Genomic DNA, 144,179 nt, shown 5'->3' with positions numbered 1-144,179 from the left:
GTGCGCATGTGTGTGTGCGTGTGTGTGTGTGTGTGTGTGTGCGTGTGCGTGGGTGTGGGTGTGGTTGGTGAGGGCTGGCATTAAGCTTTACTTTCATTTTTTTTGTACCACCCAAATAATGAATTTAGCAAATGGGCAACTGGTCAGTTTGTAACTTCAATGATCAGTATTTGATTGAGACACACCACTCAAAGTGGGTAGCAAGTTGATTGATCTCAGTAGGAACTTTAGTAGGTGTGTTAAAGTTGAATTGTGTCCTCTGGTTAACATGGGAAAGTGTTATGTATTGTAAACAAATGCATCTCTGTTTAGTGTGTCACATGACTACATAGTGACATCATCAGAGGCATTTGGGAGATTTTCCCTCTCTTCCATCCTGGACTGTAACCAAGCAACACTGATCTAATAAGGTGCCACGAACTGGATAAGCAACCCACAATGTGGCAATCTTTTCATCCTTTAATCTTTGCTGTACAACCGAGCTGACTGCATTAACATACAACAGAAAGTCAACACGGGTTTTTACTGTTTGCTATCCAACTCTGGATGTGCACGCTTGAGGGTAGAAGTGGGTTTGCTATGATGCTTCTAACGACCAACTAATGGTCAGGATTTTTTTGGGCTGGTTGGATCTCATCCACCAGTCAGAGAAACAGCGGGGAACTTCTGTGAGGCAGGCCTGATGCAATCAAGTGCCCTTCAGGCACTTAAGTGGACACCATCAGGCTTTCCCTGCAATGGAGGTCCCCAGCAGTGGATCTCCCACCCTCTGAGAGATGTCGGCCAATCAGAAGCTAACATCCCCTCATGCTGCCAGTAGGAGCGATGGCAATGCACCCACTAGAGGTCCAGGATCACCATGGGGCTCCAGACCAAAGGTGAGTGAAGGCAGGACAGGCTTCACAGGAGGAATGGCTGGGGAGTGGTTTTTTTTCGGCCTCCCCATGCCCGATATCAGGTTCCACTATTAAGCCTCCTCTTCCACTCCAGAGGTTGCTGGCAGACCTGACAGGGTGTGCTTGACGGACTCCCAAGGGCGTGGGAAAGTCATGCGGCATCCATTTAATCCCTAAACCACCACTAAACTGAAGTGGGTTCAGGGATAATGGATGTTAATTGTTTCATTAATGAGACTAATTGACATCCTGCTGGTGGTGGCCCCATCTGTCCTTTGACTTAATCAGAGGAAGATGCAGTTCTTGGGAGACTGGAATGGGGCCTCTCCAACAATGCTATGTCATAAATGACTCTAGGATGTTGGGCTGCATTAAATCCAGCCCAACTTGCTAACATTTTCTAGGGTCACCTGTGATAAATGATCATTTAGAAGAGGTTGTATGCAGGGTATCAATGTTAATGCACAAAACCAATCAATAAAGCAGAGAGCGTCTGGCAAACGCCTCAAGGAGATTAACCTCTTAAATAACTCTAATTTTTGGTAATAAATCCTGAAGAAATGGTTTGCCAGCCATTCTGCTGGGCAGAGTCCTGAGTTCAATTGCCATTCTTGATAGATACTCAAATGCACTTGCCCTCATTGGATGAGTTTTGGCGATGGTTAACTAGCTGACTGTATTGAACACAGAAGTAGTGAACAAAGTTGAATCTGAGATGATCCTGCCTTGCTCCAACTAAGGGAAGTTACACATTCATAGAATCATAGAATCCCGAGTGTAGAAGAGGCCATTCGGCTCATCGAATTTGCACTGACTGTCTGACAGAGCATCTTTCCCAGACCCTAACCCCCGTCCTATCCCCATAACCAGACACATTTGCCATGGCTAATCCATCTAACCTACACATCTTGGGACACTAAGAGGTAATTTATCATGGCCAATTCACCTAACCTGTACATCTTTAGACTGTGGGAGGAAACCGGAGCACCTGGAGGAAATCCACACGGACATGGGGAGACCATGCAAACTCCACATAGACAGTAACCCAAGGCTGTAATCAAGCCCAGGTCTCTGGAGTTGTGAGGCAGCAGTGCTAACCACTGTGCCACCCCGTACCGCCACATTGCAATAACTAAATGTAATAGCCCTATGACTCATCTGATTTTAACCTCATTTTCTGCATTGTTACATCTTGGACAATTAATGATTACAGGAAAATAACCCACAAAGTGTTATCAGCATGTAATATTGTTGTTGCATGTTATAGTGGAATCAGAATGTAATTTAGGTGCGTTACTCATCAGTAAAGCATTAATTTACCTGTTTGGTTATGCAGTTTAATGGAATTCATGAGTGGTTCCAGAACTAGCCCACAAAAGAAACCAACCACAAGTGCTGTTTCTAAGGTGTGAGTGGGGTGGCACGGTGGTTAGCACTGCTGCTTCACAGCTCCAGGGACCTGGGTTCGATTCCCGGCTTGGGTCACTGTCTGTGTGGAGTTTGCACATTCTCCTCGTGTCTGCGTGGGTTTCCTCCGGGTGCTCCGGTTTCCTCCCACAGTCCAAAGATGTGCGGGTTAGGTTGATTGGCCATGCTAAAATTGCCCCTTAGTGTCCTGAGATGTGTAGGTTGGAGGGATTAGCGGGTAAATGTGTAGGGATATGGGGGTAGGGCCTGGGTGGGATTGTGGTCGGTGCAGACTCGATGGGCCGAATGGCCTGTTTCTGCACTGTAGGGTTTCTATGATTTCTACGATTTCTATGAAGAATGGTCTAAAAGACCATTTCAGTTTGTCACACTCCTTTCTCCAGGAATGAAAATCCAGAGCACTTTAAAAATAGGCAAGAAATTTGAGATGACGGACAGTAAGAGTTTCTGTAGATATTTAAACCAGAAAAGAGTTAACAAAGTTAGCATTAGTCCTAGTGAAAGTGGGTCTGGTGAACTGATAATGAAAAGTAGGGCTATGGAGGATGAATTGAGCAGGTATTTTGCACCTGTCTTCACTACAGAGGACACAAGTAACACCCCAGAAGTAGCTGTAAATCAGGAAAGTGGAAGGGAGGAACTCAGGAAGATTGCAATCATCAGCAAAGTGGTATTGAAGCAATTGTTCGTTCTGCGGGCTGACATATCCCTGGGTCCAGGTGGACTTTACCCTAAGGGATTGAAAGAAGGGCTAACGGGATATTTGTTGTATTGGTTTTAATTTGCCAAAATTCCCTAGATTCGGAGAAGATTCCATTAGGTTGGAAAATAGCAAATGTAACTCCTTTATTCAAAAAGGGAGGGAGGCACAAAGCCGGAAATTACAGGCCTGTTAGCCTAACATCTGTCATAGGGAAAATGTTAGACGCCATTATTAAAAATGTTATAGCAGGGCATTTGGAAAAGTTCAAGGTAATCAGGCAGAGTCATCATGGTTTTGTGAAAGGGAAATCATGTTTAACTAAATTATTGGAGGTCTTTCAAGGAGACACATGTGCTGTGGATAAGCGCCAGGGACCAGGGTTCAATTCCCGGCTTGGGTCACTGTCTGCGTGGAATTTTTTTTGTTCTCCTCATATCTGCATGGGTTTCCTCCAGGTGCTCAGGTTTCCTCCCACAGTGTGAAAGATGTGTTGGTTAGGTAATGCTAAATTCTCCCTCAGTGTACCCAAACAGCGCCAGAGTGTGGCGACCAGGGGGTTTTCACAGTAACTTCATTGCAGTGTTAATGTAAGCCTACTTGTGACACTAATAAAAAAACTTAAACTTAAAGGGGAACCAGTAGATACACTGAACTTAGATATCCATCAGAGGTGATTGCATAAAATAAAAGCTCATGGTGTAGGTGGTAACATACCAGCTTTGTTGAAGATTGGCTAGCTAACAGGATATACAGAGTGAGCATAAATGGGTCTTTTTCTGGTTGGCAGGATGTGGCAAATGGTGTGTGACAGGGATCAGTGCTGGGGCCCAACTTTTTATAATTTATATAAATGATTTGAATGAAGAGACCCAAGGTATGGTTGCTAAATTTGCTGACGGGGATGTGGTACAGTGGTTAGCATTGCTGCCTCACAGCACCAGAAACCTGGGTTCGGTTCCCGGCTTGGGTCACTGCCTGTGCGGAGTTTGCACATTCTCCCTGTGTATGCGTAGGTTTCCTCCGGGTGCTCTGGTTTCCTTCCAAGAGTCTGAAAGACGTGCTGGTTAGATGCATTGGCCAAGCTAAATTCTCCCCCAGTGTATCCGAACAGGTGCCGGAGTGTGGCAACTAGGGGATTTTCACAGTAACTTCATGGCAGTGTTGATGTAAACCTACTTGTGACACTAATAAATAAACTTTAGAAGTAGGCTACAAAAGGACATAGGTAGGTTAAGTGAGTGAATTGAAACTGAAGCAATTTGAAAATGGCAAAAAAAAGCAGAAATTGGCATTCTTTTGCAAACTGTGCGTGGATAACAGGAACAAGAGGCTCGGTGGATGAGTGAGATAACGTACTGTACTGTGATTTCAATTTTTGTGATTGTGGATGACTGAGACAGTGAACTGTACTGTGATTTGACTGTGGTGCCAAAAGTCAGCAGTATTTCAGTTCCCTTCCACCGGTGCAAGAAGCTTTCTATCAATCATTGTAACCAAGATATCACCCAGTGCTGCAGAGCTGACAAGACGCTTTTGCAGGAAGGAGAGGCTAGCCTTTGAGTCTCCCATTCAGTTCCCCACGCCCCCCCATCCTTCTCCAGTGGGAAAACAATCGTTTTTCATCTGCGGCACAACACAATGCCTCTGCGTTGTCTGTGCCACAAGCGAACACTTATCTGCAGGTCACCAAGATAACTTCTAATCGTCTGGTGAACTGAAGGCTGCATGGATGTATTTCTGAACCAGCTGCCAATCTGTTACTCAAATAACGTTATTCCTAAATCTTCAATATTTATAATGAAGACCCATGTTGTCTGGAGAAAAGTGAAGCTCATCTCCGGACTTCCTTCTCTGGCATGGCAGGAGGTGCTTGGCTGTTTTAGGTGTGATTCGTCAGATGCTAGAACCTGCACCTCAAAATGGAATGTTATATTTTACACAGTGTGAACAGGTGAATTGAGGAGATTGCTGGAGGTCTCAATCCAGATGTAATACGGTGTGAATTTTAAGAGAGTGATGCAGTTGGTGCAGAGTGCGGCTTCATTCTGGTGGTGAGCTCATCATGCTGAAGAGCTTGTTATCTCTCCATGAATAAAATGTAATATAACGATGAACGATGATACACATGTGTAATGGTCACCACATTGACAAATAAGTTCACTTAAAGAAACACCGGCTTCCTGAAAAAAAATGCTTTGCAATGTGTTACGTATGTTGGGGAATAGCCCCTTTAAGGGAATGGGTCATGTGACCTTGCATGTGGGGTGAGCTGTTGGGATCCACCCAGAGTGGGCAGCCAATGTTTGAAGTGTGGAGTGATTAGACCTAACAAAGAGTTGTGTTCCATGACACCTGCATGTGGAGTAGTTATTGAGGAGAACCTTAATACAACAAGATTTGACACAATGGGGAGAATTTTACCATCCCGCCCGCCATAAGAATCATTGGGGGGGTGCGAGGGACAGACCATGGAAAGGTCTGTTGAGTCTCAGGCGTAATTTTCCGGTTTCGGGGAGAGCGAGGTTGGAAACTCCCACCCAATGGATTTAACATTTACTTACAAATGACTTAAAGTTGTTTTGAAAAGCAATTTTATTTGACATTTTAAACGTGATTTTGACATTGTAAGTGAACTTCTGAGGCAGCACCTGTTCTTTTATCTCCTTCCTTCCGGCTGTCCAGGGCCCTGAACACTCCTCCCAGGCAAGACAGCAGTTTCTGTGCACTTCTTTCAACTTACTATACTTTATGTGTTGCTCATGATGCAGCCAGCTCTGCACCGGGGAGACCCAATGCAGATTGGGTGATTACTTTGTGGAACATGGTTGTTCAGTTTGAGTGTCCGATTTCTTATTACTTTAATTCTCTGTCCCATTCCCTGTTCTGACCGCTCTGTTCTTGAACTTCCACACCGTTCCAATGGAAGCTCAAGAAACAGTACCCCATTGTTCAATTAGACACTTTACAGCCTTCAGGACCCAACATTGAATTCATTCATTTCAAATCACCGTCACTGGTCCCATTTCTTGCTCAGCAGTTCCTGGTAATGATGATACTTCTTGTCATTTTCAACTCCTCTGGACTCATCGTTTCTTCCTTGTATTGTCTCATTACCACAATATTTCACTTTGGGATGCTATCATCCCTTTAGTGATCTAATCACCCCTACCTTCTACCTTAATTTCAGGGCCCGGAAGAGGCGGTTGCAGACGGTGCCAAACATGGGCCTGGTCTCGGTGTTTTAAGTGGAGTTTCTTGTCATCCACTCTGAGCAGTGAGAACTGCGGACCTACAGACCAGCTTTAAAAAACATCTGTCTGGCTAAGAGTTCTGATTTTTTAAAATCCTGTCGGTAACAGGTCAGTCCCACTGAGTTGCTGTGCTGCTGCTTCCGCCCTTCAAGCAGATTCATAGTTCTGATGTTGTTGTTGAAAAGTCTGACAGAAAACTACGATGCTGCCTGAAAGTTGCAGCAGTACAGCACTAGTCAGGAACCGCATGCTTTTGCTTGAAGAATGGTACGCCAAATTCCCGTAATGTGAGTGTGTATGTGTGCCTGTGCACACACACGTGTGTGTGTCCCAATTATTTTACAGCCAATTAAGTATGTCTGCATTGTAGTCAATGGTATATTCAGTTTATTTCATTTGTTAATGAATGTTTACTGTGAGCGGGCTTTGTGGGGTGAGATTGCCAGGACAGGAGTACATAATGGGCTCATATTGCATCAGTAACCTGTATTACACTGCACACAATACTCAAGTCTTTTCCATTGACTTCAATATTCTCCATTTGCCTACGTAAGAACATAAGAACATAAGAAATAGGAGCAGGAATAGGCCATCTAGCCCCTCGAGCCTGCCCCGCCATTCAATAAGATCATGGCTGATCTGAAGTGGATCAGTTCCACTTACTCGCCTGATCCCTGTAACCCCTAATTCCCTTACCGATCAGGAATCCATCTATCCGTGATTTAAACAAATTCAACGAGGTAGCCTCCACCACTTCAGTGGGCAGAGAATTCCAGAGATTCACCACCCTCTGAGAGAAGAAGTTCCTCCTCAACTCTGTCCTAAACTGACCCCCCTTTATTTTGAGGCTGTGCCCTCTAGTTCTAGTTTCCTTTCTAAGTGGAAAGAATCTCTCCACCTCTACCCTATCCAGCCCCTTCATTATCTTATAGGTCTCTATAAGATCTCCCCTCAGCCTTCTAAATTCCAACGAGTACAAACCCAATCTGCTCAGTCTCTCCTCATAATCAACACCCCTCATCTCTGGTATCAACCTGGTGAACCTTCTCTGCACTCCCTCCAAGGCCAATATATCCTTCCGCAAATAAGGGGACCAATACTGCACACAGTATTCCAGCTGCGGCCTCACCAATGCCCTGTACAGATGCAGCAAGACATCTCTGCTTTTATATTCTATCCCCCTTGCGATATAGGCCAACATCTCATTTGCCTTCTTGATCACCTGTTGCACCTGCAGACTGGGTTTTTACGTCTCATGCACAAGGACCCCCAGGTCCCTTTGCACAGTAGCATGTTGTAATTTTTTTCCATTTAGATAATAATCCAATTTGCTATTATTTCCTCCAAAGTGAATAACCTCGCATTTGTCAACGTTATACTCCATCTGCCAGATCCTTGCCCACTCACTCAGCCTGTCCAAATCTCTCTGCAGACCTTCTACGCCCTCCACACAATTCACTTTTCCACTTATCTTTGTGTCGTCTGCAAACTTTGTTACCCTACACTCAGTCCCCTCCTCCAGATCGTCTATATAAATGGTAAATACTTGAGGCCCCAGTACCGATCCCTGCGGCACGCCACTAGTTACGATCCGCCAACCAGAAAAGCACCCATTTATTCCAACTCTCTGCTTCCTGTCAGATAGCCAATCCCCAATCCACGCTAACACCCCATCCCCAACTCCGTGTGACCCAATCTTCTTCAGCAACCTTTTGTGAGGCACCTTATCAAACGCCTTTTGGAAATCCAAAAACATCGCATCCACCAGTTCCCCTCCGTCAACCGCACTAGTCACATCTTCATAAAAATCCAACAAGTTCGTCAAGCACGACTTTCCCCTCATGAATCCATGCTGCGTTTGCTTAATCGAACCATTCTTATCCAGATGGCCTGCTATTTCTTCTTTAATGATGGATTCCAGCATTTTCCCAACTACAGACGTTAAGCTAACCGGCCCGTAGTTACCCGCCTTTTGTCTATTTCCTTTTTTAAACAGCGGCGTAACATTAGCCGTTTTCCAGTCCGCCGGCACTACCCCAGAATCCAACGAATTTTGATAAATAACCACTAACGCATCCGCTATTACCTCTGACATTTCTTTCAGTACCCTGGGATGCATTCCATCCGGGCCCGGGGACTTGTCCACCTTCAGTCCCGTTAGTCTACCAAGCACTGCCTCCCTGGTAACATTAATTGTATTGAGTACCTCTCCTCCTACCAACCCTCTATCGTTAATATTCGATAAACTATTTGTGTCTTCCACCGTGAAGACCGACACAAAAAACTTATTTAAAGTTTCAGCCATTTCCTCATTTCCCACTATTAAATCCCCTCTCTCGTCCTCCAAGGGTCCAACATTCACTCTTGCCACTCTATTCCCTTTTATATATTTGTAAAAGCTTTTACTATCATTTTTTATATTTAGAGCTAGCCTAGCTTCATAACCTATCTTTCCTTTCTTAATCGCTTTCTTAGTCGTTCTTGTTGTTTCTTAAAGTTTTCCCAATCTTCCGACTCTCCACTATTCACTATTCTCCACGTACTCACTATCCCAATCTATTTGGTACTTTTTATGCATTTTTTGAAGTATTCAAATATCTTTGTAAAGTTGTGTTGCATAGTAGATATTGAAAACATATTGTCGAGTGAAGCAGCAATCAGCAGATTCTTCAGACTTTCTGATCAAGAAAATAAATTACAACTATGAACCATTCAGCTGTTGTCCTCTGATCTTTTAAAATTGCATTGCACAGAGACATCTCAGGGCTCCAAACTTCTCACTAAGAGTGTGAAGACCTAGGTTGTTCAATTATTCCACTTTTTGCTCAGAAGTGTTTGATCTTTCCACCCTGTGAGGTTGCTGACAAATTAGATGTGCTGTTCGAGCACCTGGATTTTTAAAAATCAGTATTAGAATAATTGAACATGGACTCTAAGTGGTCTTCTGAAGTTTCAAATGTTATACTCTTACAAAACTGTTTAAAAAAACAATTAAAGAGGTAGAAATGAGATCAGAGCAGCATACATCCTGATGTGGCTCATTTAGTGGTTCTAGCTCACCACTCTATATACCTTTAATATCCTAGGTGTGTCCTGTCCACAAAAGGCAGGACAATCCGGCCAATTACTGCCCCATTAGTTGACTCTTGATCATCAATAAAGTGATGGAAGGTGTTATGGACAACGCTATCAAGAAACATGTATTCAACATTAAGCTGCTCACTGATGCTCAGTTTGGGTTCTGCCAGGTTCATTCAGCTCCTTGACCTCTTACAGTCAAACTAAATAAACCCCTAGGTTTTCCTTGGGGTTTCAGAGTAGGGTTTTTATTAGGTTGATTGACAGAGTCATGTGTTAATGGGCGGAGCTAAGCTTGCAGGAGAGACAGTGTTTAAAAGTACAAGCAGTTACTGCTAGTTTGGAAAGAAGCACAAGGTGTCTTTCTGTCTCTCTCTCTCTCTCTGGAGGTTGCTGTTTGGGGCTGTCAGAAGACTCATGTCTCTGTCTGTTTCTCCACAAAGCTCTAGGACTGTTAATAAGAACAAAAAGTAAGCCTGGGTTTTTGCTAAGATGAGAGTTTAAGTCCAAAAGGGGAATATTGCTTGAATTGTTAAAAGTAGATATGAAGGTCGATAAAAATTGACTCAGTGCAACTGTTAAGCTGTTAAGGCATTTAAATCCCTAAACATTTAAAAACAAACGTGCTACAGTTAAAATAAATGAACACTTTCTGAGGGTGATCATTACAGTGTTAGTACTGCGTGACTGATTCCACAATCCATCATTAACCCAGGGTGGGGTGGGGGGGGTGGGGGGGTTGGGGGGGTGGGGTGGGGTGGGGGGGGGGGAGGTCTGTAAGTTCATAGTTTGATTGACTCCAAATCTTTAATGTGGGGCTATGAACACAAATGTTTGCTTTCATAAGGGATTTGGTGCTTTAACAAAATGTTTGTTTTCATAAGGGAAGCAAATACTTGAAGGTACCTGAATGCTTGTTTTTTGATTTTTTTTTTAGATTTTAGTTGCATCAAGGAGTAAAGGGAGAAAGTGGGAATATGGCATTGAGATAGAGGATCAGTTTTGATCATTTGAATGGTAGAGCAGGCTTAATGGGCTAAATGGCCTACTCCTAGTTTCTATGCTTCTATGTTTTCATAAGAGATTAAGTACTTGAGGGAATATGTATATTGAATGGTTTTTATCAAATAGAGTTTATAAAAAATAAAGTCTGCAATTGACACTTAGAATGGCTCCTGAGGTCGACTCCTGGTGAGTTGGAATGGGTTGGCATGAGTTGGCAATAACTTGACGGGCGGCACGGTAGTGCAGTGGTTAGCATTGCTGCTTCACAGCTCCAGGGTCCCGGGTTCGATTCCCGGCTCGGGTCACTGTCTGTGTGGAGTTTGCACATTCTCCTCGTGTCTGCGTGGGTTTCCTCCGGGTGCTCCGGTTTCCTCCCACAGTCCAAAGATGTGCAGGTTAGGTTGATTGGCCAGGTTAAAAATTGACCCTTAGAATCCTGAGATGCGAAGGTTAGAGGGATTAGCGAGTAAATATGTGGGGGTAGGGCCTGGGTGGGATTGTGGTCGGTGCAGACTCGATGGGCCGAATGGCCTCCTTCTGCACTGTAGGGTTTCTATTCTATTCTATTCTATTCATTGGGATTATAAAGGGCCATGGAGATTGAATAGAGGGTATATGTTGTCATGGAGGGTATGAGAGACCATGATGAGTGGGTGAGGGACATATGTTGGCAGGGATGGGGCATGGAGAGTGTGTGGGGATGGGGTGTCTTTTTGGTTTTATTGTTTAGTTTTAAAGTCCCAGAGCACAATGGTGGCCAATTTTAAACCATTTGCCTCAGCATCCCACAGCCCTTGCGGTTGCCTGCACGGTGTTTCCAAGGGCAGTGGACACAACCCCCATTAACATCCCAAAACAAATATCAAGAATTTTCCCCAAGTCGGATTTGCAGAGTCAGGAATTTTCCTGTCGCCCAACTCAAGAGTGAAAATTTGGCCCCCTAGTTTTTGAGGAGGCTTTAGAAGGTGGGGAGAGTTTAAGTAAAATATATCAGTTTGGGCAGAAAATTCTTGAATGGATAAAGGATTTACCAGCAGCAATGAAATGGAGAGAGAAAGGAGTGACAGGTGAGAGTTGGAAGAGTGCAAGGTGCAAACTGGAAGGTAGGGCTGGATCAATTGCAGCAATCAATTGGGTCAAGTCTGTTTCTGAATTCATGATCAAGGACTGCTATTTTGATATCACTGCATGGGGGAGCAAGTGGAGGTTTGTAAATACTGGGATAGTCGCTAAGCAAAATTGAGTACGGAGTAGTGTCTGGGAGTGTGGGCTGAAAAGTGGTAAGTACCACTTGTTCGCACCACCCGAGTGCCAGGCAGTTACCATCTCCAACAAGAGAAGATCTACCCATTGCCTCTTGACATTCAATGGCATTGCTGAATCCCCCACTATCAACATCCTGGAAGCCTACCATTGACTATAAACTCAACTGGACCAGTCATATAAATACTGTGGCTACAAGAGCAGGTCTGAAGCTAGGAATCCTGTGGCGAGTAACTCACCTCCTGACTCCCCAAAGTCTGTTTACCAGGGCACAAGTGTAATCTAAGAGTGTAATGGAATGCTCTCCACTTAACTGGATGAGTACTGACAACATTCAAGAAACTCGACACCATTCAGAATAAAGCAGTCAGCTTGATTGGCACCCCATCTACAAACATTCACTCTCTGCACCACCACCCAACAGTGGCAGCAGTGTATACTATCTACAAGATGCACTGCAGAAACTCACCAAGATTCCTTAGGCAGCACCTTCGAGCCCATTACCACTAGAATCTAGAAGGACATGGGCAGCAGACACATGGGAACACCACCTGGAAATTCTCCTCCAAGTCACTCACTATACTGATTTTGAAATATATTGCCGTTCCATCACTGCCACTGGGTCAAAATCCTGGAAAGCCCTCCCTAACAGCACTGTGGGTGTACCTACACCTCAGGAACTGCAGCGGTTCAAGAAGGCAGGTCACCACCACCTTCTCAAGGACGATTAGGGATGGGCAATAAATGCTGGTCCAGCCAGCGATTTGTACATTCCAAGAATGAACACCGTTGGATTTTGCGACGCGGCTGACGGCGTCCAAGATGGCGGCCCGCACGGCTCACACGCGGCTGACGGTGTCCAAGATGGCGGCCCGCATGGCTCACACGCAGCTGAAGGCGTCCAAGATGGTGGCCCGCACGGCTCACACGCGGCTACCGGCGCCCAAGATGGCAGCCCCCGCGGGTCGCATGCGGCGCTACTGGGCTTGGAGGTCGATTTCGCCCTGCATACCTTCATGTAATGGCCCTTCTTTCCACACCCAGAGCAGATCGCATCCTTCGCTGGGCAGCGTTGTTGGGGATGCTTCCCCAGGCCGCAGAAGTAGCACTTCGGGCCTCCGGAGACTGCCGCAGCAGTCGGATCATTGGTGGGACGTGGCGTGGCGTAGGCCTGCGGCCCTCCCGATTACAGAGGTGGCGGCGACTGCGGCATCCACGATGCGCCCCCGTGGTCGGGGGTGTAGGCCTCGAGATTATGGAAGGCCATCTCTAACGAGTCGGCAAGCGCCACAGTCTTTTGTAGGTCCCGCCCACCCTGTTCCAGCAGTCATTGTCGGATATAGTTTGACCTGATACCCGTGACATAGGCATCTCTGATTGATTAAGTCCTCAGTGTTTTGGCGGCTGTTACGACCTTGCAGTTGCAGGCCCTGCCAAGTGCTCGCAACGTACGCAGGAATTTATCGCCCGATTCTCCTGGCTGTTGTCTGCGAGTAGCCAGAAGATGTCTGGTGTAGATTACATTAGACTGTTGTACCGGCCTTTTAAAAGTTCAATCGCATCCTCGTAAATTTCAGCGTCTCTAATCATCGAGAATATTGATCGCTCACCCGGGCGTGGAGCACGTGTAGCTTGTCGGTTTCGGTCCGGACGACGGAGGCGGAGGCGGTGAGGAAAGTTTTGAAACATCACAGCCAGTGAACGAAGCTGTTAGAGGCTCCTACGGCTTGAGGATCCAATTCAAGTCTATCGGGTTTTAGTATCTGCTCCATCCCAAAACTTTTTGCGAATAAAATTGATGCACTATCAATCAAGGAAAGACTAGTTTGTATGCAAGAACAAATAGGCTTTTATTCGCAAAAGATTTGGAGCACACCCATGCTGATGAACTGGTCCAGAGACTGAGGCAGGGGGGTGGGGAGCAGTCACCTTTATACCTGGACCAGGGGGGGGGGAGGAGTCTCAGGCAGGGCCAGCAGGGTCATGTCCAGGCATGTCACACACACACACAGGCAACGAGTTAACAGTGGTTTACCACAGGGTGGAGATCAGGAAGCGGATAAGTAGGAAGTAGGAAAAGCTGAAGAAGTTGTGGATGAGAGTTTCATCAGTGGTAGGAATAGTGCCACACAATATTCCACGGATGGAAATATGAGATCTTGGTGATGGAAGATAGAAAAATAGACATTAGACAAGGAACACTCTCAGTTTTGAAAGGAATTCAATATTTTGATGAAAGCCCATTAGGACATAACATTTTTAAATTGATAGTAGGGATCCCGTGCATGTCCAGAAATCCAATACTATAGAGGGGCGATTTCACAATTTTGTGCTTCTATATTGAGATTGTTCAGATCATTGATTTCTTTTTTCAATGGAGAGGTCTGCAAGAGGTTACAGTAGCACAATGGTTAGCACTGTTGCCTCACAGCGCCAGGTACCCAGGTTCAATTCCTGGTTTGGGTCACTGTCTGTGTAGAGTCTGCACGTCCTCCCTGTCTCTGCATGGGTTTCCTCCCACAAGTCTGAAATACATGCTGGTTAGATACATTTACCATGCTAAATTCTCCTTCAGTGTACCTGAACAGGTGCCAGGGTGTGGTGACTGGGAGATTTTCACAGTAACTTCACTGCAGTGTTAATGTAAGCCTACTGGTGACACTCATAATTTTTTTTATTCATTCATGGGACATGGTTGTCACTGGCTGGCCAGCATTAATTGCCTGTCCCTAGTTGCCCTTGAGAAGGTGGTGGTGAGCTGCTTTCTTTAAACTTTAAAACACTATTGCAGGAACTATATAGATAATAGCATCAAATTGTGTAACTGAACTACAAATTTGGAAAATAGGCTGTTCTTTCAATCTAATAGCACCAAGAAGTTAGACATTAGCCAGACCTTCATTTTCTCGCTATCATTTTGATCTAGCTGCCGTTCTGTAGCAAAACCAACTGCAATTATGAATTCACACCTGCTCTGCACGTCTGCGGCATCAGCCTTGTAATAAAAACAGGAAATGCTGGAAGGTCTCGTCAGGTCTGGGAGTCAGTGGAGGTCAGCAAAGACAGGGATATTAGCTCAGCAGGATCGAGTAGGGAATGGTGTCTGGGCGTGGATTCCACGTCAGCTGGAGTTTGTGTGGGGTGGAGATCAAGAAGCGGAAAGTGGGAAAAGCTGAAATCCCCGTGGAATCAGAGTTTCATCGGATCGGTTCTGATGAAGAGTCACATTGGACTGGAAACGTTAACTCTGTTCTCCTCTCCACAGACGCTGCCAGTTTATTCAGTTTACCTGCTGAGTTTATCCAGCACCTTCTGTTTTTATTTCAGATTTCCAGCATCCGCAGTGCTCTGCTGGTTATGCTGTCATTAGCTGGAATCTACTTGAACAGGAAGTGAACTGAAAATGATCCCAAAATTAGGTTTCAGCGCTGAAAGAGTTAAAAAATGCTACTCTACGAGAAATGTTTTCCTTCTTGGCATTTTTTTAAAAAAAGGGGCAAGCCTTATTTTTGTAATCAGCAGGAAGGACAATGAAAGCTGAATGATTGGAGGTAAATTATTTGCAATAAAAGCGCCCCCTCTGCAGTACAGCGGCACACATTACATGAGATAAATAAACAGTGAGGTTTGAATTGTACGCTGGTATTTTCCAATCCTTTCTACCCAGTTATCAGATTTGGCGCAGCTCAATAAAAGGTCATATTAAAATGAGCAACATCAATAAATCATCGCCTGTATGGGAAGAAAATATGCTTACTAAAATGTTATGTGCATTGTGGAGTCGTGGGGCAGTGGCATCCTCAATCAGCAGGTGGTGGTAGAGTGGTCTACAATTAGAAGGGGGTTACCCTGGGAGTTCTCAACATCATCTCTGGACCTCATGAAGTCACATGGTATCAGGTCAAACATAGGCACTCCTGCTGCTTACCACGCACTGTCAGCCCACCCTCCATAGAAAGTGAATCAGTGCACCTCCATGTTCAACACCACTTGGAGGAAGCACTGAGGGTGGCAAGGGCACAGAACATACTCTGAGTGGAGACTACTTCACTATCCATCACCAAACGTGGCTCGGTAACACCTCCACTAACTGATCTGGCCGAGTCCTAAAGGATGGCGGCACGGTAGCACGGTGGTTAGCACTGCTGCTTCACAGCTCCAGGGACCTGGGTTCGATTCCCGCCTTGGGTCACTGTCTGTGTGGAGTTTGCACATTCTCCTCGTGTCTGCGTGGGTTTCCTCCGGGTGCTCCGGTTTCCTCCCACAGTCCAAAGATGTGCGGGTTAGGTTGATTGGCTATGCTAAAAAAAATTGCCCTTAGTGTCCTGAGATGCGTAGGTTAGAGGGATTCGTGGGTAAATCTGTAGAGATATGGGGGTAGGGCCTGGGTGGGATTGTGGTCGGTGCAGACTCGATGGGCCGAATGGCCTCTTTCTGTACTGTAGGGTTTCTATGATTTCTATGATAATGCTGTTAGACCGGGTCTCCAGCAGGTGGTGAGGGAACCAACAAGAGGGGAGAAACCTACTTGACCTTATCCTCCCCAATCTACCTATCGCAGATGCATCTGTCCATGACTATACTGGTAGGAGTGACCATCGCACAGACCTTGTGGACATGAAGCCCTATCTTCACATTGAGGATACCCTCCATTTAGTTGTGTGACACTATCATTGTGTTAAATGGGATAGATTTTGAATAAATCTAGCAACACAAAACTGGGCATCCATGAGATGTGTGGGCCATCAGCAGCAGCAGTGGAATTGTATGCAACCACAATCTATAACCTCATGACCCAGCATATCACCCATTCTACCATTACCACCAAGCCAGGGATCAACATTGGATCAGTGAAGAGTGCAAGCGGACATGTCAGGAGCAGCACTAGGCCTACCTAAAACTGAGCTATAACATTGTGAAGCTACAACAGAGGACTGCTAGCATGCAAAACAGTGAAAGCAGCATTTGACAGACAGAGCCAAGCGATCTCACAACAAGCGGCTCAGATCTAAGCTTCGCTGAATTGCCAGATCCAGCCATGAATGGTGCTGCACAGTTAAACACGCACTGGAGGAGGAGGCTCCACAAATATCCCCATTCTCAATGCTGGAGGAGTCCAACACATCAGTGCAAAATAAAAGGCTGAAGCATTCGCAGCAATCTTCAGCCAGAAGTGCCAAGTGGATGATCCATCTCGGCCTCCTCCAGTGGTCCCCAGCATCTCAGATGCCAGTCTCCAGCCAATTCGATTCACTCCACATGATATCAAGAAATGGCTGAAAGCACTGGATACTGCAAAGGTTATATTCCAGTATTGAAGATTTGTGCTCCAGAATTAGCTATGCCCTAAACCAAGCTGTTCCAGTACAGATACAGCACTGGCATCTACCCAGCAATGTGGAAAACTGCCCAGGTATATCCTGCCCACAACAGGTCAAATCCAACCCGGTCATATCCGTCTGCTCGCAATCATCAACAAAGTGATGGAAGGGAACATTGACAGCGCTGTCAATCTGTACTTACTCAGAAGTAACCTGCTCACTAATGCTACATTTGAGTTATGTCAGGACTATTCTGCTCCTGGCCTCATTAAAGCACTAACTGAACTGTGGGGCAAGGTGAGAGTGACTTCCCTTGACATCAAGGCCACATTTGACCGAGTGTGGCACCAAGGAGCCCTAGCAAAGCTGGAGTCAACAAGAATTAGGGGGAAAACTCTCCACTGTTTGGAGTCATATATTGCACAAAGGAAGCTGGTTATGGTTGTTGGAATTGAATCCGCTCAGTTCCAGGTCATCACTGCAGGGGTTCCTCAGGGTAGTGCCCTAGACCCAGCTATCTACAACTGCTTCTTCAATGACCTTCCCTCCATCATAAGGTCAGAGGTGGGGGATTGCACAAATGTTCAGCATCATTCACGATTCCTCAGATACTGAAGCAGTTCATGCCCATATACAACAAGACCTGGACAACATTCAGGTTTGGGCTGATAAGTGGCAAGCAATGTTCACACTACACAAATGCAAGGCAATGATCATCCCCAACAAGAGAGAATCCAACCATCATTACTTGACATTCAATGGCTTCATCACCGCTGAATCCCCCACTTTCAACATCCTAAGGGTTTCATTGACTGGAAACTAAACTGGACCTGCCATATAAATACCATGGCTTCAGGAACAAGTCAGAGGCTGGCAATTGTGACGAGTAACTCATCTCCTGACTCCTTGCTGCCTGACCACTATCTACAAGACACAGGTTGGAGTGTGATGGATGCAACACCAACAACACTCGACAGTGTTAATTCGAAGCTCGACACCATCCAGGACAAAACAGCCCACATGATTGACACTCCCTCCAACATTCACTCCCTTAACCACAGGTGCACAGTGGCAGCAGTGTGTACCATCCACAAGAGGCACAGCGGCAACTCACCAAGTCTCCTTCTACTGCACCTTCCAAACCTGTGACCACCTTGAAGGACAAAGGCAGCAGATGCCTGGGAAGAGCATCACCTGCAATTTCTCCTCCAAGTCATTCACCATTCTGACTTGGAAATATATTGCCGTTCCTTCACTGTCAGTGGGTCAAAGTCCTGGAATGCCCTCCCTAACAGCACTATGGGTGTACCTACATCACATGAACTCAACAGTTTGAGAAGGTAGCTCATCACAACTTTCTCAAGACAAATAGAGTTGGGCAATAAAAATGCTGACCTAGCCAATGATGCCTAAATCCCATTACTGAATAAAAATATATCAGGACAGGACATATTCCACAAGCCTGATATAACAGAGAAACCACACTGTCAAAAGTTGGGAATGTGTGATCATATCTTAAATCATGATTTAATTTCTGGATTATTCATAAGAACATATGGGTGGCTAGCACTACTGCCTCACAGCACCAGGGACCCGGGTTCGATTCCCGGCTTGGGTTAATGTCTGTGTGGAGCTTGCATACTGTCCCCGTGTCGACACGGATTTTTTTCTGGGTGCTCCAGTTTCCTCCCACAGTCCAAAGATGTGCGGGTTAGGTTGACTGGCTATGCTAAATTGACTCTAGTTTCGGGGGGAGTAACATGGTAAATATGTGGGGTTACGGGGATAGGATGGGATTGTTGTCGGTGCAGGCTCAATGGGCCGAATGGTCTCCTTCTGTACTGCAGGGATTCAATTATTCTATATGAAATAAGGGCAGAAGTAGGCCATTCGGCCCCTCAAGCCTGCTCCGCCATTTAACAAGATCATGGCTGATCAGTTTGTGTTTTGAATTCCACATTTCCACTTATCCCGATAACCTATGATTTCGTTGCCGAACAATAATCCATCTACCTCTATCTTAAAAATATTCGATGACCCCCCCCCCCCCCCCCACCTTGACTGATGATGGTAGATGGAAGTGCAAACCCACATTGCTGACTTGTGTAAAAATGTCATGCTGCTTAGCCTTCAGATAAGAAATAGGATAGCAGTCTCTGTCTCTGATCTTGAAACCACCTCATTGACCTTGCAGTGCTACTAGTGGAATCAAGGAAGTCATCAGCAGAGCCTGATAAATGCTGAATTTATGTCCCTCCCTAGTAATAGTATGCCCACGCCTCCCCCCTGCCCCCCCCTGCCCCCCCCCCCCCCCCCATCCCCTCCCTGCCAAACTAACAGCAACGGCTTCCCTAAAATAATTAGGAAAACAACGAGGAAGGACGATTTATTCCTCCTATACTTACTAAACTTTCACAATGGTTTTACCCCAGTGATTTACCGGTAACACTCATTCACTTGATTATACTGTGCCAAATCTAATGATTGGGTGGGAAACACTGGGAAAAAACTAATAGGCAGCAAAATTCATACCTCACTACCTTTTCATGTTTTATAAGCAGAAACTGTGGCTACACCGTCCACATGAATTTACTTCACACCTGAACAATCCACACTGGCTGCTTACCCGTATGCCAGCATGTTCGGATTCATCATTGTTTTTCACATGAGATCAACAGCAGCAGTTCAAACCTAACCTGTGTTTTTGATGTATTTTTAAATGTCAGAAATTATTTATCTCAAATCTTACTGCCATTGATTGTAATGATTTCAGTTTTTACCCGTTTAAAAAATAAAACGTTGACGTGTGATTTTCAAAATTATTTTTCAAGTTTTGTTGGTTCTTTTGTAGGGCAACACGGTGGTACAGTGGTTAGCGCTGTTGCCTCACAGCACCAGGGACCCAGGTTCAATTCTGGCCTCGGGTGACTGTGTGGCGTTTACACATTCTCCCTCTGGGTGCTCCAGTTTCCTCCCACAGTCCAAAGATGTGCAGGTTAGGTGGATTGGCCATGCTAAATTGCCCCTTGATGTCAGTGGGATTCACAGGGTAAATATGTCGGGCTTTGACAAAGGGTCATCTGGACTCAAAACTATTTTTTTCTCCTTACAGATGCTTCCAGAACTGCAGAGATTTTCCAGCATTTTCTCTTTTGGTTTCTTTATTATGTGGGGCTCCGGGGATCGGGCCTGGGTGGGATTGTTGTCAGTGCAGGCGTGATGGACTGAATAGCCTCCTTCTGCATTGTAGCGATTCAATGATTAAAATACATTTTTGTCATTGGGAAGCAGTGCCATCAAAAGGAAACTGGAATGGAAGCATTCCTATAGCAGCAACAAATTTAATTAGTATCTTTTGCAAAGGGACTGCAATAAGCTTTAACACTTCAGGATCAGTAATGCAACTCCTTGAGTCATCATTCCAAGCAAGTAGCCAAGATAGTCTCTGCATGTATGAATTAAATATAAATATATGACACTGAAAAGAAATTAAAAGATAAAACATTTATTAAAATCAAAATTCTTTTAATTACTGACGATGCTTTGTTTTAAAGGCGCAATTCCAATAGATTGCACACCTCTTTAAAGCAAACTGCAATACAAAAAACAAGGACACAAACTAAAATGTGCTGGACAGTTCGTAATAGCTGTTGTTCAGGGTTCACAACTAAGTAGCCTTTTCTGGATCTATGTTCTACTAAACAAAACATAGCCAAGTAGCTGAGTTCAATAAATTAGAGCAACAAGGTCCTTAACTCAGATCACACAATCTTGGATTAGCTGAACATCTTCTGCATCTGCGAACGGTCACACAGTGGTTAGCACTGCTGCCTCACAGCGCCAGGGAACTGGGTTTGATTCCCAGTTTGGGTCACTGTTCAGTGTGGAGTCTGCACGTTCTCCCCCTGTCTGCGTGTGTTTCCTCCAGGTGCTCCGGTTTCCTCCCACAGTCCGAAAGACATGCTGGTTAGGCACATTGGCCATGTTAAATTCTCCCTCAGTGTACCCGAGATGGCGCCGGAGTGTGGCGACTGGGGGGGTTTTCACAGTAACTTCATTGCAGTGTTAATGTAAGCCTACTTGTGACACTAATAAAAAGAATAAAATAAACATCTGACTCAATTACTCTGTCTGCAATATTTTTAGTGAGCTTCAAGTTCAATAATCAATCAGTGCTGGATCTGCATAATTCCACTCGGAGTTTGGAAAACGCTGTTTAAGTTTCTTTTCTGATAACAGACACAAAGTCCAGCGACCACTCCTTCACTGAGATATCATTCAGGAGTATAAATCTCCTAGTGCAATTACTCATTATCTGTCGAGTTCAGCAGCTGGCCATGGAAACAACTTAATCATGTCCTGAAGAAAAAAATGTCACTGGTACCATGGTTATTAAGAGTAAGGATTTGAAGAGCAAACTCATCCTAATTGGTTTAATAACACTTTTTAAAAAAATCAGACTTGATTCCAACTTTGCAGTACTACACATGTTGCTTAATTCAACATTTAAATGCAAAAAAACAACTTCAAAGAAGAAAGAGCTGAATGCATCTGGCTTTGCCTTGTTAACGTAAGCCTACTGGGATTGTTCTCCCTGGCACGACGGAGGCTGAGCGGCAACCTGAACGAAGTTTATAAAATTATGAGGGGCATAGGTAGGGTGAACAATTGGAAGCTTTTTCCCAGGGCAGAAATGACAATTACAAGGGGGCATAAGTTCAAGGTAAGGGGGGAAAGGTTCAGTAGAGATGTGTGGGGGTATTTTTTTTTTTTACACAGAGTGGTAAGGGCCTGGAATGCACTGCCAAGTGAGGTGGTTGAGGCAGACATGTGAGCGACACTTGGATAGAAACATGAACAGGCGGAGTACAGAGGGATACTGGCGGTTGGTCCAGATAGGACAATATGAACGGCGCAGACTTGGAGGGCCAAAGAACCTGTTCCGGTGCTATACTGTTCTTTGTACTTGTGACACTAATAAATAAACTTCAAAAACTTTAAACTTTAAAACTTGCATTTTTCCATCTCTCTATCCAATGCACCACAACCTGTTCCCAAAGGAATGCTAAAATGGGCTGGTTTTGGAAAGCAGATATGCAAAGAAGTGATTCAGCCATAGATTTTCTCTGAATAAATAGCAATTATAAAAACAAATCGTTAGTGAGGCATTGCTGTTCCAAAGTTTACACAGTGAGCAGACACTTTATGTTAGCATAACATGATAATCTTACAGCATCAATCCCACAGTAATATAAATTGCATCAATAAAACATAATTGCAACTGATCTCATAACGATTGCATTTTCTCTCCCTCCCCAAAAACAGCAAGTTCTTTTGGTGACAAGCTTATCTGGGGTTTTAGCTGGATGAGATGCAAATGGTTTATTGAATTGCTGATAATTCAGCACAAAATCTAAGTTGACATTTAAGTGCAGCACTGAGCGAGTGCTGCCCTGGTGGAGGCGCATCTTTCAGACAATACAGCAAACATAGCCCTCTCAAGTGGAGGCAAAATAAATCCCACAGCACCAAATTGAGGATCAGAGGAATGCTCCCAATGCCCTGGCCAATACTGATCCTTCAGCCAGCACCTACAAAGGATGATCTTTGTATGACCTTGCTGTGCACATATTGTCTGCAGCACTTCCAGAAACAATGACCTTTCAGCCTTCAAGTGCTTTTGAAGTGAAGTACTTTGGCACCATAATAATTCAAAGCTATCTTTCTTTCAAAGTTGTGATTTCAGTCATCTTTTCTCCACATCCACAGTACAAGAGCGGCATGGTGGCACACTGGTTAGCATTGCTGCCTCACAGCGCCAGGGATCCGGATTCGATTCCCGGTTTGGATCACCGTGCATAGTCTGCACATTCTCCCCATGTCTGCATGGGTTTCCTCCGGGTGCTTGGTTTCCTCCCACAGTCCGAAAGAAGTGCTGATTAGGTGCATTGGCCATGTTAAATTTGCCTTCAGTGTACCCGAACAGGTGTTGGAGTGTGGCGACTAAGGGATTTTTACAGTAACTTCATTGCAGTGTTAATGTGAGCCTACTTGTGACACTAATAAATAAATTAAACAAATTTTGTACTTCAATTTGTCTTTCCACAAACTGAAATGTGGGACTGTTGCCTTAAATGTCAAGGACATGGATTAAAGAGAAGTTCTCTGTATGGATAGTAAAGATGCCATCATCTCACGTGAGAACACCATCTACCAGGTACACCGTACCTACTCTTGCAACTCGGCCAACATTGTCTACCTGATACGCTGCAGGAAAGGATGTCCCGAGGCATGGTACATTGGGGAAACCATGCAGACGCTACGACAACGGATGAATGAACACCGCTCGACAATCACCAGGCAAGACTGTTCTCTTCCTGTGGGGGAGCACTTCAGCAGTCACGGGCATTCAGCCTTGGATCTTCAGGTAAGCGTTCTCCAAGGCGGCCTTCACGACACACGACAGCGCAGAGTCGCTGAGCAGAAACTGATAGCCAAGTTCCGCACACATGAGGACGGCCTAAACCGGGATGTTGGATTTATGTCACATTATCAGTAACCCCCACAGCTTGCCCCCTGGACTTGCAGAAGCTCATTAGCTGTTCTGTCTGGAGACAATACACATCTCTTTAACCTGTGTTTAATGCTCCCTCCACCCACATTGTCTGTACCTTTAGGACCTGGCTGGCTGTAGGGATTCGCATTCTAATGAGTATTCTGTAACTTGATTTTTTGTGTCTCTGTGCACTGTTTGAGAGCACATTTCCACTCCATCTGACGAAGAAGCAGCGCTCCGAAAGCTTATGGTATTTGCTACCAAATGAACCTGTTGGACTTTAACCTGGTGTTGTGAGACTTCTTACTGAATAGTAAAGAAGGCAGAGATATTTCTTCTTTTACATTTTTTTCCTTGAATCCTCCCCTTAAAATAAGAACACATTCATGTCTGAATACACATGTTCTGGCAGCCCTGTGATATCTTGCCTAAATGATTATTCTTCATCTGTCAGAGTAGTAATGAATTGTTAAGAGGCTATTCAACTAGCTGAGTTCAAAGTCACCCAATAAAAGTTAGGAGTCTAACCACTAGCCAATTTTATTCCCTCTCAAGCCCAGCAAATGATATTATAATGCCACCATCATTGATGAGGTTAGCCAAGCCTGCACAGATCAAGAATTGTACATGGGACTACAACCACAGGAAGATAAGCATGACAAAGGCGAGTAGTGACTAGGACATGCTATTCATTCAGATCTGATGGTAAATGTATCAGCCCAGGGCCATTTCAATGGTATCCATTAGCTGAAATAGAAGGTTCGTTAAAATTTTAAGTGATACAAAAGAGCACTTTGATAAGAATAACATATAGATATGGATTTGAGTCCGATGAAGTTGGAATTAGAGCAATAACTAGAAGGCTTGACAAGAGAAACAATGGGTGAGGAAGCCACGTCAATTAAGTAACCTCTCAAATTAGATAAATACAAACATCTTCCATAAGATTTTCCTTAAATACTGGTAAACTAGGAATGATTTCCCCAGGAGAGAGATTAGTCGACAACAGCTGTTTTCATTTACAGAAAGTAGCAACTAAAATTCTTCCAGATCCATGACCCATCCATCTAGTTTTTATCTTGACATAAATGGGATTGTAAAACACCCAGTAGAGCTGAATGTCACACATTTTCATTGCTGGCACAAAGGCCACATTTTAGTTATAAATATACTGAGATAATGGAAGCTTGCGCACCCAATAAGTTACCACCGGGATATTTTCTTCAAACTCTAAAGTCACACGAACAAACTAAAGGTGCCCTTAACCTGAATAATCACAAATAGTAACATTATAAAAATAATAAACATCAGTAGCAAAAATAAAGTATGATCTCAAGATTAAGATAAAAGGTTACAATGTGAATTTTTATTCTTTATTCATGTGATGCCAATTGGTAAGTAGACATTGTAAAATGTTTAGTTTTCTCTGCTCCTGGAAACACGTGGGGCAAGATTTCCCAGCCGCGCTCGCCCCAAAACCCGAAAATCCCACCCGAAGTGGGATTTTTGCATGCTCCGCCCCCCCGCCCCCCCACGATTCCCATGGTGGGTGGGACAGGATGGGATGGGAAAATTCTGCTCCTGGTATCATAACATATGGATCCTTGTAGCTGTCCAGAATTATCCAAGGATAGGTTAAGACAAAGTACTGAGTCTTGCAATCTTCTGAAAATACATTTATTCATCCACCACATTTTTCGTTAATCGCCAGTGAATTATTTTATTTTTGTTTGGCCTTTTTGGATGAGTCCTAAAACAACTTTCATCGATTGTTTCATAGAATCCCTACAGTGCAGAAGGAGGCCATTCGACCCATTGTGTCTGCATCGCATCGACCACAATCGCACCCAAGCCTTATCACTGTAACCCCACATATTTACCCCACTAATTCCTCTAACCTATGCATCCCGGGACACTAAGGGGAAATTTAGCATGGCCAATGCACCTAACCTACACATCTTTGGACTGTGGAAGGAAACCGGAGCACCTGGAGGAAACCCCCGTAGACACGGGGAGAATGTGCAAACTCCACACAGACAGTGACCCAAGCCGGGAATCGAACTCAGGTCTCCGGAGTTGTGAAGCAGCAGTGCTAACCACTATGCCACCCTGCCACCCCAAACTTGATGAGAACTTTGTGTCAAAAGAAGATTTGAGTGCAGGGCCATCCCCAAGGATCAAAACTGTATAACGTCATATTCAAACTAATGATGTCACTGAGTATCACAAACATCTTAAATGCAAACTGCTTAATAAACAGGAGAGCTGTATTCTGCACCGGGACTTGAGCTGCTGCCTTGATTACCTTCCTTGGCTAACATCTATTTATACACATCTTAATCAGGATAATTATCCTTTGACGATGGGTACTTTGATGGCGACACTATAGTTAGCCACCAACGCCTCTGCTTTCTCAGAAGACTGAGGAAATTTGGCATGTCAGCTATAACTCTCATCGACTTTTACAGATGCAACATAGAAAGCATTCTTTCTGGTTGTATCATAGAACATAGAACAGTACAGCACAGAACAGGCCCTTCGGCCCACGATGTTGTGCCGAGCTTTGTCTGAAACGAAGATCAAGCTATCCCACTCCCTATCATCCTGGTGCGCTCCATGTGCCTATCCAATAACCGCTTAAATGTTCCTAAAGTGTCTGACTCCACTATCACTGCAGGCAGTCCATTCCACACCCCAACCACTCTCTGCGTAAAGAACCTACCTCTGATATCCTTCCTATATCTCCCACCATGAACCCTATAGTTATGCCCCCTTGTAATAGCTCCATCCACCCGAGGAAATAGTCTTTGAACGTTCAGTCTATCTATCCCCTTCATCATTTTATAAACCTCTATTAAGTCTCCCCTCAGCCTCCTCCGCTCCAGAGAGAACAGCCCTAGCTCCCTCAACCTTTCCTCATAAGACCTACCCTCCAAACCAGGCAGCATCCTGGTAAATCTCCTCTGCACTCTTTCCAGCGCTTCCACATCCTTCTTATAGTGAGGTGACCAGAACTGCACACAATATTCCAAATGTGGTCTCACCAAGGTCCTGTACAGTTGCAGCATAACCCCACGGCTCTTAAACTCCAACCCCCTGTTAATAAAAGCTAACACACTATAGGCCTTCTTCACAGCTCTATCCACTTGAGTGGCAACTTTTAGAGATCTGTGGATATGAACCCCAAGATCTCTCTGTTCCTCCAGTCTTCAGAACCCTACCTTTGACCCTGTAATCCAGATTTAAATTAGTCCTACCAAAATGAATCACCTCACATTTATCAGGGTTAAACTCCATTTGCCATTTTTCAGCCCAGCTTTGCATCCTATCTATGTCTCTTTGCAGCCTACAACAGCCCTCCACCTCATCCACTACTCCACCAATCTTGGTGTCATCAGCTTGGTATGGCTCCTGCTCGGCCCAAGACCGCAAGGAACTACAAAAGGTCGTGAATTTAGCCCAGCCTCCCATCCATTGACTCAGTCTACACTTCCCGCTGCCTCAGCAAAGCAGCCAGCATAATTAAGGACGCCACGCACCCCGGACATTCTCTCTTCCACCTTCTTCCGTCGGGAAAAAGATACAAATGTCTGAGGTCATGTACCAACCAACTCAAAAACAGCTTCTTCTCTGCTGTGGTCAGACTTTTGAATGGACTTACCTTGCATCAAGTTGATCTTTCTCTACACCCTAGCTATGACTGTAACACTACATTCTACACTCTCTCATTTCCTTCTCTATGAGCAGTATGCTTTGTCTGCTTAGCACGCAAGAAACAATACTTTTCACTATGTTAAAACATGTGACAATAATAAATCAAAGTATCTGAAGAAATAATTTAAAACGGAAATTGTCCAGACTTCCCATCTGGACAAACCAAAGATTTAAACAATCCTAGTTTTGGTTAACTGACCATAGGGAAGGCTGGGAAACTGTGATCCTGATATTATACATGTTGTTCAACCAATAGAGCAACGGGAATTACAGGCAGGTAGAGATGATGGCACCAAAACTGAGGAAGCCCCAGCTTTTGAGCCTTTAAACAATTGCTTTCTTCCCTTATTCATGGGAGCAATGTGATGCAGTTGGGGATCTAGTATCAGAGAGACCATTCTGTTTGGGAACGCTGTTTGGTAACACTCATTTGTGTTATTTCTGACTCCTCCATTTGATTATTTTTCCAATTTCCCCGTGCTACAAATTAGAAATCAGTCTAGAATTCGCCATTCCACAGAACCTCCTCCAAAATAAGATTTAAGGGTGGAATTTTCCAGCCCTTCTTTCAGCCCCTTCACCCCTGTGTTTTCTGGTGTTGGAGGCTGCTTGCTATTGGTCACCAGAGGGATCTACCAGTCTCGCCACTGTCTATGATGTTGTGTGTGGCTCGCCTATCCTGCTGCCAAGAAACCCGCCGAGTGGGGGTGGGGGCGCTGCCTTCAGTGGGACTGGAAAATCCCTCTAGCAGGAAGGGCCAGAAAAAATCCCACCCCTAAACATTTAACAGTGGTAAACCTTGGGATATAAAACAGTGCAGTTGATTACGTACATCACACTAGCTTGGACCACACGTATTAAAAGGTTACGGACAGTTGGAAGATGAAACATTTTCCAGTACAAAAGAAACATGAAAATTGAATGGCTCATTTATTGGCAGAAAAGGGAATTTCAAAGCAGGACATACTAGATCTTATCCAGACCACAGTACACACACCAACACTCTTTAACAAAAAAAAAGTTACAGACATAAATTAATACATGTAAAATAAATTTTATATCAAATCCATTTGGTCAACACAATGTAATGCAGAGAGGCTATAGCTTGAAATAATTGTTGGAGGCAATTTGCATATAAACCCAGGAATTTCATTTTATACATGAAAGCCAAATTTAATAGCCGCTCCCAACCCTGAATCTCCAGTTGCCCATCCTTTTTTAAGGCTGATTAAAATATTTTGATTGTTAATTCTCAATTTAATTTCCATTCAGGGTATTATTTTGAAATCACAACAGGCCAGCAATTCCAAGAAGGGCTAGATTTTATGTGCACCTAGTGGGCGTGTTTGCTGAGGGGAGGGGATAGATTCCCATCCCAACACCCTCCCACCCACCTCCGAGCTTGCCCCTATAGTACCATGGGGCGGACAGGCGCCAAAGTCAGCAACATGTCCACCATATTTAAGCATAATTAAGGGTCAATTAGACTGGTTATCAAGCCAATTGAATATAATAATGCGTTGCCCACATCATAAAACATTTGATGTGGGCAGGCAAACAGAAGCGGGAAGTTCAATTTCTTTAAAATCAGATGCTGGGGTGAAGGGGGGGTGCTCTTCTGGGGCTGCCCTTTGTGTTCACTGAACAGCTTCCCTCACGTCAAACCCAACCCCCTTTCCTTCTTCTATCCATTCCTTCCCCTGCAGCTTTCCCCCAACCCTCCCAACTCTCCTGAACCTACCCAAACCCTCCTGGCATAAGGCACTAGTCTTATCTGCTCTGGAGATCCATGGGCCTTGATAATCTTCTCCCGCAGTCGCCACTGATACTTTCCTGGCACTGTCAGGACTGATGGAGCTATCGGCCAAATTGGCTACTAGCTCCAGAGGGTGGGACGTCTGCCCCACTGAGGGGTGGAAGCCTCACCTGGCCCTCGTGAAGCCCGCTCAGCAGCGCTTTATAGCTGTGGGGCAGATCGGTGTGAATCATGTTGGCTCCATGCCGACATGGTTTTGGGGGCAGTGATGTGCCATCTCTGCCACCGTCCTATTGTATTATTAAGCCTATAATGTACTGACAATGAAGGAGTTTGGTGAAAATCTAAGTTGAAAATCTGTGTTTAACTGAACTAGGACAGTTCTTAGACAAAGCCACAACTATATATTTTTTAAAGTTCTGGCTTGAATTCGATGAGATGTTTAACTCTATACAAAAAAAATACAATATAACACAAAATATATCTATTGAATAGAAGTTCATTGGATATCTAAACAGCTTATGGACAACAAAATCTTTGATTGCTGTGTTCGTATAAGAAACGTTTTAAACTAGGGTTTTATAGCATAGGCCCTTTGACCCATTGTGTCTGCACCGGCCATCAAGCATCTACCTATTCTAATCCCATGTTCCAGCACTTGTTCTGTGGCCTTGAATGCAGAAGTACCAACAGACAGGTGGTTAATGACAGCAGTCGTTTTTAAAAAAATCTGTAACAGTCTTAAGAAAATGTGGACAACTGGTAGAACATTATAGAAAATGGAAATTAAGGGTTAGAAATAGACACAGAATTTGGCTTTTAAGTGTAATGTGAATTTCTTTGCAAACGTCACAGTTCTATTCAACTTGCATCAAACAATAAAAAAAGCCTTTGGTATCAAAACCATCCACGATGATCGTTAATCCCTTTACTAGCGAGGCTATACATGAGTTTTGACAAAATGTTGCTACAATATCATGTTAAAATTTACTTCCTCAACCAAATAGCATAAGGTATAATTTTCAAGTTTCACATTTGCATAGACTATCCAAATTAATTTGGGAATGGCATACTGTTACCTAGATATAATTTAGTATTGACGCACATCTAAATTTAAAAAAATAAAAATCAATGCACAGGCAAAATAAACATTCTGTGGAGAATATCAGCTATCAGCTCAGCTAAGCTCAATATCCCCACATGCCAGGTTGGCTGGATAACTTTTATTGTCATTCCTCATGAGATATTCTTTGTAAGACTGGTTACAAACATATACATCTGAAAATAACTTTAACAGTTCATAATAAAAACACTAATCAATTGAAATCAAATGATGATGCATCAAGATGTAATTTTACTGGAAGCTACAATGCTCAATACACTGTTATTCCTGCATAACTGTGCAATGTCACATCAATCAGACCTTGTTGGACATCTGCTTAGTAAACATCATAGGTTAAAACAGGTAAAGTCGCCATAGTCCCAGATGACCACAGGCTGCTCTTCCCTTTGAGGGGGAGAGCTGACTGGTGATGATTTAACCTGAGGGACATCACACCTCAGGCCAGGGGAAAGGTTGAGAAGGGAAGCCTTCACGAATAACTTCAGCCGGCACGGGAACTGAACCCACGCTGTTGGCATCACTCATAATAAAAGGTAATATGCCAATGAAGGAGCTAACCATTTCTAAAAATTAAAACAAATGCTTTTATAGTTTTGGAAAATAAATTTCAGACACTGAACACTTAACAGTTTGCTACTTTAAAAAATCTTTACTTCAGCTTATCAGCTGCTTATTCCCAGAAACTATCCAATTACTTTTAAAAGCACAATTTGTGCTTTAACAATACAAACACTGAGCTCAGTCAAAATTCTTCAGTGACAGACGCTGGTGCATAGTGCAACTCTCCAATACAGTGTAATGCTATACAAGAAAAGGTGAACGATACAATTGTTGTCATTTCCTCCAACCGTGTAAATTTACTCGATGCTCACATCTTTTAAGGTCATTACAAGGAATGGTTCATCTCCGAGGATCCTTTTTTAGTGCAAGTTTACTTTCCATGTATCTGGGTTCAGAAGCTGGGTGTTCAAGAATATTTCATGATCACGATATCCTCTCACCCAAGCTCAACACAAAGGTTTTACTTCAAATCACAGTTGTGTGTGAATTTTCATTAAGTATCTAAATGCCCATTAGACTAATTTCTGCAAGTTTACTGTAAAATGGCTAAATGGACTCTGCCAGTCTTGCTGTGCTACTCTGTGGCTAAATCAAAGATAGGAGTGTTTCATATAAAAGAATGAGAAGGTGCAATGTCAACCTGTCCATCAATTCAAACCACCCCCCCATCAACCCCACCCAGAGAAAAGCTACTTCTGGTAACCTGATAGACGGCGAATACAAATAATTGGGGATAGCTATACCGCACTGAATTTAATCAATTAAAACTTATATTTCATATCGACCACACTCGCTATTTCTTAGACACTTTTCTCAGGCATGTACTAAATCAAAGTACAAATTTGTTTTAAAACAAAATTAATCAGCTTCTTCCCACCCACGTAAAATGGAATAATGGGATAGCTGTGCTGCCAATCATGGCTCAGAAGTCACTCCGGAGACCTGAGCACAGAATCAACTCAGACACATCAGTTCAATGCTGATTGAGTGCTGCATTGTCAAGGGTGCCATCTTTTAGGTGAGCTTTTAAACCAACTTCTCATCTGCCCTCTCAAGCAGTGTAAAAGGTAACACAGCATTATGTGACCAGGGGGAGGTAACTTTAAAACAAAATCTGGACATTTGTTTTTATTTGTCCTGATGTCTGCAAGATGAAAAGCTTCGACAACAGGTCTTTCTTTTTAGCGATATTCTAGTTCTCTAATACCAAGTGACTATTTATCCTGTTGTTGTCTTGCATTGGCTAGCATGTTTCCCCACAGTGTTTACACTGGAAAAATATTTAATTGGCCATGAAAGTGCTATGAGGATATCAAGATCATGAAAGTTCTTTCCTTCCTAAGGAAGGCCTGCTTTAATTGTACTCTACTGCCACAGAAAGATGGACAACAGCAGGTTTGGGGACCAGTCCATTGAATATTCCTCTGAGTGTACAAGCCAATGAATCACATATTAGAATACAATTCAATTGATGCCAGCAGCGCCTTTTTGGTACATTACTCATGTAGCCATTTGTTACACACAAGCAAGCCTACACGATGGCTCGAGGCATCACCATTAAGTTCAATCTAATCAATACATGTGCGCTTTTTCAGCAGGAATAACCTGGATAATTTTCCCTTTCCTGGAAGGCAACTGAGGCAAGTTTTCACAAGCACACACCCAGAACTGGAGACTCAGTAGCACATCCCTTGATGCATTTGATCAATAAGCCTGTGAGACCTCATCCCATGTTTTGTTAAACAAGCAGAGTAGCTCAGTGCATAGATGCTCCAAACTTGGAAAATTAAAAAAAAATAATCTGCAGATATGCCCAAAAAGCTCGTACCGTTGATACCAATTTCTGAATTTGGTTGTGATTTCTTTTCTAGAGACAGCAAGTCACTCACTATTATAATTAAGTAATCCAGTTTATATTGTTATTCTTACAGGAATCATTTTACTATGCATATGTTTAGGGTACATTGTATCTGAAGTAATTGCCAGAATGTTTACTTACAACAATCCCCGGTAACTGGATTTTAAAAAAGGAATAATACAGCGCTTCATTAATTGCCTGATGGGAGAACATGGCTGCTTGTAGTCCTTATTTAATAGTGCAATCTTGCCAAATGTTGAAAGATCAGATTGACAAAATAATTAAATTTGTTTTTGCTTTTTGAACACATCATCTAGAATTTTTCCAGTTATCAAAGTTTCCAATGTTTTCTCATTTTAAATTAAAGGTACGTAGTTCCTTTTAAACTTTTTAAATTTAATTACCGACAGCACAGCATTTTGTTTGGCTGGTGTACAACGGATACATCTCAAAAACGGTTAAAACATTTCTATTTCTGGAAGGCACTAGGCAGGGGGCGGGAGGGGTCACTAACACCTCGTTCATTACACTATCTATTTGTCATATTAAATTACCACCAATTGGATTGTTCACCAGTATCAAGATGTGAAGTCAGGTGCCAGTGTATTTAAAAAGGAAGACACTTCTTTTTTTTAATAAAAAGGAGAAATAAATCAGCAGCAAATAAAGACCTACATTCATTGGAAGGGAATAATGCTGCAAAGCAGTTCATTCCCAAAGAATAAATTAAAAACACCCTGTTAATACTTCACACTAATAAAAGGTTTTTAAACCAACACATTCCCAATATTAACACAAAAAAAATATCAGTAGTGAGAATCATTTTTTTATAAAACTAAAACGATCCAGGGTCATCGCTGGATGTGCAATATTTCTGCACAAGAGTCAACTCACTCTAAACAACAACAGGCGTGGACCAACAAATCCCTGTGTGTTTGCCTGCGTGACAATTCTTCAACAGGAGGAAGGTAGAAGTTCTTTGCAACATTTCCAGAATTATAGGACAGTGCTTAGTATCACAGTATTCAGCTTTCCGTGGGTGCCAGCAGATTTATACAGTTGCTGAACCGAAGGAAATGGGGTCAATCCAAACCTCAGGTAAAACGGTCAAACGTTCACAAGATATCCAGTGTGTTCTCGCATCACATTTTTGGCTTCAAGGTATTTTTTTTTTTGAACAGATTTCCCGTGGACATCTGACCGGAAACACAGGACATTAGAACCACAATACTGCAGACAGAGCTGCACTCCATGCTTCGGCTTCCCAAATTAATGAACGCAAAGTTTTTTTTTTGGCCAGTTTGCATCTCTCCTGAGTCTCTTTTCTGGCCTTCAAGTGAGAAACCAGTTCTGTTAATCTCAGACAGGTAGATCAGTATAAGCATTAGAATGCTGTACTGACTCATTTCGTGAGGATTGCGTACACTCTGCATGCAGCACAGCAGTCACTATTGCTCCAGATCAATCTTCATTTTACTGAGCTGAGATAATACTGGGAGACAGTTTCTCCCCTAGATCTATAGCTTCTACAAGTCTGGCAGCTAGATTCCAGTTATAGGATTTCCTCCCGTTGTTTCTTGGTTTTTTGAATCACTTGGCCATTGTGGATTGATCCATTCTGGTTTCGTAGTAATTTCCCTTTCTCTCTGTCTGGCCAGGTGAAGATAGCTTCATCACTGTCAAGTTCAGATTCGGAAACCATTAAGCTGGTGTTCTGCGCTGGAGCTTTCAGCCTGCCAACTGCAATGAAACATTTATCAGCAATACTGCAGCACAGAACAGGGGTGGAAGAATCAGCTTGCAAGAACCTCCTTGAAAGACCATCTTATGCGGTATTCTTACTGGTGTAATTGTTATTAGTTTGATGATAACACTTACTTGGTAATGGAAAATAGAATTTTAGAAATTTAAGCAGAGTAACTACTACATCAAGGTCATAGTTCCACAATGGACCTACCTTGCATTAAGATGATCTTTCTCTACACCCTAGCTATGACTGTAACATTATACTCTGCACTCTCCCATTTCCTTCTCTATGAACAGTATGCTTTGTCTGTATAGCGCGCAATAAACAATACTTTTCACTGTATGTTAACACAACTGACAATAATAAATGAAATCAAATAGTTTAACAGTTGTCAGCAGCTATGTATTCCTATCCGCTGACACCCTAGCCCCATTTCGCTGATAATGTGTTGTCGGTGACAAATTAACTATTATGTGTTTCTTTGGCTGATCAGCTGAAGTAGGAATGTACTGTAGCAAATCTGAACATATCAACAAAGGCTCCAAAGTTTAACACTCATTAAGAGAAATAAATGTTCAAAATGAATACAGAAGCAGCATCTTCAAGTTTGTAGAGCAGGATTTTAGGGTCCCCGCTCCTGAAGGCGTCCACAAACGTAACACAGTAACTTGCAGAACGTGCTCAACTTGTTTTCATAAACATCATTACAACAGACATTTTACACTTCAGGTATTTGAGAAAGGTATCCTGCAGTTCAATTTCAAATACCAGCATCCTCTGGATTTGTGGAAACATGGTTAAATTTTCTTTATCCCAGTTAAATATTGAATATTTCAGAGATTGGGAAGGCTGATGTCCCATTTTTACGTAGATGGAGGTGGGAAAAAGTTCTTAAATGGTTTGAATTGGTATTCCACTGGGATTCTAATGAGATGGAATTAACTGATAGATTCAGTGAAGGCACGCCTAGGTAGCAACGATCAAAATATAATTGAAGTTTACATTCAGTTTGAGGGAAAGGTGAGTGGGTCCAAGACTAGTGTTTTAAACTTGCATAAGGCAATTATAAGGGCATAAATACCTAAAGTGAACTGGCAAAAAAGGTTATGGGATAGGTAAATAGAGATGCAGTGGCAGACATTTAAAGGCATATTTCAGAATACATAGATACATTCCAATGAGAAAGAAAAATTCCAAGGGGAGAATTCACTATCCATGGTTAACGAAAAGTGTTAAAGATTGTATCAAACTTAAAGAAAAAGCATATAATTGTGCAAAGACAGGTGGCAGGTCGGAAAACTAAACAGAAAATAAAAAGAGAAAAGAATGACAATAAGATTAATGGGGGTGGAGGGGGAATTGAAATATGAGAGAAAGCTAGCTAGAAATATAAAGATGGATAGTGAGAGTTTCTGGAGATATTTAAATAAGAAAAGTTAACAGTGAGCATCGGTCCTATAGGAAGTGAGTCTGTGTAATTACTAATGGGAAGTAAGGAGATGGCAGATGAACTGAACAAGTATTTGGCATCGATCTTCACCAGAGGATAAAGGTAATACCCCAGAAATAGCTGTAAGTCAGAAAAGGGAAGGGAGGGAGAAACTCAGGAAAATATCACCCAGGGAAGTGGCATTGAGCAAATTCTTGGAGTTGTGGTCTGACAAATCCCCAATCCGAATGAGCTTCATCCTCGAGTCTTAAAAGAAGTGACTAGTGAGATAGTTGATGCACAGGTTTTAATTTTCTAAAATTCCCCTGATTCAGAAAGGCTTATTAGATTGGAAAATAGCAAATGTAATTCCTTTATTCAAAGGGGAGGGAAACAGAAAGCCGGAACTCCACGCCAGTTAGCCTAACATCTGTTATAAGGAAAATATTAGAAGCTATTACTAAAGATGTTTATAGCAAGGCAATTAGAAAAATACAAGATAATCAGGTAAAGTCAACATGGTTGTGTGAAATGGAAATCACGTTTAACCAATTTATTGGTGTTCTTTAAAGGAGTCACGTGCTGTGGATTAAGGGGAACTGTACTGTATTTGGATTTCCAGAAGGCATTTGATAAGGTATCACATTAAAGGCTATTGTGGAAAATAAAAGCTCATGGCTTAAGGGGTAACATATTGGCATGGATTGAAGATTGTTTCCTGCTAGCTAACCATTTTCTGGCTGGCGGGATGTAACAACTGGTGTACAACAGGAATGAATTATTTTACAATTTATATCAATGACTTTGGATGAAGGGATGCTATGGTTGCCAAATTTGCTGATGACACAAAGATAGGTTGGAAAGTAAGTTGTGAAGAGGACATAAAGAGGCGACAATGGGACATAGATGGATTAAGTGAGTGGGCAAATGTCTGGCAAACCGGAGTACAATGTGGGAAAATGTGAATTTGTCCATTTTGACAGGAAGATTTTAAAAAGCAGCATGTAGGAAGGCACCCTACTAGTCATGGAGGATACCAAGTGATGTGGTGAGACTCGAGAGAGGAAAAAAAAGGAGTCAATCAACCCCTAAAAGTTAAAGCTTCAGCGTTTTTTTTGCATCCCAATACCTGGTTTGGAGTTAGACTTCAATTCCAGACTTTCGTGATCATCTGTCGCATCTAGTATTTTATATCTGCTTTTTCTTCTAGGTTTTCCTTTGCGCCTGAAACAACAATCCATAATATTTAGAAAATTATGTCAACTGAGTTGTGTGCCAATATTCCAGATATATTGCAGAAGAAATAAGATTGATAGATTGATTATGTATGCATAAGAGTGATATTTCTCCCCCACCTCATTCCAAAACTTAACATGTCAGACTTCGCTTTAAGTGATGCGTCGCTCAAGCATGTTGCCCCACCCTCTATATTTTATTCCCAGTAATTAATAATTCCAGATATATAGATTACCAAGCTGGAACAAGTAAACTGGGGAAAATTTAACAGATGATCACCCCGGAGTAAAAAGAAAAGAAAACTAATTTTCTTTATAAAAAGTGTTGGAGAGGATACACTGATAGCCTAGTGTCGCACATCTGTACAGTAACTTAACTGTAAGTGGGGGAACCAGTCCCTTCCTATATTTTGGTTCTCTTTCTATGTCTGATTTCTCATATTGATGACTGATGGTTTAATTAATGGGAAAATGTTTTCTGTTCTCCTCGCCCACTGAAATCAAAAAATATTTTTCTTTATAACTCAAAAGACAGACAACCTTGCACTCACACCCAGTACTGTGGTGCCTTTCATGGAATCTCAAAACACTTCACAACCAATTCATGCATTTGAAATGTAGTCACTGTGCTTTGTAATATAGGAAATACAGAAGCCAATTTGTTCACTGCAAGTTCCCAAGAACAGTATTGTGAATGATCAGATAATCTGTTTCTAAATGACATTGACTGAGTGGGTGGCACAGTGGTTAGCACTGCTGCCGCCAGGATCCCGGTTTCAATTCACACTGTCTGTGTGGAGTTTGCACAGTCTCCCCGTGTGCTCCGGTTTTCTCCCACAGTCCAAAGATGTGCGGGTTAGGCGGATTGGCCATGCTAAATTGCCCCTTAATGTCAGGGGATCAGTAGAGTAAATTTGTGGGGTTACGGGAATAGGGCCTGGGTGGGACTGTGGTCGGTGCAGACTCAATGGGTCGAATGGCCTCCTTCTGAACTGTGGGGATTCTATGATTATTACTGGTCAGAACTTTACTCATCAAGAAACAAGGAGAAACGTCTCGAGGAAATGGCAGAATTTAAATGGTTGGATGGGGTAAATACAAAACTCTCTGTTTGGGGCATCAAGGAGTGATTCATCTTGCCCTACATTTGGAATGCATTTTCATGGATGAGCTTGGCAGGACAATGGAAGTCCTGCGGGAAAGAGGAACAGTTAGCTACTTTGAAAGAGGAAGGATCTGTGAAGAAATCTCGAGGAGAAGGCTAAGGAAAAAGACAGTTTAGGTTTGCAGAGGATTTCTGATCATTACCTTTTACAGAAGCAGAGGACCATCCAAACTAGAATTCCAATAGCGACCAATATGACAAATGCAGCTATTACAACATAGAGAACACTCCATTCTAGAGGGGAAAGCAAAAAGTCAGGAATACAAATTCTTAGTCGATGGAAAAAGAATTTGGTTGTTGGTGCTAGGCACATCACATAAACAATTCTCTCACTCCATTATGCTGACAAAAAAGTAGACTTCAACTCAAAGATATTGTTTGTTTTTCCAAAACAGCCTGTTATTATACAGGGTATTCCATTTATCAAAATTATCGATTTAAATATATATATATTTATTATATAAATACAGCATATACATAATTTACAAGGCCAGTTTCTATATTAGAAATAAAGAGAGACTGGAAAATCTCAGCAGGTCTGTGACGAGAGGAACAGAGTTAAAGTTTGGTGTAACATTATGACTCCTCTTTGGAACTGAGTAACGGAACCAGTTTTGAAGAGGAGTCATATTAGACTCAAAACGTTAACTCTGTTTTTCTCTCCACAGATGCTGCCAGACCTGCTGAGATTTCCCCGCACCTTCTGGCTTTTATTTCAGATCTCCAGCATCCACAATATTTTGCTTTTATTTAAGTTCTTATGTTAGGCTAGTTTTGGAGTCAAGCTAATGCTGGGCTACTTAAGTGAAATAGTGAAGTGAGTAATTTCCAATATCAGTTAATAAAATGTGTGCATATGATACACTGGTATCAATTAATTCAGCATCTATTCAGATTGATTGGAATCTTTTATCCTCCGTTTGCCAAATATTTGAGGCAATTTTGCTCCTTATAAAACAAAAGCTCAGTGGAAACAGAAGGGCCACAAAAAGACTGTTCACTGGGCTGAAAACATGCTGCACACATATACATCAATAGCAGCAAGTGAAAGTGCTTCAGGGGGATCTATTTCTAAATGGCAAGCGTTGGTCCCTTGTGAAAAAAAACCTACTCCTAACTTGTCCATCCACATGGTTAATCAATCACTGCATCCTTGCCGAACTATCCAATTCCACTGGAATGGCCCATCTATTCTCAAACAGCCATCTCCAACATCAGCCTCTCGTTTCTGCATGGTCACCTCCAAATTTCTCCCAGGATCCACCCATTACCCTCTCCCCATCTTCACCTACACACTGCTCTTCAGTGACACGATATGCAGCATGGGATCAGATGCCAAATGTGCTGATAACTGAACCTCTTTCACTTCCCCGAACCAATTCTGTCTGTCTGTCTGTAATAAAGTTATTGAGCTCCGCATCTTTGGAGTGTGGGAGGAAACCCACGCAGACACGGGGAGAATGTGCAAACTCCATACAGTGACCCAAGCCGGAATTTTATTCAATGCAGAGCTGAGCTTTATATAACTTCTCAGCCAGACCACACTTACTTCCAACCTCCCTTATCCCATTTGCTGTAGAAACTCTCACCTGTGCTTTCATCACCAAAAGATTTTCACTTTCATGGATACATTGGTCTTCTATCCTCCAAAACACTAAATTTAATCCCCTAAATTTTCCTGATTCCACCCACCCCAACTCTGCAACCTTCTCCAATTCTCTGACCATTTGCCAATCTCTCTCTTCTAACCGCTCCAACATTGGTAGCCAAACCTATCCTCTGGAATTCTCTCTCTTTAATATTTCACCTTGTTACCCCTTTACCTTGTCTTTATCAGTCTCATTGTCAACCAAGTTTTCAAGCACCTTTTGTGACTCTCCCTCTTCCACCCTTTAAAAAGTAACCTTTTTAATAGCTGCCAAGATCTGAACTTCTCTTTCTCACTGACATTTTTGGTCTAACTGCATTCGAGGGAAATTCCTTAGAGCTACTCCCGATCCGCCATCAGCACTTCACTGAAATGCAGCGGGATTTGGAAATACATAACATAATCAAGCAGAGTCAGCATGGCCTCATGAAGGGGAAATCATGCTGTACAAACTTATTAGAATTTGTTGAGGTGGTAATGAGTAGGATTGATAAAGGGGAACCAGTAGATGTAATAATGCTTTCAATAAGGTACAGCACAAAAGGCTACTTAATAAGATAAGAGCCCATGGTGTTGGGGTAGTATATAGTTCTTTACTCAGAGAGTGGTTAGGGTGTCAAATGGACTGCCTGCAGTGATAGTGGAGTCAGACACTTTAGGAACATTTAAGCGGTTATTGGATAGGCACATGGAGCACACCAGGATAAAGCTCGGCACAACATCGTGGGCCGAAGGGCCTGTTCTGTGCTGTACTGTTCTATGTTATATTAGAATGAATAGAGGACTGACTAACTAATAGAATAAGAAGTTTAACAACACCAGGTTAAAGTCCAACAGGTTTATTTGGTAGCAAAAGCCACACAAGCTTTCGGAGCTGCAAGCCCCTTCTTCAGGTGAGTGGGAATTCTGTTCACAAACAGAGCATATAAAGACACAGACTCAATTTACATGAATAATGGTTGGAATGCGAACACTTACAACTAATCAAGTCTTTAAGAAACAAAACAATGTGAGTGGAGAGAGCATCAAGACAGGCTAAAAAGATGTGTATTGTCTCCAGACAAGACAGCCAGTGAAACTCTGTGGGGGGGTTACAGATAGTGTGACATGAACCCAATATCCCGGTTGAGGCCGTCCTCGTGTGTGCGGAACTTGGCTATCAGTTTCTGCTCAGCGACTCTGCGCCGTTGTGTGTCGCGAAGGCCGCCTTGGAGAACGCTTACCCGAATATCAGAGGCCGAATGCCCGTGACCACTGAAGTGCTCCCCAACAGGAAGAGAACAGTCTTGCCTGGTGATTGTCGAGCGGTGTTCATTCATCCGTTGTTGTAGCATCTGCATAGTTTCCCCAATGTACCATGCCTCGGGACATCCCGTCACACTATCTGTAACCCCCACAGAGTTTCACTGGCTGTCTTGTCTGGAGACAATACACATCTTTTTAGCCTGTCTTGATGCTCTCTCCACTACTTACAACTAATCTTAAAGACTTGATTAGTTGTAAGTATTCGCATTCCAACCATTATTCATGTAAATTGAGTCTGTGTCTTTATATGCTCTGTTTGTGAACAGAATTCCCACTCACCTGAAGAAGGGGCTTGCAGCTCCGAAAGCTTGTGTGGCTTTTGCTACCAAATAAACCTGTTGGACTTTAACCTGGTGTTGTTAAACTTCTTACTGTGTTTACCCCAGTCCAACGCCGGCATCTCCACATCATAACTAATAGAAGACAGAGTTGCGATAAGAGGGGCATTTTTAGGATGGCAACCTCAAATTAGTGGAGTGCCACAGGGATCCACAGAGCTCTGATGATGAGTCATCTAGACTCGAAATGTTGGCTCTATTCTCTGTCCACAATTGCAATCCGATCAGTTGAGATTTTCCAGTATTTTCTGTTTTTGATCCATAGTGTGCACTGAGGCCACAATTATTTACAATATATATGGACTTGGATGAGGGAAGTGACTGTACTATTATCAAGTTTGCGGATGACACAAAATGGTTGGGAAGACAACTGGTGAGGATGAGTCTACAGAGGGATATAGACAGTTTAAGTGAGTGGTCAAAAAACTTGATGGAATACAATGTAGGAAAATGGGAAGTTATGCACTTAGGTAGGAAGAATAAAGGAGCTGAATATTATTTAAATGGAGAAAGACTGCAGAAAGCTGCAGCACAGAGGGATTTTAGGGTTCTCGTGCATAAATCTCAAAAAGCTAGCATGCAAGTTCAGCAGGTAATAGGGAAGGCAAATGGATTTTTAAAAATTCTTTCATGGGATGTGGGCGTCGCTGGTTGGGCCAACATTTATTGCCCATCCCTAGTTACCCAAGGGATTTAAGAATCAATCGCAATGCTGTGGCTCTGGAGTCACATGTAGGCCAGACCAGGTAAGGGTGGCAGATTTCCTACCCTAAAGGACATTAGTGAACCAGATGGGTTTTTTCCAACAATCGACAATGGTTTCATGGTCATCAGTAGATTCTTAATTCCAGATTTTTTGTTTATTGAATTCAAATTCCACCATCTGCCATGGCAGGATTTGAACCAGGCTCCCCAGAACATTAGTTGAGTTTCTGGATTAATAGTCTAGCAATAATACCACTAGGCCATTGCCTCCCCTTAATGTTGGCATTTCAAAGGAAATGAAGTAGAAAAACAGGGAAGTCTTGCTACATGTATACAAGGTACTAGTTAAACCACACCTGGAATACTGTGAACAGTTTTGGTCCCCTTATCTAAGGAAAAACATACTGGTATTGGAGGCACTCCAGCGAAGGTTCACTCGGTTGATCCCGGATATGGTGGGATTCTCTTATGAGGAGAGGGTAAGTAGGTTGGGCCCGTACTCATTGTAGTTTAGAAGAATGAGAGGCAACCTTATTGAGACAAATTGGATTCTCAGGGGGATTGACAGGGTTGATGCTGGAAGGTTGATTCCTCTTCTGGGAGAGTCTAGGACCAGAGGGCATAGTCTCAGAGTAAGACAGAGATGAGGATAAATTTATTTTTTCAGAAGGCAGCGATTCTGTGTAATTCTTTACTGCAGAGGGCTGAGGAGGCTGGGTCATTAAGAATGTCCAAGGCTGAGATAAACAGATTTTTAATCAGTGAGGGAATCAAGGGTTGTGGGGATAACGCAGGAAAGTGGAGCTGAGGCTTATCACGCCAGATCAGTCATGATCTTATTGAACGGTGGAGCAAATTGGATGGGCCAAATGGCCTACTTCTGCTCCGACACCTCATGAACCCTATTTACATGCATAAACATAGCTTCTGCCACGATTCTGGCAAACTAACAGTGAGGGATCTGAAACAGTTCCAAAGCATTTCCTGGATCATCTTGCCGCATTGGCCGGAAGTTTACCAGCACGCCCGCCCCTATTCCAGGAGCGGGCGAGGCTCAGAGAACGGCATTCTCCTTTGGCCTTGGGCAGGATCGTATAAACCTCACCCAAAGCCACCCTATTTCCTTTCAAATTGCCCTTTGCAATCCTTACTTGAAAAACACACCCGCAATACTCTGCACGTCTGAACCGGCCCAAAATGGCCTGACCTGAAAACCGGCGTGATCTGAAATCCGGCTTGGGCTTAGTCCTGTGGTTTCCGGTTTTGAGACACTGCACCCGATTTCATGCTGCTTGTTTGGTGTATGCTTCTTTCCCAAATATTTTTTAAAATCTATTTAATGTTTACTACTGCAGCGCTTGTTGGGCCATCACATATTTTTAATTTAAGTTTTGGCATTTTCAAAAGGATTTTTGTCAAGGAAACCCAGAGATCTTGTATGCATGATAGCTTATACACAAGTTTATACAGTATAATTTTTTCTGTAAACAGTTTTTTAATATGTATACCATTCCCCAAAACAATTAGACATACTCTGTTATGTATATTATGTCCCGTTTAGAATTACTTAAAATGGGCAACTCGATTCAGTTTAATAATAATTTTCTCCATCTTACCACAGTTGCTTTCTCCATCTCCCAGCTGAACTCGAATGAAGTTCTCCATCCAGAATGGGTCACAGAGACAACGTTTATTGAAAGAATCACACCGACCATGGTCTGAGCAATTCAGCTGACAGACTGTAATCAGGAGGCAACAGAAGTGAAAGGAGGGGAATAAAGCAGATCAGTAACGATTCTAAACTCTCAATGCCTAGTGAGTTACTTTGCTTTCAGTTAAGTGCCTGTTAATGATTCTCAATTGTTCTCATTCCTCAGGTCAAAGTAACCTGCGTTCACGAAAATCACCAAGCCTCTTGTGCTACCAAAACAACGTTATCTCGATTTAAATGTAAAAATCAATGAGGATGAACAGTTCCTACTCGAATCAGCTCAACACTTAAGTGAGAATATCACCACAGAGGTATGAGCTCCTGAATGTAAATGTATTCGTATTTCTTGGCAGGAAACAGATTTAATGGCAGAGCAGGGAGCCAAATCAACTGTGGACACTGCATTCTCACAGGAGGAAGAAGAAATAGTAAAATTGCAAAGTGAACAGATGTATAGCAACAAAGAATTTTATGCAAGGCAGAATCAGGTTCAGGTTCTTCCCCATTAAAGGCAACTCTTCATGATATACTGACAAGTAGGGTGGCACAGTGGCACAGTGTTAGCACTGCTGCCTCACAGCACCAGGGACCCAGGTTCAATTCCAGCCTTGGGTGACTGTGCAGAGTTTGCATATTTTCCCCGCGTCTGTGTGGGTTCCCTCTGGGTGCTCTGGGTTCCTCCCACAGTCCAAAGATGTGCAGGGTTAGGTTGATTGGTCATGCTAAATTGCCCCCTTAGTTTCAGGGGGCTTAGCAGGGCAAATACGCGGGGTTATGGGGATAAGGTCTGGGTGGGATTGTGGTCGGTGCAGACTCGATGGGGCAAATGGCCTCCTTCTGCATTGTAGGGATTTGATTAAAAGAAAAAGGAAGAATTCCTCCTTTTCCACCAAGCTGAGAAAACTGTATGATGGCCATAATGAATATCAAAGCTCTGCTTTCCTCCCACAGTCTGAAAGATGTGCTGGTTAGGTGCATTGGCCACACTGAATTCTCCCTCAGTGTACCCGAACAGGCGCCGGAGTGTGGCGAATAGGGGATGTTCACAGTAACTTCACTGCAGTGTTAATGTAAGGCTACTTGGGGTAACACTAATAAATAAAGTTTACTTTTTCCACCTACAAGTTGTTGGTGGACAGTTTTGAAAAGACTTATCTTAAAAACGTTTTAAGTTATTTTGTCTTGAGAACAAAAAACATAATTGCTGTCAATACACGAGAGACTGCAATAGTTCCCTGCAAATAAGAAATGATACTGTCTGTGAGGATAGGAAATATGTGACAGCATCGCCATGAGCATAATCAGTAGATGTCGACACCTGGAATGAGCTGACCTGAAAAATTAATGCCTGAATTATTCAAAGCACAGATTCTTACCAAAAGGCAAGGTTCCGTGATATTGCGTGGGTAACATAATTCTCACAAACTTTAAAGCTTAAAGTTTATTTATTAATGTCACAAGTAGACTTACATTAACATTGCAATGAAGTTACTGTGAAAATCCCCTAGTTGCCACACTCCGGCGCCTGTTCGGGTACACTGAGGGAAAATTCAGCACGGCCGACGCACCTAACCAGCATGTCTTTCAGACTGTGGGAGGAAACTGGAGCTCCCGGAGGAAACGCACGCAGACGCGGGGAGAACGTGCAGACAGTGACCCAAGCCGGGAATCGAACCCGGGTCCCTGGTGCTGTGAGGCAACAGTGCTAATATAAGTTGATTGAATGGTTTTAATTTTTGAAAGTTTCGCAATATGAACAATTTTTTGATTTGTGAAAGAAAGACGTTCTACTAGGTTTAGATTTTGAACAGAATCGTCTTGCCCAATTAAAAAACACAAATACCCTTTGACCATGACAAGGCTATACCTGCCAAGCTGGCTTTGCTTCTTGATAACTGGCAGATCAAAATAAATGGGTTTAACATTTATTCCAAGTGATTAATTTGCACGCAAGCACAAGGCTGTATCCATATTAAAGTCATCCCACCAAACATCTGTAAATGTTATTGGCTATAGCTACCAGACCACCATTAGAGATATCTGTGCAGGTTTGTGAAATCTCTTAAAAAGAGTAACAAAATCTCCCAATCAAGTCAGATTTTCTTTTTAAAGAAGGAACTTGGTACAAACTGGTCCCATTACAAAAAACTGTGAAGAAAGGTCGTGGAGGAGCCTTACGCTAGCTTCGTAGCTGGGATAATTCCATGACCAGGGCAGTTCCAGTACCAGAATATTGCACAGCATTAACACAATTAGACATCTGCCATTCTTGCCTTAGTATCCATAATACTTATATCCAGTATATGCACAGACCTCTAAGTGGCTATTTGAATTAAAATAGGCACTTGAGGATAGCAAATCATTAGGCATGCAACTTCATGTGCTGCATTAAAACAGGTAGAGCCTTATCCCAGTCCTTAATTCCCAGGAGTACGTCTGCACATAGCTGGAGTGCAAATAAACCACAGTCTAGAAAATCTTTAAAACAAGAACCAAGCAGAGGGAACATGAATTTCATTTCAATAAGTGGTGTGCTTCACATTCACGTTAATGAAGCTATACTAATGATTCTGGAGGAACATTACTCTAACTGTGACCCAATGGGCAAAAGGGAGCAAGGTGGTGAATGACCAGATTTGTCATTCTCAATGATCTGAAAGCTTTACTCCATAAAAATACCAAATGGATAAGTAGCATTCAGTTATTGGTACGCTTTCTGTTTCAAAGCATTTCACAATGGGACAGACTATACTGATCAGGAAAAGGTGAAATTTCAGGGGGAGGGGAATTTTTAATAAGGCTTTTGAAAACTGGGAGACAATATTTTGACTTGAGGAGCAGATAACACCAACGGTGGATTTGGTGCTGTGCCAATAATAATTCAACTGCCATATAGATACCAGTGAATGGGATTCAGCATGTATGTGAAGTATATATGAACAAGACTCGAGGCAGTGAAAGTAAACACGGTGGCCATGATTCTCCCATCCCGCTGCTCTAATTGTTTTAGCGCAGCGGGCCGGGAGATTCTCGCGTCAGCCAATTCGTGCCATTTGCACGCTGTGTTCGCGCCCCGCTTGTGTCTCCCAGCGCCGGATTTCCATCAGCATCTGCTCTATGCCAAAAATCGTCGGGAGGCACAAAGACCATTTAAATGGTCATTTTAATATCATTTTAATGAGATTTGCAGGCCCGGGACTGAAGTCTCCAGGCCCGCTAGCATCTCCCACCCCGCCAGAGTATTTCACTCCAGCTGGGTTTACAGTAGCTCCCCACTAATAGGGAACTCGCGGCCCGACTCCGCTGGAATGAAGGGGGGGGTGGCAATTGGGACCCCCCAGAGGGTCAGGTAGCGAGGGGGTTCCCCCTGGGCATTGGCACCCTGGTAAGGCCGGCCTGTGCCCCCGGCACTGCTCAAGAGGCAAAGTACCAATACCCAGGGGGCACTTTAGCACCACCATCACGCATGGGGCAGTGCAAATGAAGGGTGGAGCCTAGGGGGTAATCGGTGGGGTCAGGGGGATTTCGCTGCCACCCTGCATAGGGATCGGTGGGGGAATCAGGGAGGCCAGCGATCGGGGCAGGTGGGGGTGGAGATCGCTGGGCCCAGGAATGGTCGGGGAGCCAGCAATCGAGTTGACCAGCGATCAGGAGGCCAGCAGTGCAGTGGCCTGTTTAATGCGCTGATCTCAGCCTCTCCAGTGGGGACAGGCCCCGCTCCCTGAAATTTAATGATATTCACGTTGGTGGCCTCTGCAGTGTGCAGAGTGTGGGAGATTCTTCTCTGAACTCCCACTGAAAAAACCAGCGTGAATTACTCCAGTTTTTACGTGAATTCGACGCTTTGAATTTTTTTGGCAGAATTCCACCCGCTATGTGCAAGTTTCCTCCATTAAGAGATGATAACCTGAATGGGAATGGATTTGAGAGAAGTGTTGAGCCATTTTCACCCTCTTATCCAGTTCTTCTCCCAGCTATGGTTGGCTGCTTCACTAACCCTGCCCCTCTAAATTAAAGCCCTCTGTGAAATGGTTAGAAAGCGTAACTGTTGCGAGTCTGGTCTCTAGCCATACTCTAGTCCAGAGGTATAACAAGTACGTATGAAGGAATTCAAAAAGAGCCCCTCTATGGGAACACAGGCAAACAATAACATTCTTGAAAAGCAGTTTCAGCGTTCAATACCTCATTCATTTGTGACTTTTAAGATCCTGGGATAACAGTTTAATTCCCATCAAAAGTGGCCAGAAAATAAAAGATGCCCCAGTATTTAGTTCTTCTTAACATTATATTGACTGCTTGTTTAATATATATTCTGCAAGCTACGCCACTCCAACACAAATTTATATTTATATAGCACCTGTAACATCATAAAACATCCCAAAGCACTTCACAGAAATCTTAGAAAACAATATTTGACACTGAGCCACACAAGGAGAAATTAGGTCAGATGACTGAAAGCTTGGTCCCAAGAGGTAGATTTTAAGGAGTGCCTTAAAGGAGGAAAGCAAGCCACGTTCTATAGGGAGGGATTTCTAGAGTTTAGGTCCTGAGTGACTGAAGACGAGGTCTGCAATGGTGGAGCAATTTTTTAAAAAAAGAAACAGGGATTCTCCTAGAGGCCAGAATTAGAGGAACATCGACACAACCGCGGCAGGGTAGCACAGTGGTTAGCACTGCTGCTTCACAGCTCCAGGGACCTGGGTTCGATTCCCGGCTTGAGTCACGGTGTGGAGTTTGCACATTCTCCTCGTGTCTGCGTGGGTTTCCTCCGGGTGCTCCGGTTTCCTCCCACAGTCCAAAGATGTGCGGGTTAGGTTGATTGACCATGCTAAAATTGCCCCTTAGTGTTCTGAGATGCATAGGTTAGAGGGATTAGTGGATAAATATGTAGGGATATGGGGGTAGGGCCTGGGTGGGATTGTGGTCGGTGCAGACTCGATGGGCCGAATGGCCTCTTTCTGTACTGTAGGGATTCTAAGAAAAATAATTCTAAGACATCAGAAGGCTGTGGAGTGGGAGATTACAGAGATAGGGAGGGGCAAGGCCATGGAGGGATTTGAAAACAAGGATGAGAATTTGAAAAAAATCAGAACATTGCTTGACAGGGAGTCAATGTAGGTCAGTAGGTGCATGGAGTGAGAGGTTTAAAATACACTAAACTCAGTACAATCAAAACAATCGCACTGGAACGAATCTGAACAAAACAGTTTACTGATTAATTCTCACTCACTGACTGTACCAACTTGGAGAGCACGAAAAACTAGGAAGTCTGATTTCTGTTTCCGAAATTTATTCTTCAGTATCCGAGCAACATCCTGTCCCTTCAATACCTGATGTGCTTGCGTATTCCTTACACAAAAGATAATCTGTGTGCTGTGAAAATAAATGAGAGGCATTACAATTGAAGACATTGTGTGACTCATAATGAACAGCTGCACACTGACCATGTTTTAACACGACTCGCCTGTATTACCTTGATGGTATAAAGAAATAATTTTACTTGAAAAACACTTTCCTGTGAGCCAACAAATGTTTGAATAAAGTGGCCATAATTAGAAAGTTCGTTCTAAAATATGTTGACTTCAAATAGCGAATGGAAAATCGTTAAATAAAAATTATGAACTTTATGCCAACTGGATTATACATCAAGTGCGATTCAGACCAAAGTGGAGGATTGCTGACAACATTTCAGAATTTTCTTTGGGTTCAAGAACATCTGATGTTACTACTTAATGCAAAATGGATAATTATTTTTTTCAGCACAGTCGCCCCATTAATGCTTTCCCTTTTATATACACACACAAAGCTCCCCACCTCTGTTCAGTGTAAGGCTGAATTTTCTGTACAGCAATGTCTGAATCAAGGACTCCAAGCAAGACAGCTATTTGCCGAAGTAACATTCCCTTTTGCCTCTCGGTTAACTGGCTGACACTGACATCCAGGATAATTTCTACAAGATCATTCTTTCTGGGATCTGAAAATTAAAAAAAAGGAATTTTTAAGTTTCAACTGTCAAATCTTTTAAAGTCTTTGATTTTTGTTGCGACTTGCTTTGCCCAACCACAACCCTTCAAACAATGTTCCACGTAGCACAACTTTAAAATAATTTACCTTGTGCTAGGTTTGTATTGTACATGAGCCCAGCAGGATTAACATACGAAACAGACGTAAAAACAAACTGAGTTGAAGAGTCAATGACGACATCCACAGTTCTTGCTAATAACAAAAAACAACTCAAATGGCATGAGTTCTGATTTCCTGTCCCTCAAGCTGTGGATGATTGGGTGACATGGAAGCACAGTGGTTAGCACTGCTGCCTCACAGCGCCAGGGACCCAGGTTCAATTCCAGCCTTGGGTGACTGTCTGTGGAGTTTGCATGATCTCCCCGTGCCTGTGTGGGTTTCCTCCAGGTGCTCAGGTTTCCGCCCACATTCCAAAGATGTGCGGTTAGGTTGATTGATAAATTTCCCCTTAGCGTCAGGGGAATTAGCAGGGTAAACAGGTGCAGTTACGGGAATAGGGCCTGGGTGGGATTGTCGTCGGTGCAGGCTCGATGGGCCGAATGGACTCCTTCTGCAGTGTAGGGATTCTATGATTTTGAACCTCTCTTTTAAGTAATATGTAAATAATTTAGCACAGTTCAGATTAGTGATTTATTTCACATTCCATTATAAAATTAAAAACCAAGATTTCAGTGTTTGGAAACAAAGTTATTAAATCAGCTTTCTAGATTAACACACATTCTTAGAGATTCAATATCACAGAAAAATTATACGCTAAAAGCACACTCACACATGGCACAAAGATTGGGTGTACAGTGAAGCAGCGCACAATAAATAAAACAAACGCTTCAAAGTCATAGCTAGTCAGACATGGCCACACAAATGTAAAGTACAATGTATCCAAAACGCAAGTGACTTTAGTGCCTGAAAATGGCCCTGGATGTAGCAGCAATGGGAAAAATCTAACGGACTGCTAAACTCAGTGCTTCAGCCTCATTGTTTTAGTTTCTAACCTCCCAGCTTTTGTTTACAATTCATCAGAATTATGGTCAAAATAATTCAATTTTACCTGGAAGGAGACATCTCCAGGAACTAAAACTCAAGAAACAGTCCACCTCCCTCAGCAAAATAAATCTGAAGTATATCCAATTTTCTACCTTGTCAATTTCATCACAGTTGGATGTAAAATGGTTCCAGTGTGATTGCTGTGAATGCTTTTTGCTTCCTATCATCATAAATTTGGCTTAGTTGATTTCATCTCAGTTCGGTCAGGTAGCAATGGGTTTGAGCAGTGGGCTGCGTTTTGAAAACATAATTTAACTGACACTTAATTGTAGTACTCAGACTTTCCACATTGTTGGAGGTACCTTCCTTTGAATGAGATGTCAAGCCAGGGTCCTGTCTGCCTGCTTTGGTAGTACGTGAATATTAAACATAGAACATAGAACAGTACAGCACAGAACAGGCCCTTCGGCCCACGATGTTGTGCCGAGCTTTGTCTGAAACCCAGATCAAGCTATTTCCTCCCTATCATCCCGAAGTACTCCATGTGCCTATCCAATAGCTTCTTAAACGTTCCTAAAGTTTCTGACTCCACTATCCCTGCAGGCAGTCCATTCCACACCCCAACCACTCTCTGCGTAAAGAACCTACCTCTGATATCCTTCCTGTATCTCCCACCACGAACCCTATAGTTATGCCCCCTAGTTACCGCTCCATTCACCCGAGGAAATAGTCTTTGAACGTTCACTCTATCTATCCCCCTCATCATCTTATAAACCTCTATCAAATCTCCTCTCAACCTCCTCCGCTCCAAAGAGAAAAGCCCAAGTTCCCTCAACCTTTCCTCATAAGACCTACCCTCCAAACCAGGCAGCATCCTGGTAAATCTCCTTTGCACTCTTTCCAGTGTCTCCACATCCTTCTTGTAGTGAGATGACCAGAATTGCACACAATATTCCAAATGTGGTCTCACCAAGGTCCTGTACAGTTGCAGCATAACCCCACGGCTCTTAAACTCAAATCCCCTGTTAATGAACGCCAACACACTATAGGCCTTCTTCACGGCTCTATCCACTTGAGTGGCAACCTTCAGAGATCTATGGATATGAACCCCAAGATCTCTCTGTTCCTCCACAGTCTTCAGAACCCTACCTTTGACCCTGTAATCCACATTTTTAAATTTGTCCTACCAAAATGAATCACCTCGCATTTGTCAGGGTTAAACTCCATTTGCCATTTTTCAGCCCAGCTGTGCATCCTACCTATATCTCTTTGCAGCCTACAACAGCCCTCCACCTCATCCACTACTCCACCAATCTTGGCGTCATCAGCAAATTTACTGATCCACCCTTCAGCCCCCTCCTCCAAGTCATTTATAAAAATTACAAAAAGCAGAGGACCAAGCACTGATCCCTGTGGCACTCTGCTGGTAACCGGTTTCCAGTCCGAAAATTTTCCATCCACCACCACCCACTGTCTTCTGTTAGATAGCCAGTTACCTATCCAATCGGCCAAACTTCCCTCTATCCCACACATCCTTACTTTCTTCATAAGCTGACTGTGGGGGACTTTATCAAACGCCTTACTAAACTCCATGTATATGACATCAACTGCACTACCTTCATCTACACACTTAGTTACCTCCTCAAAAAATTCTATCAAATTTGTGAGATCCCAGAATGCTCTTTGAAGACCAGTGGGGAATCCTTCCTACATTGACTGCATCCCTCCCTCAACCAAGCTTAGATTTTGAGGCCAATTTTACAACTTATTGGCTGGAAACCACTAATTGATTTTTGGAAAAGACTAAGCCACATTTCAATGACTTGGAATCACAGTCAAAGATGGCTGCACAGTTGCACCACTGTACCTTCTACATTCCAAAGCCATTGATACAGAGGCAACAGGTCTGAAAAACCTCAACCGGAACAATTGCCTCAAAGGAGTATGAAACAGGGCCATCGCCTATCCCATTAGCATAGCATCCAGACAATCACCTGAGTACTCAACTGGATGGCAACAAACCATTAGATGTAAGCACTCAGGCAATGGGACCCTGGCTACAAAAGGAATTTTCCCCCGATGTAATCTAATCATGGAAGTCAAGTAACTGGAATCCACTAACCATGACCATATTTTGGTCACTGGGCAGTTTGAGAGAGAAGGGTCATATGACAAGCCAGCTAACCCTTTGTGTTTAAGCACCTGTTTTCTCTGCAGACCAGTTCAAGCAAATGAGATGCTGACAAAGCAAGATCCTTGCTTTGGGTCTCTGTCTCTCTCCATCTAATTTGACTAAACACAGTAGCCCATTGGAAGACTGAAGGCCAATTTCTACTCACCAGGTCTGACTTCCAATGTTGCCCTGTCAATATGATTTTCTCCTTTTGCATCAGTTACTTTTAGGCAAAATGTATATAGTCCTTCAACCAAATTAGACAGGAATAGCACAGGCTGGTGATCAGAGTTATTCAGCACATCCTGTTACAGATTGGTGGAAAATACATAAGAAATTTCAAAAAAATTTAACTTTTAAAAACAAAGTTTGGAATAAGGTCATGTTATGATCCACTTTCAAATATGCTGAAGTGCATCAAACATCATATCATAGCTAGACCACAATATATGCAAAAAATTAATAGTCCATTCATTATAAGGAAAAACTGAAGATTTTGCAATATTTTTCTGGATGTAGTTCAGAAATATTGCCACTTTAGGAGGAAGAAAGCAAATGGGGAACTTTTTGAACACCTTCTTGCTTTGCAATATTGGATCTCAGAACAATTATCAAAATATTACAGAGTTTAACACACTTATTTCCTTAGATTTGTTGGAATGAATCTACACTGTTTGACTGCTGAGAGATTATCTACAACAGGTAATCATCCTAATTATTCATGTTTGGTCAAAGCAATAGGGAAGAGGACATTCAATAAGGAGATCATTTTAAAACAAATTAAAAAGATAAATGTGATTCAATATACAAGTACAATACTCAAATGGAGGACTTTGCATTACAATTGTATTTCTACATGAATCTTCAAAAGTTACAAATTCCTGTGATATCTTGGTCTCAATATAAATCCTGGCCACCACAAGCCGGGGAGGTGGGATGCTTCATCAGCATACCAAAATTAGGTTCCCACCATGCATCTGGGAGCCGATTTAAATTTACCCCTCCCTCCAAAGTCAAATTGCACGAGTTTATCAGAGGCTGTCCTTGGCTGCAGCTTTGTGCAGTTAGTTTTCCTGCTCAGCAGTCAACCACCCTTTCATTTCGTCAGTGTAAAACCAGGAAGGAGAAAATGATAACAAGATCCTGTCATTGATATTGACAAGACCACTGCATCCCTGAGCTTGCCCTGCAACACACCTCTCCCCCACCAGTGCTGCATATCATGTTCACTCCAATGCAGCCTCCCTGTAAATAACTGGTCACTTATATATCTTTGTAACTCATTAAACAATGCCTACAATAGAATTGGTAGAATATTCTTTATAGCTCATTTAATGTGTGAATTGGACTACTTACTCCAGCTGCTGGACTGCTCTCGTCTCTCATCCACAGGTAGCTGACAATTCCCTTATCATCTGATGACTTTGATCCATCAAGCATTGCTGTGTTACTGGGTAGGGTGATCACTACATTCCTTGCTATCTTAGCAACTGGAGCCTTGTTGACTTCTATAAAACACAAATCCATTTGTTATCTATAGCATAGATCTTATAAAATATTAGAATTCAAAATGGAATTCATATTTCAGGTTTGAATGCAGTGTTGCAATTGAAAGCACAGTCAGAAACCCATTCATATGTGTAACCCAACTAGTAACATCACCAGTTTCTTCAACGTTCTGGCTTCCGTAATAATTTCAAAGACCTAACTGCTGCATAAGCTGTCCTGAAATAATAACCTTCACCTTCCAGGGTTGTGCAAAATAAGCCCCTATGCTTATTCAGTATCAACAAAATGTGGTAACATGTTTTACTCAAAGTGCAATGGCCATTAACAAGAAAAAAAGCATTAGCAAGAATATACTTCTAAGGTCACAATTAACATTATTACTTTAAACGGCTACTTCTTTTTATTAGTCAATTTAAATCTATTGCCACCCATACATCTGTAAAACATACATACCTTCTCTCACAATGATTCTAACAGAATCATGACTTTCCAGGTTTCTTTCATCCTTCACTGTTAGTGTAATCACATATGACCCAACCTGAAGGCCTGTTACTGTGGCGATGGAACTGTCTGCATTCTCAATTTTCACACCGTCAGGGCCGCTGAAAGACAAAACTGTCAAACTTCACCTTATGTTTGCGTTAACAGGAGGTAACGACAGCTAGCTCTGACTCAGATTTATAGTGTACGTTGTCTGAATGCAGAGGTCTCCCGATGCTCACTTCAAATCCTGGGTTTGTATATGTACATGTTGCAGGGCTGCAAAATATTGAAATGCACTGGGTATGCGTCGGACAAGTCTTGCCAGTTCCGCAGCCAGACGCCCGACAGGAACAGTGTTTCACCTCGGGGTGAAGAGTGACTAATAATTGAGCATATTAACTGAACATGTTACAGAGAATTCCAATTAAGATGATGAAATATGGTTCAAATGTTACAAGCTTAATTAAAAGTCTCAACTTTTTGATATTTTCTCATTCTAATCAATATGCACAAATTAGATTCTCCATTGCTTTAACCAACAAAATATGATGCTAAACTGAGCAATTTAGAGTTTCAACACTAAGATCTTCAAACAAGCTTTTAAAAAGGGGTAATGGCAATGGGACGTAACTGTAAATACCTGGGGCCAGAGACTGCACCCTGGGCTTAGGCATACTGCCAATGTCACTCGGTGTGTATGGGGTAGGTGTGTTGAGAAAATATAGTGTGTACTGGGATTCTGCCCCTTGGAGAGGAGGTCAGATGTTCCACCCATCACCACACTGCTTTCACACAAAATACATACATCTCCAGGAAATCCTACAGTATGCCACGTGTTAGGCACAAGTGAATCCTTGCCAAAAGCAAAATAATGCGGATGCTGGAATCTGAAACAAAAACAGAAAATGCTGGGAAATCTCAGCAGGTCTGACAGCATCTGTGGTGAGAGAGTAGAGCCAATGTTTCAAGTCTGGATGACCCTGCGTCAGAGCTGGAAGTCCAGCTCTGATGAAGGGTCATCCAGACTCGAAACGTTGGCTCTATTCTCTCCCCACAGATGCTCTCAGACCTGCTGAGATTTTCCAGCATTTTCTGTTTTTGAATCCTTGCCAATCGAAAGCAAGCATACATTCCGTAATGGGCAAACCAAAGATTCCAAAATGCTTGGGAGAAAAGGTATCAATTGCATTTAAAGGCCAGTCTTGGTAATGCTTTGAGGCCAAGGAGGAAATGTGTGGGCTGGCTGTAGAGATTTGCATTCTAATTAGTATTCTGTACCTTGATGTTGTGTCTCTGTGCACTGTTGGAGAACAGATTTTCACTCCATCTGACGAAGGGGCAGCGCTCCGAAAGCTTATGGTATTTGCTACCAAATAAACCTGTTGGACTTTAACCTGGTGTTGTGAGACTTCTTACTGTTACTTGATGCAGCCAGAGGGTGGTACTCCAGCTTTCTGGGACTGGAGGGTTGGGCATTGCTGGTGTTGCCCTTACAGGCACAATCCACCTGCCTCAAGTAAGTGGGCCTGTTCTATCATTGGGATATATGATGGGACCTACATCTTTGCAAGTAAATTCATTTAAAGCTTGCTCCAATGCACAACCACAAGGAGAGTGGGCCGATCAGATTTCCAGGCTCCAGATGTGAATAAAGCGGAATTTTCAATCACTTCACAGGTTTTGCTCAGGGCTGGTATGTTCAAAACATCAGAATAATTGTCTGCCAACAGCTATCAGAGAGGAGCAACAAATGGAAGCCAAACATCCCTGGATAGGAAAATGATGCAATACATGGTAGAGTGCAATCCCAATTTTGTGCAGCACAAACACTAAAGGGCATCATTCTGGATGACAAGATTGCACCGCGTTTATCAGATATTGAAAACAGTTACTCAGAGGATGAAAATAATGGAGCAAACAGAGTGAAAAACTGTAGTGACAGCAATTACTCAAAGTAAGAGATCAGAAGATTCTTGTCATGGTTTTTATGGTACAGAAATTCTAACCACACCTTTGTATGAATTATGCCTGTTTTTAATGGACCCACTGAAAGAACAATTACGTTTCACATGCTATCTATGTTCTACCTTGTTTTTTCCCACAGGTAGGAAGCAATCTTCTGGTCATCTGTGCTTTTGCTGCCATCCAATACCGTGCTGTCCACAGGAAGGGTCAGTTCTTTATCAGGTCCTGAATCAGCCACAGGAGCTTTATTGTTTTCTGGAAAGGAAAATTGGTAAAACAAAGGAAAATGAGCTTCAGTACTTGAGAGGGTGTTGCATTATTGAAAATGCTAAGATGTTTTGCCAAGGGAAAGATATTATGACACTTAATAACATCGTGACTGATCTGATATAACGTGAAACTCCACTTTCTTGACTTATTCCTATAACCCTCGATTCCCTTACTGATTAAAAATCTATACCAGCCTCGAACACACATAACAACCCAGCCTCTGCAGCCCTCTGCAGTAATGAATTCTACAGATTTACTACCCTTTAACAGCAGAATTTCCTTCTCATCTGTCTTAAACGGACAACCCCTTACTCGAAGATTAAACTCTCTGGTCCTAGACACTCCCACAAGGGGAAACACCCACTTGGCATCCACCCTGACAAGCCCTTCTGAGAATCCAATATGTCTCAATAAGGTTGCCTCTCATTCTACTGAACTCCAGTGAATACAGGCCCAACCAACTCAACCTCTCCTCATTAAATCTCTCATACCCTGGGTCAACCTAGTGAAATTTCAACACCAGTATATATTTCCTTAGATAAGGGAACCAAAACTGTTCACAGTATTTCAAGTGTGGTCTAGTATAGTTTTAGCAAGACTTCCCTATTTCTATACTCCATTCCCTTTGAAATAAAGGCCATCATTCCATTTGCCTTCCCTATTACCTGGTGAACTTGCATGCTAGCTTTTTTGTGATTTATGCTAGAGGACTCCCAAATCTTTCCGTGTTGCTGCTTTCTCCATTTAATTAATATTCTGCTCCTTTATTCTTCCCACTATACTCCTTGTACACCTATGACTGTGCGGCCAAATTCCCCTCCAACTCGATTTTCAAGTTTGCTGATGACACCACCGCATTGGGTCAGATCACAAACAATGACGAGACAGAGTACAGGAATGAGATAGAGAATCTGGTGAACTGGTGCAGCAACAATAACCTCTCCCTCAATGTCAACAAAATGAAGGAGATTGTCATCGACTTCAAGAAGCATAGAGGAGAACATGACCTTGTCTACATCAATGGGGACGAAGTAGAAAGGGTCGAGAGCTTCAGGTTTTTATCAGATCACTAGCAACCTGTCCTGGTCCCCCCATGCGAACACGATAGTTAAGAAAGTCCACCAATGTCTCTACTTTCTCAGAAGACTAAGGAAATTTGGCATGTCAGCAATGACTCTCACCAACTTTTACAGATGCACCATAGAAAGCATTCTCTCTGGTTGTATCACAGCTTGGTATGGCTCCTGCTCTGCCCAAGACCGCAAGAAACTACAAAAGGTCGTGAATGTAGCCCAATCCATTATGCAAACTAGCCTCCCATCCATTGACCCTGTCTACACTTCCCACTGCCTTGGCAAAGCAGCCAACATAATTAAGGACCTCATGTACCCCGGACATTCTCTCTTCCACCTTCTTCTGTCAGGAAAAGATACAAAAGTCTGAAGTCACATACCAACTGACTCAAGAACAGCTTCTTCGCTGCTGCCATCAGACTTTTGAATGGACCTACGCTGCATTAAGTTGATCTTTCTCTACACCCTAGCTATGACTGTAACACTACATTCTGCACTCATTTCTATGAACGGTACGCTTTGTCTGTATAGCGTGCAAGAAACAATACTTTTCACTGTATACTAATACATGCGACAATAATAAATCCAATCAAATCCTGCCAAAGTGCATAACTTCACATTTCCAAATGTTAAGAATTGGTGAAAATTAAGATTAAAAATAGAATTAAAATTTTTAAAAGTGCAGGTGCTTGAAGGGATGTTTTGATATGCAGATTAACATACCAGTGAGAAAAGCAAGCATTTCCTTTGTGATTAGGGGAAAACAATGGGGTGTAGAAGAGATTCATAGAATTCATAGAAACCCTACAGTGCAGAAAGAGGCCATTTGGCCCATCGAGTCTGCACCGACCACAATCCCACCCAGGCCCTATCCCCGTATCCCTACATATTTACCCGCTAATCCCTCTAACCTACGCATCATCTCAGGACTCTAAGGGGCATTTTTTAGCATGGCCAATCAACCTAACCCGCACATCTTTGGACTGTGGGAGGAAACCGGCGCACCCGGAGGAAACACACGCAGACAGGGGGAGAACGTGCAGACTCTGCACTGAACAGTGACCCAAACTGGGAATCGAACCCAGGTCCCTGGAGCTCTGAAGCAGCAGTGCTAGCCACTGTGCTACTGTGCCGCCCCATGACTTTAACGTGGGGAGATAAGGGAATTGGCCCTTATATGCTAAAAGCCAGGTCCACAGGGTGAGTAACAACAAAGGGAAAGAATGATATATCCATAGCACAATAACTGGAGAAAGGGGCACAGTAGAAGCAGCCACCATTATAGCACACCGGGCTGTGGAAAACTCTACCCTCCAAAAACATTGCTAAAAGGCAGCTGGTTAAAATCCAAAACTCAAACAAAGAAGATCACGCCTTTGATAAAACTGAACACGATTTTCCCAAAGGGTGAACCTGTGGGTGGTAACCACTTGCTGGATTTAGCTCAGGTATAATACTGGATGATGTGTGGGAACAAGGAGCATCTCAGAGTCCAGGAAACATAGGGGTAACTTCATATGATAGTGTGTGTATGGCCATCAGTGTAGTCAAATGTACTGTTGCAGTGTATTGTTGTCCTTCTTGTCATGTTTTTCTTTTAAGTTAATAAATATGCTTTATTAATTGATCACAAAATGACTGGACTGTTCCTCCCTGGTTTGTAGATCATTTCTCACAGTATCAAATTAAAAAATATATACCACTAAGAACCAGTGTTCCAAGATACCCTTCAGGATTTTGGGATACCCTCACGTTTAACGTCAGTGGGGTTCTTAACACTGATATTATATCCCATCTGCTAAGTCTTTGCCCACTCACTTAACCTGTCTACACCCCTCTGTAGACTCTGCATCATCTTCATCACTTGCCTCTCACCTATATTTATGATAAATAGAAATCTGATTGGAGGCAATACAAAAAGGGAGAAGACTTGATATATTTTGTCATCTTTCTTGCACGGTAGTTACAAACATTTTCTTTCTAAACACACACCTGGTTGTACTATAACCATCACCTCTGCAGTAGCTTGGTGGCCTGCGGAGTCTGTGACTGTTAGTTGAAAAATGTAGTCCCCTTCCTGCATCGCTGACAGTTGAAGAGATGATGTTCGCACTCCCTAAACAAGAGAAAAATATGTATTAAATAGCCCCTCCTGCCTAGACTTACTGCTTGGTATAAAATGAACAGTCTCAGCACGCTAGCAATGATGTTAATTTAGATTTTTTCCCCCATTAGCTAATAGCTGTTATGGATATTACCCCTCCCGTTTTAGTGGAAGGAAGCTAAGTGATGAAACACAACTACCACACTGAATTATATTGAGCATAATGAATCTCAATCCATCCTTTTATTATCCAGAATGACAGTGAAATTGGAATATTGGTGGTTTTGGCCTGTCCCCCTGCTTTACGTCGGTCCATAAACATTTGTTTAAGGCCGTTACTGCCTTTATTCCTCAAGTATCATAATCGTTTTCTCCTCAAAATAGAATATTCTTAATTTTGGATGCAGGGAGTACAGAGCAAATATTTTCCTACCTGCATTTCAACTACTTTTCCTTTACTCTTTGGGCTTAGGGACCATTCATAGCTGACAATTCCATGGTCATCTGTGCTTTGATTGCCATACAGCATGATGGAGTTCTTGGGCAATGTAAGGACCTGATTTGCACCAGCATTGGCTACAGGTGGATAGTCCACTGCTTTATGCACAGTGACTGCTGCCGTGGTTGAGTCACTGGCACCATCAGAATCCACCACTGTCAGGCTGAAAGAGAGAGCAAATAAAATAAATCAGATAAACCTTTCAAACAAATTGCCTGGACTACAATAGCAACTGCTAAGTGAACAGAAAGGCCTGGAAGATGCAGAACAATAAGCCTTAAAAACACTGCATTTAAAATTATTCACCCAACTGAAAGCATACTATGCCGACATGCTAAGATACTGCAGAATATTATCAAACATACAAAACCGCAGCAAGTGGAGGGATTCTATACAGTTAGCAGTTTTTTTTCTGAAAAACAGCATAAGCCGACTGAGGCTTTTAATTAAAACTAGATCATGGTGAAATAAACATCTATATTGTGATTGGGTTATATTCTTATGGGAACTATTACATTTATTTCAGGTAGTGCATTACAATCTTTCAATATAGCATCCACTCTTTCTAAACATCAAGTCTGGAGTGATTTAAAGCTATTGACATTTAAAGATGTACAAGAATATCCAAATTACAGTCATGGATCATATACAGCCTCTCAGCTCAGACAGTGTGGCCCATGCAGCAACTCAACACTAACTTTACTTTTATTCTTAAGTAATGTTTTGCATGACCTGCAAGTGTTCATGTTATCCACACATGCAGCACAAAGACGATTTGAACACAATTGTTCCATAGCGTGGTTAAAATATATACTTGGAACAACTCATCGACGGGTACAATTTTAAGTATACCTATTCTAACTGCGTCCACAACAATATACAATTGCAACAATCAATTCAAATGCCTACATATTAAATATCTTGCCTGAGTACATTTTCTGTCTACAAAACCTTAATTCCAGTTGGCATATTTTTGTGTCAATTTAAATTCCTAAGCCCACAGTTATAATGGAAAGTGCCCACACAGACTGATCATTGTAATTAAAGCCCACAGAGATTATTAGCAAAAAACAAAGCGTGCTGAATTGGAGGGAATCTTGTGGTTGATTTCTTGTGCCTCTTTATTGGTAGTCAGGCCTTCAACTGTTCAGGCCCATAATTTGGAATTCACTCCCTGAACCTTTGTGCGCCATTTAAGACTCTTCTGAAAACCGACTGCTTTGGCCAAGCTTTTGTTCACCTGTCCAACTTATATAGTTTGGTATCAAATTCTGCCCAATCACATTCTTAGTAGGATGTTGCAAGCTGCTTAACACTTTGAAACACTTTTTATATCAAAATTGTTTGATGATATTTGGTTGACAAGTAGGATAAAAGAACATTTATTGGTCGATGGGATCTATAAAGTGACATGCCCCAGAAACGTGCACTGGGGCCTCACCCTTTCAACATGTATATCTTGGGTGACTTGGATGAAGAGATAAGAGTGTTGTACCCATACTAAGTGCTTCCTAACTAATATCACTTTTGCAGGTGATACTAAGTTAGGAAGCACAGTCTGCTGCACAGATGGGAAAAGGAACACAGGCAGACTGAGTGAGGGGGAAATACAAGACAGACGAAGTTCAACATGGACAAGCATGTTCTCTAGGATTAGAGAAAGACAAATCATCATATTGTCTTAATGGTGACAGACTACAAGTTGCAGAGGAGCAAAGAGGTTTTTGATCTCCAGCTCCAAAACTTGACAAAAGCTAAAGCACAGGTGAAATACTGGTAATTAAAGGTTAATAGAAAGTTGGCCTTTGAGCATACAATACAGATTCATCAGAATAACAATAGGAATCAAAAAATTAAAATTTCAAGGATGCTTGGTTTCTGTCTTCTCGAGTTTGGATTGTTGAAGGGTAATCCAAATAGAAGTCCTTACATGATAAAGGGTTTCCATATTATTTAGAGAAAGTACTATTCCTGGTAGCAGGGGGAATAATCTTAGAATTAGAGCAAGAAACATTAATGAATGAAATTAGGAAACACCTTTCCCACTCACAAAGGTAGTGGAAATCCGGGATGTCCTCCTCCATAATGCTTTGGATGGTGGGTCAATTGAAACTTTTCTAACTGAATTTGACAGGTTTTTGTTAAGTAAGGATACAGAGAGATGTGGATCAAAGGCAGGTAAATGGATCCAAGGTGCAGATCAGCATGATTTTATTAAATGGCAGAATGAGCTCCAGGAGCCAAATGGCCTCTTCCTCTTCCCATATTCCTATGTAATCATACTCCCCCAAGAGTGATGAAGCGGTTGTACCTTAGTTTTTCATTTCCCAGTTCCTTCCCCTTGAACTGCTTCAACCAGCTTCAGTCATCTACTTACCAAACATTGCTATTTACCTATAATTATATAGAATACAAGGACGTATAAAAAGGATAGAATGTATTATTTCAAAATGGGCACTGAGGTTTTTAAGCCCTCGCCCAATTATTCCACTTGCCTCAAAGCCACTCCACCTAAATCCTAGAATTAGTTTTAACAACCAATCAGAATTTTATGTCCTTGATTTGTGTGAAAACAAGCACTGGTTTTCCAGAGTCAACAAGTACAGAAGCTTCCCTCATTCATGACTACCTAAAGAGTGTTTTATTGCTGAAATCACAAAATATCAACTTGATGAGCTAGTGTTAAAGTCAATTTTTAACAGATTGGGGCACATTAATTTGCTCACATTTACACTCTTTGCTGCAACACTGATCTTGGATCAAATTTTGCTGAAATGTCTCAAATAAAGGCAGTTGTTTTTGACTGTCGGACCATTGCCACTTAAATATTGTTCAGTTTTGTATTTTCAGGCTGACATTCACAAACTGGAGAATTACAACAATTCATCATAAAAAGCAACAGATAGTGACCAGTGAACAAGATAAACTGTACTGCACAACTGGGACTAATTTCTGAAAAAGCATTCAATTGTTGCGAAAGCAAAATAAATGTGTTAAACCTGTCAGTACTAACTTGTATTTCAATACGACTGGCTGAACAAAAAACAACAAATTAATTAAGACCAAGTGTCCACGTGGCATGCTCTTTAAATACAGACCACTAGGTGACAGACTAGGGTTCAGCTTGAGGTGTTCACAGTCATGGGCAGACTTTTTTAAATGATTTAATTCTGTATTAACTTCACATTAAATCCTCACCTCTACTTGGTCTTGCCTGTCTGATTTCAGTTCCACACTATGTAGTTGATTCTTAAGCAAGCCAAACAATTGTAAAGCCAAGCTACAGTAACAGAATAATATCACCAGGGAGACACAAACATCACAAGGATTCAGTGATGCTCTGGATCACTAAGAACAGACATTAAATGTGGCATTGCCAAGCATTGTTCACATTGAAAACTAAAACATTTTAAAGAACTATAGCAACTGAAATTGCTTCCGAGTGTGCCATGACTGATCTATTCATTAGTCTTGCATTTTCCAAGGACAATAATATTAGAAAGAAAGTGACAGAATTTTGGGTGACCCAGATTTACATCATTCAATTGTATGTTTTGATAAATAGATACATCCAATCTGACTATTATTTATAAGTAAATTCAATGACAACATACAAGCCTAGGTTATAGGTCTGCACCTGTAATCACCACACGGTCCTCAATCTCAACCACACTATCCAGGAGGTATTAAGACATTCTGAAAAGAGCAGGAGCAGTGCAAACCATCCAGAGCTGCAGTTTAAGATCTCCAAACACTCGTTGTAAAAGCGGTACTGAGAAGTGGCTGGTAGCATGCAAGCCGCCAGCTTCTGGCAGCGGAATGGAAATAGGGAATGGGTAGAGTTATAGAAAGGGAGTAAACACAAATGCACTAAAAGAGGAAAATTAAAGCTATACCTGGCATACAATTACATCAGCTAATAAAGACGTGCGCTGTACAATTTCAGGTTGCTTTGGAACATTCAAAAGGTTTCGCAAATAGTGTAGTACAGCTTGCTTAACTGGGTGCTGTCAGGTAAAAGTGCCAGGAGTCACTATCACAGAATTGTTACAGTGCAGGAGGAGGCCATTTGGCCCATCCTGTCTGCACCGGCTTTCCAAATGAGCCACTGGCCATAATTGGGATAAAAATGACCTCTGTTTGACACGGTCAGTGACTGAAGCACACAAACAGAAACCGAGTACTCTACATCAGCGAGAGTGATTTAATCACATTAGTTATCTCAATTATTTCCAAACAGATAGTCTTACTTTGATTTATGTACCTGAATGTGTAATTGCCTGGAACCAAGTTGGTCAGTTTCAGTATCTGTGTATTTGCAGACACCTTCTCCTCTCGCAATGGACCTTTCTCCTCCTCCCATTGATAACTTACAATTTTATCGTCATCTGTACTTTCTGCAAATGCAACAGCATGTATTTCAGTTTCAGCTGTATTGACAGCTGTATTATGGCAAAACTACTCAATGGTACTGCAACAGATTACAAAACACAGAAGTATATGATTGACCTTTAACAAGAAATCCAGAGTAGCAACTGATTGCAGTCAACACAAAGCAGATGGATAGTTATTCTAGCACAAACCCTCCCAACTAACAAGTTCAGTCAAGCAGAATCCTGGCCGAAACAGGATATAATACATAATTATTCAGATTTATCAATGCTTAGTAATGTCAATCTACTCCATAGTTTCACCTGAAGGCACATTTAAGGTCTAACTTTATATGCTTAACGCTTCATTAAACATGATGTTTACTTTTTGTATTTTCCTTTAATATTTATAGAGAGCACAATTCAGATGATGGGATCTTGACTCCAAAAGGAAAAACATTAACAGAATTCTAACTACAGCCAAGTAGTGGACCGGTGTTATGTTAAAATAAAACTGTAAACTTACGGCTCCCATCAATAAAAGTGGACGTCGTAGGCAGCGAGATCTCTTGGAATTTTGGAGAGACGATAGCCACTGGGAATTGATTCACACGAGGTGCTGCAAAATAAATCAACTGCAATTTGTTTAAAAAGTAGTTAATTTGTTGAAACAACAATCATTTAAATAAAGATAGGTATGCAGCACTGGCAACCGTCAGCATTGCTTGAATAATGCAGCAACAAACTCAGATCTACAGAGTAACCATCACATCATTAGAACGGAAGTAGGTCAAGAACTATCATTTTTAGCATTCCAAATGTTAACTTATTTCTAGAATTATTCAAATAATGATGTAAATATGTACAATGCTTAATACAATTTGGATACCTTTGCAAGGGCAGTTAGGGAGAGGCAATAAATGCTGGCCTTGCCAGCGGTGCTCTCATCCCAGGAATGAATAAAACAAAGCTGAGGAACAGCATTAGAAAGATTTTGAACATTTTTGCCCCTTGACTTCATGCTTCTGTCACAATGGCCCAGGTTCTGCAGTCAGTGCCAAACAGCGCTAACCATTCATTGCACTTACACTTTTCCACAGGTTTTGCTGGCATTTGCACTTGAAGTTATTAGAGTCAGCGTGGCACCATCTGCAGGATATAGGTGAACAGGGTAGGCAAAGGTATGCTTCCTTATCCAATCAAATTTAAGAATCCTGACAGGGCCACAGAGTCTAAACCAGGCAGTATAAATGGAATTGTTAATTCAATACCAAATCATATAAACATACAAATTAGGAGCAGGAGTAGACCACTTGCCCCCCTCTAGCCTGCTCCACCATTCAATAAGATCATGGCTGATCTGACTGTCATCTCAATTCCACATTCCTGCCTACCCCTAACCGTTCACCCCCTTTCTTAGCAAGAATCCTTCTACCTTTACCTTAAAATATTCAAAGGCTCTGCTTCCACTACTTTTTGAAGAGAGTTCCAAATAATCCTGACCCTCAGAAAAAAATGGGTGACTCCTTATTTTTAAACACTGACCCTTATTTCTAGATGTTCCCACAAGAGAAAGCATGTTCTCCACATTGATCCTGTCAAGATCCCTCAGGATCTTTTATGTTTCAATCAAGTCAACTCTTACTCTTCACATAGGGTGACTTAGTAAATAATATCCCAATTTCCACATTTAGCTGCACATATGCAGTATTGAAAATTGCTGTTTACTGCTCAATAATGATGAATGCTGATATTCCTCCAGCAAAATGTGGGCCAATTAGAACAGCAAAGTAGAACTCTCAGTAAGAATTCATGAGGATGAGTTTGATTTCAATCAGTTCAAATTAAAAAATTGACGTAAAATGGCCATTTTCAACAGAGTGGAAAACTTGGATGGACAATGTCAACTAGGACCATCACTGGATCAGTTTCAGTTCCCTTGTCTTTTGCTCATGTGCAGTCAAACAAAATGTGTGGCACAGGAAGAGGACACTTGAATCATCATGTCTGTGCTGTCCGAAAAATAAGCCACCCAGCCAAATCCCACTTTCCAGCATTTGGTCTGTAGCCCTGCGTGTTAAGGCACTTGAAGTGTGCATCCAAACAATCTTAAATGAGTTGAGGGTTTCTGCCTCTACAACCCTTTCACTTAGTGAGCTTCGGACTCCCACAGCCCTCTGGGTGAAAACATTTTCCTCTGTCCACTCTAATCTTTTCACTAATTACTTTAAATCTATGCCCCCTAGTCACTGACCTCTCTGTTAAAGTAAATAGACTCTATCTAGGCCCTTCAATTTTCACATCCCAGTCAAATGTCTCCTCAGCCTCCTCTGTTCCAAGAACCACCACCCCAGGCTATCCATTCTTTCCTCACGGCTGCAATTTTCCAGTTCTGGCAGCATCCTGGCAAATCTCCTCTGTATCCTTCCTAATGTAATTACATCCATTCTGTAATGCGGTTACCAAAAAACTGCACACAGTATTAAAGTTGTGGCCTACATTTTATATTGCTCCAGCTCAACCTCCTTGTTGCTGTTATATTCTATGCCTCGGCTAATAAATGAAAGGGTTCCATATGCCTTTTTAACCACCTTGCTAACCTGTCCTGCTACCTTTAGGGATCTGTGGACATTCTTTCCACAGTCCCTTACTTACTCTACATCTCTGTATCCTCCCATTTACTGTGTAATCCATTGCCTTGTTTAACCTCCCCAATGTGTCACCCCACACTTCTCTGGGTTGAATTCCATTTGTCACTTTTCTGTGCACCTGACCAGTCCATTGACATTTTCCTGCAATCTACGACAATCTTCTTTGATATCAACTATGTGGCCAATATGTGTCTCATTTGCATTCTACCTACATTGACATCCAAATTATTAAAATGATACAAAAATCAGAGGAACTAATACAGAGCCCTGCAGAACCCCACGGAAACAGCCTTTCGATCATAAAAACATCCACCAACAAGTACCCTTTGTTTCCTGCCACTCAGCCAACTTTGTACCTTGCTTGCCACATTCATCTGGATCTCACAGCTTTTATATTTTAACCAGTCTGTCATGCAGGACCTTGTCAAAAGCCATGCTAAAATCCATCAAGACCACATGAACTGCATTACTCTCATCAATCCTCTTTGTTACTTCCCCTAAAAAATACAATCAGTCACACACGATCTTCCCTTAAATCCATGCCAACTATCCAATGATTGATCCATGCCTTTGTAAATGACAGCTTATCTTGTCCCTTAGTATTGATTCTAATAATTTTCCCACTCCAGAGGTTAGACTGACCGGCCTCCAAATGCACCCAAACTCTATCAGAAAACTATCACTTTTAAATAAAGTACTCCAGTTATTTGGATTTGTTTTTCAATTGGTCATATCGTCTCACTTTTTGTTAATACTCAGAGTGCTGCTTTTCCTCTTATTGTCTCTGTTCTGTTTGTCACTTCTTAGAGTCACAGAGGTTTACAGCATGGAAACAGGCCCTTCGGCCCAATTTGTCCATGCCGCCCTTTTTTAAAATAAAATCCCTAAGCTAATCCCAATTGCCTGCATTTGGCCCATATCGCTCTATTCCCATCGTACCCATGTAAATATCTAAATGCTTTTTAAAAGACAAAATTGTACCCACCTCTACTACTACCTCTGGCAGCTTGTTCCAGACACTCACCACCCTGTGTGTGAAAGAATTGCCCCTCTGGACACTTTTATATCTCTCCCCTCTCACCTTAAACCTATGCCCTCTAGTTTTAAACTCCCCCACCTTTGGGAAAAGATATTGGCGAGCTGATCTATGCGCCTCATTATTTTATAGACTTCTATAAGATCACCCCTCAGACTCCTACGCTCCAGAGAAAAAAGCCCCAGTCTATCCAGCCTCTCCTTATAACTCGATCCATCAAGTCCCGGTAGCATCCCAGTAAATCTTTTCTGCACTCTTTCTAGTTTAATGATATCTTTTCTATAATAGGGTGACCAGAACTGTACACAGTATTCCAAGTGTGGCCTTATCAATGTCTTGTACAACTTCAACAAGACATTCCAACTCCTGTATTCAATGTTCTGACCGATGAAACCAACCATGCCAAATCCCTTCTTCTGCCCCAATAGCCTTAACTGTGTTTGCTTAATTAAAAATAACACCATTCTATTTTTAAAAAATGTCCTATTTGTCCTGCCTGCCTTTATGCATTCTTAAAGGCCCGGCAGTGTTTAATAATTCAATAGTTTAAAAAAAACAACAATTTGGCTCTTTTGATTCCATAGCTTTGGTACCACTCCAGTATATTTTTTAAAATAACCTCAGTTGTACCCACAGGCTCCCTACCCACCATTTTAAAAATAGGTTTCTGTTTTTCCATTGACTCCAATCTCTGCATTTGATCATTCAAGATGGGCCCAGTTTCCTTTTCTTAAAAGTAGGAAAATAGCCTTGTAATCAATGTGATGGGGAAACTGATTGGTCTTATTCAAAAAATCTAAACACCTTATTAATATGTTAGTTTCCATTATAGAAATTAAGTTCAACACACTGCAACTACATCCTTGTGTCAATGGAATCAATACACATAGGTGTGACATAGGTTAACCAATTATAGTTATACAAGTAGTTTCCATTATAAATATGATCACAGGAATTTAGAATGGAACAGTTGACAGGAATTTTGTGCAGGCACAAGGTTTTGAATATAAGTAATAACAACAGAATGTCTGATTTCACAGTGGGACTGACTTATATTTCTGTTCCTGTTGAATTCTCCCACCTCTCCCCCCATCCTTTAACTCTACTTTCTCCAGACGACAGATGTATACTTCATGTTGAATTCCGTGTGCAATGTTGTGCAAGATAAGCAGGTAATAAACTTAGAAAAGTTTACATCTGTAAACATTTCCTCTGACTTCAGCCAGGCTAATGAGGTTGGCTTGCTAGAGTATGAAAAGAAATACCTTTTGAGTCTTAATTGATGGTTAAATCAGGGAGCCTCATGCTCCCTATTTAAAGCAGGTGTGTCAGACTCCCAGCCTGCATTCAGCAGGGAGCAACTGGGAGATGTAGGAAGGATATCAGAGGTAGGTTCTTTATGCAGAGAGTGGTTGGGGTGTGGAATGGACTGCCTGCAGTGATAGTGGAGTCAGACACTTTAGGAACATTTAAGCGGTTATTGGATAGGCACATGGAGCACACCAGGATGATAGGGAGTGGGATAGCTTGATCTTGGTTTCAGATAAAGCTCGGCACAACATCGTGGGCCGAAGGGCCTGTTCTGTGCTGTACTGTTCTATGTTCTATGTATGGTGTAAATAAAGTAACTTGGTGGACGGGACTTTCGCCTCCATTGCGTTATTAAAAATAAAACATCTAAAACCTTCAGTAGCAAGTCTGTCCTTCTCACAAATGCCAAGTTGAAATTGCAACTAATAAATTGTACAAAATGAACTTGTGTGGTTAACGTAGATTCTTCACATTGATTTCACTGGATGCGTCAAAAAGGCAAAAACTGTCGTAGGATCATAAGAGTCGCTACGGTGCAGAAGGAGGCCATTCACCCCATTGAGCCTGCACCGACAACCATCCCATCCAAGCCCTATCCCCACCCTGCTAATCCTCCTGACACGAAGGGGCAATTTAACATGGCCAATCAACCTAACCCATACATCTTTGGGCTGTGGGAGGAAACTGGAGCACCCGGCGGAAACCCACGCAGACACAGGGAGAATGTGCAAACTCCACACACACAGTCACCCGAGGCCGGAATTGAACCCGGATCCCTGGCGCTGTGAGGCAGCAGTGCTAACTAACCACTGTGCCACCCTAAGTACATCGTATGTGGTAACATTTGTTTACAATTTATTTTATAATCTGAAAGCAGTCGTAATGTCACTGTACAACAAATATTCAGCACGTTCTAAAAAATATTAAAGGACATTACATACAAGTTTGCATCCTGGTTGGATAAATAATTTTGGGTCATCTCAATTGACTTTCTTCTTCATTCTAACATAATTTCTAACCCATGCTCCCACTCGTGGGTGTACATGGTCCTACAATAAGGCACCCTGGCTTAGCTGTTCATTGTTGCAGAGACCGACTTACCAGTCAGCTTGTTAGCATTTGAACATACACTTGCACCGTATTTTTTAAAAAAAATTTCCTCTTACTCTGTATCGCCTGCTATACTTGGTCATATTTAAAGGCATGAATACTAACCTGGTTTAACAGTCACATTCACTGATCCTTCTCCATATGCATTATCTCCATGAACAATTAATTTAAACATGTAGAAACCAACCGAAAGCTGAAAAATTGAAGTGCCGTTCATGTTATGATGTGGTACACTCATATATGCATTGCATATGTGCTAAAACTACATATAAAATGTATTTTCCATTATGCAACAAAGTTTATTTCATAATAGGATACAATATAGCCAAAGCATACTGCATTATAAATATCAAAACTCTTAGAATCATAGAATCCCTACAGTGCAGAAGGAGGCCATTTGGCCCATCAAGCCTGCACCAACAACAATCCCACCCAGGCTTATCCCCGCAATCCCACATATTTACCCTGCTTATCCCCCCCGATGCTAAGGGCAATTTAGCATGATCAATGCACCTAACCAGTACATCTTTGGAGTGTGGGAGGAAACTAGAGCACCCGGAGGAAACCCATGCAGATACAGGGAGAACATGCAAACTCCACACAGAGTGACCCAAGGCTAGAATTGAACCCGGGTCCCTGGCGCTGTGAGGCAGCAGTGCTAACCACTGGGTCATCATGCTGCCAGGGCACTTAACACCCTTCTGATTTTTTTTCTCACAATGCATCAGCCTTTAAAATTGTGGATTAGATTAATCTACACAACCAGACAGCAAGAACAAAGTAGATCCCAACACTGGCTAAGACTAAAATGTTTAATGCCACTGACTAAATTGCTGGGAGTAAAAACAAACTTAATCGCTTTTTACTGCCATTATAATGTTACAACCCCACTTGATGTTATAACAGTAATTTCATTGTTGTAATAACATAAGCCTACTTGTGACACTATTAAAAAATAAACTTAAACTGGACGGGAAGATCCCAGCAAAGAATTCTAGCTCAAAGGCCACATTTTTTTTCAATAAAACAAGGAGGAACACATTCATAGGACCACTAATTCACTTTAACAACAAGAACAAAAACATTTACTAAACATGGAGAAGTTGGATTATGATACAATCCTCCTTTACTTACCCCTTAGCTGAACAAATACACAGATTTGAAGGTTAACATGGATTACAAAATATATCACAAGCTATAGAGGTCTCAGTAACACAATGTCCCTTCAAACACACGGATTGGCTGGCTGTGGTCAAATACACTCTCCACTCTGAACCCAAGTGAATGTTTGTGGACTTCTCTAAATCCCCCCCAGGTGAGAGATAGAAGTGAGAATATAAAAGAAACAGCCAATGCAAATAAAAATTTGGTAGGCAAACTGAGATGGGGTCGATGAGAAAATACAAGAAAGAGAAAAGGAGAAAAAGCATGGTAGAAAAATTAGAGAATGAAATGCAAGAACCTAGATATTTAAAAAACACCTTCCTCAGCAAATCCATTAAAGAACATCAGGTATATTTTAAAAAGGTAGTTGTATCGGGGTGAGGAGTCACAAATTCATAGAATCCTACAGTACAGGAGGAGGACATTTGGCCCATCGAGTCTGCACCGACCACAATCCCACCCATGCCCTATCCCCATAACCCTATGCACTTACCCTAGCTAATCCCCCTGACACTAAGGGGCAATTTATTATGGCCAATCCACCTAACCCGCACATCTTTGGACTTGGAGAACCTGGAGGAAACCCACGCAGACACGGGGAGAATGTGCAAACTTCACACGAACAGCGACCCAAGCCGGGAATCGAACCCGGGTTCCTGGCGTTGTGAGGCAGCAGCGTTAACCACTCTGCCACCGTGCCACCCCGATTGTTGTGGTAAATCAAAAATAATGCGTCAATTAATTTTTAGGAATGTACAATAATCTTTGGCCAAATCAACCATTACTCAGATTTTACTGTGCTGAGCATGTCATTTAGGTCAACTTCAAGGGTGAAATTAACAATTGAGGTTTATACTTAGGTTCTTGTTTATTTACAGTGAAGTTAACATGCTTACTGACCCACATAATTCACATCCTGGTGAACTGTTAAACATCGAGCATAATTCTTTTTGATGCCACACAGTATGAAGGCCAGAACAGTAACTAATCACTTTAGGAATAATGATATACTGTAAAGCTTCACTATTCATGAAGGTTACATTCCCATGAAACCCCGTAAACAGCGAAATCACAAAACAATTAACATGCTTTTCAGTGGTAGTCAATTTGATAGGTTCCAGCAATGCGAGAGCAGTATCGATTTGTGCAGTCACTGCACAGAAAATTGTGGTACTTGTATACAACAGGTGGGGGAGCCTCTGAGTATTACAACTCATCTTGAAAATTTGAAGAGGGAACAATCCTCATTTGAACAAAAGAATCACCTCAAAACTGGCAGATAAAATTAATGAACATTTCAAAATTGCACCGAGCCATTACTGCAGCTCTAGACCAAGAGATTTGGACATTTCCAGGTTAATCTCTCCGTTTGGGCTATACTCCAGCTGCAACCATTCCAGGCACCACCTTTCAGCCCTGTCGGAAAGGTGCTTAAAAAAAATAGAACCAAATGTCCACAGCCAGTACTAATGGAATAAATCTACTTCCAGACACTTTGAATACATGAACAAGGATGTCGTGAAAGGTGGAATTTTACTGTAGTCAATCAAATTCAGTGAACAACTACATAGTCTATCTACCCTTGCACTTATCTTCGTTCATTAAAAATGTATGTTTTAAATCATCATTCAAGGCCCATAACTGCTATCTGTGGTGATAGCATAAATCAAGTCTAATGCCTGTTCAAGATTTGGTCTCAAAGAGTTAATGGCCTACAAGCAGATGTTTCCAAATCGATCACTAATATGGGAATCCAAATCGTTTTCAATAACTGATGAACAAGGTCAAATCATTGGGCTTCATCGAATCCTTGCAGTGCAGAAAGAGGCTATTCGGTCCATCAAATCTGCACCGACCCTCTGATAAGAGTGTTTTACCCAGCCTCTCTCTCCAGCCCTGTCCCCATAATGCTGCACATTCATCATGGCTAATCCATCTAACCCACACATCTTGGGACACTAAGGGACAATACAGCATGGTCAGTCCACCTAACCTGCACATCTTTTGACGGTGGGAGGAAACCAGAGCAGTTGGGGTAAACCCAAAAGCTGGAGAAATGGGGAGAATGTGCAAACTCCTCACAGACAGTCACCCAGGGCATGAAGTGAACCTGGGTCCCTGGCGCTGTCAGGCAGCAGAGCTAACCACTGAGAATCACTTGAGAATTAATTGTGTAAGCTTACATCAAATAAACAGTTGCCAAAAATATTGCACTAAGCAACATCCTGCATTCATTCATGTTGCACTGTCAGAGCAGTCTATGTTATTCATGTTGTAGCACATTGAGGAAGAACCCAAGCAATACATTAGTAATTACAATAACAACTAGATTACTTAGATGATTAATTATCTTCATCCACTTACTTTGGAGAGTTTAAGAGACATTGAGTGTTTGCCCTCCATCTCTCCCACGTAGTCTAGTGGGTGCGTGGTAAGTTGCCAGTCATATTTATAGCTCAATCCTTGGAAACATGAACAATTCAGAATGAATGCGATGTTGCATTTTAAAGCTCGTGCCTGCTGTTACAACAATTCTTCGGGGCAAAAGTATGTACACTCGAACATGTAAAAGAAATGCGTTCAATAGTAAGTAGCTTTCAGTCTATAGAATCCTGCAGTGCAGAAGGAAGCCATTCGGCCCATCAAATCTACACCGACCACAATCCCACCTAGGCGCCATCCTCCACAACCCCATGCATTTACCCGAGCCAGTCCCTCTGACACTAAGGGGCAATTTAGCATGGCCAATCCACTTAACCAGCACATCTCTGGACTGGGTGAGGAACACAGTAAGAAGTCTCACAACACCAGGTTAAAGTCCAACAGGTTTATTTGGTAGCACAAGCCACTAGCTTTCGGACCGCTGTTCCTTCATCAGCTGAGTGGGATTTCAGTTCACAAACAGGGCATATAAAGACACAAACTCAATTTACAAAATAATGGTTGGAATGCGAGTCTTTACAGGTAATCAAGTCTTAAAGGTACAGACAACGTGAGTAGAGAGAGGGTTAAGCACAGGTTAAAGAGATGCGTATTGTCTCCAGCCGGGACAGTTAGTGAGATTTTGCAAGCCCAGGCAATTCGTGGGGGTGACAGATAGTGTGACATGAACCCAAGATCCCAGTTGAGAAAACCAGAACACCCGGAGGAAACCCACGCAGCCACAGGGAGAACGTGCAAACTCCACACAGACAGTGACCCAAGCCAAGAATCAAACCCAGGTCCCTAATGCTGTGAGGCAGCAGTGCTAACCACTGTGCCACCGTGCCTCCCCATTGCTTAAAAGTATTCTAACCCATTGAGCGATTTATATCTTTTCTGACAGTGCTTATTTTCTGTCTCATCATGGAAATCCTCAGTGTGAGATCAAGTGAATTTGCTTCCACTAGAATTGTTGGATTGGCATCAGTACTAATGCTTGGTGTTTACGTGGAAGAATCTGAACTGGGAAGCACCACTGGGCTGCCCTCAAACCCATTTGGCTTGTTTCAAGTAACTTTTGGAACAGAGGAAAAAGGGATATGGTCCAGGTGCAGGTCAGTGGGACTAGGCACAAAAATGGTTCGGCACAGGCAAGAAGGGCCAAAAGGCCTGTTTCTGTGCTGTAACGTTCTATGGTTCTATCTCCCATGAGAAAACCATCCACCAGGTACACGGTACACACTCTTGCAACTCGGCCAACGTTGTCTCCCTGATATGCTGCAGGAAAGGATGTCCCGAGGCATGGTACATTGGGGAGACCATGCAGACGCTACGACAACGGATGAATGAACACCGCTCGACAATCACCAGGCAAGAGTGCTCTCTTCCTGTTGGGGAACACTTCAGCGGTCACGGGCATTTGGCCTCTGATCTTCGGGTAAGCATTCTCCAAGGCGGCCTTCACGACACATGACAGCGCAGAGTCGCTGAGCAGAGACTGATAGCCAAGTTCTGCACACATGAGGACGGCCTCAACTGGGATCTTGGGTTCATGTCACACTATCTGTAACCCCCACGACTTGCCTGGACTTGCAAAATCTCACTAACTGTCCTGTCTGGAGACAATACACATCTCTTTAACCTGTGCTTAACGCTCTGTCCACTCACATTGTCTGTACCTTTAAGACTTGATTACCTGTAAAGACTCGCATTCCAATCATTATTTTGTAAATTGAGTTTGTGTCTTTATATACCCTGTTTGTGAACAGAACTCCCACTCACCTGACGAAGGAGCAGCGCTCCGAAAGCTAGTGGATTTTGCTACCAAATAAACCTGTTGGACTTTAACCTGGTGTTGTGAGACTTCTTACTGTGTTTACGGAGGATAACAGTTACAGCCTTTGGCTATTTCACTGGAAGACTGCATGAAAAAGCGATACAAGATGGAGCAAGAAAAGTCAGCTAATGAGGTAGGAATGAGAATTAAAAATGAAAACTTTCACACTGGTAGTACATTGCCAATTTTTCTGGGTAAGGAAATAGGTCTCAGTTTTTAAATGTTGAATCTTTAATAAATAATAATTACCCTCCTTTCCCCAGCCTGGGTCGTGCTAATTCTGGGCCCTGTGTTACACTGAGACTTCACGCTGCATTTTTTTCCACGCGACAGTCACCAACTCCTCCCATCACCCACCATTTTCTGCCCTCGGTGCAGTTGCAGAAGTGCTTTTCAACAGACGCGGGAAATAACATTTTTTTTTAAAAAAACGTGGTTTCTGAATAAGTGCAGAAAAATGTCAGCTGTTACTTATTTTTATTAGTGCTTTATAATGTTTTGTCATTGTTTTATGTCACTGGCACAGAGTCCAAAGATGAGCGGGTTAGGTTGATTGGCCATTCTAAATTGACCCTAGTGTCAGGGGGATTAGCAGGGTAAATGTGTGGGGTTAAGGGAATAGAGCCTGGATGGGATTGCAGTTGGTACAGACTCGATGGAGGGGATGCAGAGGAGATTCACCAGGATGCTGCCTGGGATGGTACATTTAAGTTGTGAAGAGAGGTTGGATAGGCTTGGGTTGTTTTCGTTGGAGCACAGAAGACTGAGGGGGCGACTCGATTGAGGTGTTCAAGATTATGAGGGGCATGGACAGGCAGCAGCTGTTTCCCTTAGTTGAAGGGTCAGTTATGAGGGGACACAAGTTAAAAGTGAGGGGTGGGTGGTTTGGGGGGGGGGGATTTGAGGAAACACCTTCTTACTCAGAGGGTGGTGACGGTCTGGAATGCACTGCCTGGGAGGGTGGTGGAGGCGGGATGCCTCATATCCTTTAAAAAGTACCTGGATGAGTACTTGGCGCGCCATAGCATTCAAGGCTATGGGCCAAGTGCTGGCGTGGGATTAGGTGGGCAGTTCAGGGCATTCTATATGTTGGTGCAGACTCGATGGGCCAAAGGGCATCCTCTGCACTGTAGTAATCTGTGATGGGCCAAATGGCCTCCTTCTGTACTGTAGTGATTCTATGATTCAGAGGTTTACACAGTAAGAAGTTTAACAACACCAGGTTAAAGTCCAACAGGTTTATTTGGTAGCAAAAGCCACACAAGCTTTCGAGGCTCTGAGCCCCTTCTTCAGGTGAGTGGGAATTCTGTTCACAAACAGAACTTATAAGACACAGACTCAATTTACATGAATAATGGTTGGAATGCGAATACTTACAACTAATCCAGTCTTTAAGAAACAAAACAATGGGAGTGGAGAGAGCATCAAGACAGGCTAAAAAGATGTGTATTGTCTCCAGACAAGACAGCCAGTGAAACTCTGCAGGTCCACGCAACTGTGGGAGTTACAAATAGTGTGACATAAATTCTGATTCTAGGATCGCATGATAAAGACTCAGGAGGAAAAAAGCAGAAATATTTATGTGAAATAGTGTGACATAAACCCAATATCCCGGTTGAGGCCGTCCTTGTGTGTGCGGAACCTGGCTATCAGTTTCTGCTCCGCGACTCTGCGCTGTCGTGTGTCGCGAAGGCCGCCTTGGAGAACGCTTACCCGAATATCAGAGGCCGAATGCCCGTGACCGCTGAAGTGCTCCCCAACAGGAAGAGAACAGTCTTGCCTGGTGATTGTCGAGCGGTGTTCATTCATCCGTTGTCGCAGCGTCTGCATAGTTTCCCCAATGTACCATGCCTCGGGACATCCTTTCTTGCAGCGTATCAGGTAGACAACGTTGGCCGAGTTGCAAGAGTATGTACCGTGTACCTGGTGGATGGTGTTCTCACGTGAGATGATGGCATCTGTGTCGATGATCCGGCACGTCTTGCAGAGGTTGCTGTGGCAGGGTTGTGTGGTGTCGTGGTCACTGTTCTCCTGAAGGCTGGGTAGTTTGCTGCGGACAATGGTCTGTTTGAGGTTGTGCGGTTGTTTGAAGGCAAGAAGTGGGGGTGTGGGGATGGCCTTGGCGAGATGTTCGTCTTCATCAATGACATGTTGAAGGCTCCGGAGGAGATGCCGTAGCTTCTCCGCTCCGGGGAAGTACTGGACAACGAAGGGTACTCTGTCCACTGTGTCCCGTGTTTGTCTTCTGAGGAGGTCGGTGCGGTTTTTCGCTGTGGCGCGTTGGAACTGTTGATCAATGAGTCTAGCGCCATATCCTGTTCTTATGAGGGCATCTTTCAGCGTCTGGAGGTGTCTGTTGCGATCCTCCTCATCCGAGCAGATCCTGTGTATTCGGAGGGCTTGTCCGTAGGGGATGGCTTCTTTAACGTGTTTAGGGTGGAAGCTGGAGAAGTGGAGCATCGTGAGGTTATCCGTGGGCTTGCGGTACAGTGAGGTGCTGAGGTGACCGTCCTTAATGGAGATGCGCGTGTCCAAGAATGCAACCGATTCCGGAGAGTAGTCTATGGTGAGCCTGATGGTGGGATGGAACTTGTTGATGTCATCATAGAGTTGTTTCAGTGATTGTTCACCATGAGTCCAAAGGAAGAAAATGTCATCGATGTATCTAGTGTATAGCACCGGTTGAAGGTCCCGTGCGGTGAAGAAGTCTTGTTCGAACCTGTGCATGAAGATGTTGGCATATTGAGGTGCAAATTTGGTCCCCATGGCTGTTCCGTGTGTCTGGATGAAGAACTGGTTGTTGAAGGTGAAGATATTGTGGTCCAGGATGAAGCGGATGAGATGTAAAATTGCATCTGGAAACTGGCAGTTGTTGGCGCTGAGCACTGAGGCCGTTGCAGCAATGCCATCGTCATGGGGGATGCTGGTGTAGAGTGCTGAGACATCCATTGTGACGAGGAGCGCTCCTGGTTCAACTGCTCCATGTGTGCCGAGTTTCTGTAGGAAGTCCGTCGTGTCGCGACAAAAGCTGGGGGTTCTTTGTACAATGGGTTTCAGGATGCCCTCGACATAGCCGGAGAGGTTCTCGCACAGGGTCCCATTGCCCGATACGATGGGACGGCCGGGTGTGTTTGCCTTGTGTATCTTCGGGAGGCAGTAGAGATCTCCAACGCGGGGAGTACGTGGGATGAGAGCACGGAGGGTGTTCTGAAGGTCCGGATCAAAGGTCTTGATCAGAGTGTTGAGTTGACGGGTGTGTTCTTTGGTCGGATCTGCAGGTAACTGTCTGTAGTGTTCCTCGTTGTTGAGTTGTCGGTACACTTCTTTGCAGTAATCCGTTCTGTTCAGTATGACGATGGCCCCTCCTTTGTCTGCTGGTTTGATGACAATGTTGCGGTTGGTCTTGAGAGCGTGGATGGCGTTACGTTGTGCTTGGGTGATGTTCGGGGCTGTCTTGTGAGTGCGGCTGATGAATTTGGTGTTGACGCACCTCCTGACGGCTTGGGCATACATGTCAAGTCGAGGGCAGCGGCCTTCCGGAGGAGTCCAATTCGACTCTTTCCTCTTCGGATGCACTGCGGATCTCTCTGTCGGCTGTTCCAGTTCATTGGCTGTCTCATTGTGTTCGTTGTTGGCCTCTTGGGGTTTGTGGAAGAACTCCCTCAGCCTCATTCGCCTGATGAATTCCTCTGTGTCTGCTGCGAGACTGATGGGGTCTATTTTGGTGGTGGGGCAAAAATTAAGCCCTCGGCTGAGAACTTCGATTTCATCTGGTTGAAGTGTGTAGTCGGACAAGTTGACAATGGACTTCCCTGCAGTGGGACTGTTTCCTACTGTGGTACCGGGGGAGGCTTGGTTGCTGCTGGTGGTGATGCCGAGTTTCTCAAGTTTCCTGTTCTTGGTGTGCATGTAGATGGTGTAGTTCCTTTGTCTCGTCTGCTTGGCAGAGTTTCGCAGCTGGTCTGCGTCCTGAGCGCAAGTTGAGAATATGGATTCGATCTTGGTTTCCAGGCTGCGGCGTTTGCTGTAGAGTTGGTGTATGAGGTGGTTGAGGAGGGTGAGAGAGGTGCGACGGCAAAGTCGCGACACGACGGACTTCCTACAGAAACTCGGCACACATGGAGCAGTTGAACCAGGAGCGCTCCTCGTCACAATGGATGTCTCAGCACTCTACACCAGCATCCCCCATGACGATGGCATTGCTGCAACGGCCTCAGTGCTCAGCGCCAACAACTGCCAGTTTCCAGATGCAATTTTACATCTCATCCGCTTCATCCTGGACCACAATATCTTCACCTTCAACAACCAGTTCTTCATCCAGACACACGGAACAGCCATGGGGACCAAATTTGCACCTCAATATGCCAACATCTTCATGCACAGGTTCGAACAAGACTTCTTCACCGCACGGGACCTTCAACCGGTGCTATACACTAGATACATCGATGACATTTTCTTCCTTTGGACTCATGGTGAACAATCACTGAAACAACTCTATGATGACATCAACAAGTTCCATCCCACCATCAGGCTCACCATAGACTACTCTCCGGAATCGGTTGCATTCTTGGACACGCGCATCTCCATTAAGGACGGTCACCTCAGCACCTCACTGTACCGCAAGCCCACGGATAACCTCACGATGCTCCACTTCTCCAGCTTCCACCCTAAACACGTTAAAGAAGCCATCCCCTACGGACAAGCCCTCCGAATACACAGGATCTGCTCGGATGAGGAGGATCGCAACAGACACCTCCAGACGCTGAAAGATGCCCTCATAAGAACAGGATATGGCGCTAGACTCATTGATCAACAGTTCCAACGCGCCACAGCGAAAAACCGCACCGACCTCCTCAGAAGACAAACACGGGACACAGTGGACAGAGTACCCTTCGTTGTCCAGTACTTCCCCGGAGCGGAGAAGCTACGGCATCTCCTCCGGAGCCTTCAACATGTCATTGATGAAGACGAACATCTCGCCAAGGCCATCCCCACACCCCCACTTCTTGCCTTCAAACAACCGCACAACCTCAAACAGACCATTGTCCGCAGCAAACTACCCAGCCTTCAGGAGAACAGTGACCACGACACCACACAACCCTGCCACAGCAACCTCTGCAAGACGTGCCGGATCATCGACACAGATGCCATCATCTCACGTGAGAACACCATCCACCAGGTACACGGTACATACTCTTGCAACTCGGCCAACGTTGTCTACCTGATACGCTGCAAGAAAGGATGTCCCGAGGCATGGTACATTGGGGAAACTATGCAGACGCTGCGACAACGGATGAATGAACACCGCTCGACAATCACCAGGCAAGACTGTTCTCTTCCTGTTGGGGAGCACTTCAGCGGTCACGGGCATTCGGCCTCTGATATTCGGGTAAGCGTTCTCCAAGGCGGCCTTCGCGACACACGACAGCGCAGAGTCGCGGAGCAGAAACTGATAGCCAGGTTCCGCACACACAAGGACGGCCTCAACCGGGATATTGGGTTTATGTCACACTATTTCACATAAATATTTCTGCTTTTTTCCTCCTGAGTCTTTATCATGCGATCCTAGAATCAGAATTTATGTCACACTATTTGTAACTCCCACAGTTGCGTGGACCTGCAGAGTTTCACTGGCTGTCTTGTCTGGAGACAATACACATCTTTTTAGCCTGTCTTGATGCTCTCTCCACTCCCATTGTTTTGTTTCTTAAAGACTGGATTAGTTGTAAGTATTCGCATTCCAACCATTATTCATGTAAATTGAGTCTGTGTCTTATAAGTTCTGTTTGTGAACAGAATTCCCACTCACCTGAAGAAGGGGCTCAGAGCCTCGAAAGCTTGTGTGGCTTTTGCTACCAAATAAACCTGTTGGACTTTAACCTGGTGTTGTTAAACTTCTTACTGTGTTTACCCCAGTCCAACGCCGGCATCTCCACATCAGAGGTTTACAGCATGGAACAGGCGCTTCGGCCCAATTTGTCCATGCCGCCCAGTTTTTAACCACTAAGCTAGTCCCAGTTGCCCGCATTTGGCCCATATCCCTCTATACCCATCTTAGCCATGCAGCTGTCTAAATGCTTGTTACCGGACAAAATTGTACCCGCCTCTACTACTGCCTCTGGCAGCACGTTCCAGACACTCACCACCCTCCGAGTGAAAACATTGCCCCCTGGACTCTTTTGTACATTTTATATCCAGTTCACCCATTTATGGTTAGGCATTCTAACGTTATTCCACACACACATAAAATTCCAAAATCCAGAAATGCCTTGGTCTCAAGCATTTCAGATTGGAGAGTTTACACTGTATCTGGGCGAACATCAGCCACGTTATTTTCCAATCCCATGAGGGGATATCCAAGAACGTATGGATCGTTAGAGATCAGACTTGAAAAGGTAAATGGAAGGGGTGCTGCACTATTTTAAAATCTGCAAGTGAAGACATGAATGATTTGAATATTAACCAAGATAAGACAGTGCATTAAGTGCTCTAATTCCTTAGAAACTAGAAATCCAATCCTCTTACCTTCAGATGTTTCCGGTAATACATATGCATTCAGCTCAACCTCATTCTTTGGCAGAGTAACCTCCACGCTGTCTCCCGCAGAAACAACCAATTCCTTCATCACTAACACAGACAAACAATGCTTTAATATATAGAGAATCCAAACATAAGCCAACTATTCAGCTCCAATTCAACACACTGAATAATGATTGTCCTTGGCATGTTGAAAAATATGAATACATTTCTATTCTGACCATTGAAAAGCTAACCTACTGCCAAGTCCCATTAACATTTTTAGTTTATGTAAAGAGACAATTGAAACATAATTGAGAACAAACTGTCTCACCAGCAATCTGTGAACCAATATCCTTAAATACCAAGTCAATGGTCTAAATCTTCCATTCAGGGCCGGAATCCTCTTCTCCAGCCCTGATCTGGCAAAAATGAACCCACTTACTTTCCCCTGATTCGTCGGGGTAATCTATCAATGGAGAACTCGGTCGGCACAGGAAACCTCAGAGACATCAGCGAAGGGAACCCACAAAGAAGCTACGCTCTCTTTTTTTCAGCACTAGTATTCTCGAGTAAGTCCTTAGTAACACGCCAAAAAACTCTGGGACGTTTAAACAGCTTTTAAAGTCTGCTAGTGATCGAGTGTTGTAGGGTGGGTGACCAAATGGGTAAGGGGGTAAGGTGGCAACTGGGTGATGCGGCAAGGTTGGGTCAGAGGGAGTCAACTCGGAAGACAAAAAGACCGGAAACAATATTTTAAATCACTCTCACCCAATCGTCAATTCGATCACCTCTCAACTCAATATTTCATTAAATATTACTTGTTTTTATAAAATGTAATTTTAATTTTGTTTTTTTGCTGAGTAAATTTGCTTTCCATATTTGGTTGTTAAACTGGTTTTGATCATCGTTATTCTGTATTCTGAGTGATCCTGATAAATGATTCTCTCTGAATATGTCACTCTCAATCCATTAAAACAATATTAAAGGACATTGAGTTTGATTCTTTTGGACAAGTAATAATTCTCTCCTTAGATAATGACCAAATTAATAACATTTTTTATGAGCTGTTAGCTTATGAGCAACATGGATTTGGATTCAAATCTCCAGTGAAAATCACGTTTTTATAAAGTTATTGATGTTGGTAACAGCAATATAGAGAGAGGAGTGGAGGGGGAGGTGGTGGAACAGAATACGCTGCATTTCACAGGCATGAGGAATTAATCAGAGACATCAGTATAGACGCCAACAATGCAAACTGTAGCCTAGGATTAAATTATATGAATGGTTTCATAATGCTGCATTTTTTTTCAATCATTTATGGGATGTAGGCATCGCTGGTTAGGCCAGCACTTATTGTCATCCCTCATTGCCCTTCAGAAGGTAGTGGTGGGCTGCCTTCTTGAACTGCTGCAGTCCCTGAGTTGTAGGTGCACCCACAGTGCTGTTAGGGAGGGAATTCCAGGATTTTGACCCAGTGAGTGAAGGAATGGCAATATATTTCTAAGTCAGGATGGTGAGTGGATTGGAGGAGAACTTCTAGGTGGTGGTGTTCCCAGGTATATGCTGCTCGTCCTTCTAGATTGTAGTGGTAGTGAGTTTGGATGGTTGTTTGAGGAACATTATGAGTTCCGGTAGTGCATCTTGTAGATGGTACACACTGCTACCACTGTTCATCAGTGGTGGAGGGATTGAATGGTTGCGGAAGGGGTATGATAAAGTGGGCTGCTTTGTCCTGGATGGTGTTGAGCTTCATCCAGGCAAGCGCAGAGAATTCCATCACACTCCTGTCTTGCTCCTTGTTGATGAAGGACAGGCTTTGGGGAGTCAGGAGGTGAGTTACTCACTGCAGGATTCCTCATCTTTGACTAGCTCTTGTAGCCACAGCATTATTATGGCTAGTCCAGTTCAGTTTCTGGTTAATGGCAACCTCCAGGATTGTGAGAAATTGGGAACATTATATTGAAGGTTCAACACCTGATCCTAGGTTAAGAGACAAGCGGAATAGGTATGAGCCACTTCCAGTTATATGCAAAGGTTTGTAGTTGCAAGTTCAACGGATTCCAAAATATTTTTAAAAATCAAGACTGAATTAAGAGCTAACTTTTAAATCAAAACACTGGCAAAGTCATTTCAGGTGTTAGCCTTAGCTCAATGATAGCATTCTTGCCTCAGGGTCAGAAGGTTAAAGCCATCCGCCATCCAGAGACTCAAGAGCAAAATCTGGCCGTACACTTCAGTGCACTACTGAAGGAGTGATGCCCTGATGTAAGTGTCATCTTTTAGATGAAACATTAAACAGAGGTCTTGTTTGCCCTCAAACTGGATGCAGAAGTTCCATGACAGTATTCTTGAAATGCAAGGAAGCACAATTAATGCCCAGCTAACCTTTACACCTCAACCAACATCACAAATGAAATAGACCATCCTGTTAATAATCTCATTGCTGAATGTGAGAGTGCGCTAAATTGTTGTCTTTCCTTAACATGACAGCAGGAGCTATAACTCAAACACAATTCTGATGGGAAACCATCAATCTGAAACGTTAACTCTGTTTTCCTCTCCACAGATGCTGGGCATTTCCAGCAGTTTCTGCTTTCATTTCAAAAGTACTTCATTGGCTGTGAGGCACTCCAGGGTGACCCAAGGCCACGGAAGGCTTTTTATAAATGCAAGTTCTTTCTCTCCTTCAAATTAGATTTTTGTTCCCTCTGCCAAAAGATTATGAAATGAAAGCCCCTGTACAAGGAGATATTTCCCATTCTGGTATTTTAACAAGTAATTTGGTCGAGACAAACAGCATGGTTAAATTTCACCTTCAACTCATCAATACTCGCTCATGACCAATAATTTGCTTGGGCAGACCCAATTGCAGGTCCAACCCACTTTTCATCTGATTAATATCGATAGGAAGAAAATTAAGTGAATACCAGTTACAATGGGTGACTGGCTAAGTTGGTGATGGAAGAATACTGCCCGTCATGCCTCCTGGTTAAAAAGAATTAGTGCGATTATTAAATTTGCAGTCAGCCTTCTGTTAACTGTCATTAAATTGAACAGGCATCAGTTCTGTGATATCTATTTTTTGCTGGTCTCTCACCCTACTACTGAAGCACCAACAAAACAACGAATGTATGCACTGTATATACTGTCAGGGCAGCTCACCTGGTTTGTCAGGTATACCTCTGGCTGTACTTGTAGTGTTGGATGTATAAGCTGGAGTTGTACCTTGTGCCATCGCAGTAGTTTTTACTTGTGCTGGTAAAGTGTCCAGGAGCAGAGTTGGAATGCTGGTAACTGGCAATGTCTCAATTATACTGTTATTTGTTGCATTCATTTGCATCCATTTCTGTTTGTCTGATGGACTGGACAAATTGGAATTAGAAGGAGGATCAACCAAAGAGGCAGCGTTTGGCAAAGAGGTTCCTTCAGGCACCTAGAGAAATTTGGCAAGAAAATCAATGCTTTGATTACACCTACATTTTGGCAACATTAAAATGAGACTTTTACAAATTTATTTGAAAATTTGTTCAAAATGGAAGAATATTTCAAGACGTATTATAAACAAAGCTTTCAAACTATTCGTACAGAAACAATAGTGTTGAAAGAGATAAAGAGAAATACAAACACTTGAACTTATCTTGCTTAACAGAAGCGTTACAATACTTATCCATTAAGAATGAGTTTCAATATGCAACCTCAGATAGGTCAGATGATAGTCTCAAGTTTCATTTATACAGTCCTTTTAACAAAGCAAAATATCCTAAATAAAGAGGAAGTGAGCAGAGAAGAAATTGGAAGATTTGAGAGATTCAGGGGAGGTGGAATGCAGCTTCAGTTACAACAAACAAATGCCTGAAACACGAAAGGAACGTTACAGCCACTGTTTGGACCTGGAGAAATACAAGCAATCTGGGACCCATTCGCAAAGATCCACTCAAAACAAACTACGTTGCCTATGGCCATGAAGGCTCGAACCCAACCATGAAGGCATCCAGTAGACAGAGCCCCTCCCATCAATCCCCAAGCTCCCTTAATGCTCAGAAACCAAAATTAAAAGTAACTGGCCCAAAACAAGCACATTCAATGTAATCTTCCCACAGGCAAGCACAGTAAGGACATGCAATAACTTCATAAATTATGTATAGGAACATAGAATCATAGAACCTACAGTGCAGAAGGAGGCCATTCGGCCCATCGAGCCTGTCCTGACAACAATCCCACCCACCCTATCCCGTAACCCCACATATTTACATTCCTAATCCCCCTGACACTAAGGGGCAATTTATCATGGCCAATCAACCTAACCCGCACATCTTTGGAGCATGGGAGGAAACCGGAGCACCCGGAGGAAACCCACGCAGACATGGGGAGAACGTGCAAACTCCTCACAGACAGTTATCCAAGGTCGGAATTAAGTCTGGGTTCCTGGCTCTGTGAGGCAGCAGTGCTAACCACTGCCACCATGCCGTCCTCTACAACTAAGTGTCCAGTGGCTTCAAAATATCTTCAGAAAATATGCACATTACAAAAGTTCCTAAAATATACTCTCCTGAGAATGTAATAAAGAAAGCCTGTGGGAGTCATGGGACCCGGGTTCAATTCCGGCCTCGAGTGAGTGTGTGTGGAGTTTGCACGTTCTCCCGTGTCCGCGTGGGTTTCCTCTGGTGCTCCAGTTTCCATCCACTGTCCGAAAGATGTGCTGGTCAAGTGCATTGGCCATGCTAAATTGTCCCTTAATGTCAATATGTGTAGGTTAGAGGGGTTGGCGGGGTAAATATGTGGGGTTACAGGGATAGGGCGGGAGATGAGCCTGGGGTAGGATGCTCTCATGATGTGGAGATGCCGGCGTTGGACTGGGGTAAACACAGTAAGAGTTGTAACAACACCAGTGGTATTTGTTACCAAATAAACCTGTTGGACTTTAACCTGATGTTGTTAAAACTCTTACTAGGATGCTCTGTCAGAGAATTGGTGCAGATTTTCTGCACTGTGGAGATTCTATAATTCTAAGGACATACACACAAACACTCACACATGGGTCATTGGACAGACGGCAAGAATAGGAGCTCTGGCTGATTTTTATCTTCCTAAAGCAGGGCTGGTGAGGCGAACTGAAACACGCCGACTACCAAAAGAAGTGAGATTTGCTAAATCAGCACAAGGTATGGACCTGACACCCACCTGATTCTTTATGTCTCTGCTACTCACTGGGTAAACTTACCGAATCAACACGGCAACTAAATAATGCACAAGAATGATAAACTTCTCACAACTTTACTCAAAATCACTATGAAGATTAAATAATGAAATCCAAATGAGTCTGAATATTTTCATATAAACTTGAAGATTGCCCAATCAATAAAATATTTTTTCTTAGAAATATCACATCCTTCCAGATTACCTGAATGTTTATTCAGCAGTGTTATTTCATTACTATATTCAGACAGCTCTGAAGTTGCTCTGTGAATAGCAAAGTGAAGTGTAATTGTAAAGAAAGTGCAAATAGCTTGCTTACAAAATGGATCCTCTGCCAAATGTTATGAATCATTTGCAGCTGACTATGACAATAACAAGGACGTTTACTGCCTGATGGCTTACAGGCTGACTTTATATAATTTTCAAGTGCATATTACAATCTCTTACAAACCAGTCAAATGATAACAATATACACAGTGTCAGCCACGGGGACAGGGTCCATGATTACTCATGCATTAGGTGGGGTGGGGGAAAAGAGTCTTTCAACAAAAGTAAAGCCTGAGAACCACTCCTAAACCTACAATGCTATTCCCCTTTAGGGCCGTAATTGAATCTTGGAGCTCTGCTGACATTCATAAAGCATTCCAGTACTGCTTTAGGATCACTTCACAAGTGAATTACATGCATAGCTCATTGCCAGATATCACTTAGTCTGTCTAGCAGAGCATCTCTCTCCACTCCTCATAATACCACAATACACAGTTATTCCAAACAATCTCTGTGCATTTGGTATGATATAATGCTTTTTGTGAAAGGCAACTTTAGAAACAAATCAGCCTTTACTTAGCACATCATGATAAACTTAGCCTTTAATCAACAAAATCCCAATAATGGAGCACCAAGCAACCAAATACATCAGAACATCAGATGAACGGCATTTATTAGTTTTTACTAGGAGGTTTAATATCTTATGAGAAATGTTATCACTGAAGTATGCTTAATGAATCTTAGCATTAAAAACATGTCAAAAGTCACTCAGTTTGTAGCTCAGCTCGTCATTAAAGGATAATTGCAATGTGGAGAATGCGCCAAGATATTTCAATTTGCTGCATCATTTTACATTCTTCAAATTAAATTCAATCAAATTGGATATATGAAGTCATGAAGTAGAACAATCCAATTCCAACTCACCCTGCTCCCTCCATCCTATTTAACCTGCGCATTATTACTAGTGTCACAAATAGGTTTACATTAACACTGCAATGAAGTTGCTGTAAAAAAAATCCCCGAGTCACCACGGCGCCTGTTCGGGTACACTGAGGGAGAATTTAGCATGGCCAATGCACCTAACCACGAATTTCGGATTGTGGGAGGAAACTGGAGCACCCGGAGGAAACCCATGCAGACATGGGGAGAACGTGCAGACGCCGCACAGACAGTGACCCAAGCTGGGAATCGAACGCAGCTGTGGAATTGGCGCAGCAGTGCTAACCACTGTGCCACTCTACTATTTTATTATACGGATAAAATGTTAATCATTGTGCTGTACTTTACAATTCAAAATGACTATACACACAGGCACATCCATGCGCAGAGCGCCGCCCCCCCCCAGCGCGCGCACATCCCCCCCCCGCGCCGCACATCCCACCCCCGCGTGCACGCACACCCCCCCCCGCGCGCGCACATCCCCCCCCCGCGCCGCACACGCGCACATCCCACCCCCGCATGCACGCACACCCCCCCGCGCGCGCACACATCCCCCCCGCGCGTGCACGCACGCACATCCCCCCCGGGCGCGCACATCCCCCCCGCGCGTGCACGCACGCACATCCCCCCCGCGTCGCACGTGCACACATCCCACCCCCGCGTGCACGCATACCCCCCCGCGCGCACACACATCCCCCCCCGCGCGTGCACGCACGCACACCCCCCCCGCGCGCACACACATCCCCTCCCGCGCGCACATCACCCCCCCCCGCGCGCACATCACCCCCCCCGCGCGTGCACACATCCCCTCCCACGCGCGCACATCCCCCCCCCGTGCGCACACACCGCCCCCCCCCAACACGTGCACACATCCCCCTAGAAACCCATCACGTCTCCTTTGTGGTCCGCAGGACCCTGTTTGGGAACCTGTATGTTTAGCATTTAGAGGAGGCGATGGCCAAGTGGTATTATTGCTGGACTATTAATCCAGAAACTCAGCTAATGTTCTGGGGACTCGGGTTCGAATCCCGCCACGGCAAATGGTGGAATTTGAACTTAAGTAAAAAAATATCTGGAATTAAGAATCTACTGATGACCATGACACCATTCCCAATTGTCGAAAAAAACCCATCTGGTTCACTAATGTCCTTTAGGGACGGAAATCGGCTGTCCTTACCTGGTCTGGCCTACATGCAACTCCAGAGCCACAGCAATGTGGTTGACTCTCAAGTGCCCTCGAAGGGCAACCAGGGATGGGCAACAAATGCTGCCCAGCCAGCGATGCCCATGTCCCATGAATGAATAAAAAAAACATTTACAGTAATTTGAGGTAAAATTTAGCTTTCCGTTTTCCCAAAATGCAAGGAAAATATTAAATCAAATTTATAGTAAATAACTAAAGTACTCTACACTTTGATAAGTCATAGCAAAATAATACTCCTCGTCAGGAGGGTATTTTTCCCCCCCGTGGTCACTACCAATGCTGCACTGGCTGAATGTAAACAGAATAGCTAAGATGACTTATACAGTGATACGCCATTGTGGTGAAGTACTCAACCTGCACTAATGTCTTCACTGGGAATTCACCAGGTGAGAAATCAATGTATACCTGTGACACATTCATTGACACCCAAACATGGTGCGCCTCCAATTGTTTTCCAATGTAAACTACACATTTAAATTAAGAATACAATTGCCTACCAAAACACAAAAGAAAGACATTTCTGTACCTGTCATTTCTAATTAAGCAGTTGTTCAGATGGGAAGGGTTTGTTTGACAAAAAATTCAAGGTCTACCTGAGGAGATGTAGTCTGCATCTCCACCAAGCCTCTCCCATTTGACATGGGTGTAGAATGCTTATTAACTTGATCATTTGCAGTATCATTCTCCTTGGGACTTTTCACAGAGGACTGTAGATCTTCATTTGCATGCTGCTGTGGTTTTAACTGCTTTGTGTTCTTCTGTTCTGTGTTTCCAGATGGACTTAGTTTCTTGTTGTCATTGATAGGCAGTGTGGTTTGTGATTGTTTGGAAATAGATTCTTTACCAGTTTGTGGCAACTTTGCAGGACTACCAGATGGTGCAGATGCCTCACGTCTTGTCCTGGAAAATAATTTATTTCGCTTTGCTACCAGTGATTCTCCAGATAACTGACCTTTAACCAGGGTTCTGTCAATTGCGGCCAGATCAGAAGTGCTCGGCTCAGGTTTGTGACGAAAATTTTCTTTTAAAATTCTGTGCACAGGACTTGGTGAATCCCCGCAAGGAGGAAGTTTATGAATAAATATTAAGACGGAGTCTGATCTGTCCGTTTGGTTTAGCTGACAGTTTCCTTGTAGCCTGCAGTCTAAAAGGTAACATTTCCCCTCCAGCAGCCAGGCAACATCACAGTGGCATTTCCGACAGCAGGCATCCCTGCAAGACTGAATGGAATTAGCTTTTTCCAATTGTTCCACAAATCGACCTTCCCGTCCAAGTCGCATTAGCACCCCGGTATGACTTGCTGCTGTCTTACAGTTCTCTGTACTTGCACCTATATCGAAGGACAAAGGAAGAAATGCATTAATGGTGGAGGTGTGTGAAATATGCCAGTTTTCCATGTACTATCAGTTAGCTCTGTCACTTCCATTTCATTCCTACATCAATTTGAAACTTTTCCATAGATTCCTGGTACTCATTTCAAAGCACAAATCACAGTCCAACAATTCAGATTGCCAAAGAGTAAATGTTCTACACCTGTGTTATTACGAAGGTTGCGTGGACCAAGGATTAAAAATGAGAGACAAAACAGGACTTTTGGAACTAGAGTCAGAACTATAGCAAAAGTATCTTTTCTGCTTCCCAGTAAAAATAAACTTGAGTTTAGTTCTTGGGCCTATGGTTCCACCTAACATTGGAATAAGATAAATGACCAAGATTATTGTCTTCCATTTTGGGGCAAATGGGATCAAAGGTTATGGGGAGCAAACAGGATTAGGCTATTGAGTTGGGCGATCAGCCATGATTGTGATGAATGGCGGAGCAGGCTCGAGGGGCCAAATGGCCTCCTCCTGCTCCTATCTTTTATGTTTCTATGTAGTCAAACATTACTGGCAAATTTCTCACATGGCTCAGAATGGGAACATAGATATAGAATTAGCCTTTAAAAAAAAACACAAAACTTTTAATAACAGGAGAATTTGAATTCTAGCCAGTCACTGTCAATCTTCAAATTGGGCAAACATTGGAATAAGATAAAAGACCAAGATTACTGTCTTACATTTTGGTGGTCACATCATACAACAATAATTCAATTGTTGACTAATAACAGTAATGAGCCTCTATCAATTTGCGTTCAAAGACCAAGACATGAGGTGGAACCTTAGGCTCAAGAATTAAAGTCACCTGTCCCACCCAACCATGCTACATTTAGCATATGGATCCTCTCAATTATTCATACGCTGTATTCCAAAGCATTACGTCAAAAATTAATCTATTTTTATTAATACAATACTATATGCTTTCTCCAACACCCAGGGGCAGGGAATAGCAACCTTTTTTTCTCTTCATTCATGGGATGTGAGCATCGCTGGCAGGGCCAGCATTTATTGTCCATCCCAAGTTGCCCTTGCACGGAGTGGTTTGCTTGGCCACTTCAGAGGGCATTTAAGAGCCAACCACATTATTTTGGATCTGGACTCGCATGCAGATGAGACCAAATGAGGGTGGCAAATTTCCCTCCCCGCGCCTCTTTCACATCTCATTTTCCAGGATTGCATCATGAGAAAGCCTAAAAATAAATGCAAATCAAGAAAATGACAAATCCTAGGCAGCAACACAACTTTGCAGTTAGTTATTTATTAGCTTAATCACAAATTTGGTTTCTATGCTATCGGGCTTCACTTGCTGCAGAGAAGCCGTATTTTTAAGTTTATTTATTAATCACAAGTAGGCTTAGATTAACACTGCAATGCAGTTACTGTGAAAATCCCCTAGTCGCCATACTCCAATGCCTTTTCGGATACACGGAGGTAGAATTTAGCATGGCCAACGCATCTAACCAGCATGTCTTTCGGACTGTGGGAGGAAACCGGAGCATCCAGGGGAAACCCACGCAGACACGGGGAGAATGTGCAGACTCTGCACAGACAGTGATCCAAGTTGGGAATCGAACCCAGGTTCCTGGCGCTGTGGGGCAGCAGTGCTAACCACTGTGCCACCCTATTATTTTATTATACGGATAAAATGTTAATCATTGTGCTGTACTTTACAATTCAAAATGATTATATTAATGAAAAGCATTGAGCTCTACATAAGCCTGTTAATGATATAGCTACACCATGGTTATAGGTAAGATCGTTGGTTCAAGAAACAAGTGTTATAGTTTGTGATCATTATTGTTTTGAATAAAGCCAAGATGATAAATTATTCTAAATGCACGATTAGGAACTATTTCAACCACAATAATCAACAGCCGTAATTCAATGCATTTTGAATTCAAGTTTTTTAAAAGATGATTTTAAAAAAAACTAATTTCATGAATTATCAAAGTGAAAAACTGCAGACACAGACATCTGAAATAAAAACATAAAATACTCAGCAGCATCTGTTAATATTCCAGTTCTGAAAGGTGATGCTGCTTTGATCTGCTGAGTTTTTTCAGGATTTTATGTTTGTATTCCATTTATTACAAGATCTGTTATAAAAACCCAAAGGTAGTTTAAAAAGAAATGACTTTTCACAGGACCACATATAGCATAATGTTTCTTTGAATCATACATACAGTGCCTACAGCGCAGGAGGAGGCCATTAGGCCCACCGAGCCTGCACCGACTCTCCTACAGTGCATCTCACCCAGGCCCCATCACCATCACCTCATACATTTACCCCGCTAATCCCCCTAACCTGCACATCTTTGGACTGGTGCTGTGAGCTATCGTGCCGCCCATGATTAACAAATTTCCCTCTTAAGGTATGGTTCTATCTTCACTCCATTCTTTTTTTTTGTCTTAAGGCTCCCAATAGTTTTTATTTAAGAGATTTTATTTTAAAGGCTCTTGAGTAAAGAACATTGCTGATCCTTCCCCTGGGAAGCATATCCCATAATTAAGCACTTGGTCAATGCAATAATATTTTAGAAGATGGTATCCACCTCATTAAGCAATGGTCATGTCCTCTGGCTCTACGGTTCAAAACAAGGTGAAAAAATGTATCATGGTTTCTGTTATCTAGCCCTTTAGAAACCTTTAATTTTCCAGTAAGAATAAGCTCAATTTACACAATCCCTCCTCACATTCTGGTTGTTCTCTCTTGTATTATTTCAATAGCTGCAATATCCTTTTTATACCGCATTATTTCTGGTCAGTAGCAGCCACAGCTGGACACAAACAGCCGTTGCTATCCTTTTTGGAGTCATTTGATTACCTCACTATTTCAGCCCATTAATGACCTTTTAATACATCCAAAATCTGATTTGCTTCACTCACTGCCAAAAATATTGTTGCTGTAGCATGAATCTGACAACCAGATTCCTGAATCTCTTTCATTTACCAGCTAAATTACTTCTTTCCATTTGATCTACCCTTATTAAATATTTTTGTTTCCAGGTAAAGCGTTTCGTAATTCTCCACATTTGGTGGCAGAAGCAATTCAGATGTTTGTGTAACTTACTCTGTTCAGCATCGTAGTCTACCTTCTTCATTAGCTTTGCACCATCTGCAAACTTAACCACTTTGCTTGCGGCTTCGAGCTCCAGACTATCCATGAAGATATTAAGCGAGGTCACAGAACAGACCTTGGAGGAAACCCACTGGTCACATTTTGCAAGGTCAATTACAATTCCCATATCACAACCCACTGGGCTCTATTAGTCAACTAATTACACAACCATTCTAAACTATTCCTACAGATTCTCACTCTATTTTCAGTAGCAGACGAACCGAATGAGAAGTCTTACTGAAATCCAATTCCTTTATCAAACCCTGAAAAGAAAAGCATCAAGTGAAAAATGACCATTTTTAAAATTTTGTTTTGATCCAGACACCGTGATCTTATCTTTAATAAAAGCATAACTTCGACTACATCAGACAACAGACTTATTGATGTGTAGTCCCCCAGATAACTGCTGCTACTTCTTTAAAAACAGAATAACATCTGTCTTTCTCCAGTCCCCAGTGATCTCTAGAAGAACACACCAGTGTTACACAAATTTCCTTCTTCTTATCGTTGAGGAACATCGGCTGGCCTTTATCTGCCAGAAGCTCATGTACCTCAAAATTTGCATAGGTGCTCAACAAACCATGCTGTTAGTAATGTGCCATAAGCTTTGCAGGTCAAAGATGTTACCCATCTCCTCTTTCAAAATCACCATTTTCCCCCAGTGCATTTTTATGATCAAGGTAAGAAACTTCAGGTAGTTTTGACATTGCGTACTCTGGATTAAAGCTTTTCTTTACACATTTTATTTTAGTTTATTTATTAGTGTCACAAGTAAGCTTACTTTAGCACTGCAATGAAGTTACTGTGAAAATCCCCTAGTCGCCACACTCCAGTGCCTGTTTGGGTACACGGAGGGAGAATTTTAGCATGGCCAATGCACCTAACCAGCATGTCTTTCAGACTGTGGGAGGAAACCGGAGCACCCGGAGGAAACCCATGCAGACATGGAGGGAACGTGCAGACTCCGCACATAGTGACCCAAGCTGGAAATCAAACCCAGGTCCCTGGCGCTGTGAGGCAGCAGTGCTAACCACTGTGCCACCCCATCAATCAAGATACAGGTACATGCAAGTACCATGGAACCTTAGCCACCATGTCTCCACTTTACAATCCATGAATGTTTGGTATTCTGATTTAGTCTTCAACCATCAATAAGGCGATTGCACTGAACAGTCCTCGGCAAACTTCCAATCCCTTCAAAATTTAAACAAGACAAATTGGAGATATAAACTCAACTAAGAATAATTTGCTTGCACTTTCAGGGACAGATTCCAAGCACTGCACATTCAATATCTTTTTCAAACTGCACCAGTGCAATCATTCTGATCTAATTGCAAATTAGTTGCAAAATTATAGACATACTCCCACGCCCATCAAGAACTGGTTTAAGACTGCCCAAACTGTCCCCCCGGCTGCATGAATTATTTGAATTAAATTAAACCCAACATCCTGTTCAACAAGTCTGAGAGTTGAAAAACCAATGTTGTATGTAAGTTTCCTCATTGTACATGATTGGAATATCAGTTTGAACGTAATTAATTTTCATACGTATAAACACTTGAAAAAAATACCTCTTCAAAGTGGAGTCGGGAGATCCCTCACCCTTTGCAGATCATGAAGTTAACCATATGGGGAAAGAACATTGTTACAAAACATGTCAATGAGTTATACGAAATCTTACACAAAAAGAACTATATCTGGCATATACAGAAGATTTGGAGAGATCTATGTTCCCACTAAATGTCATCCATATGCATAACGATTTTTGTTATATGCATCAACATGAAGGTAATGTGCAAAAAAGCACCACCAGTAGAAAGAAAACATAGTATATGCGTATATATATATATATATATATATATGTATATTTATACACAAGTCGTCATAGTCCCAGCTGATCATGGGGCTGCTTTCCTCATTGAGGGGGAGAGTTGACTGGTGATCACCAGTCATCAGGCAAGGCGCAAGGTTGAGAAGACATTGTTGAACTCACGCTGTTGGCATTCCTCTGCATCACTAACCAGCCATCCAGCCAGCTGAGCTAAACCAGAAGGATGGTTGCACTGCACACAGAAGCATAAAAATACAGAGGCATTGATAGATTTGTGAATGAAAGAAACCCACTTTCCAAACTTTTGTCCAATGTGTGATGATACTGTGCCTTTAAGAAATGTATATGTGTCATGTTTCTTGTGCAGGATTTGTTTTAGCAGTTTGTTTTACTGTTACTGCAGCAGCATATTTGAACGTAATTGCTGGAAATGTTAGTTTTAAATCTGGACTAATGCAGGGTTATTATTTGTGTTTTTCCAAGTGGAGCTTGATTAGGTTTTGACAAGAAAAATCATGTGACTGGGCAGGGCTTGGCTCACAGAGAGCAACCCAGTTCAATTGCTGCTTGGGATCTGCAAAAGACAAGAAAAAGTTCTGTCTGTATCTTCCCCTCTCTTGAGATTGGAATCTGCCAGAAAATAGGTCACTTTCTCTGAAGTTCTTCTGCTTGATGGTAGATCTTTCTCTGGAAATTGCAGTATGGGAGTCAGAAAGCAGGTATCTTTCTAAATCTGTCCAGAGGGGTTAAATCTGTCCAGAAGGCTGGAAATCTAGCATCCACGTGCACATATGTACTTTTGCTCCTAATTGATTCTGAAGTAGGATTTATGTCTATGGGGATATTACTTAAATTGGAACTATAGTGATAGATAGCTGTTAAGAATTGTACTTTGTCATGTTTTAAGTATTTGAATTGGTAAAAGTTATGTTAATTCTTTTTGTTATATTCTAACTGTGTTCTTAAATAAGGTTTGTTTCAATAAAAGCTACCTAGGGGGTCAATAGAATCATACCTGGAGCAAAACACCTTATGCTCGCACTAATGCCAAAATCAAATAAAGTTGGGGTCCAGGCTAACTTCATAACATACCTTGGAGTTTCTGATCTGGTCCCTAACACAATGTAAGCAAATATGATACCATTCACTTTGGATCGAGAAAGGATAAAAAGGCACTTTCTAAATGGCGTAGATCCAGGCTTTTCATAGAATCCCTACAGTGCAGGAGGCGGCCATTTGGCCCATCGACTCGGCACCGACGACAATCCCACCCTGGCCCTATCCCCATAACCCTACTCATTTACCCTACTAACCCCCTGACACTAAGGGGCAATTTAGCATGGCCAATCAACCTAACCCGCACATCTTTGGACTGTGGGAGGAAACCCATGCAGACACGGGGAGAACGTGCAAACTCCACACAGACAGTCACCCAAGCCGGGAATCGAACCCGGGTCCCTGGCGCTGTAAGGAAGCAGTGCTAACCACTGTGCCACCCTTAAGTTTTAAAAACTGGATTTTCCCTAATCTGACAAGTTAACTTTGGTGTTGTTGCCAGATGCATAAAGTCTGCATGTTGACCAACCTAGGGCATCGACATAACAAGATATCAATAAGCAGCCCAGGGTCACCCTGACTCAAAACACTGGCTCTGTTCTCTCTCAACAGATGTTGCCAGAGTTTCTCAGCATTTTCTGTTTTTTGTACCAATGTTTGAGGGTTAAACTTGTCAGTGATAAGTTTATCCACAGTTTGAATGGGCAGACTGATATTTTATTCTTCGGTATGCGATTGGTTTAAAATGTACTCGTTCCTCAATTCCTTCCATTCATATAAAGTCTGTCCTCAGTCTTTACACACCCTCTTTCAACATGGATCAAGATGCCATTTTGTACTCAACTGTAAAGAGCTGTGTCAAGTGCTACTCAGAGCAATCACACCAACTTCCGCAGTCTATGCCATTTGCAACTTCCGCACAGCATTGGTGAACGTTGCAACTTGGGAGAACTTCGATCTCACTTGCATTATTCTGTTCTCTCCTCCTTACTGGATTTTCACTGAACCTAATCACATTACCATTTCGGGAGAGTAATTTGACTGGTTCTGAACTTTGGGGATTAGACTGAGATTTTTAATTATTTTTTGTTCTCTTACAGGAGATTACATGGTTGTTGGTGGGCGAGGCTGTTGTGAATCATGATGCTTAAAAGCATTATGACTATGGAACTAGTTTTCTTCCCCCTGCCAACTCTCTTGTACGCTTTTGCATAACCCAAAACTTGCAACCATGTATACATGTCTGTGGATTAGCTTGTCTAGACTTACCAAGCAGTCTCACAGGATATACTTCATCAGCGATCCCAAACTCCCATGCACATTTTCCAGTTTAACTCAGTGGTAGCACTCCCACCTCGATGACAGAAGGTCATGACCTTTAGACCCTAGTTTTAAAGTAGGCTTACATTAACACTGCAATGAAGTTATGGTGAAAAACAGTCGCCACACGCCGTCGCCTGTTCGGATACACTAAGGGAGAATTTAGCACGGCCAATGCACCTAACCAGCACGTCTTTCGGACTGTGGGAGGAAACTGGAGCACCCGGAGGAAACCCACGCAGACATGGGGAGAACGTGCAGACTCCACACAGACAGTGACCCAAGCCAGAAATCGAACTCAGGTCCCTGGCACTGTGAGGCAGCAATGCTAACCACTGTGCCACCATGCCGCCCTACTCCAGAAACAAGGTGAACAGTTCAATACTTGGGGGGTGGGGGTGGTGGGGGAGAAGAGGGGGTTGCATTGTGTTAATGCTGTATCAAACTCAGGTCCTGTCACATCAAAGAACAAAGAACAATACAGCACAGGAACAGGCCCTTCGGCCCTCCAAGCCCGCGCCGCTCCCTGGTCCAAACTAGACCATTCTTTTGTATCCCTCACTCAAGTAAACATAAAAGACTCATGGATTTGAGCCAGTTGTTGAATACAAGAAGTGGTTTGGGTAAATAATTTCAGGAGTCAGGCTGAGGCCAGACTGGGCAAAAACCAAAGAATTCCTTTCCGAAAGGAACATGAACCAGTGGGTTTTGGCAACAAAAACAAAGGATATGGCCACCAATATGGAGACCAGCTGTTTAATGCTCGATTTCATGAAATGATTGAATTTAAATTCCCAGTTACTGCGGTGGAATCCGAACTCGTGTTTCCAGATCATTAGTTCAGGCCACTGGATTAATAACCCTGTTACATAACCATTCTGCTACCATATCCTCTGATGTTAAACTTGCACAGTAGCAACTGCACTTCAAAAGTAATGCAGGGATATTGTGCTTCAGTGCGACAGCCACAGGAGATATTATTTGCTGAGCAAGTCAAACCCCAGAGGGAAAGTCATCTTGGTGATCGTAATCTTTTTTATATATTCTGAAAACAAGGAGAAACCTCCTGATCCCAGAAGCACAGAATCCCAGTAACACTTTTGGGATTTAAAAAATTAAAATATTTTTTAACCTGAAAATAAAACCTTAAGCACGCACGGTCAAAGTTACACTGTTAAAAGAATCTTACAAAACATTCCCCACAAAATCTTGCTTGGTCAGAACACACAAGTAAACATCTTCTAAGCAACATTCCCTTGTCAATTTTTAACCTTCCAAAAATTCAGTAGTCTTACCTAAGGCAAAACTGCTATCACTTTAGTAAACGTCTGCCACGTGACTTCTCAAACTCTTCCTCTTTGCCATGGCTATCCACAGGAACAAGACTGCCTTCTGACACAAACACTTTCCTGGTTCTTGGATGGCTGCTTCTGATTTTACACCTTCTCTTAGCACAGAGGCATTCCAAGGATATCTTCCTCAAACAGCCAATACAATGCAACTCAACATCTTTCCACAATGGGATGGCACAGTGGTTAGCACTGCTGCCTCACAGCGCCAGGGACCCGGGTTCGATTCCCGGCTTGGGTCACTGTCTGTGCGGAGTCTGCACCTTCTCCCCGTGTCTGCGTGGGTTTCCTCTAGGTGCTCCAGTTTTCTCCCACAATCCAAAGATGTGCGGGTTAGGTGCACTGGCCATGCTAAATTGCCCCTTAGTGTTAGAGGGATTAGGAGGTTAAATACATGGGATTACGAGGCCAGGGCCTGGGTGGGATTGTGGTCGGGGCAGACTTGAAAGGCCAAATGGCCTCCTTCTGCACTGTAGGGATTCTATGATTCTATGAATATCCTTTTTTACCTTTCATCTTCGATTCCATTGCCCTCAGCACCTCATTGAACTAAACTTTTCCAAAATATAAAAACCCCTCTGTTTTCCTATCACTTCCCTTTGAGGGTCAAATAAAATTTAATAACCTCCTCTTGTTTACTTATGAAATCTTTGTAAATTGTAAAGGTCCTTTGAAATCTAACAGCTAAAAAGCCAAGTTCCTATCTATCGCTTTATATTTCTAAACCCAATGTATTTACTTATAAATCCACTTCACTGAGGCCTCTTATTACAAATGCATGCATTTAGAACCTTACCCTTTTTACCTCTCAATCTCCCAGACAGGTTTTCTCTCTGAATCTTTCCCCAGCTTAATTAAATCACAACACACATGCATACACAGCGTGTGCACACGTGCACACACATCTTCACACGTAAGCATACATACATACATGGATGTATACATACCAATGCACACGTACATAGGTGCGTACACAGACGTGCGTGCATGTACCCACACGATGTCTTATCTACAGAACACAATTTCCCCCAAAATATTTTTTAAAGTAGCATTCATCCTCATAGATGGATAGATAAATTTTTGTACAGTAAAGGAATTAAGGGTTATGGTGAGCGGGCGGGTAAGTGGAGCTGAGTCCATGAAAAGATCAGCCATGGTCTTATTGAATGGCGGAGCAGGCTCGAGGGGCCAGATGGCCAACTCCTGCTCCTAGTTCTTATGTTCTTATAACACCCACTGTATTCCCTACTTGTATTCCCTTCCCTGAAAGGTGAAAAACATCACACAACATGAACAATTCATGCAAGCTCAGAAAAAACATCAAATGCATGTGTATATTAATTAATAGACATACACAAGTTACTAATGCGTATATTACTAGATGTATACAAGTTACTAATATCTAGATTAATTAAAAGACATATACAAGCAACTAACTGAGCACAATAAACACAGCCAGACAACTTTTAAAACAGAATCAGTCTCATCTAGCTAAAACATCCTTTTAGAACACATCACTTCTGCAATCTGGCAACTGATGGAGATTTTTAGATGGAAATGTTAGGACTACCTCTTATAGATCTTCTTGATAGAATGTTTTTCATGGAGAAGTAAATTTTATTTCATCCATGAAATACATATTTTTGACAGGACTAAAGTCAGCAGGAGAACTCTTCACTACTTGGGGAGGTCTGTGGGTATGGGTGGCACAATGGTTAGCACTGTGGTTCGATTCCCGGCTTGGGTCACTGTGTGGAGTTTGCACGTTCTCCTTGTGTCTGCGTGGGTTTCCTCCGGTTGCTCCAGTTTCCTCCCACAGTCTGAAAGACATGCTGGTTAGGTGCATTGACCCAAACAGGTGCCGGAGTGTGGTGACTAGGGGAATTTCACAGTAAACGTCATTGCAGTGTTAATGTAAGCCTCACTTGTGATTAATAAATAAATTTTACTTATCTAAACCAAAGCAGCAAAGCAACTGCAGGAATTACTGCAGAGTGTCCAGTCATAGCTTAGATCAGAAGGTTTTGAGTTTAAGTCCCACTCCAGGATTTGGACACAAAAACCAAATCAGAGGCTCCAAATTGGAACAGAGGTATTGTCTTTCGGATGAGGTATTAAACCAAGTCCACTTCGGAGCTCTGAGAGGATGTAAAAGACCCCTGAGACACTAATTTGTAGTTAACCCCAGTGTCTTGGCCAATAATTATCCCTCAATCAGTATCACAAAAGAATGATTATCTGGTCAATATCACATTGTTATTTGTGGGAGTTTGCTGTGTGCGGATTGGCTGCTGTATTTCATACATTACAACTGCGATTTCGGTTTAAAAATATTTCACCGGGTGAAAGGTGCTTTGAGAGGTCCCGTGGGCATGAAAGACACGAAATAAAATGCAAGTTTATCCTTCATTCTATCACAGAATGCTACTAAACAGTAGCAATTGTGTTTCACATAGCTTCAGAGTTTCAAATGCCTTTACAATTTAACCTGCTTCAAAAGTCAAGCTCCCATGCCCTGACAAATTTCCAAATGATAGTGACTATCCTGTTGACAAATCTTCTTCCCAACTTGACCCAAGTGTGCTTCGTTTTAATTATTTCAATATTGTATGAAATAAAAGGCAATATTTTCATATTTTGGCATACAAGAAAAAACCTGCAGTTCTGCAGAGTCTCCAGTCAAAATGCTGGCTTGTCTGTTCTATTCAAAGATGCTGACTGACCTGTTGTATTTGCAGCATTTTCAGTTTTTGTTTCAGATTTCCAACCTCAGCAATACTTTGATTCTTGCTCCCCAAGTCAAAATTTATTTTCAAATCCAAATGTGGCACCGTGGTTAGAACTGCTGTCTCGCTGCCAGAGACCTGGGTTCTATTCCAGCCTTGGGTGACTGTCTGTATGGAGTTTGCACATTCTCCCAGTGACTGTGTGGGTTTCCCCTGGGTGCTCCAGTTTCCTGCCACAGTTCAAAGACGTGCAGGCTAGGCAGTTTGGCCATGCTAAATTGTCCCCTAGTTTCCCAGGATGTGTAGGTTAGATTGATTAGCCATGGTAAATGCATGGGTTCACGGGAATAGAACAGGGTGGCGGGCCTGGGTAAGATGCTTTGTCAGAGAGTTGGTGCAGACTCGATGGGCTGAATGGCCTCCTTCAACACTGTTGGGACTCTATGATTCTATGAACGTAGGAATACTCCTATGGAGACCTGTTCCGAATTAGAATCGATATGGCATATTTTTGAGAAAAAAAGCCTAAACAACGCTGTTCAGCTGTAATATTTACATTGAAGTACAAAATATTGTGTTCTGATACCTCAAGTTACGTGCCAATGAGCACTTCACGCCATCCCAAGATGACTATAACGCTGATTAAATTAATCTTCTGTGCAAGCTAATCAGTGATGTGTAGACTAGACCCGATTTTCCAAGGTCATAGAGACTAGCAATGTAGGTGTTATGGTACTATAATCAATTTAAATTAGCTGGAGGTAGAACAAATTTAAAAATTCATTTCCTGTAATTTGCCTAATTCCTTCCTTGCTAGCGTCTAGACTTCCACCCTCGAAATCATTCTGAACACTACACAAAGTATATTCACTTGTTATCTCTAGCCTCACTGACTTACAATGGCTCTCTGTCATCTCACAGAAAGTAATTTAAATCCTCATCTTCTACAAATCATTCCACAGCATCTCTACAACATGATCTAATTTTGAACTTTTCCTTTTCGCTGTTCTGGCCTCCCCGTTCTCACCCCTTGTATCCCCCACCACACCACAAGTGGTAAAACCCTCAGTTGTTTCTACTTCAGTTTGGCAGAGTGGTTACCACTGCTGCCTCACAGCGCCAGGGACCCGAGTTCAATTCCGGCCTCGGGTCACTGTCTGAGAGGAGTTTGCACATTCTCCCCGTGTCCGTATGGGACTCCTCCGGGTGCTCTGGTTTCCTCCCACAGTCCAAAGATGTGCGGGTTAGGTTGATTGGCCATGCTAAATTGACCCGTGTATCAGGGGGATTCGCAGGGTAAATATGTGGGGCTACGGGAATAGGGCCTGGGTGGATTTTGTGGTCGGTGCAGACTCGATGGGCCGAATGGCTTCCTTCTGCACTGTCGGGATTCTATGATTCTATGAATTCCTCCTACCTCCTGAAACACCTTTAAAAGCTTCCTCAAAAGCCATCTTTTCAACTAAGATGTCTTGCTAACTTCCCATTCTTCTTTATTTCCTCTTTGAGGTTTATTTTCAATGCTGAAGACACAAAACAAGGACACATGTATTGTACTATACTTTTCCGAGTATTAGAGGGAAAACGTGAATTCAAACTTTCAACGAGATTAAACAAAAATTACAAAACAACCACAGAGGTGCAAGTAGCGCTATGCATCTGATAGAATTTCAATCTGCATGAAATAGCTTCTGTAGAAATAGCCTCAACAATATTTCTCATACTTTTTTCCAGTTATTTTAAGTGTTTAGTTATGTATTTGTAATACACTGCAGAAACGTTCAAGCATTCTTTAACCAAACACTAAATATCAACCTAGTTACATTCAATCAGTGTAACTTGCCTCCAAGTGTACACAGCCAGCACAGTAAATTGCCTCAGGGTACAGAGTGACCTGAATAGACTCCAGTGTCCTACAGCTTTGGATACAAATTACCAGTGTGCAATTGAACTGTGAAATGTTACACTTAAACAATAACATACATTCACAGCAAAATGCCACAAAAACAGCTATGAGGGAATTTGAACGAACAAACTCCTTCAGCTCAGATACAGTGTTAAATGTTTGTGTCAGTAAATAAACTGCTGCAAATCCCAGACAATCCTAAACTCCCATTTTTCCCACCACTAGATAATGGGCTTTAAAAAAAAAGATCAAAAATATAGGTAAATATATGACATTCATTTTAAAATAGAAAATATAATTGGTTTAAAATAAATTAAATTGGGCAGCTTGGTGGCACAGTGGTTAGCCCTGCTGCCTCACGGGCACCAGGGACCCGGGTTCAATTCCAGCCTTGGGTCACTGTCTGTATGGAGTTTGCACGTTCTCCACTTGTCTGTGTGGGTTTCCTCCGGGTGCTCCGGTTTCCCCTTGCACTCCAAAGATGTGCAGGTCAGGTGGATTGGCCATGCTAAATTGCCCATTCGTGTCCCAAGATGTGTAGGTTAGGGGATTAGTGGGGTAAATACTTGGGGTTACAGTGATAGGGCCTGGGTGGGTACTGTCAGAAAGCTGGTAAGGATGGGCCGAATGGCTTCCTTGTGCAGTGTAGAAATTCTATGATTCTAACATTGGAATATCAAAACAAAATACTTTTCCCATTGGGTCACCTTCAGCATGCCAAGTAGTAAAAAGTTAGAAGCATCATTTTGTTCCCAAATTTAGGTTGCAAGGTCAACTTATTGATAAGTGCTTGAAATTTAAGCTACCAAGTTAAAGAGAATGATTCACTTGTACTCAGAAAAGTGCCAGTGAAAATAATACTATAGTCATCCAATAGAGTGTGAGTGAGCATTCTTTTAAGTTTCTACATGATACTTCTCCAAATTCCGATTATATTATTTTACTTCAGAATATACATATGCCAGAGTTTATAAATTAGACAATTTGAAACGTGGACTTTATATGGGGCTATTAGGAGATTCAGTACTCAAGAGTTAACCTGCTGTAATCTTCTGAGCTGTGTGCTCAGCAGAAGCCACTTCCTGACAGCTGGCAACCAGCAAATGAGTGTAAACATGTCAACATTATCCTCAAACAGAACATGCACCATGATTAAGTCAGTTGATTAGATGCTGTTGGTGTTGATTCAGGAATAAGCAAAGGTAGCTGACACTTAGACTAAAATGCTTAGCAACAATTGCTGATGATTTCAGTCTGAAGTTCCAGTGAGAGAATTGGTAGCGCGAAAGAATGCCCGCGCAATTGTGAGTAAACTTGCATTAAAATAGGATTGTGGGAACGGTAAAGGTGAATAGCCTGCGAATATTCAGTGTCTCGTTGCACACATGAAGAATGATTGCTTGGGAAAGGCACTTCAAATGTCATAGCGCACACACTTTAAAGCTTCAAGAGTGTTCCTTTTATTTTCCACCAAAGTGTTCTTGTTATTGAAAAGGACAGAGTGAATTGTCAGGCGAAAAGATCAAGTCTAAACCCTACAGGATAAATCAAAGAACAAGAATTTGGTTCCTCTCAAAAAGGGAGGAGCAGAACTCTTGTCACAGAGCTTCCATGTTACTACTACAAGCTACTAGAAATTGCCCTTTGCTGCCCACACTGTCCAAATGACTAACTGATAAACTGATGTTCAATTCAGTAATAACGAGCATGCACTAATGTTGAACTGATTATATATGCGCCATTGATGAGGATTCACGAAATAGATCAATAAAGTGTTGGATGAGTTTTTTTACTCTGTACAAAACAATTAAAAACTCTTCCATAAGTGATTGGACAGCTTTGTTTGAGAGACATATACTGGCACACCCATCATAAACCAAACCTTTTAACCACTGATGATTAACGTCCAAACTACAAACATCGTCGACTTAAAAGTTAACCTATCCCAGTGATCCCCTTTTAACGCCATTGCACAATATTACTGACATTATACAGTATTAGAAATTCAGTGACAAAATTAAATATTACATGATCTGCCCAAAGTGGTCGGATGTGAATCTTCATCTTTGGGCCTTCCTGGCAAGTTTGCAGACTCAACAGAATCGTAAGGAGCAGGGAGAATAGGCAATTTTTATACTGCCCCAGGGGAAGGAAGAATACAATCAATGAATGGGATATTTAGGACCCATTTAGGGCGGCACGGTGGCTCAGTGGTTAGCACTGCTGGCTCACAGCACCAGGGACCTGGATTCAATTCCCGGCTTGGGTGACTGTCTGTGTGGAGTTTGCACGTTCTCCCCGTGTCTGCGTGGGTTTCCTCTGGGTGCTCTGGTTTCCTCCCACAGTCGAAAGATGTGCGGGTTAGGTGGATTGACCATGCTAAATTGCCCCATAGTGTTCGGGGGAATAGCTAGGGTAAATGCGTGGGGCTGTGGGGGTAGGGCCTGGGTGGGATTGTGGTCAGTGTAGATTCGATGAGCCGAATGGCCTCCTTCTGCACTGTAGGATTCTATGATTCTGATCATTCCAGGTGAAATTCCCCGAACTGGTTTACACACAACCATTTTCCTCCTCTGGAAATGTATATACATTGGTTTAAGAGAACTCCAGGCAGAAACACGCTAATAAATTGAAAATAAGACAACAGCACAAACTAATAATAACGGAATACTTCTACATGCCATCTGTAAAGCCCAGAACAACATCAGATCCTGACAATACTAAAATAAATTCTCAAAAGGAGACTAGAGTTATGAGTTTCTCTGAACCTGCTCTGCCTACACAGAATGAAGATTCACCATCACCTTTCAAGGACGACAAGTCAATTTCCACGCTATTACAGTTTTTCTCCATAATTCCACATAGAAATCAAAATACCTTTTATTACATCCAAGTTTCCTGTTCTCAAGTTTTAATAACTTGGACCAATGCATAAATAAATTATATTGTCTCCAGTGGAATACATTTATAGAAGTTCTGGATTCAACTGAACATTATACAAGTGTGACTCTACCATCCATGTAATGCAGCAGTGGCCAATTGTTATTTAAATACCATTTTAGATTAGGCCTTGTGTGATATACTGCACATGAACAATCATTGTACGAGTTCTTAGTTGGTTCACAAAGGAAAATCTAAAGGGGAGCAGCACAACAGCAATGGCAGAGTTCCGGGAACAATTCAACTACCCTCAACTCAACAAAGGAATGCTCCAAGATGTGGAAGAAATCACTGCAAATATCTGAAAAATGGGAATTATAGGGTATCTGCAGTTAATTATGAATACCCAGTATATGCAGACTTACAGTATATTCATCCATTAACATAGGGACCAGTGCGAATATACCTATGTTATTGCTAACTATTTTCCATAGTCTTTCCTTGAGACATCAATAACTATTCTCTCCTCAAGCATCCAGCAGCTGGAAGCTGACAGTATAAACAATTTCAAACACCACATCAATTAATTAGATCAAGGAGTCAGAACTGGATGGAATTAATATTTTGGCAGAAATTTGACTGCATTGCAATTAAATGTCCACAGTTAGACTGAATGGCGTAACTTACTAGTAATTGAATTCAATGTAGTCAGACAGAAGCAGCAGCTATACAACAGGAGCTTAAGCTTTGAGACACATGTCCTCCGAAGGAAAATTCCAATTACTAAAGAGATCACAGGGATAAGTAAACTTTCCAGCCTTCCGTCCATGGCTACAATGTTACTGCATACGGTCACCTGTAGAGAAAGAAAATGCACATCAGACTTGAATATAACACTAATCTGTTGTTGCATCTTCCTTATTTAATGTCTGATTTAGTTACAACAATCACATTAAACTATAACTGATGTTGATACAATTGATGAGAATTGACAAAATAAATCAATTTTCATTATGGAAGTGACTGCACTAGGACTTTTTCCTAAGTGATACAATACGATTAAATCCCTCCATAAATTGTTTATCTATGGCACAACTGCATCAGAAGAATACCATCAGTTAGGCCTTCAGAAAGCAGTATTTACATCTATACCCACAGTGTCATTAATACACTTGGAGGCTAATTCATGAACGATGACCCACAGGAAATCCACTACCTGCCAAACAATTGCAAGCTCATGTTAGTTGCTTTTGATATTTATTTACTTTTGTAAATGCACTGTGCGATCCACACAAGATTGGATCAACTCAAGCATTGTGGAAAAGCTCATAGGAAATGGTCTCTTGAAAATTGCTTCAAAAAGGTCACTGCAAAAATCATTAATGCTGTGTCACAACTCTTTCCACACCCATATTTTTAATGGAAAATAACATGAACACTCCTCACCGATTGTGCAAGCTGGTGGCTAGGCTGGACAATCCTGCCACTGGGTTCCAACAATCATAAAATGCTATTTTTTGAAGTTCTAATGTTCAACACAACACAATTACATCATTGCATTAGGATTAAATGCCCAAATTATTTGAGTTGTATTTTCTGTCAGTCCCAAAAATTTTGCCTTTAGATTTGAAATTTTTGTTGGAATTTTGTTGAGCTGGATTTGTATTCTGCAGTCAAAGCATGAACAGCGACCGTCTAACTTTCTATGATGCATCAATACCAGTTAGCTATATTGTGGAATATTTCCCACTGGTTTTTTAGCAGTTTCTGCTCAGAGTACAATTATTTGCAGTAGAGCTAAAAGACAAATTTCAATAGCTTTACTGGGATAAAATTTGTTGTGTTTAGTTCTTTTTCCCTCCCATCTCCATGCCAGCTCTCTACAAGATGAACTCATCAAATTCCACTCCCTGCTCCTAACCCTGCAAACTTTCTCTTCTCAGGGATCACGGTTGAAAGTGCCTCCACCACACACTCAGTCAGTGCATTCCAGATCCTATTCACTCGCTGCGTATTAACAGTTCTTTCTCATGCCATTGTTGGTTCTTCTGTCAATCACCTTAAATCGATGTCCTTTGGTTTTTGACCCTCTACCAATAGGAACAGTTACGCTGACTGCACTACTCAAGAACTTTAACACATCTATGAAATCTCTCCTCAGTCTCCCCTTGGGAAAATTACTCTTGGCTAGTTAAGAATATTTTAGTGTTTTAACTGGATATTTTGGAATAGTATTTGCAGATGAAGAGGTCATGTAGTGTAGCATCCCAGCCTCTGAGTCAGAAGCTCCACTTTCAAATCCCATCCCAGGACTTAATGGCCAAGGAAGATGCATACCTAACAGAGCCAAATAGGTCGAGTATCAATCTGCAAATCCTTTCAATATACTCAAATGACAGGTGATAATAGCAGAAAAGACTTCTGGTCAGCTATGCAATGGAAAGAAATCGGAGTCTCTACCATAACTATCCATTGCTCTAGGTTACAACATGCATGTAAAAGTGCATGTTTCCACAGCAACTCTGACTCCTTGGGGGCAAGTTGGCTAGATGGCCAGTGTGGATCAGATCGGCACCAAAATGGGGTTCGATTCCTGTTCCGGCTGGGGTGGACTCAGGACCTGCCTCTTTGCCCAATTTGTGGTGGACACCACGACACTGTGGGTCGGACCTCCCTTCAGGCAGAGAACTGAAGAATAATTGCAGATAGCAAAACAACTGTTATTAGAAAATACTATCAATACATTTTAGTAACAGGTTCCCCAATTATTTCACATGGGAGCCATTCGACCTGCCCCAAATTAAAATGATGAAGATCTATCTTTGAAACTGTAGTTGTTGCAAATATACATTATTTACAAAAGGATTTGTAAGGAACAAGGAGGCTGATGTGCCTAAGCAGTCTTCTCTTTAAATGTCATTCACTGGAAAGGCAGCTATAAATTTCTGCACTATCATGTACTTTATGCTGTCACACTGAACTATCACTCATTTCCCACACATGCAAAGTCAGACAACTGGCAAAGCCGAGAAATCAGTCATGCAAAACTCAACCACACTTAAATAACATAAAAGCAAAATACTGTGGATGCTGCAATCTGAAACGAAACAGCAAATGCTGGAAAATCTCAGCAGGTCTGACAGCAACCGTGGAGAGAGAACAGAACTAATGTTTCGAGTCTGGATGACCCTTCGTCAGAGCTCTGAAACGTTAGTGCTAATCTCTCTTCACAGATGCCGTCAGACCTGCTGAGATCAACCATGCTTAAGTTGGGCTAAACCATAAAAATCTAAATATAACAGTGCCGCTGCAAGAAAATATTTCAATGGACTGACTGTTACATTCCTTGAACCTCATCAGCAGAATAGTTTACAACATTTGGGATCATTCAATTTTAAATCCAAAGATGTGCGGGTTAGGTTGATTGGCCATGCTAAAATTCCCCATAGTGTCCTGGGATGTGTAGGTTAGAGGGATTAGTGGGTAAATATGTAGGGATATAGGGGTAGGGCCTGGGTGGGATTGTGGTCGATGCAGACTCGATGAGCCGAATGGCCTCTTTCTGCACTGTAGGGTTTCTGTGATTCTGTGATTTCTGTGCAAAAAAAGATCCTCATGTCAGTTAAGATTCTGAGCATAAGATTTCAGATTGCATCAGCAGCAATGTCCTATTAATTGTGACATTAGCAACCAGGCCAGGCTTGCATTACACTGGATTCATTACACAAAGAGAACAATGGGATACTACACATAGTTTAGCCCACAAGGGTTATAAAGAGCCTATTCATGACGAGGTCTAGCTTTGCATCTATCTCCTCTTCTTTCTATTCCGATCACATATAAATGTGTCATATAGTATTATTTTATTAAGATAAATTTCTGTAAAGTTCAATCATTGCGAAATGGCAAAATTTTTTTTTATAAAACACAGGAATTTTCACCAAATAAACTGGCCGGACAAAATTATCTTGGGACTCACATTCGAAGCACTGTGGCTGGTAGTACATGGAAACCCACACCTGCATCATGGTAACCAACAAAGCACCAGATAACAGAATCTGCAACTTCTGAGGCCGTATCTGCCCTCTCAGGAGGACACAAAAATTTCCATGTGCTTTCCAAAGAGGCAGGAGGTTCTCCCAGACTTAATTGATATCTATCCCTCAACCAACATCACAAACAAGAACTCTTCATCTCGGTACAGTTTGTGGAACCTTGCTATGCTCAAGCTGGCTGTCATGTTTCCTACATTACAACTGCGACCATAGTTCCAAGTGCATCACTTGGGGGGTATCCCAAGTTTGGGATAGGCAATATTTAAATGAAGCTCTCCTTCACATTCCGCTTCTGAGCAGACACTTAAAGAAAAAAGTGACACAATTGTACCAGTAAAATCAACATTAAACAATGAAAACTTTCCAATCCAAATTTTCAAAAATTCCCCACTTTAAGAGCAAAACTTCCAGCATAAATATGGTAAGCTTTTTGTAAGAAATTTAATTTCTAAAAAAAATTATTTGTACTTATACTCTGAAACAATGTTTTTTTCACAGCACTTTTTATGTATACAAGTTGATCACCCTCCAGCTCTGTCAGTCCTTCTATTACTTTAGATTGATAGTTTGGCTTATTATTCCCAAGTGTCTCCTCAAATTGGAGTCCATTTAAATAAAGCAACAGTTCAGGACGGTATTAAATAAAATGACATTGTTTATTTTTACTAGGTAATTGTATTTATCATTGATGAGTAAGAAGCATTGAAATTTCTTTGCCGATTTAGCTCAAGATGAAAAAAGCTTAAAAACATCCAGGTTGGCACATAATCTGCTATGAGTGGGCTCACTGGACAAACAGACTACAGTTCAAATTCAGCTCACTACACAGAGCTGAGTGAGACAAACGTATTAAGTTAAGAAATTTTATATATACCCTTATTTTGACTATTAGAAATTTACTAACTCAACAAAAGAAAATGGCAGGTGAATAAGATTTTCAGGAAAAGAAAACTACAGTAATGTTCAATGCAAGATTATTCTACTCTCACTATAAAGTAGCAGCTATTGTGTCTTTCAGGTGTAGCAAGAGTCATGACACTGGAAAGACTTTTAGTTAATTAAAAAATATATTGTGCATTTGATTCAGTTGTGGCTTTGAGTTATGTCCTATCCAGGACTTGAACAGGAAGACTGCACCATTGCAGGTGCCATGGAGCATTAAACCAAGGGCCCACTTATCCTCTCAAGTGAATATTAGAAAAAAATCACATGGCACTAATTTGAAAAAGAACAGATATCGTATCCCCAATGTCCTGGTTACTGCTTATCCCTCAATCAACATCACTAAAACAGATTATCTGATTGTCTCGTTGCTGGTTGTGGGAGTTTGCTGTGTGCAAATCGGCTGCTGCATTTCCTACATTACCGCAGTGACTATACTTTAAAAAGCATTTTATTGTCACGGAGTGTTTGAACAGCTTTACTGTTGCCATGAAAGAAGCTACATAGTAATCTTTCCTGTTTCGTTTTATTTACACTGTAATTGTCAACAGTCCAAAAAACACCTTTCGCTGTTGAAATAGAGCTCAAACCAATATTGTTTGGAACATGATGTGCAAGTGAAACTTGTGGGTTGACCTTATTCATCTTTTTAGTGGATGTAATTTTGCCCGCAGCTAGGATCAGGATGGAGAGCAACGCATGACAGGGTCTGTCAAATGAATTACATGATTGGAAATGAAGTTCCATTTCATTTCACTTCATGTGACAGGCCTTCAGCGTACTCTGTAAATATCAAAGCACTCTCTCACAGTCCTCAACTATTAGAATTTTAGCTTTACTGCTAACTAATTAACCATCTATGACAAATTGCACTAATGGTATATTCTGTAACTAACAAGGAAGGTCAAAGTACTTTTTCAAATCATTTGAGTCCTGAAAACCATTGAGATCTTAGGGCGAGTTAGTTTAAAAAGGTACATCAAATGATGCTGTTTTGATGCAGTTTTAGCCTTAGGGATCTGACTCACTTTACTCTTGCAGCTTGACAACATATAAACCACAGTACACCATGTTCACTCCCAACAATTGTACATATACCATTTATGTCTCTACATTGTGGTACAATCAGTAATTGAACCATCTACCGTTAGTGGAATTATCCTAATGAAAACTGGATACTAGGTCAATAAAAAAAGAGGAAAACTTGAAATTATATTCTAAGTATTTATGCAACTTTACTTTAATTTAGCCCGTTCCTTCAAAACATGTTTTATGGAATCAATGTGGAGGGCATATTCCCTCTCACTCCTTCACACCGAGAGTTTCCAGTAAAAGGTATAATTTCAGGCCTTGCACATATTATTCTCCATTTACTCCTAATTTTGCTGGAGCTGGTTATTAGTATATGTTTAATTTGCTTACCGTTGTTCTTCTAAGAAGTGAAGGGTCAGAGGAAGCATCTAATAACCATCTGGTACACCAGATTTGACATAGTATAAGAGTTCATTTTTGTAGGATTTAAGCATAAACAAGCTCTGCTACACAAGCATGCTGCCTTTTGGGTTCTTTACAGCTTTTCTTATGATCCTCAGTAATTCACAGTGCAAATGCCGTCAAAGTACTGTATCAAATCCTCATTAACTGACTACTTAACAAGATGAATTAAGTAAGAGTTAAGCTTCAGCCATTTTTACACTTGTATTGCAGTTGGCTAGAAAAGAAGAGATTTAATCTATTAGCAAACCAGAAAGAGATTACCACCACGGATGATCCACATTATGTTGCAAGTTTCAAATTTTTATACTTAAGAATGCACTCCTTCATGTTTCCTCACACTACAGATTATAGTGGAAGAAGACACTGGCTCAATGGAAGAAGCCAGAGAGTGGTTGTGGAGGATTGCTTCTCTGAGTGGAGGCCTGTGACTAGTGGTGTGCCGCAGGGATCGGTATTGGGTCCATTGTTGTTTGTCATCTATATCAATGATCTGGATGATAATGTGGTCAATTGGATCAGCAAGTTTGCTGATGATACAAAGATTGGAGGTGTAGTGGACAGTGAGGAAGGTTTTCAAAGCTTGCAGAGGGATTTGGACCAACTAGAAAAATGGGCTGAAAAATGGCAAATGGAATTTAACACAGACAAGTGTGAGATATTGCACTTTGGAAGGACAAACCAAAGTAGAACGTACAGGGTAAATGGTAGGACTCTGAAGAGTGCAGTTGAACAGAGGGATCTGGGAATACAGGTACAGAATTCCCTAAAAGTGACGTCACAGGTGGATAGGGTCGTAAAGAGTGCCTTTGGTACATTGGCCTTTATAAATCGGAGTATCGAGTATAAAAGTTGGAGTGTTATGGTAAGGTTATATAAGGCATTGGTGAGGCCGAATTTGGAGTATTGTGTACAGTTTTGGTCACCTAGTTACAGGAAGGATGTAAATAAGGTTGAAAGAGTGCAGAGAAGGTTCACAAGGATGTTGCCGGGACTTGAGAAGCTGAGTTACAGAGAGAGATTGAATAGGTTGGGACTTTATTCCCTGGAGCGTAGAAGATTGAGGGGAGATTTGATAGAGGTGTATAAGATTTTGATGGGTATAGATAGAGTGAATGCAAGCAGGCTTTTTCCACTGAGGCTAGGGGAGAAAAAGACCAGAGGGCATGGGTTAAGGGTGAAAGGAGAAAAGTTTAAAGGGAATATTAGGGGGGGCTTCTTCATGCAGAGAGTGGTGGGAGTGTGGAATGAGCTGCTGGATAAAGTGGTAAATGCGGGGTCACTTTTAACATTTAAGAAAAACTTGGACAGGTTCATGGATGAGAGGGGTGTGGAGGGATATGGTCCAAGTGCAGGTCAGTGGGACTAGGCAAAAAATGGTTCGGCACAGACAAGAAGGGCCAAAAGGCCTGTTTCTGAACTGTAATTTTCTATGGTTCTTAGTGAAAGTCTGAAGGAAACCAAAAATGATACAAGAAACTTTGAGTTCCAACTTTCTGTAAATTCAAGCAAGGGTTGAACATTTTGATAATGCAGCATCTTGGACTCATATGGCATTTAGATAATAAACACCCCAATGCAATTTACTAATTGTACAAGTCAAATATAATGTTCATTATTTCCTAAATATGCACACTGTACTTGCATTTAAATGCCAAGCATAACTACCAAAGACTTTCTCTGGAGCAATGAACCTTGCCCTTGGAAACTATTCACATCACTAGTTTACTTTTTAAAGAGGTGACCTACAATAATGTCATTAAAAATTAATTTTAAACAGTCAGTATTGTGCATCTCTGGAAACCTTTGAAAATGCTGTGCATGGTCAAGTTTTTAAGTTAACTATTACTACATAAAATGCTCATCAGTTCATAATCATTTGCAGAATAGTCTATCCAACAGCATTAACTAAAGACATCTACAATGAATTGTTAGTTACCCAATAAATTCCATATGGATAATTCATTTTACAATGATTAATTGATGAAACAACATAGCTACGTGAAAAAACATTCCTTCAGATTTTCCATACATCGACTAAACTATAAACACTAAAACATTTCCCATTCCAAAATCTATTTTAGCCACCGACTGTTAAATCCAAATAGAAATTTTACACAATTTTATGCAGATTTGATTAAAGAAGTTAAAACTATTGCAAACATGATTCTGAAACCCTGAAAGAGTTAACTAATTCCCTCATGTCAGCTTGCCTCAGTTGTCGCAGTCTCACTTCAGCCAGGAAGTTGCAGATTCATTTCCATTCCAGAGTATTAGTAACTGGTTTAACCTGATTCTGTAGTCCAGGATTGAAGGAACACTGCATCGGCAGAAATGCCAACCATTTGGCAAGACCCTACACCAAGATTCTTCTGTTCAACGTACAACATCACGCAAAGAAGATGGCAGTTCTTTGTGCTGGTCAGCATTTACCTCTGAACCAGCACTGCCGTTTGTGTGCAAATTAGCAACTGCGTTAAAAGCACGTTTGGATATCATATGGAAATGAAAAGCACTATATAAATGCAAGTTTTTTTAAATCTCCAACATGAAAAGCATGTTATTGCAAATATTGTAAAAAATCTTTGACCATTCTAGTGATCTCACAGATGCTATCATACCTAGCAGCACAACTGTCTAACGCTTATTGCTCATCACTGTTTAAGACTTAAAACTACAATCGACTGAACCGATATGACATCACTTGTACAATGTCGGGTAAATGATCAGAGTAGGAGATTTCCCAACTCCAAGTGCTATTCGGCTGCTACCAACTTCCAGAATATTCATCGACCATATGGTGAATCTAGACTGAGGAACAGCGGGTTAATGTACTCGCCAGTGAAATCCGGACCACCTCCCTGCTGCTGCTGGAATGCGTGAGAAAAACATTGCTGGGCAATGAATATGAAAACAAATAAAACGCATCGGGCACCTGCCGCTCGGGCTCCACAGACGCCTGATCAGGATGAGTGTCGCCGGAACAATATCCGGCTGTCAAGCCTACACTCTGGCACACACCACTGTTGTTTATTGCCCCCATCGATGCCGATCCTGCAGTCACCGGCTCTCTGAGTCTCTTTCTGTCCAGATCTCTCCCTCACTCTTGTCTCCGGTTTACCTTCCTCGGTCACCTGGTTGTTGCTATCCTCTCGCCCCCCCAACCTCTATATTCCTTACTCCCGACTTATCCCTGTTCCCCCTCGATCTCTCCGTCCCATGATTCACTTTGTCTCTCACCCTCTATCAATTATCCCTTCCCCTTTCTATCTCTAGTCAGCTATCCCTCTCTCGCATCCTTTCCTCTCTATTCCCCTCTCTCCTACTACCTAATATTCCTTCCTTCCTCTTTATCTCCCTCTCATTTATGTTCTCATCCCTACCTCTTATCCTATCCCCTCTCTCGCCTTCTCTCGTATCCTCTCCCCCTTCACTCTCTCCCCCCTCTTCTTATCGATCTATCCTCTCTCCCTATCGATCTAAGCTCCCTCCCCTCTCTATCTATCCTCTCTCCCCCCTCTCTCTTTGTCTATCCTCTCTCCCCCCTCTCTCCCTGTCTATCCACCCTCCCTGTCTATCCACCCTCCCTGTCTATCCTCTCTCCCTGTCTATCCTCTCTCCCTGTCTATCCTCTCTCCTCTTTCCCTGTCTATCCTCACTCTGTCTATCCTCTCTCCCCCTCTCTCTGTCTATCCTCTCTCCCCTCTCTCTGTCTATCCTCTCTCCCCTCTCTCTGTCTATCCTCTCTCCCCTCTCTCTGTCTATCCTCTCTCCCCTCTCTCTGTCTATCCTCTCTCCCCTCTCTCTGTCTATCCTCTCTCCCCTCTCTCTGTCTATCCTCTCTCCCCTCTCTCTGTCTATCCTCTCTCCCCTCTCTCTGTCTATCCTCTCTCCCCTCTCTCTGTCTATCCTCTCTCCCCTCTCTCTGTCTATCCTCTCTCCCCTCTCTCTGTCTATCCTCTCTCCCCTCTCTCTGTCTATCCTCTTCCCTCTCTGTCTATCCTCTCTCCCCTCTCTCTCTGTCTATCCTCTCTCCCCCCCTCTCTGTCTATCCTCTCTCTCTGTCTATCCTTTCTCCCCTCTCTCTGTCTATCCCCTCTCTCTGTCGATCCTGTCTATCCCCTCTCTGTCTATCCCCTCTCTCTGTCTATCCTCTCTTCCCCCCCCTCTGTCTATCCTCTCTCTCCCCCTCTGTCTATCCTCTCTCTATCTATCCTCTCTCCCTGTCTATCCCCTCTTTCTGTCTATCCTCTTTCTGTCCATCCCCTCTCCCTGTCTATCCCCTCTTTCTGTCTATCCCCTCTTTCTGTCTATCCTCTTTCTGTCTATCCTCTTTCTGTCTATCCTCTTTCTGTCTATCCTCTTTCTGTCTATCCTCTTTCTCTGTCTATCCCCTCTCCCTCTCTCTATCCTCTCCCCCCCTCTCTGTCCGTCTATCCTCTCTCTCTCCTCCTCCTCCCCACCCCGCGATTCACGATTCCAACTGCCAGCGCCTCCAGCATCTCAAACACAAGCTCCGTGTCATTTCCGCTCCCTGATCCCCCCCCCCCCCCCCCCCGCCCCGCCAGTAAACCCCGATTATAATTTATAAATAAATGTATCAGTGACGCCGCTCAATACCCGACCAGACAGCGGGTCAGGAAAATACCCACCAACACATCAGCCGGGGAGCAGGTTGTCCTTGGCGCCTGAAACCCCCCATAAGGGGGAAATGTGTCCGCCCACCAACAGGATCCGGAGAAACCGGGGAGCGGAGTGCACTGGTTCCGGGCCGCCCGGGAGGGTGAATAATTATTGCAACCAATTCAAAACAAAACCTTTGGACAGGAGGCGAGGCGGACTTTCCAATGTTCAGGGATTTAAAACACCGATACTCGCGGTTGCAGATGGGCCGGTGGTGAAGATCCAGTCATCTCCGGCGGGGCGGTGCGCACATAGCGGGAGCTGCGCTGCGAATGTCAGGCTGAACAGGACAGACCCCGCGGGCTCAGCCCCACGTGACTCTCCGCGGGGCCCCTCGCTCCCTATTGGTCCGCCCGCCGCCTAGCGACGGTTGCTGGGGGGATGGGTCGAGCTCTGATAGGTCGGTGGTGCTGATTGGCTGATGCTGCTTGGGGGGATGGTCAGAGTTCACCATACCCCGGATGCTGCTTTGGGGGTCAGAGTTGATCATACCCCGGATGCTGCTGTTGCGGTGCAGGGTGAGTCGCTGCTCTTGTGACTCTGGTTTTGCTGCTTCTTTAATTTGGTCGCCGGCGGCCGCGCTGTCCCCCCCCACCGAACGGGAGAGCTCCCAGTAAAGGTGCCGCTGTGGTCTATGATTTGCTTCAGGTGAGGCTTCAGCCTGGTTCAAGCTGACTCTCCGCCCAGGGCGACCCTGGTGCCGCTTCCCTGGAGGCCTTTCTGAAGCCGCACTTGGCCATTTGAGAGGTGGCTCAGGTTTTGGGGGGGGGGCTGAAGGTTCCCTGTTACAACCGCATCGAATCCTCTCCCCGCACCATCATCCTCACAATCAAATCAGCCGCCCCTTTCCTTTCTGCTTCGTAGAATCCCTACAGTGCAGAGGGAGGGCCATCGAGCCCGCACTGACAACAATCCCACCCAGGCCCTATCCCCGTAACCCCACACATTTACCCTGCTAATCCCCCTGACACTAGGGTGCAATTCAGCATGGCCGATCAACCTAACCCGCATATCTTTAGGCTGTGGGTGGAAACCAGTGCGGCTGGAGGAAACCCAAGCAGACATTGTGGGGTGTGCGGCGGCCGGGGGGGGACACATACAAACTCAACACAGACAGTCGCTCAAGGCTACAAATGAACTTGGGTCCCTGGTGCTGTGAGGCAGCAGTGCCAAACACCGTGCCACTGTGCTGCCTGTGGAATCTTGCTGTGTACAGGATTGCTCCTGGAAAACAATGAGCATTGCCCATCAAAATAACCAACGGTTTTTAAAGTACTTTTAGGGAGTGTATTAAAAAAAAGTTAGAATCTGTACAGTGTGGAAGGAGGCCATTCAGACTATTGAGCCTGCATTGACTCTGAGGGTATCTTACCCATGCCCTATCCCTGTAACCCCACACATTTCCCATGGCTAATCCCCCTAACCTACACATTTTTAGACTGGGGGGGGGGGGGGAAACTGGTGCACCCAGAGGAAACCCACGCAGACAGTAGGTGAATGTGGAACTCCACGCAGACACCCAAGGCTGGAATTGAACTTGTGTTCCTGGTGCTGTGAGGCAGCAGGTGCTAACCCCTGTGCTGCCAAGTTGTTCTTTCATTTTAAACTTTTGTGGTTGGCTCACTAGCCCCCAACAGTTCAAAGTCGTGAATATACCATAGTGTGGTATATCTTGCAACATAGATGATCAAAAAAAACTTCTAGGATTATGGGGCCTTGGAGATAAATATCACTATTGTTTTTGTGAAGACTCTGAATGTAAGTGATGTATTTTGGGGATTAATAAGCTGATTTGGAATTTCTTGCTTGGGAGATCTTTTATTTAACTCCTACCAATGTTGAGAAAAGGTGCTTTGTTACAACATGTGTTTTCATCAAGTGAAAGTATTTGAATATTTGGTATAAAATTAAATTATTGATAGCATCATGCTTATCAGCTTTAGCAAGGAAATGTTATTTATGTTGGAAACAGTTTGTTAATTTATTATCTAACCTCTAGGTTAAATGCCTGACCAAACTCCAGCACTCTGCTGGTGTAAATTTTTTTTGGCAGTGTTTGAAATTTGGTAGTCTAGTCCAGTTTCTAAGGAGCAGTGGGATGTGGGTCAATTTTGCAGCACTTTGGGATTGGATATGACTCTCATAGGAAATGTTACAACTGGTGGGTTTCATTCTGAAATTGGGGCAGTGAAAGCTTTACTCTCCATCTGACCTGCATGCCTGAAATGGGAAGCATTCCATTCTTAAGCAGCTACATTAGCTTGCATTTATCTAACACTTGCCAAAATGCTTCAGAGGAGTGTTACAAAACAACAGATTGACACTAAGCCAAATTAGATGCAATTCAGACAGATGACCAAAGGTTTGGTCAAACAGGTATATTTTAAGAATGGTCTCCAATGCCACGAGGGAGATGGAGAGGTTTAGGAAGGAAATGCCAGAGCTTAAGAGCTAGGCAGCTGCAGGCACAGTCCTCTATGATGGAGTAATTATAATCTGGGAGGCACAAGAGACCAGATTTCGAGGAATGCAGTGATCCTTCAGGGCTGGAGGTTACAGAGATTAAGAGGATGTGAATTTTAAAATCGAGACATTGTGGGATGAGAACCACCACAGGTCACAGTGTGATATTGATGGATAAATAGGATTTGGATTGAGGTAGAATATGAGCAGTAGAGATTTGGATAAGGGTGAAGATGGAGCACTCGCCAAGGGAACATTGAAATAATCAAGTTGGGCAACAAGGGCATGAGTGAGGATTTCAGCTTCAGATGAGCTGAGGCAGGGGCAGAGTGGAGGAGTCAGTCCTGTTGATGGAAAGGACGCATGGCCGGAAGCTCATCGTGGTGTCAAATACGAAAACAAGACTGTAAATAGTCCTGTTCCACTTCAGAGAGTTGCCAGGGAGAAGGGTAGAATCAGTGGCTTGGAACTGGAGTTTGCGACTGGAGATAAATAGCATCCCTCGCTTTAGTCTAGCAATACTTGCAGAACTGTTGCAGATGCACAAAATTCCACATAGGGAGATCTATTTCTTCTTTATGACATTTTTGGAGAACTTATTTATTGATCAGTTGAGTGTCTATTTCGCTTGTTTTAGTTTGCATTAGATTTTGTTCTCATTCAAAAACGTTTGTGTGTGGGGGACAGTTTTTGGACACTCTTTAAATGTTTGTTTTTAATCAATTTGTTTTTGAAGATTGCTTCTCCAGTCTAATTAATTTTTATACCTGCTAATGGTACCTTTATATGAATTGAGATGTTTATAAATCTCTCACATTGTGTGGAGCTTGCATGTTCTCCCCGTGTCTGTGTGCGCTTCCTCCAGGTGCTCCAGTTTCCTGCCACACTCCAAAGATGTGCAGATTAGGTGGATTAGCCATGCTAAATTGCCCCTTCTTGTCAAGGGGACTAGCTGGGGTAAATCCATGGGGTTATGGGGATAGGTGTGGGTGGGGTTGTGGTCGGTGCAGATTCAATGGGCCGAATAGCCTCCTGTATTGTAGGATTCTATGATTCTATCTCAATTGATGTTTTGGTTATGTATCACTTATTGTCTTACCCAGATATGAAAGCATCCACAGTATTTGGCTTTCGCTAAAGGGTTGGTGTTGGGTGAAATTGTCATTCTTGTGCTTACTCAAGTATTTCTAAATGTTTTTGTCAAGCTGTGAAAATCTATTTCCATTTGCAAAACCTGAATCATTTTCTGCTGAAACTCACCATTTTATTGAAATCTGCTCAGAATTTGTTAAATGTTTTATTGCAGTTGGGATTGCACTAATGGCATCAAATTCAGAAAATCCATGTGGGACTGAAGATGGGGCAAGGAGCAAAGCACTCGAACAATGTCTCCAGGTTCTGCAAGATGCAAAAAATGATAGTGAACAGTTTGCAGCTCTTTTACTGGTAAGAATCTTTTAGTATTCCAGTCTAATACAAATATACTGTTTTTCTTTCTCTGTTCAAACTAACTGTAACAATCTGAGAATTTTACACCCAAGTTTCCCAGTGTATTGAAATAAATTTATATTTCAACTTATTAAATTTAAGCATTTATTTTGCCTGCTGTGACTTGCCACTTCATTAAGCAGTTAATTTCCCTTATTTTCAATTTACTTGAATAATATTTAGTGCAATCCTGGCTGAGGGAAGAATAACTGAAATTGGGATATGGCTTTTTAAAAATAAAAGCTTCCATTTTAAATGAACATTACTGACCGCTGCAGTAACTTTAGACGCTGTTGAGTCAACTTTAAGCCATCACGATTAAAGCTGAAAATCTTCATCTTTAGTAGTTATACATTTCTGAGTGTTTTATACTTGGTGTTGATCACCAATATAAAGTAGGAACAAAGGAAAAGGAGCAGAACATTCAGTCATCGGGTTCACCCTGTTGCTTATTTAGTCCATGCTTGATCTGTATTGTAACTCTTATCTACCTCCCTTGGTTCTATAATCCTTAAAACCCTTGACTAACAAGAGTCTCTCCACTTCCGTTTTGACTAAGTCATGATGCTCATTTGGAGAGTTGATGCAGTTACAATGGGCCAAATGACCACCTCCAGCACCATAACAATTCTGTGATTCTGTTTTGAAATTTTAAATTGATTTGGCCTCAACAGCTGTTAGGGAAGAGAGCTCTAGATTTCCACTACTCCCTATGTGAAACAGTGCTTCAATAAAACAAGGGCTTGTGCTTATCTGGCAGATTTATTTGGTGAAGACATGTAAGTAGCTGTGTGAGGGAGAAAATTACAATGCAAAATGTTCCTCCTGAGATTTGAGTTGAGCAGATGGTTGTGACAAAAAAGGTATTGAGTTCTCCAACAACATTGGTGAGCACACAAGTGAATAAAAATAATTTTAATTTGAGTTTTAAGTGGATGAGTTTGTATAACCAGTCAGGGACTTGCATTTCTATAGTACCTTACCCGCAAGAGATTATTCACAAAACTAAAAGCAAGCAGAATTGGAGAGAACTTTGTGACACTGAATGACAATTGGTGGGATAGTAGTCGTCAGAATGTATGGAAATTGAAAATTCTAATTAGAGTCTCCACCTTTTACCATAACAATCATTGACATGGATGAAGGAATGGAGAGTACCATGTTTGCAGAAGACACTATATTAAAGAGCACAGTAAATTGTATACATGGGAGCAAGAAGGGACATGGACAGATTAAGTTCTAAGCAAATCTGTAGCTGTGTGAAGTGTGAGGACATCCACTTTGGATCCAGCATGAACAAATCTGAATATTTTCTTGATGAGAAACCAGTAACTATGGATGATCAAAGGGATTTGGTTGTATGTGCACAAATCACTGAAGGTTAATGCACAAGTATGGAAATAATTTGAGGTTAATGGATTTTTGTCCTTTCTTTCAAGAGGCCCAAGTGGGGAGAGTTACTCTGCATTTGTACAGAGGGTTGGTCAGATCCCATCAGGAGTGCACGCAATTTTCGACACACCCTTTCTGAGGCATGTTAGCCTTGGAGGAGGTCAATGCAGGTTCACTAGAATAAAACAGGGATTTAAAAGGTTAAATTATGAAGCCAGGTTATTTAGGAATACTGCATTTATCGTGGTCATGTTGACAGGCTCGCAATTCAGAGGTCTGGACGAGTGATCCAGGAAAGGCAAATCAGAATTTGTACTGGGACCTCAACTATATTGACATGAGGCAGATTGTATCATCAACAAATTTGGCTGCAATACGAATTTCAGTGGGAAAGCAAGTGGTGAAGAGCATAAAAAGAGTTTGCAAACAGAGGGACTGCAGGATTCTACAGTGTAGAGCAATCATAAGTACATGATGCACAAAAGGTTAGCATGCAGCTATAGCAAGTAATTAGGAAGGCAAATAGAATATTGGCTTTTATTGCAATGGGGATGGAGTATAAAAGTAGGGAAGGTTTGATACAAATGTACAGATTATTGGCGAGACTGCGCTTAAAAGAGGGTGAATGTTTTTGCTCTGCTTACTTTAGAGGGATATACATGTGTTGGAAATGATTCAGAGAAAGCTCACTTGGCTGATTCCTGGGGTGAAGAGGTTGGTTTTCTTTCTGGGGAAAGGTTGAAATGGTGGAAAGGTTTATATTCATTGGCGTTCAGAACAAATGAGATGGATCTGGTTGAAACATATGGTTCTGAGGTGGTTCGACAGAGTAGATGCCCAATTACGTTGGTCCCAATTTAAGATGAAGATGAGGATTTTTTTTCTGAGGATCACTAATGTTTGGAATTAACTTTCCAGCAGGCAGTGGAGACTGAGTCATTGAATCTGTTTGAGGCTGAGTTAGAAAAAAAATTGGTGAAGGACTCGAGGGTTAACTTGAGCAGGAAAGTGGAGTTAAGGCGACAATCAGATCGGCTATGTTCTGAAGTAGCAGAAAAGGTCTGATGGGCTGATTGGCCTACACTTGCTCCTATTTCTTATGAGGAAACGATAGTGCAAATTAATGTCACTGGACTAATAATCCAGAGATCCAGGTTAATGCTCCAACATGGCATCTATGGAATTTAAATTCAATTAATAAATCTGGAATATAAAGCTATAATCAATGATTGTGACCATGACAGGTATCATTGATTGTCATAAAAACCCATCTAGTTCACGAGTCCCCTTGCCTGTTCTGGCCCACATGTTACTCCAGACCCACAGCAATGTGGTTGAATTTTAACTGCCCTGTGAAATGGCTGATAAAGCCCCTCAACTCAAGGGCAACAAATGCTAGCCTTGCCAGAGACACCCATCCACCCCATGAAAGAATAAAGAAATAACCTTTTGATTTGTATTCCATTTGGGGGAAAAAAACTGAAAAAAAATCACTACCATTGAACTGATTAGACAATTGAAAGACTGTTCCTGACAGTTTTGTGCAGCATCATTCAGTGTTTGACAATGCATTGAATTAAATGTGTTTCTTTTAGGTGACCAAGGTGGTGAAGGCAGGTGAAATTGATGCGGGAACCCGGCGACGGATATTTGATGCAATTGGATTCTCTTTCCCAAACCGACTTCTTATTACCAAGGAGTCACCACACGGCTGTCCCAGCCAAATTTTCCGAGCTCTCGGCATTACTCTGCTTGCATGTTTTTCCACAAATCCAGAATTGGTTACTCACCCACAAATCCTCAACAAAATCCCGATTTTTAATGAAATTATTAGTTCAGAAGTAGACTCTGGAGCAGATGTTGCCACCTTCACACCAATGATCGATGACTGTTACCAATGTCTCCATGCGATATCTGCCCATCCTCAGGGTCAGAAACATCTAGTAACTCAAGGAACAGTGTCAGCATTATGTCAGGCTTATCTAAACCAAAGTCATGGCCACGAGCAGGCACTGTGTCTTCTTGTCACTCTCCTGAATGCAATGGAAAACAAGTGTTGGAAAACTTGTAAGCTCGACCTTTTGAAGGTACTGATCAAGCTCAGTGAACAGTTTGCTACAGAAGAAGATAACCGGAAATTTAACCTGTGTAACGTTTTGCAGCATTTTCTGCCTGCCGTACCTATCCTAACTGAGGACCCATCTCTCACTGGGTGCTTAAAGAACTTTCACACTGGTCTCTTCAGCATTCTCAGCAGCAAGCTGAGTGTCTCACAACGGGACCCAGCACTGAAACTTGCCGGCTTATTATTGACTGTCTATGGTTCAGACTGGATACTGGCAGAAAATACCGAAACAAGAAGTAAATTCCTGGCACTGATGGTGAATCTGGCCTGTGTGGAAGTTCGGATTTGTTTGGAGGACCCAGACCTGGATGCAGCTAACTCTAAACCAGATGTCATCACGGCATGTTACAGTATCATTGAGTTTGGGATGATGGTTTGTGTACTTGGGGATAAAGTCTGTCTAACAGAAGCTGAAAGTAGCCAATTAGTACAGATAATGGTGGAGGCTTTTGGAGCAGTCATTGGCTATTTTAAGCAGGTGAAGTATGGAAATGTGACTATCATTGGAATAATTTACTGTATTTGTAATTTGTATTTTCTTCTAACCACATTTGTCAAAAGTGCAGATTATGTTGCTTTGGTTTTGAATCCTCACATTCAAACATTCACGAATGTTCAGGTTATTGTTTTTGCCTTTGATCTAGCCCATTTAATATTGTTCACAGTGGGAAGCTTGGGATGGTGGGTTGAAGTCAAGTAAAGTTGATTTATTAGTTACAAGTAAGGGTTACACGAACACTGCAATGAAATTACTGTGAAATTAGCCTAGTCGCCGTAGTCCGGTGCCTGTCTGGGTCAATGCACCTAACCAGCGCGTCTTTCAGAATGTGGGAGGAAACTGGATCACCCGGAGGAAACCCACGCAGACACGGGAAGAACGCGCAAACTGCACAGACAGTGACCCAAGCCGGGAATTGAACCCGGAGCCCTGACGTTGTGAAGCAGCAGTGCTAGCTACTGTGCCACCCCAGTGGGGTGAATGTAATCATATATTTATGTCAGAATAACGTAGTTCAGAGTTCTCTTTTATATTTGATTAGTGTAATGCAGGCCCTTAACCATTTCATGAATGCAGTGCAATTAATGCATTTCCCACGTTCAATATTTTGTGTTATGGTCACTAGTGGATGTGGACTTGAAACAGTGCCTGTCTCACCTCTGAAAGTATATTTTGTATGGTGGAAATTCTTACTGCTGTTGTTTGAAGTTGTAAGAAATGATAAACTATCGGGCTGTCACACACTGCTGTTATGTTTTCACAACAGATCGTAAATTCTCGATCTCGGCCAGATTGGGGTGGGGCGAGGGAGTTGGTTCCCAGCTGTACTATTATATTTGATAACTCATAGAAATCATAGAAACCCTACAGTGCAGAAGGAGGCCATTCGGCCCATCGAGTCTGCACCGACCACAATCCCACCCATGCCCTACCCCCACATATTTTACCCGCTAATCCCTCTAACCTACGCATCTCAGGACTCTAAGGGGCAATTTTTAACCTGGCCAATCAACCTAACCCGCACATCTTTGGACTGTGGGAGGAAACCGGAGCACCCGGAGGAAACCCACGCAGACACGAGGAGAATGTGCAAACTCCACACAGACAGTGACCCGAGCCGGGAATCGAACCCGGGACCCTGGAGCTGTGAAGCAGCAGCGCTAACCACTGTACTACCGTGCCGCCCATAACTGCTTGAGAGAGTTCAGAAATTATCAAACCACAGATTCAGTTGGAACAGTGTGCAGTACACTTGGTACAGTCCAATTGGCCATCATTGCAGGCAAACTTTTAAATTGATCTCAAGAAAGTAACCAAGAAAAGTAGACAGCAAGTGCCAAAGGGGAAACTGAATTTCTATCAGATGAGTATGAAGGTTGCAGTGGTTGAAGGTTTACAAATGTTGTAAATGTTTAAGCCCTATTTTCCAAGCTCAGTCTTACTTCCTTGTTCTACAAGATATTTTTAGGATGACAGAATGAGTGATGTTTAATCCTGTGGGAGTCAATATATTCTTCTGAGAAACACTGGGTGCAGTTTTAACAATTCCTCTCCAGTGGTGCAGACCTCACTTGCTTATTGCAATCTGAGTGGTGAAGAAGGCATTTGGCATGCTTGGTTTCATTGGTCAGAACATTGAATACAAGAGTTGGGACGTCTTGTTGAAGTTGTACAAGACATTGGTAAGGCCACGTTTGGAATACTGTGTGTACAGTTCTGATCACCCTATTATAGAAAGAATATTATTAAACTAGAAAGAGTGCAGAAAAAAATTGCTAGGATGCTACCGGGACTTGATGGTTTGAGTTATAAGGAGAGGCTGGATAGACTGGGACTTTTTTCTCTGGCGTGTAGGAGGCTGAGGGGTGATCTTATTGAGGTCTGTAAAATAATGAGGGGCATAGATCAGCTAGATGGTCAACATCTTTTCCCAAAGGTAGGGGAGTCCAAAATTAGGGGGGCATAGGTTTAAGATACGAGAGGAGAGATACAAAAGGGTCCAGAGGGGCAATTATTTCAGAGGGTGGTGAGTGTGTGGAACAAGCTGCCAGAGGTAGTAGTAGAGGCGGGTACAATTTTGTCTTTTAAAAAGCATTTAGACAGTTACATGGGTAAGATGGCTATCGAGGAATATGGGCCAAATGAGGGCAATTGGGACTAGCTTAGTGGTTAAAAACAAAGGGGCAGCATGGACAAGTTCGGCCGAAGGGCCTGTTTCTATGCTGTTATCCTCTCTGACTCCAAGACTTATGGCGTCGAAGCTTAGTTTCAATCTCTTGCAGTACACATTTTTGCTGTGAAATTCTTTTATATATTTTAAAAAGCAAATGCAGTTCACACTTGTTTACTCTTCCCTATACCGTAGGTTACAGAGGAACAGCTGTGGAGTCCATTCCTATTTGCTTCAGTCCGGATTCTGGGCGCGTGGATGGCTGAAGAGACTTATGCACTCAGACAGGAAATCTGTGATGTACTGCCTTTTCTGATTCGTTATGCTCAGGTGTTGTTTGAATGTCCAATAAAATCTGATGACCTAGACAATCAAGTGAAAGGACTATCGCTAGCTGAGAGCTCCGAGGCAACAACCTGGTCTAAAGACGCCTTGAGGTAAGAATGAAAATATGATACAGCATTAAATGGAGTCCATTTAATGATCACTAATATTGTGCATTGTAATATTAACCTCTCAACCTGATGGGTCAGAGCTTCGCTTCGGCTGGTGTTCTACTTCTATCATTCAGTGGCCAAAGAAAATCTCAAATTTTTTTTTGGGGGGGGATGGGGTGCACCAATGTATAATTTGCCACAATTATCACAGCTACACCTTGCTAAAGTGACCTCACTCCTCACAGACAAACTGTTAAATTATCACTGGCTGAATCAATGAACACTTCCTAGGTGTTTTCCATGCCACACTTCAGACTTTCTGTGCTCAGGAGATAGGGTTTTGAACATGTGATCTGATTTGTTGCTGAAAAATTATAGCCATTCCGTCTGTTGCTAAATTTAGAGTTCAGTTTGAGAAGTTACCTCCTTTTTGGCTTTTCAGCATCATGATTATTACTAATGTTCATGTGAAATGCTTTAGCTGGCAGATTAATGAGGTTTGAAACTAAATGATGAAACAGTAGTGCAACTATACCCGTTAACTATGAAAGATCACTAACTCAATTTTTAACTTTTAAGATAGTTATGGCTAAAATTATGTTGAAGATTATAGATAGAAAGCTGTGTCTCGCCATTTGAGTGCACATGCAGTGTTTTACTAATGGTATGTCTCCACGTATAGGTTCCTGTTACCTGGATTCTGTCACCTTTCGGCTGAGGACATCCCTCGGAGGATCTTAATTTCACATGGGTTTCATGTTCTGCTTCTTCGTTATTTCACACAACAGTGGGAGGTCTTCAGTTCTTCTCAAAATGCACTGATTTTGCCGGATGATGCAGAGATGAGTCTTCGAACGGCCTGTGGAATTTTTCTAAACCTTGTGGTAACAGAGCCTGCGTTGATCAGGTACTCAGTACCCCACCCCCAGACAGGAGGTTTACAATATTTAGTGTATAATTGTTGGCAGGGGCTTGGGAAGCTAAAGGTGAATTTGGGTGAGACAAAATCAGAAATTGAAATGGAAGGCAGAAGCTTAGTGAATGAGTCTGGAGAAAAAATAAACAATGGTTAGGAAATAAAAGTTTAGCAGAGCTCAGTGCTATACCCTTCAATGCAACAAGTAATTGCAATTTATATACAAAACATAAGCTGCGGCAAATTGTTGTTTTTCAGTCTGGGCTGGAGTTGATCAAAATGAGCTTATTAAACTCCATCAGCAGCTGGAAAACTCCATGCAGAGGCCCAGTGCTGTAGCTACATTTATATTTTTCCCATTTCATCCGGCCAAAGGCCCAGGTTCTGGGCCAGATTCCAGGATGGGCGATAGCAATGCTCCAATGGCTGGACAAGCACATGTACTTTGAGTATGTTCTTCTTGTCCAGTGTCAGGGCAGAAACAAGCCAGGAAAATCAACCGCTTTGACAATGCAAGAGACGGACTTGTCAGGATAGTGAATCATAGAATCCCTACAGTACAGAAGGAGGCCATTTGGCCCATCGAGTCGGTACCAACCACAATCCCACCCAGGCCCTATTCCCAAAACCCCACATATTTATCCTGCTAATCCCCCGACACTAGGGTCAGTTTAGCATGGCTAATCAACCGAACCCGCACATCTTTGGACTGTGGGAGGAAACTGGAGCACCTGGAAGAAACCCACGCAGACACAGGGAGAAATGCAAACTTCACACAGACAGTAACCCAAGGCTGAAATTGAACCTGGGTCCCTGGCGCTGAGAGACAGTAGTGCTAACCACTATGCCACCCGTGGCACCATTTTGTTTTAATTACTCCAACCACTAATGCTCTGCCTGTGATACTGTTCATCGAAAGTACAAACACGGTTTATGAATATGTATCTTTAATTCCCCTTCAATATATCCTTTCCACTTCTCCAGAAGGCATGACTTTTTGCTGGGACATAGTACGGTGTTCAAATTATTGTGGCGCATGCATAAGTTTTACCAGTGACTGCTAGCAGATAATTCAGTTGTGGGGCATTACACATGAGGCCCATCATCCCCTGCAAGTTCTTTTGTCTATCCTATTTGATCAATGAGCATTAAGATTCAATTTGTGTAGGACTGGAGTCATGTATTGGTTTGACCAGGTGAGGCTGGCAGATTCCTGCCTGGGTTGATGGATCAATCCTGAGTCCTTCCCAGGTGGTATGATTTGACGACTCGCTGTGTTAATCTGCTGAGCTATCAGAAAGCTGAATATTGACAGTTTTGAAATTCACTATTAAAACTATTTACTCAGTGTTTCAATTTACTAAATGGTCAGGCATCTTTTTCCCGTATCTAATATTCAACATCTATTTTCACAAATGAACTGCTGATTACAGGCTGGCGATAATTTATTGATTTCTCTCTCCGGACCGAAAATGGTATTTAAAATAATTAAGTTGTTGAATGGGTTTCACAATGATTCTTGGTGAGACCTGATATTTATTAAGGGTGGGGGGAGGTTCCTGCACTGTTTTAAGTTTTGCTTACCCTTGCCCTTTTTATCTGTTGCTGCAGGCAGGAAGAATGTTTCTCATCTTTACTTAGTTTGTTAATGGAATCCCTACAGTCATTGCTTTATAGCCAACGTCACTTGATTCTTGCTGCTAACTTCACCACTCTGGGTCTGATGATGAGTCGCATACTTGCTGGCACACCAGGTACAAAAAGCGAATTGTTTAACCCAACCATTCCTCCAACCCTAATCATCATCGCGATCTCCAAGCACTGCATACAATGTAAAACTAATACAGTTTTGAGTAGTTTGTGGAGAGAAGCTTATAGAATAAATAGTGCTGTGCACCTGTAAAAGTATAACGCTGGAGAAAAGAATAAGTGGCTTGATATCAATTTGCATACAATGTTGGGGATAGCAGAGGTCATTCTGCAAGGGCAGAAGAAGTCTTTGTCAGAGATATACTAGGACAGACGGGAGCAGAATGATGAATAAAGTGGTGTCACTGACATCACTGAAGGAGTTGGGTTTCATGGAGACGGATTAAATGAAGCTAGAGGGTTTGGAGTCTGGGCTGCCTTTGTAAGAGATTTGAGAAGTTCAGGAAAGACCGTGAATGGGAAATGTGAAGAGGATGTTAAGGCAGACAAATGCATATCCTCTATTTTGGAGGCCAAGAAGTTGTTCTCCGATTTGGCATGAATTTGTAATGAAGATATGGTTGAATTTGTCTTCCAAGTTATATATTGAAAGTAATGCTTTTTTCTTTAGTGTTACAAGGAACCACAGTATCCAGGGGCTTTTTCCGAGGGGCGATTCACTTTCTATCCAAAGCACATACAACTCAGCTGGAGGAGGTTGTTGACCGAACGCAGATTGTGGTGACCGAGAGATACCACGAAGCTTGGGATCAAATCTCAGAGCTTTGGTTTCTGGGAATGCAGGCTTTCGGTAGTTGTGTACCCTTACTGCCGTGGCTGCCACAAAGTGTAATTGAATCAGAATGGTTGAGTGACATTTTCGACTTGCTAAATAAGGCTTCACCCATGACGGTTGAGTTTGACATTATCGCTGCCTTCCAGTGTGTTTTAGCTGAACTGGCAAAGAACAGCAAACCATGTAAAGACATTATATTGCTGAATAATGGCGAGGAGAAAGCAAACCTGTATGGAATGTCAGCTTTGGAGCAATGTCTCTGTCAAAATTAGTGACTAGCCAACCTCCTCCACCTAAAATGGCCAAGTAAGGCTTCCAGCGCAATAATCTGAAGATTCCTGGGGCTTGGTACTGCTTCCAGCAGGTGACAAGTTTTAATGCTGAAGAATTTTTTAAACCAGTTAATATTTTGTTTTGAAACATTTAACATTAGCAGATTAAAGTTGGAGCACTCAATTATTTTGATAAGTTGGGAGTTGCAGCAACTGCATCCCTGTATATTCTTGCAGCCAGGAAATCACTTGATTACTCGCTCTCGCTGGCACTCACTCACTTTTGCCCTTGGTTGCGAAAATCTTCTTGGTAGGTTTTCTAATCCAGTCCACCTCCAGAAGATGTTTTGTAATCAGTAACATACCGTAAGAAAACAAATCGTTCGCAAGAATTGTGAATCTGAAATAAATGCAAGAAGAAAAAATTCATTTTGATTTTTCACCTTGAGTTAACTGTGCAGCTGTATATTGGAATAATTTTCCAACCCTATTTCATAGAAATATCCTTTTCCCCTCATAGCTCTGGTGGCCCGAAATAAAAATCAATTTGGACAATATCAATGCAATTCTTATTAGAATCATAGATATCACAGAATCATACAGTGCAGAAGGAGGCCATTTGGCCCATCGAGTCTGCATCGACCGCAACCCCCCCCCCAGGCCCTGTATTGAACCTGAATGTCTGAGTCTTACTTTCAGTTCCTTTTTCATTTTGTAGATTGCTCTCTGTTTGTCCAAAAGAGCATCAAAAGCATTCTGCTTTTCATTGTCAGGTTTCAGGTGGCCTGATAGTTATAGTCTACGCCATATCCCCATAACCCTATGCATTTACCCTAGCTAGTCCTCCTGACACTAAGAGGCAATTTAGCATGGCCAATCCAGCTAACCCATACATCTTTGGACTGTGGGAGGAAGCCGGAGCACCCAGAGATAACGTACACAGACATGGGGAGAATGTGCAAACTCCACACAGTCACCCAAGCCAGGAATCGAACCTGGGTCCCTGGCGCTGTGAGGCAGCAGTGCCAACCACTGTGCCACCGTGCTGCCCAACTGAGAATGAATCCATAGAACAGAAGTCCCAGGGTGTGGCATAACTTGTCTAAATCTGAATCATCGGTTTGAACATATTTAAAAATGATATACTGATGCAGTGCTGAAGTGATGATATTCTGAGTTTGGGATTGAGCCATGTGGTTATGGCATGGACTATAACTATCAGGCCACCTGAAACCTGACAATGAAAAGCAGAATGCTTTTGATGCTCTTTTGGACAAACAGAGAGCAATCTACAAAATGAAAAAGGAACTGAAAGTAAGACTCAGACATTCAGGTTCAATCAAAATTCCTTTTGGATGTGTCAGCAGGTCTGGCAGCATCTGTGGAGAAAGAAACAGTAAATGTTTCGAATCCATATGACTCTTGAGACAATGACTCTGAAGGAAGAATTATTTGGACTCGACGTTAACTCGATGTCTCTCTCCACAGATGCTGCCAGACCTGCTGAGTTTTTCCAGCATGTTCTGTTTTTATTACGGGCGGCACGGTAGCACAGTGGTTAGCACTGCTGCTTCACAGCGCCAGGGACCTGGGTTCGATTCCCGGCTTGGGTCACTGTCTGTGTGGAGTTTGCACATTCTCCTCGTGTCTGCGTGGGTTTCCTCCAGGTGCTCCGGTTTCCTCCCACAGTCCAAAGATGTGCGGGTTAGGTTGATTGGCCATGCTAAAATTGCCCCTTAGTGTCCTGAGATGTGTAGATTGGAGGGATTAGGGGGTAAAATATGTAGGGCCTGGGTGGGATTGTGGTCGGTGCAGACTCGATGGGCTGAATGGCCTCTTTCTGCACTGATTCTATTTCAGATTTCCAACATCCACAGTATTTTGCTTTTGTTTAGATGTCTCATTTTCTTTGCAATAGTTTTTTTACTGCATAAAAATATCTTTCATTTTCCCTCAAAAGTTCCCTGACATTGTGCAGGTGATAACAAACATTCTATCCTTTGTCCCCCAAAATGATTTTTTAATGAATGATCATAGCTGTCATGACCTTGTGGCTACTTCAGGTAGAGCACTGTCTGTCACGCTTGGCATTATGCTGCTGGACAAAGAGCTCGATGGTATAATGGAAAATGTAGAGTTGTATAGGGAAGTAATGTTGCAATTTTAGAACATACATGTAGCTAATGTATTTATCTCCCCTTTTGGAAGAAGTCAGCTGCTGTGACACCCAGTCAAGATATTCATAGGTTTTCCCACCTTCTGCAACTCACTGTTTCAGTTAGAATGGGTTCCTCATGCGAGTATGATACTGTGACTCAATTGCACTGGCATCCAAATTGCACCTCACTTCCAAACTGCACCTCACTGTGGCTTATTTATTTTAAACCCATTTCTGGTGTTTCATTTTCTGTTAAACACTTTGGAATGTTTCCATGATGTGCTGAGATGGTATATTATTGTCGACCTGTCTGTCCTTTTTCCTTTCTATTTCATATTTAAGACCCAAGCGCAATATTTTTATTCTAAATGTCTAAACGCGATTACTAATTTGTCTAAATAGAAAATGCGACTTGAGCAAGTGCTGGATATAAAGTCCGGTGACAGCACATGCTTCTGTTAAAGGACATCTTTGAGTAACACAGATATTTTACTTCATTCATATATTGCAGATTGTTTTTGTGTGTTTTTTCTGTGCTTCCTCAAATTAAACAATTTACTGGCATAAAATCTAAAATATGCCAATTGAATGTTTTGTTTTTTGTGTGAGGAGTAAATCTTGTAACCATGTTTTTAAATATTGTTTTCTTTCAGTGCTTAACAACATTAACCCACAGTGCATTTTTAACTCCCTTGTGAAAATGGAGAATGGCTGTAATTTAATCTCTGCCACAACATCATTGATGCTTCCTGCGGATACTAATTTTTTTAACATGCTGTTCGAAACTTTTTTTAATCTTCAAACGTGAAACATGGAAAAATATAAATTTTGAATTATTTGTTTTGTGCATCTACATCCTTAGTATACTGCCAAGAACCTCCTAAATTTTCCAAAGTGCTTTTCAATCAAGCCACATCACCTTGAGACAAATGAGAACTTTATATTGGGAGTATAATTCTCTTATTATAATTGTCCAAGTTTGCAGATCTCAATTCACAATCATACTGAATAAGCTGCAGTCTCTGTAAATATCTTTCTTCAGTTTGCAGTCTGCTACACTACTTCGATACCAGTTTCTTGATTACAGATCAGCACCAAGTTGTGACACAGATGTAGATGAGTTGTGTACTCAAGGGATGCTTTTCTTTTTTTTTCAGGACTTCAGTGTGCTAAATCATCATTTCTGCTTTAAGTCAACAGGAAATGGGTACAAAGGAAATATTTATTTACTGGATTGTATGGAGATATGGCAAAATTAATCTCTTTCCTGTACTCTGTCTCGTCAATGCTTGAGATCCAACCCACTACAGCAAATATGAAAATTGAGTTGGAGGGGAATTTGGCCACACAGTCATAAGTGTATAAGGAGTAGAGTAGGGAGCTGAGGACACAGCGTTGTGGGGCACCGATTGAATTATCCATTCAACAAGAGCGCAATGTGGCTTTCATAATGCACCTCCCCCATTTATTCAATCTTTTTAAGGACTACATATTGCCACTGGCCATTTGCTGTTGATGTAAAAAATGAGAGCAGGAATAAAGATGAAGGAAACACTGGCTTCAGTATTTGTCTGAAGTCCGTATCTATTTGATGAGGCACTTTCTATGCCCTGTGCAATATATCACAAAATAGGCTGGTTGTTTCTGCAGTGCCAAATATTTTTCTAATCTATTCTGCCAACTGGGCAGAATTGAAATAACTTAATATTTAAGTATGTGTGTACAATTCATTCGAACGGATTAGTCCTGTGCCACAACTCATCGTTTGAAAAGTATCTCCTTTCCTGTAACTCTCCCGATTTCCATTCTCAAATTAATTTCTGTCTTTCAATCGCTTTTGGCACATCTTTCTCTTGCCACCTTCTGTGTGTTTGTCTATTTTGTTTGGGCATTGTTCTTCGGCCCCTCATTCACTTTCTGTCTCATTCATTGTCTCATTAACTTTCTTAAACTAAAGTGTTGACCTCTGTAATCCACACTTTGTGTACGTGACACTTCAAAGTTGTTAAACACCAACTCCTCCAATGAAATATTTAAGGGCTGCTTGGAGGCTGTTGTAATTCTGAGCTCCACGAGAGCTTAGACCATCACTCTTGGAAGGAAAACATTGGCCCGGAACACTCACGATTACATTTTTTTTGGGAAGTCAGAGTCTTTCTAAAAGTGAAATAGCGAGAGTTCAGGGCCAACATGTTTCTCTGAGAGTGAAAGGTAAGGGTGACGGGTCCAGGGAGCTCGGGATATCAAGAGTTTGATTTTTAAAAATGGAAGCACATGGTAGGTATACAGCCCTAAAAACGGAGGGGAGGGGTGGGTCCTTCTGGAGTATAGTCTGTGGAAGGGGGTAGGGTGCTTAAAAAAATAAATTAGGAAGGCAAATATAATTAGCAGACAAGATTATGGAAAACTGCAAGGCATTTTATAAATATATTAAGAAAAAGGATAACCAGGGAAAGAGTGGGGCCCATTAGAGACCATAGGGACAATCTGCGTAGAGCAATCTGTGGGTGAGACCTTAAATGAATATTTTCTACCTCCGGGTGCTCCGGTTTCCTCCCACAGTCCAAAGATGTGCGGGTTAGGTTGATTGGCCATGCTAAAATTGCCCCTTAGTGTCCTGAGATGCATAGGTTAGAGGGATTAGCGGGTAAAATATGTAAGGATCTGGGGGTAGGGCCTGGGTGGAATTGTGGTCACTGAGGAGAAAGACATGGTAACTGGCGATTTTATTTGGGATGGTGAAGTTCTAAGCACATTAAGGTTAATAAGGAGGAGGTATATATTTTAGCGGGTATAGAAGTGCATAAATCCCTGATAAGGGCCTGATAAGATGTATCTTAAGACTTCTATGGGAGGCAAGGGAAGAGATTGCAGGGGCCCTGACACAGATATTTAAATTTTTGCTGGCCACAGGTGCAGTGCTGGATAGCTAATGTGGTACCTTGATTCAAGAAGGGCAGCAGGGGTAAGACAGGTAATTACACGTCAGTGACAGAGAAATTATTGGAAAAAAATTGAGGGCCAAGATTAATCAACACGTAGAAAGGCAGGGATTGATCAAGGATGGTCAGCACAGATTTATTGGTGGGAGATCCTGTCTAACTGAAGTTTTCTTTGTAAAGGTTACTAAATATATTGATGAAGGTAGCACAGTTGATGTGGTTTACATATACTTCAGTAAGGCCTTTGACAAGGTCCCACATGGAAGGCTGGTCCAAAAGGTTAGAACCCATGGGATCCATGGCAAATTCATGGCAAATCCATGGATCCAGGGCGGCACGGTAGCACAGTGGTTAGCACTGCTGCTTCACAGCTCCAGGGTCCCGGGTTCGATTCCCGTCTCGGGTCACTGTCTGTGTGGAGTTTGCACATTCTCCTCGTGTCTGCGTGGGTTTCCTCCGGGTGCTCCGGTTTCCTCCCACAGTCCAAAGATGTGCGGGTTAGGTTGATTGGCCAGGTTAAAATTGCCCCTGAGATTCGTAGGTTAGAGGGATTAGCGGGTAAATATGTGGGGGTAGGGCCTGGGTGGGATTGTGGTCGGTGCAGACTCGATGGGCCGAATGGCCTCCTTCTGCACTGTAGGGTTTCTATGATTCTATGAAATTACATCCAAAATTAGCTTGTTAGTAGGGGGCAAAGAGAGCAGATTTTGTGATTGGAAGCCTATGACCAGTGGTGTATGACAGGGATTGGTGCTGGGATCCTTTGTTATATGCTGTTGGATGTGAAAATAGAAGGTATAATTAGTGAGTTTACAGATGACACGAAAATTGGTGGTGTCATTGATGGTGACAAGGACAGTCTTAGGCTACAGACTGATATTGATCAGTTGGTAAATTGGGCAGAGCAATGGCAGATGGAATTTAATCCTGAGATGTATGAGGTGATGCATTTTGGGAGCTCTAATAAGGGTAGGTTATACACAATGAACAGTCGGGCCCTAGGGAGTATTGAGGAACAAAGGGACGTTGATGTACAAGTCTGTAGATCCCTGAAGCTTGCAACACAGGTAATTAGGGTGGTGAAAATATGGAACATGCTGCCATGAGAGAATGGTAGAAGCAGAAGTACAGCATTTAAAAAGCATCTGAACGAGCACTTAAATTGCCAAGGCATATAAGGCTATTGTCCAATTAAGGGGAAATTTTTCAAAGAGTAATATAATTGCTTGGCATCTGAAATGAATGGCCATAAAACTCTTAGAAACCTAATTTGTTCACTTAAGCTCTTTCAAGAAAGTGAACTGCCATCCTGCATTCAAGTGGCTGTACTCCCACGCTCTTGGGGCAATTGGAGATGGACAATAAATTCTGCCTTGCCAATGTCAGCCACGCACCCGAGAACAAATTTTCAAAATGTAATTTCAGTAATCCGCCTTTGTTAGGAATGTAGTTTGGTGGTTGGTAACATTCCTGCTTCTTGAGTTGAAGTCATATTCCAGAGATTTGACCATTTAAAATCGAGGCTACCTCTTTGATGCATGACTGAGGGAATGTTGCATGGCCATAGGTGGTCTTTCAAATGAGACGTCAAGTCAAGGCCTCATTTTCGCTTAAGTGGATATAAACATTACTGTGGCACTTCTGAAAATGAGCAGAGGAAATGTCCCTCATGTCCTGGCCAATATTTATCCCTTCATTAACATCTTAAACATATCTGGTCATTATTACTTTTTGCTATTTGTGGAATTTTAGCTGTGCACACATTACTGCCATATCTTTTACATTGCGACAGTGACTCCACATTAGAATTATTTAGTTTGTTGTGAAGCATTTTGGAACATCTTGAGATTGTGAAAGATGATATATAAATGCAAGTCTTTTATTTACTGCCGTTGTGCTCTAATGCCAGTCAGGGTGGGTGATTACTAGGATTTTTAATCAACTGCTGCATGCTTATGCTGCTCTGTTCCCATAATTGTAAAGCAAGTGGTGATGCATTGTAAGTTATGGTTTAAGATAGTCTAATGAGATAAGATACCATTATTGGTTTAATGCAATCTAGCTGATGGCTGATACCATTGTAAGATATACTAATGCAAAGTTTATTTTTATTTAAAAGCAAACTTTAAAGTGCAAATTAAAACTGAGTTAATGCTTCAGGCTGATGAATTTAAAACTCAAAGTATAAGTCTGCAATAAATTTTCAGTTTAGGTTAAGCAAGTTTGTGTTAAGAGTAATAGGCAATGCAAAATGAGATGAAGAAGGGTATGGACAAGAAGCATGGATGTGGGACTAAGTGCTCTTTCAAAGAGTATGTGAAGACAGGATCGGCTAAATGAATACCTACTGTGCTCTGAATTTCTCGGAGCCACGTGCATTTATATAGTGAATTTCGCAACCTCAATGTCCTAGGCATTGTACAGCTGCCAAAGTACTTTTTGGAATGTTGTAATGTAACATAAGTGGTAGCTAATTATACACAACATGGTCCCTTAAACAGCAACATACTAATAACCAGATCATCAATTTTATCAATGCAAAAGCAAAATATTGTGGATGCTGAAAATCTGAACTAAAACTAAGAATACTCGAAGAACTCAGGCAAGACAGTATCAACAAAGAACGACTAAGAAAGCGATTAAGAAAGGAAAGATAGGTTATGAAGCTAGGCTTGCTCTAAATATAAAAAATGATAGTAAAAGCTTTTACAAATATATACAAAGGAATAGAGTGGCAAGAGTGAATGTTGGACCCTTGGAGGACGAGAGGGGGGATTTAATAGTGGGAAATGAGGAAATGGCTGAAACTTTAAATAAGTTTTTTGTGTCGGTCTTCACGGTGGAAGACACAAATAGTTTACCGAATATTAACGATAGAGGGTTGGTAGGAGGAGAGGTACTCAATACAATTAATGTTACCAGGGAGGCGGTGCTTGGTAGACTAACGGGACTGAAGGTGGACAAGTACCCGGGCCCGGATGGAATGCATCCCAGGGTACTGAAAGACTTCCTGTTGGGGAGCACTTCAGCGGTCACGGGCATTCGGCCTCTGATATTCGGGTAAGCATTCTCCAAGGCGGCCTTCGCGACACACGACGGCGCAGAGTCGCTGAGCAGAAACTGATAGCCAAGTTCCGCACACACGAGGACGGCCTCAACCGGGATATTGGGTTCATGTCACACTATTTGTAACCCCCACAGTTGCCTGGACCTGCAGAGTTTCACTGGCTGTCTTGTCTGGAGACAATACACATCTTTTTAGCCTGTCTTGATGCTCTCTCCACTCACGTTGTTTTGTTTCTTAAAGACTTGATTAGTTGTAAGTATTCGCATTCCAACCATTATTCATGTAAATTGAGTTTGTGTCTTTATATGCCCTGTTTGTGAACAGAATTCCCACTCACCTGAAGAAGGGGCTTGGAGCTCCGAAAGCTTGTGTGGCTTTTGCTACCAAATAAACCTGTTGGACTTTAACCTGGTGTTGTTAAACTTCTTACTGAAAGAAATGTCAGAGGTAATAGCGGATGCGTTAGTGGTTATTTATCAAAATTCGTTGGATTCTGGGGTAGTGCCGACGGATTGGAAAACGGCTAATGTTACGCCGCTGTGTAAAAAAGGAAATAGACAAAAAGCGGGTAACTACAGGCCGGTTAGCTTGACGTCTGTAGTTGGGAAAATGCTGGAATCCATCATTAAAGAAGAAATAGCAGGCCATCTGGATAAGAATGGTTCGATTAAGCAGACGCAGCATGGATTCATGAGGGGAAAGTCGTGCTTGACGAACTTGTTGGATTTTTATGAAGATGTGACTAGTGCAGTTGACGGAGGGGAACCGGTGGATGCGGTGTTTTTGGATTTCCAAAAGGTGTTTGATAAGGTGCCTCACAAAAGGTTGCTGAAGAAGATTGGGTCACACGGAGTTGGGGGTAGGGTGTTAGCGTGGATTGGGGATTGGCTATCTGACAGGAAGCAGAGAGTCGGAATAAATGGGTGCTTTTCTGGTTGGCAGATGGTAACTAGTGGCGTGCCGCAGGGATCGGTACTGGGGCCTCAACTATTTACCATTTATATAGACGATCTGGAGGAGGGGACAGAGTGTAGGGTAACAAAGTTTGCAGACGACACAAAGATAAGTGGAAAAGTGAATCATGTGGAGGGCGTAGAAGGTCTGCAGAGAGATATGGACAGGCTGAGTGAGTGGGCGAGGATCTGGCAGATGGAGTATAACGTTAACAAATGCGAGGTTATTCACTTTGGAAGAAATAATAGCAAATTGGATTATTATCTAAATGGAAAGAAATTACAACATGCTGCTGTGCAGAGGGACCTCGGGGTCCTTGTGCATGAGATGCAAAAACCCAGTCTGCAGGTGCAACAGGTGATCAAGAAGGCAAATGAGATGTTGGCCTATATCGCAAGGGGGATAGAATATAAAAGCAGAGATGTCTTGCTGCATCTGTACAGGGCATTGGTGAGGCCGCAGCTGGAATACTGTGTGCAGTATTGGTCCCCTTATTTGCGGAAGGATATATTGGCCTTGGAGGGAGTGCAGAGAAGGTTTGCCAGGTTGATACCAGAGATGAGGGGTGTTGATTATGAGGAGAGACTGAGCAGATTGGGTTTGTATTCGTTGGAATTTAGAAGGCTGAGGGGGGATGTTATAGAGACCTATAAGATAATGAAGGGGCTGGATAGGGTAGAGATGGAGAGATTCTTTCCACTTAGAAAGGAAACTAGAACTGGAGGCACAGCCTCAAAATAAAGGGGGGTCAGTTTAGGACAGAGTTGAGGAGGAACTTCTCTGAGGGTGGTGAATCTCTGGAATTCTCTGCCCACTGAAGTGGTGGAGGCTACCTCGTTGAATATGTTTAAATCACGGATAGATGGATTCCTGATCGGTATGGGAATTAGGGGTTATAGGGATCAGGCGCGTAAGTGGAACTGATCCACTTCAGATCAGCCATGATCGTATTGAATGGCGGGGCAGGCTCGAGGGGTTAGATGGCCTACTCCTGCTCCTATTTCTTATGTTCTTAGTGGAGAGAAATTAACATTGCAAGTGTGATGCTGCCTGATCTGCTGAGTAATTCCAGCATTTTCTAATGTAAGAACAGTTTTACAGATGTTGATTGAGGGGAAAACATGGGCCAGGGTACTGGAGTGAAAATCCCTGCTCTTCAAAATAGTAACG

The 144,179-nt window shown here is 42.5% G+C and overlaps 2 protein-coding genes across 4 annotated transcripts; one reads left to right on the top strand and one right to left on the bottom strand.

Annotated features, from left to right (window-relative positions):
* Nucleotides 1–31,838: 31,838 nt before the first annotated feature.
* kiaa0319l (KIAA0319-like ortholog) lies at nt 31,839–119,951 on the bottom strand. Of its 2 annotated transcripts, XM_078237903.1 has the most exons (21): nt 119,611–119,951; nt 109,155–109,323; nt 91,499–92,235; nt 86,462–86,732; nt 83,306–83,407; nt 74,887–74,984; nt 71,464–71,551; nt 65,777–65,869; nt 65,145–65,277; nt 60,815–61,043; nt 60,270–60,393; nt 57,057–57,189; nt 54,940–55,088; nt 54,334–54,485; nt 53,144–53,282; nt 49,611–49,770; nt 49,027–49,169; nt 43,702–43,824; nt 38,233–38,323; nt 36,819–36,913; nt 31,839–34,253 (listed from the first exon to the last, which is right to left on the bottom strand). In XM_078237903.1, the coding sequence occupies exons 2-21, from the start codon at nt 109,294–109,296 to the stop codon at nt 34,066–34,068; spliced, it is 3,390 nt and encodes a 1,129-aa protein (XP_078094029.1). In that variant the 5' UTR covers nt 109,297–109,323; nt 119,611–119,951; the 3' UTR covers nt 31,839–34,065. The 2 variants fall into 2 exon arrangements, with proteins under 2 accessions (XP_078094029.1, XP_078094030.1); XM_078237904.1 differs by lacking the exons at nt 109,155–109,323; nt 119,611–119,951 and having other exon boundaries at nt 91,432–91,546.
* Nucleotides 119,952–120,117: 166 nt separating this feature from the next.
* ncdn (neurochondrin) lies at nt 120,118–134,441 on the top strand. 2 transcript variants are annotated; one of them, XM_078237901.1, is made up of 7 exons: nt 120,118–120,159; nt 123,411–123,550; nt 126,580–127,587; nt 129,974–130,215; nt 130,898–131,122; nt 132,743–132,885; nt 133,452–134,441. In XM_078237901.1, exons 2-7 carry the CDS (start codon nt 123,425–123,427, stop codon nt 133,886–133,888), a joined length of 2,181 nt encoding a protein of 726 aa, XP_078094027.1. In that variant the 5' UTR covers nt 120,118–120,159; nt 123,411–123,424; the 3' UTR covers nt 133,889–134,441. The 2 variants fall into 2 exon arrangements, with proteins under 2 accessions (XP_078094027.1, XP_078094026.1); XM_078237900.1 differs by having other exon boundaries at nt 120,137–120,289.
* Nucleotides 134,442–144,179: the final 9,738 nt, after the last annotated feature.

Source organism: Mustelus asterias, chromosome 21 (assembly GCF_964213995.1).
Source record: "Mustelus asterias chromosome 21, sMusAst1.hap1.1, whole genome shotgun sequence".
NCBI classification, from domain to species: Eukaryota; Metazoa; Chordata; class Chondrichthyes; order Carcharhiniformes; family Triakidae; genus Mustelus; species Mustelus asterias.
Note: the sequence above shows the minus strand (reverse complement) of the source record. Positions and strands in the feature narration are given on the sequence as shown.

Bases quoted from the DNA above. Each gene is read 5' to 3' on its own strand.
- ncdn (XM_078237901.1), top strand. From the start codon at position 123,425: ATGGCATCAAATTCAGAAAATCCATGTGGGACTGAAGATGGGGCAAGG. The intron at 127,588-129,973 runs GTGAAGTATGGA...CCTATACCGTAG, and splicing joins TCATTGGCTATTTTAAGCAG to GTTACAGAGGAACAGCTGTG. The intron at 132,886-133,451 runs GTACAAAAAGCG...TTTTTTCTTTAG, and splicing joins CATACTTGCTGGCACACCAG to TGTTACAAGGAACCACAGTA.
- kiaa0319l (XM_078237903.1), bottom strand. From the start codon at position 109,296: ATGGACGGAAGGCTGGAAAGTTTACTTATCCCTGTGATCTCTTTAGTA. The intron at 83,408-86,461 runs GTGAGCTGCCCT...TGTCTGTGTTAG, and splicing joins AGGTATACCTGACAAACCAG to TGATGAAGGAATTGGTTGTT. The intron at 38,324-43,701 runs GTAAGATGGAGA...TTTCCCCTCTAG, and splicing joins AGATGGAGAAAGCAACTGTG to AATGGAGTGTTCTCTATGTT.